The following is a 144179-nucleotide window of genomic DNA, read 5'->3' as shown; positions in this document are numbered from 1 at the left end:
ACCCCATGCCACAATTTAAAATGTAGACTACGATGTTGGAATGCCTTTTTAATTGTTAGTCACATCAGATGATGAAAGTGTTTATTGTCTATTAAGAAATCCTCTTCCTAGTGCAGAAGAAACAGGGGCAAGTTGATATCATTCAAGATTGCTACACTAGATACCATTCTTTCAAATGGTACCTTCAGAATTTTTCAGATTCATCAATTTTTCAGAGGCATTGATTGCATTTTACTTTTGAATGGTCAAATACATGAGAAGAATCTAGATGCCTATGTGGTCAAGAAAAATATGGAGGATCACACGAATGTTCTAAAAGTCAGTATCTGAATTTAAGTCTTTAACCTATATAGACTGAAAAGCAAAGTGCTTATGCAAATTTCCAGGCAGTTTAAGATACTCATTCTGTCTTTACAAATCTTTCAAAGAATAGAAAACAGATACTGTTGTAGAGGTTCTTTGTTTACCTACATAATTTACACTACTCGTTTTTAAGATGTTTTTGTTGACAACTTTTTACTGAAAAAGTGAACCAACCGTATCTATTCAGCTTAGTGCCTAATGCAGAAAGGAATTTCCGTATGAGCCCAGCAGCACATTAGGCAGCCTAGAAGGGATGCCCTGTTGCCCTGGTAAGAACCACTGTCCTGATGTTTTCCACGTGAATTGATTTTATGTGGTTTTGAACACTGAATAACAAGGAGTTAAGTACCCTTTTGAGATTGGTGGTCTTTTACTGTTTTTAAAATTCATTTGGTCTGTAGCATATAGCAAGTTTATTCATTAGCATGGGTTTTGAGACTTTCATTGGCCACCATTTATTCAGTCATTTTATTGCTAATCAGCAGGCTACCCTAAATCATAATTACCAATACATCATACTGCACTGGACATCTTGGTCTGTGTCTGTGGTACTCAAAGTCATGCTCTGGTGGCCTTTCTAGTCCAGAAATTGGGAATGCAGGGGTGGGGGTCACAACAGCTGGTTTTTACTAATCAACACACATGCACTGGCAGAGCAAGTTTTGTAGAAAAAAATTTTATCAATACTTGGTATAGTCAAAATTATGTTTTAGCTATTCTATAATATTCTCATTAGTTTTAATTTACTTTGGATTAATGTACAAAGAAATTTCTGTTGATTTGTGGGCTACTGCATCTTTTTCTCTGGCACCTTTTGCCTCTTTTTAAATTGGCTTGTCTGTTTCTCTTAAATTTGTTAAAGAACTTTGTATATTCTGGTTACAGCTCATTGTTATTTATATTATGCATACATTCTCACAATACATAATCCGTTAATGGCACATGTTTTTAATTCCCTGTATTTTTTTCTTTGAAGGGAGATGCTACCATTAATGCAATGTAATCAGTATTTGATTCACCATAGTGACTTTGGTATTCAGATAAATGAATACTTAAGCCACAGTTACAAAACTGGTGCCGCATGTTTTAGTGGAAATAAAATTGTTTCATGGGAAGATCTAGAATCAATCTATTTTTTTAATGTAGTATATTTTAAAATAAGATTCATTTCTTATTTCAATTTCCGGTGGACCCAAAACCATGTATTGAAAAGACCATCTTTTCAAACTGTACTTCAGTAGAAATTCTCTAACAAATCTACTGGTCAAATTTACATGGGTCTGTTTGTGGAATTAATACTTCCTAAATATTCCTTTGCAAAAATGATTCTACTAATCTGTTTATATTGTCAAGGCTTGATATTTGACAGCAAAGTTACCAAATCTGATCATCTTCTTCAAAATGACCTTAGCTAACACTCAATTTATTGTAGGTTTTAAAATTTCTCATTGGTGTTTGTAGAAATCTAAATACAGGGCCTTCACATTTCTTGAAAAACTTTTGTTAGGTGTTCTGTGATCTTACTGTAAATGTTAATTAACAATTTCAATTTCAGATGGTGTGTTCATAGTATATGGCAGTATATTTGTATTCATGTATGGACACTCTCCCTAGAAATCTTGGCATGTTTAGGTAGCAATCATGGTTAGATTCCTTTGTATTGCTGATACTTGTAATCATTTCATCTTAAAATGAGTGTTATTTCTTTCAAGTCTTTCCATCTTGATGTCTCCTCCTTGCCATTTCAGCTAGTAAAGTCTAGTTCAATGTTGAACAGAGGTAATATGGTATGTTGACGTAGATTTCTGGGCACAGTGTATGAAAAGAACCGAGAGCTTCGAGAACATTCCCTCCGAGGAGGATCTACTCTTGCTCTGGCAGACTGTTGGTGTAAAGACCATTAGAGTTTGAGACTGGTAGTTGGTTTTCATTCTTCTGAGGACTAACCTCTTCCTAGTTAGTGACACACTTCTCAAACCTTGCCCCAGAGCTCTCTACTGGAAGCCCAGGAGCAAGCTCTTGGGCAGGATTCCTCCTCTATGGCATTTCCTGTAATCTAACCCTGTGGTCACAGGCAAGTGAAATGACCAAAAGTGCCTTTGCTGTGGTCTCCTCAGATGCAGTTGTCTCCGTGAATGCCATCTTCCTTTCTTTTTGTTTTAAATGAACATAGAATATTAGTGCATTTTATGAAGTACATTATGGTAATTTTGATATATGGATACTTGTATAATGTCCAAATGAAGGTAATTAGCATTTTTATCTCCTTAAACTTTAATCATACTTGTGTGTTGGGAATCTTCCAACTCATTTAGGTATTTTGAAATACATTGTAGATTACTGTTAACCACACTTACTGTACATAAAAAGTCCAGAGCTAATTCCTCTTAACCACTAGATTAAGCACATTTTTTATTGATGTTACACAAACTGTATTTACTCAGCTTGATGACCTTTTAAGAATGTGTTACCACCAGCCAAATGAACACATGTAAAGTTCCCATAAAATTCCAAAACAAAATAGAGACTGTTGATTAGATTCTTAGTGTCTTTTTTATTGATATAAAATTGACTAATAACTTGAAGGAAAAAATCCTGCAGAAGTGTACCACTGTCTTCTATGATATTGGCCCTTTTACACAAGGCCTTGGTAATCTTGCAATATTTATCCCTGTGTCCCTGTGACAGTGCAGAAAGCTTTGAACTGCTTTTTTCTTGGACCCAGTTCAGGAATGAGTCAATAGCTCATCAGGACAACTGACAAAACTTATCCTACTGTGCGTTTCTTTATTCAAAAAACTTGGCTCCTCAGGCTGTACTTGCCTTGGGTGGTCACCAATGACTTTAGTCAGACCACTTAAATTTTTGTTTTTACTTATTTCAACTTCTCAATTTCCAAATTTGACAATTTTGCTGATGTAAACTTTATCCTTAATCTGGGATTTTAAAAACATGTATTTCATATTTCATATGTATATTTCATAAATATATTACAATTAAATATTTTCAATATATACCTAATTTGAAAAAGTGGGTAAGTGAATCTATATATGTACCTTCAAAATTTTACCACTAATATTTAACTTTGTTCCTTTGTGTAAACTCAGAATATCAGTATTATTTCCCCTGAATGACAAATCATAACGAGTCCAAGATACATAGTATTTATCTTACAAATTAAAATTAACATGTATAATGAAATAAAAGGTATTGCAGAATCTTGGGTACTGACACACATTATTTGATAAGTACCTTTAAGCTATTAATTTGAAGTACAGGACTTTGGCATTAGCCAAGAAAGTTTGCTCACTTCCTTCTCTGGTCCCTGTTCACATCTCTAGAGATGAAGATGGCTGCAATGTAACTTTTTTAGCATAGACATTTGTTTTTTCTAGAATTTCATATAAATTAAAATATATATTAAGTCTCTTACTCTGCTGCTCTCATGTGGTACCATGTGTATATAAAATGTGTTGTCATTCATAAAACCTTGAATTTATCTCCAGTTCTTTCATTAATGAATAGACTACTACACTATAGTCTGTTTTTCATTTTAAACAATTTGTTATTTTTTTTGTCAGTATTTTCTGTGGACTTGCTCATATTTAATGCTTAATTTAATTTCCATCAAAAATTGTTACTGGCTATCTTACCCTGTTATGCTGCTACATTTGATTTTTCTCAAATTTGAAATAACTTTTTCTTCTATTTCAATAGAATAGAGCTCTGTTATTTTGTCATTTGGTAATATTTTGGGCAGGTTTTGGTATTGAAATTATGGTATTCAAATTATGTTGGAATATTTGTTACTTTTTCAGTAAAATTGCATTTATTTTTATTTGCAAACTTAAGCAGAAATTATCATGGCCTAAAATTTCCACTCTGCAACTTTAGTAATATATAATTAAACTTTTCAATTTAGACATAGTGATACATCATGTTTTTAATTTAAATTTGTTTTCATAAGTTTAACTTTGGGGGATTTTTTTTTTCTATTATATCTGGGTTGTCAAATTTGTGCTTATGAAGTTGCTCTTAATTATTCTTTTCACAACTACAGAAACTTTCATTCCTTATGCTACTCTCCTCTCTTTCATGACTAGTCTAGCTGTAAGTTTTATTAATGTTCTTTACAAAGCAAGTTTGTTCATTTTTATTTTCTTCATTTAACTTTTACATTGTGCTTTTCTTCAGCTTTCTTTTGGTTATTTCCTTTGCTCTGCCCCCAGGTAATTCAAAATAAAACCATATGTCACTAATTTTTAGATCTTATATTCTAAAATAAATTGTAAGCATAATAAATTTTCCTCTAAGTGTCCCTTTACCAGCATCTCAATTTTTGATGTCATATATATATATATATATATATATATATATATATATAATAATGTAGTTCACAATATTTGTTGTATTTCAGCAGATGTTTCCCTTGGATTATTCAGAAGTGTATTCAATTTCCAAAAACTTAGGACATTCACCTGTTGGCACAATATGCCATATACAATTGAAAAATGTTTGTTGCACTTGTCGGTATAATATTAATTTCATGAGCTTAAAAAAAAGAGATAAACACGGTTGCTAATAATGTTGAATCTTCTACTTGGAGTTTATTTTTTCCTAGGTTTTGGTTTTGTTGCTTGCAAAGTTCCATTAAAACTTCTGTCCAGAATTCTCTCATTAACTTTCCCTAGCTATAATTGTCAATTCCTATTTCAGGTATGTTGAGTACCCTGATTAGGTATCAGGTCATTTAAAATTGTTCTGCCTTCTTCATGAACTAAAATCATTTTGAAATGTCCTTTTCTGTTGTAATACTATATTGAAGTGAATGTAATGTCGTCCCACAGGCCTCTGTGATTTTTTGCCCCAGTATATTTCCTGTATATTCTTCAAATTGGATGATTTCTATCAATCTGTACAGTAATTTTTGTCTTTATGAGATCAATTTTTTTTTTGTTTTTCTAGTATGAATTTTGCCAGTGTAGACTCCCTACTATTGGCACTGTTGAACTTTGCTGTTCAAGTTGCTCTAACCCTTCCTGTCATATTTAAAAAGGCATTTGTACGGGATGTACACCTTCTCATCACATGTCACTATTCCTCCCTTTAAACAATCTCTGCTTTAGGTTGGAGTGTAGGGTGGCTCACGACTTCATGTAATTTTGATGTGGTTAGACTTCGGGTTAACTTTTCCTTGTGTGTTTAGTTTGTCCCTTACTATTGATGGTTCTTCTTTTTCCCCCTCTCTTAAGGGGTAGGTAAGTGTATTTTTAGAATCCCATTTGAATGTATTGATTTTTTTTTTTTTTTTTTTTGCTATACATTTTGTATTATAGTTGGTCTTGGGACCAGAGTGTAAATACTTTACCCTTAAAAGTTTCTGTAGAATTAATATTGTGCTACTACATGGAAAATAAGGAAACATTTAAAGTTCAGATGGCTCCTCAGCAGGTAATTATGTGTGACAGTTGTCATGTGTAAAATATGTATATTGAAAAGATCATAAGACAATATTCTTTCTTAACCAAGGGGAAGAAACGGTCCTTTATACTTACATGGTTACCATTTCTAATTACTCCTTTCTAAAGGTCTGTATATTCGTCTATTTTTAACTACTTTTGGCTTCAAAAGCTTTCATTGTCTTTTGATGGTTTCATGTTTCATGGTATTGAAATCCCATAGATTTAATGTTTATTTCTCCATTACTTATGAAATATATTTCCACTAAATACTGACTTCTGGCTTAACAGATTTCTTTAAAAAAAACTTGTAATTTAAACTATTTTTATGTGTTCTCATATTCAGAATTTAGCAATAATTACAATAATTGTTCTCTTTAAGGTGTTCTTTTTCACTTGCTGCTTTAAGATGTTGTTTATTTTAGTTTCAGCATTTCAACTAGTATGCACTTTTAGGGAATATGTTCCCTCGTGTTTAGAGTACAGCGAACTTCATAAATCTGTTCAAATATATCTGTCACCAAGTGAAAATATTTTTCTACTCTGTTCTCTCCTGTGCTTCTGTGATTCTAATTAACATAATTTAGACTCTTCATTGGCTTCTTTGTTACATCCACTATGATGCGAAGCACGTTGAGTAATCTTAAAATTTCTTTCTTTCCTTTTATTTTTTATTTTTTACATTTTCCATTTGGTTCTTTTAAAGTCTTTAATTCTGTGCCAAAACAAATTCCATTCATGGCAGACACATTATCTTTCATGATTTTCAATGTAGTTAATGATCCCCGTACGTGAGTAATTTCAGTTTTGGGTTCCATGATGATCTTTTCCTTGCAAATTGGTAGCATTTTCTCTTACTACATAGATCATATAATTTTGCACTCTACCTTTGATATGTTGATGGCGATTTTTGAGGATTAAAGTCCAGATAAATTTCTCTGGAAATAGTTGCTGTGTTTGTGAAGTTTGATTTTTTTTTTTGTCAGATAATTAACATGGTTGGGCATAAACTGAAAATTCTGTCACTAGGAGGGCATCTGAAATCTGAGCTGAGGTGGCTTGTTCTCAGGTAGGCTGCTCTGTCTCTTCCAAGCTGGTTGTACTTATGTACCGTACAGTGGTTGACTGGAAATGTGTTCAACCATTGTACGCATACAGAGTTGGTCTCCTCCAGCTCTCTATCTCAAGATTGGCTTTCATTTGCTGTGGTTGGCACATATCCTTTCTTCTGATTCTTAAATCCTGAAAGGTTATATGTATTGTTTTGACATTTTGATCACTTTGGACAGGGTCATAGGTGACCTGCCTTCTGACACTGTAAAAATGGTTAAGTTACATGATGCTCCTTTGTCCAACGTGCCACCTCTTCTGCACAAGTTGTTTGCTTTTCATCCCGCTGGACCTTCAGTTTATTATTTGATACTTGGTGTAAGTGGGAGGATGGAATTTGGTACAAGGTTCTTTGCTCTTCAAGAATCAACCTTTACCTTTGGGTTTAATTCATGAGCTATTAAAACATACTGTGAGCTCATATGTTTTTTCTTTTTTTTTTTTTTTTTAATTTGGTAGTTTTTAACCTAATAGAATTTCATTTTGACCTAAATAGTCCTTTGTTTAAGAAATAAAAATGAGTAAGTTTCTGGTTAGATTACTTCCTGGAGTTTATATCCATAATGAAATTAATACATGTTTCATTTGCACTTAGTAATAACTAGGTGATATAAGAAATTATTTTTTGAGACATTTTTCAGCAATAGGGATTTTCATTTAATGATCTATCTGAATGTCATCCAGATACACAGTGTGGTAGCAAAGTAAATGCAAAGCTTGGTTATGCCTACAAACCTTCCCAGATATCCTGAGAGTGAGTGGAGATAATGAAAGATGTAACTGTGACATAAACACATTATCTGCTAGGTTATAATGAAGTGGCTGAAGAAATACATAAATTCTAGGAAGTCTTAGTCAAGGCAATTTTGGAATTAGGAAAATTGACATCTGTTATTTCTAATTTAGAGAAAACTGTTAAGGGTCACACTTTATTTTCCACGTAAATGTTTTGATGAAAACATTACAGAAAGAGTAACAACTGAGTGATAGGTAGTGAAATGTATGGACTGTTCAGAGGAAGATGCATAATCTATATTTCATAAGAGCTTAAAATTGTATATGAGAAGAGCAAAAAGTGGAAATGAAGACTGGGCCCACACTTGTCAAGTGTTAAAATTATAGGACCAGGGTAAACTCGGAAGGTCTATAGATGAAGATATGTGATTGAATTTTTGGTTTTTCTCCTGTGTTGGAAATGATCTAAGCAGGGAGTTTTACATGAAAAAAAGGTAATTAGGCCACAACTGAGCCTGTCCAGTAAGGGCTGACTTTTGGAATGAAGAAGAAAGAGAATATTCAAGATTCATCAGTTTTAGTTAAGAATCTAATAACTAGCAGGATCAATATACAGGAAAAGGGGATGTTAGAATGAAGTAACTTAGTTTGAAAAATTAAATGGAGGATAAGTTTAATTTAACAAAAGTTGAATATGTAGTAAAAATAAGACATTATCAGTCAAGGGCTAGAAATAAAGACTGGGGTCGAGTATAAATACCACGGATGAAGATGTGTATTTAGCATCATCTGACTAATTATAATTAATAATAATTGCAGCTAATATCCATAGACTGTATGCTAGGCACTCTGCCAAGTGCTTTACCCAAATAACCTCATTTACTCATCAAAAACAGCTATGTACATGTTAGTATGTATTTCCATATTATATGTGAAGATTCTAAGTCTCAGATACATTCATTTTTCCAAGGTCACAAAAATAATAAGTGACAGATCTAAGATTTAATTCTTTAAAAAAAAAATCTGTCATTTTTTTCTGACTCAGTAGAAAATAGATGTTAAGAAATCAAAATTGATGTCAGGATCCTTTGAAGTTGCTAAGACATGTGGAGCAGGGAGCAAAATAAGGGAGAAAATAAATGAAACTTACATTTGAGGAACATGGAGAATGAAAATTAGCAATGAGTGTGGGAGGAAGGGACTTTACAGAACCCAAATCATGGTGGTATGACCTTGCATTAATTTCTTCTTTTATGTAGGTGGTTGGGTGGAGTGGAAACTCTGTCCCTGGGATTTCCTGGAGATCTCATCTGCTGGCTGTCTATTTTGTCTACTGCTAGGCTCAGACCCAGCTCTCAGGCCTGGGTGGCTTGCTCCTCCCTCTGGTCACAGCACCTGCTACTGTGGCAGTGTTCTTTCCACACCGAGGCCCCTTTTCCTTCAATAAGTACTAGGAAATAGAGGCCAGGCTGTTATTTTAAATGAAATTTTATAGAAGGTGTTAAAAGTTGGGGTGCATTTTGTGATGCACTTCAATATATTAAATTGTATTTAAGTGTAACTTTCAAAGCATCCAAACTATACCTGGAATTAGAACAATACTAAGTTCCCCTCCCTGAACAGTTATCAACCCTGCTTCTGCACTGCTTTTGCATGCCCAAGGACAGCTCCTTCCTATCGGAAAAGTCCTCCAGTCACTTTTGCTTCTCTAGAGCTAAGAAGCACTGACTTCTGTCATCACAGGAACAGGCTTTGTTTACTTGTTTGCTTGTCTTTTGCATCTTGTTGTAACATGGCTCACTTGAAAGATTGTCTTACAGAATCCTCAGGTACAGTGCTCTGGTTAACTTCAGAGAAAATGTCATTTTTTTCCTTTCTTTTAATGTGAGAATGGAATAAATGCTACATTTAGGAGGTAAGCACTTGGGTTAGTCAGGTTTCCAATACTGACAGAATACCTGAGAGAAAACAACTAAGAGGAAAGATTGATCTTGACTCCTGTTACAGAGACTTTAGTCCATGATGGCGTGGCCCTATTGCCTTGGGACCTGTTGTGAGGCAGAGCATCATGAACTGAAGCACATGGTGAAGGTCTATACATCTTACAATGATAGGGGAGCTGAGACGCAGGAAGCGCCAGGGTCCCCATAAACCCTTCATTATACCTCCAGTGACCTAACTGCACCCAGTAGGTACCATCTCTCTCAGGTCCCACCACCTCCCAAGAGCACCATGGGCTAACTAACTTTGACACATGACCTTTGGGTCCATTTACGATCCAAACTATAAGGGCAGCTAAATAGTCAGAATAGCATTTTCCTTCCATTTGCTTTCTAACTCCCACTCACCCCACGGAAGAATTAGGGAGGGAGGGAAAGGCACGAGGCTCTGAGCAGTGGCCACGAAAGTGCTCAAAAACCACCACTAAGGAAGGGGGACGTTGAATCTGGACTTCAATTAATGTATTTTTCAAACAAAGTTCCTCCTTTTATTCAGTGGTATATCATTATGTATATCATTTATCAGTTGTAGAGCTACAGAAGTAAAAGAAATGGATGTATCCATGAATGAAATGGTCAAGAGAATAACGCTGAGACTCGCCATCTTCATGGCCATCTGTGGTTCCTGTCAAAGAGTTACAACTGCTGGCTGTTCAAACCGAGTATGAAACTCCAGGAGCTTCTGAAAGGAAGTGCCAGATAATTAATGCCAAGTCCAGGATATTAACTAGCTGGATCTGAAGAACAGGGACCTTTTCTTCTCATAATAGTCGTCAAATACAATAGGTGGCCTTTTAAATATTTAATAAAATATGAATAATAAATAACACTGTAAATAAAAGGTCAGAAGCTGGTCTAACACTAGGGGACTCCAGCACTTGAGGGGACCAAACACTGGTGTATTTAGTCTAGACAACTGGCCTGTATGGTTCTGGGGGATGGTCCTACTGACCTGAAAGGTCTTTCTCATTTTGGGTTCATTTAGTTTTACAAAAGTATATAAGATGCTTGTACTCAGAAGGCCCCAAGTCTTCATTAAGAAACATACTAAATTGTTGACTTTTAAGGTTCTTATGTATGTTTACATTTAAACTGAAAATATTGAGGTCTGAAGCAAGCTGGAGGTAGGCATTTGATTTGGGGTGTTTTGTTGGTACCCTGTCACTTTGTCCCTTCACTAGGAGTTTAACCCTTCTGGTACTGATTGTTCTATCCTAGATACATGGGTTCATCTCTCCTAGCTAGAATGAGGGGGAGCAGAATTCATCTTAAGCTAATAAAATTAAGTGGACAGAAATGGCATAGTATCAAAGCAGGAAAAAAATATTACCTTCTGATTAATCAACAAATATTCCAAATTTGAGAGTTAATTTTTGCATTCCTATTTCACACAATTGATGTAATTTTCCCCTACTCCCTGTTTAACACAGTTACTAAGATACACAACAGATACAGGGCTACCAAGAGGGGAATCTTTACTTTTTAATATTTTGCTCTTTGTGTTAAATTCTCGTTGTGGGTTCATTTCACCTTTGGGCTTATTTGGCTGATTATGAGCAGTAAAATGTGTGTATGTTTTTCTTAACATTTGGCTTATGTCTTAAATGATGCAGTGCAACATGAAGTTGCATCTAAGCTTAACTGCAGAAACAGGATCCTTATTACACTGCACAGACTATGAACATAGTTTGTGTAAGATGACTGGCAACTAATGCCCAATCAGGAAACTTCTAATTAGTTTTTTCCACCCATCTTAAATTAAGCTCATTTTAATGCCAAATGTATTACTAAACCTAGTTTCTTCAGCAAACCCAAACACAGTGTGAATATTCAGAGTTCATATCAAGGGAGTAGGGGAAAGCAGTTGAACAGTATACTTTTTATGAATAAAATATAAAAGAAAGCTTAAAAATCCAAATGTTCTGTCCTTGTATTTTACTTTTATCTATTTATTCTAAATTGTATTTTATAGCGAAATGTTGGAGAAATCTGAATCACAAACAACATATGGAGGACTAAATATTTTGTAGGCTTAATGATGTATTAGTATTTTGCTTTGTATGAAATTCTAATCACCAGATATGTTCATCATTGCAGATGGGGTATGCAGGCCCCTGCTACCTCCGGGGATTAGAGAATCCAAACATCTGTAACAGGGGGAGGAAAAAAACATCCCACTGCAATACACAAAATTTAAAAGAATGAATTAATGAGAAAAATAAATGGAAATAAAAGTTTATTATTAATACCATCTTGTATTTATAATTACCACAGAGCTCTACATGCCTTAGAGATCATGATTCCATCCTTGAAAAATGTAATGAGATATTAAAATAATCTAGATGTGAGTTGGGGAAATGTGCAGTATTCTTCATTCTGTTTTTGGTTGGATGGTTGAGAACTGAGGTAAAGACTTGCATAATTAATGCAGGACACATCTTAGGCAATTTGTACAAAAGAAGCACCTGGTTCATAATTGGCTGTTTCACTAAATTCAACTAGATATTTTCTAAACACATTAAAACCCTATTAATTGGAAAACATAGAGGGGAAGTTGTTTTGATGATGTGAATTTATGAGTTTAAGTGAAAGGTGTCAGATGGTAGATCTAAAATATATATTGACTCAAGTATTTATGGGTATTTGTTTTAGAAGAATATTATAGATAGTCAATGATTTTTCTGATAAAACCAAGTGAAGGGAATAATAAGTGAGCATTTCATTTTGGTGACTAATTTGCTGACATACTAAAATCATTTTAATTTTTTAGGAAGGGTTGAATTTTGCTAGGAGAAGAGATAAATTGAAAATAACTCTGTAGTCATGCATAGAAGATAGACTTGTAAACAGTGGATCCTCCACAGAACAGGATTTTCCTGATTATAATTGCACATATACATACATATATATATATATATATATACACACATACATATATATATGCACAAACACATACATGTGTGTGTGTGTGTGTGTATACTCACACACGGTCAAACCCTTAAAATCTGTGCAGTGTAGCTTTGTTACATTTTGAGTATTGTTGAATAACATTTTAAATGAGAGTGTGAGAATACAACAGGGTGATTAACAAAGTTGTGTAAAAGGGCAGCTATGTCATGGATTTGAAGCGGTATGGGTTCTAATCCCAATTAATAGTTCTATGACTTGAGATAAATGAAAACTCAGTGACTAAATATTCATAGCTGTAGAAGGAGCATAAGTATAGTCTTTGAGAGTTGTGAGGATTAAAATAGCTTGCATAAGATTTAAGTATCCACACAAACTGGCATGAATGTGTGTAAGCATGGATCTATAGATAGATGAATGAAGATTTATATCTTAACTATAGCCTGGAACATGATAAGTGCTACATAAGGTTTATCTACCCTTTTTATCATTTTTGTTTTGGAATCAGTCTATATAAAGCATAAAATTAAAGAAATCAATATTTTTGTAAACATCTGGTTTCATAACAGTTGATAATTTCTATGTTGTATATACTGATATTAGGGGGGAAAATGAGTTCTTTAGTGTGAAGGAATTTACTCTAAATTAGTGAGAAACTGTACTAACTGTGCTTCAGTTAGAATCAACTGGGGTATGGCTGGTGGGCAAGTCATGCGGAGGGACCCCTACCATAGTGGGGACTTCTGTTAAGAATCAGTGTTAACAAGTGGTCAAGACACAGGTCATCGCTCTTATTAGAATCAATGCCTTGTGACTGTAGAAGCAACTAAATTGAAGTGTATTTGTGGAAAAAGGTCATGCTGAGTAAAGCATTATACAAATGGACTCAAATGCGCTGTACCTGCCTTTTCCTCATTCTGAAGTCATTCTTCATAGTTTCTTCATCTCCTTTATCTCATCCACATGATTATGACTGGGTTACCTGGGTTCCTCATTCATGATTTTAAATGGGAGGCTCAAGAACTTGGAAACCTGGGACATAGACAAATGTTCAGACTTTTGTTTCAGAAAGTTCTACATACTTTTCAAGTCATATGCTAGGATTGAAGTCAATGTTGGATAATGTCCTCTAGACAGATTGCTTTAATAAGTAGATGCAAATAATTACTTTTAAATGTATGTAGATTTAGTGCTCATTATAGATGGAATCCTTTTCTGCTATTTTCATGGAGAAATATTTTCTGAGGGAAGAGATCCTCATTATCACAGCGTCTATTAAATTAGAGAAGGGATCAGAAAAGTAGTACCCTTGGGACAAATCCAGCCCGCCATTTGCTTTTATAGGTGAAGTTTTCCTTCAATGCTCTGCCTGTGGCTGCATCTATGCTACAGTGCCTGATTTACATGGCAGAACAGAGGCCTAAAATACTTCCTGTTGGGCTCTTTGAGGAATAAGTTTTCTAGCCCCTAAATTAGCTTCAAATTACATCATAATATGAACATGTGTTAAATAGCTAACAATGTATTAACATCTGTCTCCATTTGGTCACATATTCTCGTAGAACACTATATACTGCTGACACTTATGGATCTCTAGCTTATTTATGGTTTTAAAGTTTGTCAGTGTTCACAAAGAGAGCCACAAGATTGCAAAGTGACATCAAAATTCCTGAAAAAAGGCTCAGATTTCATCAAGTAGATGAGAGTGATGTGGGATAACTATTTTGAAAACTTGGACAGGCCTGAGTTAACCTGGCAATATCAGGCATTTGGAGGAGTAACAAATTAAAAATTATCTTCCTAAAGAAAAAAAATGCATACCACATTTATTTTCTAAATGGTATGCTCCAAGAATCATGAAATGCTAGCTTCTTCAAAGGAATATGGTTTATCAGTTAAGAGGTTTGTAAATGAAGACCTTTATGTGATGATATAAAAGTTAGTTGTAAAGTCACAGGGATCATTTCTTGTTACCCCAAATTTTTACTCTGAAAACTATTGGTATAAATATTGTTAATTCTAAGACCAAATTTCTGACTTTAATAACAACTCAAATATTAAATAAAAGTTAAGGATGTTTGAGATAAAATCCCTTTTGTCCTCTCATTAGAAATAGAATTCATGAAGTTCCTATTACTCTTCCAGAAAATGGGATACTTCCTGTTGGTGGAGACATCACATATTCTCTGGTATTTAGGGAAAGCAATGCATACATCCACATACCTGTGAAAGTGGTAAAGTTTGTAAAGTTAGCCTCCTGTCACAGAAGTTTTTCAACAAATATTTAAGAAGTCCCTGAGTGCAAACTTTTTCTGTTAGTTGTAGATGAACACAATATCTTTATTTTTATGTGGTGTTGAGGATTGAATGGAGTGCCTCACACTCAGTTTTCAACAAAGTTTTAAAAGTAGAATCCAAAATGCAAAGTCAAGGATCACATGTTTTCTCTCATGTGGAAGCTAAACAAGAAAAAGGAAAACAAAGGTGTGTCAGTTATATTTCATGAAAATAGTAGGAAGGGGAATGGGGTGAAGGGTGGGGGACAAGGGAAAAGGAAAAGGCAAATACTGGGCGATGATATTGGCCCAGTTAGATCTTCATATTTGGGAGCACAGATGAATGGGTAACGACAAATCCTACAATTAGGCACAACTGTAATGTACCAGTAGGAAAAATAAACTAGAATCCAAAACAGTTTCCATATACCTGCTTCATCTGAATACGGCTGAACTTGACCAAGCCATCAGTTCTGCACAGATCCTCACCTCAACACTTGTAATTCATCTCAGAAATTATGTCCATGAGCAGACCAGATACAAATACCATGGAACTACTTACTAGTTTTAAAATAAGGAAAAATACATTTTATCTTCAAAAAATCCACAGGGCAACTTACTGTCCAAATTCACATATGTAGTTAAATTTGAAGCAGGATTCTGTTTTTATTTTCTATATGGTTAATGGTGCTAGACAGAAAACATCAATCAACAGGGTGAAGAGACAGCATACAGAATGAGAGAATCTTTGGCATCCAAAGATCTTGATAACAAATGTCAATCTTGATTCAAATTATTATGCCCCTATACAATCTATTTGATCTATTCTTACACAACAATTTATCTATGGAAAGCCATTGCTGGCTGAAATATCACCAAGTATACTCTTCATATCTGTGTACGTCTGAGACTTTTGACCAGGGTAAGCTGAGGGAGGACAGAAGTTGACATGTAACAAAATAGAACACAAGTCTTATTTAGCCACCCTAAAGATACCAAAGGGATCCAGAACTCTGAAACTCACTTTGGTCCAAGTTTTATTGGTGGGCTGAGAAGTTGGTTTAAATTGATATATGTGTCAATTATTATTATTTAAACAGCTCAATCCCAGACTTAGTTAAAAAACCATCATTGTAAGGAAAACATACCTGACAGATTTTTCGACTTAATGATAGATAATGTCATAGATGTTTTCTTGTATCAAAGCTAACACATCATTTGCTCTGCTTTCTAGTGTTATGAGTGGCATTTAGTTTAAAGTTTTCTGTCTTTTCTAGCATTCCCAAGTGATTTAATTTTCTGGTTTTGCAATGAGAGTTACATTCATGACAGAGAAGGTTATGTCCTTCAGAGACAAATTTCTATGAAAAGTAAGGTCTCACCAGGGTTTTTATCAGCATTGACTAAAATATGCTGTCCCATGTCAGATATATTTACTCATAATCCCCAAGTTAAACTAAAAAATGGAAATCAAAAGTAGCATTCATTTACAGTGTGCTTTGTAGCTGACGTACTGCTGCATTAAAAGCAGTTAACGATAAAGAATTCATCATTGAACATGCTTGTATTTTATATCAACATCCAGTTCATTTTATCTCTTATCCAAACCATAAGAACAATGTAAGGTATTGCAGGCAGACATGTTACTTGGCTTAAAAAAACAAATCTGATTTATGAGTTATATGCCCCACTAAAATTTTAACTACCTCAAGTATCCAAAGCATGCCTGGGAAGCTCAGCCATCACATATATGTCATATATTGTTATTTACCTGAGTTGAAGGATCATTTTTGCCGATGAACCGTGAAGTGTATTATGGCAAAGTGCTATGCTAAGAACTGATTACATGGAATTCAAGTAGTCATAAAACTGAACGACTCAGTACCTTAAGATAGCACCATCCTTCTAAGCCACCTAATGTTTCATGTATGTCCAACAAAGACAGAGATCATAGGTCTCTGCTTGTCAAGCTTCCACAGGATAAATGATTTCACAAGATTTCGACTACTAATATATTTTCTTCGTAAAATGGCAGGTCCATTCCAGTGCCTCTGTGTAAGAAATTTTGTCATAAACACTGGATCATCAGAAGGCTCTTCGACAACGAAGCAGTTGTAAAGACACCAAAGAAAAATCCCCACATCCTCACCTTGGTTATGTTCATTATTAGTCAGTAGCAAAAATACCAAATTCTATCCCCACTCAAGACTCATTGTGATACTTCTTGATTCTCAAAAGGACAAGAGTGGCTGTGACAGTACAGAATGTCACCCAGGTTTTCAGCCTCCAATTCTCAACTGGCCACAGGAGGTGGAAGAAGCCGTTTTGTATAAAATTTAACTAAAAGGGAACTTTGAGAGGCAGACCTCCATGACTTCAGTACCTGGCTCTGTCGCTTGCATGCTGTTAAAATTCTTGACTCCTTTGTTTTCCCTTCACTAAGGATAAAAGTAGTGTCTGTCCTATATTGATTACAGTTTTAAGTGAATAAATATAATACGCATATGTTATCTTAGAAAAGGTTATGACAAATGAAAAACAACCATTAAATAAGTCAGTGTTACCATAAATAACTACTAAACTGCCTGATTACATCACATGATTTTTTCTGTTTCATCTTGGAGTTACTTGGGCTGCCTAATCAGATTAAACTCATTTTATAGGCTAACATGGAGGGAAAAAGCCCATGAAAATGTTTTCTCTTCCTTCCTCCATAATGTAAGCTACCTGAGGAAAGGCAGATTGGCCCACTCATTAATTTTATCAGACGTGGACAACACCTTCCATAGCTATTCACACTCTCAGTCCTTCAAACCAAATTCTGCATATTTTACTTCTAAAAGATACTTTATTTTCCTCCTTCTCTACTGCTATTATCTTAACCCAAGAAAAATGAGTTTTCATCTGGTCCATATTCTAATATTTGCTGACAAGAGTCTAAGAGCAAACACAATGCTGATTGTATTCTACGCATGCTTTTTCAAGATGGGTTATGTAATCTGATTTTAACATCCTGTCATGAGACAGGTTCCATGACTCTCATCCAATGTTCATTGAAAAAGCTTCATTGAGAAAGTTCCCAATGGTCAAACACATTGAAGTGGTCACAGGTGGGGTCCACTTATCTGTTAACAGCACAGTAAGCATTCTGCCTAAAGATCAGAAAAATGTCCTCATTTCTTTTAAAGCAAGAAGAAATCAAGGTTAGTGAAAATGTCTTTGTGTGTATTAGTACATCTCTTTCTATCAATGTCATAAAATGCAACTTTTTATACATTTGGTGATCTTATGGAAAATAGTTTATGAACTCAAGGCGTTTCCAGTTACATGTGGACAATGTGATTTATCCTCAAATACCAGCTGCTCAGTAGCTCCACTGATGTTCAGAATGATCCAAGTGGATTCCCTGTATGACAATACTACTTACGAGCAAAGTATCTGTCACTAAGCTGGGTGTATGTGCTTCCAATTCACTCACTCTGCAAGTAGTTCATGACACACTGATTTCCGCCCTTGAGAATTTACATGTTTTTCCCCTCAAAGATGATTTCTTCCCTGAAGACATTTTCACCGCCTTTCAACTTTTGACTGTTCCACTAAGTTTACACAACTAAGCACCACTGTAAATTGATGAAGAGACTGATTTAATTCTCTGGTTTATTATTTGAATAATACATTTTTTGTAATTACCTTTTCATAAGATATTCTGCATTGTGTTTTTTTTTCCCCACTAATACATTAACTGGTTCTTCAGACAAGTAGGGAAGTGAAATTCTTCTGTTCCCAAGCAACACACACCTGTTGGTATCACTTTCCTAGGAGCTGTTTTTAACAGGCCATGGCTCTTGAGATTGTTGGCAAGTTCTTGAATGACGGGTTGTATCCTATAATATGATCACAGTATACTCAGTGCTGGTTTGATATAGTACAAAATTTAATAAGAAATATTTTTTAATCCCTCTTTCTATCACAAGCTTGACAAAAATGCTACCTTGCAAAGCGGAACTGTCATGTGTAACAGGGATTTAATTACTTCTGAGGTCTCTGTTTGAGGTGACTCACCTTGTTTTCCCCTATTTCTCATCTGCCTACTAAAATTGTAGGTAGGGGGAGTCATTACAGAATTAGAGACCACAACAACCAAAAGAGATTTTAAAAGGTTACAAAAAGGAAGTACCCCATGCCAACTCTCTTAAAAGATATCTATATCTTTAAATTATGCCAAAACAGAAAGCTTATTTTTGTGGTGTTCACTGGTATGATTCTCAAGGTGAGCTTTCATTTTTAGGACCTGCTCTGCTACCTTTTACCTTAATCTTTCTGATTTCTATCTGATGGCTAGCATTGTCCCCAGTTACTTTAAATCATGATTAGACATTTTTCCTCAGGTTTTGACCATGTCAAAATATTTGGATAAACAGGATGAAAGTGGACACTTTTGGATGAACACTGAATGAATGCCAGGCTGTATAGTATTTGACATCAGTTATTTTTGTGAGAGTGAACAGTGGTGGTGGTTTTAATTACTAAAGTTCAGGAACTTATATAGGTGAAGATAAGCTGGAGATGAAAATATCTCTCCACTCACATTGTTACAACTGTTAATAAGTGTTGCCTATCAAGTACATACTCTAATATCTAACCAGTACTTCAATTCAGTAGCTACTTAGAACTGGTGAGTGATAAACTTAATCCATGAAACAGAAATTTTGTTGCATTGATAATATGATAAATGCTCTCTACCTTGCTAAGATGGACTTCGGAAATGCATACAAAATACTAAGTTTCCTTACTCACTAATGATGTAAGATGCCAACCTGGCAGTTCCTGTCCTCCAATAGTACCTAAATTAATTTCGGTGGGCAAATGTTATTTTTTTTTTTATTGTAAACAAATGGGATACATGTTGTTTCTCTGTTTGTACATGGAGTAAAGGCATACCATTTGTGTAATCATAAATTTACATAGGGTAATGTTGTTTGATTCATTCTGTTATTTTCTTCCTTCCCCCCATCCCTCCCACCCCTCTTTTCCCTCTATACTGTCCTTCCTTCCTCCATTCTTATTCCCCTCCTTAACCCTAACTCTAAACCTAATCCTAATACTAACCCCTCCCACCCCCCATTATATGTCATCTTCCGCTTATCAGTGAGATCATTCGTCCTTTGGTTTTTTGAGATTGGCGTATCTCACTTAGCATGATATTCTCCAATTTCATCCACCTACCTGCAAATGCCATAAGTTTATCATTCTTTATGGCTGAAGTAATATTCCTTTGTGTATATATACCACAGTTTCTTTATCCATTCATCAATTAAAGGACATCTAGGTTGGTTCCACAATCTGGCTATGGTGAATTGAGCAGCAATGAACATTGATGTGGCTGTATCTCTGTAGTATGCTGATTTTAAGTCCTTTGGATATAGGCCAAGGAGTGGGATAGCTGGGTCAAAGGGTGGTTCCATTCCAAGCTTTCTAAGGAATTTCCACACTGCTTTCCAGAGTGGCTGCAGTAATTTGCAACCCCACCAGCAATGTATGAGTGTACCTTTTCCCCCACATCCTCGCCAACACCTGTTGTTGCTGTGTTCTTGATAATTGCCATTCTAATTGGGGTGAGATGGAATCTTAGGATAGTTTTGATTTGCATTTCTCTTATTACTAGAGAAGTTGAACTTTTTTTTCATATATTTGTTGATTGCTTGTACATCTTCTGTGAAGTGTCTGTTCATTTCCTTAGCCCATTTGTTGATTGGATTATTTGCATTCTTGGTGTAGAGTTTTTTGAGTTCTTTATAGATTCTGGAAATTAGCGCTCTATCTGAAGTATGAGTGGCAAAGATATTCTCCCACTCTGTAGGCTCTCTCTTCACATTACTGATAGTTTCCTTTGCTGAGAGAAAGCTTTTTAGTTTGAATCTATCCTAGTTGTTGATTCTTGCTTTTGTTTCTTGTGTTATGGGAGTCCTGTTAAGGAAGTCTGATCCCATTTTAACTTAGGGGGTAATGTCAGTTTTCAGTTATAACATTAATTTTTTCAAACTGCACTGAGTACTCTGGGTCCTAGTCTATGCAACATGACAAAATAATAAGTGCTACCCCTTAAGACTTAGTGAGGATGACACTAGTTTTGATGTAAACTGTCAAAATTCCAGGTGTAAAAACAAAAATCCTTGTTAATAAACAGCACGTAAACAACACACCTTTTTCTTATCCTACTACATTAAATGTTCACAGGGCTTAAATTAGACAAGATATGCAAGTTCTTATGTTGACTTGGGCTTCATTCACAATACAGGTGAAACAACTTTTTGGATTTCTTTTCCAGAGATTCAGATCCATATTACCTCCTCTTCTTCATCAATGTTATTAATAAAATGGTCTTCAGTACTTCTCTTTTACCTACTACTGTCCTTTTTCATTGATAACTTATACATATTATATTATCAAAAGTCTTTAGAGAACTTACAAATTTCCCACTCTTAGCCATTTAACTATCTTTTCTATAAAGATATAAAGAAAAGATATAAAGAAGAAATAAGTCTTGAAAAAAGTTTCAGAGCAACTGACGACTTGCTGTCAGTCTTCACCTTATTTCTAGTAATACTTGATGTGATCATCTGGATTTGAAAAAATAGATCCAAAATGGTGTCAGTTTCATGTCCTTGGAGTTGAAGAGTTGAAAAAAAGGGGTCACCTTCTCTATAGGCAGCTGTTACCAGAAGGAAGCAAGTTTCAGAAATCTGTTAAGAGCATAACACAAATTAACCAAATTGCATAGTAGAAAACAAACTTAGAAAAATCCGTATTTCTACATACAAAAAACACTTTATTGGAAAAATAAAGAATACTCCAACATATCATTAAAAATAATGAAACACTCCACAGTGAATTTAGTCAAGGAAGTGAAATTTCTGTTCACTGAAAACTACAAAACACTGACTAAATCAATGAACAGTGGCATAAGAGATATCCCATGTTCATGGATTGAATTAATACTGTAAGAATATCCATGCTACCCACAGGGATGTCTAAGTTCAATTTGATCCCTATGTCAGAAAGAAAACTTGAAAACAAACAAAAGAAGCATAAAAAAATATGAGGCAGTGGAGAGTCAGTGTTACCATATGGCTAAGTTGGGTTTTTATTTTTACTTTCCAGAATTATCTGCAGGAGAAATTAGGGAGGTGATTGAATATATTTGGAAATACTAAATGAAAGCATGATGAAGACAGTTGAGAGGTGGTCAGTAGGGACACAAAATGGTCAGAACCAGTACATCCTGAAGTTCTAAGAGACCAGGATTCAAGGTCTCCCCTAAAGATTGCAAAGTGACTGGGTATTTACAAACGACCTCTAGATCTTTTCTCATGGCCTAGTCAATGACAGAGAATGTCAAATTTTACTAGAGATCCCAGTGAATGTGTAACATTGGAGAATTTGTACACATGAAATCAAATTGCAATAAATAATATAGAAGTTAAGATTGTAGACTTCCAAATCTAGTCTATTGGAGAAAAAAAGTTAATATTCTCTGGTTAGATACTTTTCTTATTACTGACTTTCTTTTGAGAATATGCAAAACATAGTTATATCACAGCAACAATTTCTCTGCAAACTAGAGTGATTTGTAACCTATTTGTCTCTGAGAGTCTTAGTCTTCCAGATTTTTTTAAAACATGTCAGAACAAATTCTACCTCCCAATAATGAGTTTCATTAATGAAAAATAGAAAAACTTAAAGATAGCCATGCAAGTAAACCACCTTCATGAACAGTTCCCTTTCATGCAAAATACCATATTAAACATGTTGCCAATATTTCACATATACAAATATTTTTAAAGACTTAAAATTATTTTTAAATATCTTTATTCCACAGGTTCAATAGTTCAGTAATCATAATACTTCATATGTTTTCTTAGTGATTTTTTTTTTTCTCCAATCACTTTACTGCTCAAGATCTTATTTGTCTTTAACTTCTCAAGTGAGGTATAGTCTACTGGAAGAAGAAATCATTATTTTAGCTATTTTTATGGGTTAATTGACAAAAAATCATAAATTTTACTGAAGACTACTGCAATTTCAAATTTGAATGTGAAAGCAAAGTATATACAAGTACATATTTTGATTACAAATTGAAATATTAATATCCTTGATTCTTTAAAGGGCATATGCAAAAGTTACATTAATGGTTCTTCTGCAATTGTTAGCTGCTAGTATTCAAATTCATTAATAGGCTTTAACATTTGAGAAATATAAATATTTGGAATTTGGTCTTTAGTTTCCTAGGTCAGTGTCTGGTAGTGCTAAATTTCTTATTCCTTCAGTGCCAGGTAGAATTTAGGACTTTTTTCCCAAGGCTGCCATAACAAAGTAACAAACACTGGTTGGCATGAAATGAAAATTGATTGTCAAACAATTCTGCACAAGAAATCAGCAGCCAAGTTGTCAGCAGAGTTGGAAGATGGTAGGGAGAGTTCTTCCATGCCTCTTCAGCCTCTGGTCTTTGCTGGCACTCTGACATTCCTTTGTTAGATGGTTTGCTCCAGTCACATGGTCATCTTCTACGTCTTTACCTTGTCCTCTGTGCACATTAATACTGTGTCGGAATTTCCTTGTTTGTGAGGATACCACACTTCTTCAATTAGGGCCCAGCTGAATGTCCTCGTTTTAGCTTGATTACCTTTGCTCAGGTAAAGGTCTTTGGAAAGACTATTTCCAAAGGTTGTGTGCCTTCTGAGAAATTTGCAACTCATCTTTTTGAGTGACCATGATTCAACCCAGAACAAGATGCAATCATTTTAAAATGGAAAGGCACATCCTAATATTTGTCAGCCCTATATTGCCTCAAGCCCTTGGCACTTAAGCTTTTTTCTTTTATTTGACGATGTTTTCCTCTAGCACTGTAGTGATATTTATTGCATTATGTTTCATTACATGGTTATTGGAGGATGATATTTCCACTCTTCTGATAAATCCAATGTTCCTTCAACAAAGCAATTAAGGCCTTTATATCCCCTCAAATCGTGACTTAGGATTCTTCAAATAAGTGGGAACAATGAACATTGAGGTTATACTGTATTTGAAATAAGGAACTCCAGAAAGCATGCTAGGCGGGCTGAGGGAGAGTATCTCCTAAGGCAGATAAACTCAATGGTGAAGAAAACAGGAACTTTTCTTTATTGAAGGAACTTGCTTAGAAAGAATGAAAGGTTCCACTAGTAACAGTAGACATAGAGATGAAGATAATAACAAATTTTTTAGTTTATATATGACCCAAGTCTACTACATTACCTTATTTAATCCTTAGGATTACTTTGTAAAGAAAGAGCATTGAAAGGTCAGGGAAATAGAGGCACAGAGAATTAACATGAAGTTCTCAGCGTCATACGGTACATAAAAGTAAAATTTTAATCCATATTTGATATGTGTGCTAGTTGGGGGTTTTGTTTTGAAATGTCAAAGAATCTATATTCTCTGTTAATATGACTAGTTAGTATACATCAACTATCTAGGAAAGATAACAGATAGAAATATTTCTTTCAAAAAACTTTAGCTAATTTAAGGACAGGATTTAGCAATAAAAGAAAATTAAACCAAAATACATCATAATTCACTTTAGCCTAGGAATTGGAGTCTAAACTCATTTAAAATTATCTAATTATAAGCTCTTGAAAACTGAGAATTATAATAAAATTGCCATAACTCCCTAAATAGGAATTTTCAATAATGAAAACAGAATCATGGAATATACAATTAAAATGCCATGCAATTGAAAATTATTTAACAGGTTACATGGTATCAAAGCATGATTTGCCTTTAAGTTATAAACCCTTGAATATCTATAAAAGGTGTTCAAGGAACAACTTTAAAATAATGAGAAGCAGTAGAGCTTTGTGTTTGACTGGTATTTTCTTAAATTTTCCTAGAAGTACTTAAGTGCTAGAATTATAATAAGCTGAAAACATTGTAAAATCAATATATAATAGCACCAACACAGGGAACATTAAGCATGTTAATGGACTTATTTTAAATGATAACTATATTCAAGTATACATTTTAAGTTGTCATTTTTATTATATTTGATCAAAATCATCAAAACATAGATGTTACATAATTGTCTTGAATCTATTTACATAATATAAAATACCTTATAAACTATAGTTATAAATGAAATTTTCCTCTTTTATGTCATAGGAAACAATAAAAATTTAAGAAGTACTTGAAGATGAATAAAAATAGACTTGTCTTCAATGCATATAGATTTTAAGAATCAGTGGAGAAAAACATAAAATGGTAAATTATGAGAAATAATTGAATGTCTACTGTTAAAATAAATCATGTTAGCTTTAGAGACCACTATGCAAAATGTTTCAGATAACTACACTGAGGTGGTAATAAAAGACAGGAAATTGGCAAGACCCTCTCTCAAAACAAAAGGGAAATTAAGTCAATGGGTCCTAAGTTCTTCTCACTTGAGTAAATTAGACTTGGAATGTGGGAAGAAAGGGTGGAAAAATGAGCAAGATCCCAGCTTTCTAGGAAACAACATTCTGCTTGGGAAGGTCAAGGATAATAAAGAATTATATATATGCAATATGCTGATATATTTTGATAATTACCATAGAGAAAATCAATAAAGAAGGTAAAAGAATAATAACTTTAGTGTGTCAAGGAAAAGTTTTTGAAGAGATGGAATTTGTATGTATGCAGACTTAAAAGTGAGCAATTAGAAGAACTGAGAGAGTATTTTAGGCAAAAAGGAGCAAGCTAGGACCCCACTAGCTTGTGTTGTAAGAGTCTTGGGCATTGCAGATTCGTCTTTCCCTGGATCCAATAACAGGTCATATACCCTAACCTAGTCATCTAGTTGTGCTTGTTAACACTCTGTAGTTTTGAGTTATGCTTGAAAATGAGGTTAAATAATAGGCAAAGAAGATAGAGGAAATAAGGAGGAGTGGGGAGACAAGAAAGAAAGAACCTGAATTTTAACAAAATTAGGCCAGCTTGATTGAAAAGCAAAGATGGGGAAAAGAAAAATGAAAGGTTTGAGAAATGAATGAGAGGTCTAGGCCCATGCAGAACTGCAGGGAGCCAGGTCTGTCAGAAAACTACTGGCAACCCCATGTGAACAGATTCCGGGGATTTGCGCAGAACACATACTTTCCACAGACAGCTGGAGACTTCTCATAAAGCAGACAGGGATCTGAAATAAGGGAGGGCAGCAGCAAGTTTTAGGCAATGTTAAGCAGAAAGAACTGAAGAGAAGTGATTTAAGGAGCATTCTCACTATTTCCTTTGGAATGGCAAGTAGGGGGAAAAAAAAAGGATTATCTGCCTCCTACTCAGGCTAAAGCAAAAATCACAAAAACAAGATACCATCTAACAGTGGGAGCCTTAAGGAGATGGAGAAAAAAAAAAGGCTGCCTCTCTCTTACTTCAGCATGAAACAAAATCATTCAAGAGGGTATAGACTGAAGATTAGGTTTTCTAAGTGTGTAGTTATATTATGTACATGAAGCACAAGTGTTCTAGTAGAAATTTTGTAACTCCATCTTACAAATTTGAGATTCACCTCAGCATTACTGGTTAATGATCACAGCAGTCAATCTCTGTGGACATTTGGCAGTGATGTTGAAATATTCTGGTTTGGAGAGAAAAAAATCAGTGTGGTTGAATAGGTTCAGGCTACATTTTCAGGAATGGTTGTGCAGTATTTGAGAGCTGGACAGATTATTCTAGAAAATGAAAAAAGGCACTTGGGCTCTAAGCTAGATGTCCTCTATTCACATACAAGGGACTCGCTTTTCTCCTCACACGTGGTGCTTACGTGCAGCTCCTGTAGACAGAGTCTTGTGACTCCATGGGCTCTAGTTGAGGAGGAAAAGAAAACTTCCATTTGCAGGGTTCGTGTCTCCATCTTGGACTTTCCAAGACCCTGACATGTACGTCAGCACACACCTTGGTAGAGTTCTACCACTTCTGGGGCAATGTCATTGAATGGCTTTGGTACATCAAATTTGAGAATCTGGCTTGATGAAGGGTTTAAAATTCATTGATACCATATTTTCTGAGCACCTACCATGAGTTACTTGCTGTTGGATGTACTGTGAGAAATCACAAGTGAAAACAACAAAATACCTTTGGAACTTGCTTTCTGGGGGATAAAGAGGGAGACATAGGAGGAAAGTAAGCAAAGTGATTCATTAAATGGTGACATTTGCTAGATAAGTAATAATGATGCAACTTTAAAGGAGTAAAGACCCCAAGAAGGGAATGCTTGATACATGTATCAGTCAGAGTTCCCTAGAGGAACAGAATCAACAGGAAGTACAATTATAAAAAGGGATTTCTTAGATTGGCTTACACCACCAGAAGCTGGATAGTCCGCAATGACCATCTGCAGCTGGAGAGCTGGAAGAACCAGCAGCTGCTCAGTCCAAGATGCAGAAGCCCCAAAACAAGAAAAATCAACAGTGCTACCCTAGTCTGAGACCAAGGTTTCTGGAAACTCCCTCAAGAATCACTGGCAGAGTCCACATTGGGACAATAAAGAAGTGAGAATCTGATATCCTCAGATGACTGAAGTAGCGATCAAGAGCCCAGTCAAGAAGAGCCGCACTGGCATCTGCATTTGCTTCCTTGTTCTTCCAACTTTTATTCCATCCTCTTGGGTGGTGCTGCCCACGCTTAGGAAAGGTCTCACTATCCCACATTCCAAACATTCCTAGACAGGTTCTCATGGACACATCCAGAAGCCTCTTAATCATAGGCATCTCTTAATCCAACCAAGTTGACCATTCAAATTAGCCATTAAAATATAGACTGCATAGAGTTGCAAGTGTCACATCCATGATACAATAGTATTGAAGGAGCACAAGGAAGGAAGGAGCCCGCAGGGAATCTGGGGTAACAGTATTAAAAGAAAAGGAAGAGTGAGATGAATGCTCCTGAGAGGGGAATGTGTTTGATAGAACGCAGGGCAGTGAGGAAGTCGGCATTTGGTTTTGAGCGCATTAATGTGAAGGCGAATGAAAGGGAAAGAGAGAGTTCAGGCCCCTTCCTCTCTCTCTACGCTGAATTACTATTTTTCAAGTAACCATTCTTACACATCTTATACGATTTTCTTCAGGCAATTGTAAGGACTTATATTATATTTCTATCTTCACATCACTTTTTAAAACCCACATTTGCCAATTTTAAATTCACATTTTCATTTAAACATATTGTAGAAAGTTCTTTTAGTAAACAGATCACACCAAATCAATTTTATATTGTTGTATACTATTCCATTGTATTAATGTATCCTAACTTAATCATCTTATTTCTGGTCTTTCAGTTTTCATTTTTTGCAATTATAAGCAATATCCAAAGGGGGGGGGGAAACCCTTTACTTTTATATATGTGCTACACTTATAATTCCACAAAAAAAATTCTTATTGTCTTGGTGATTCTGAAAGACTATGCGTGGATATTTTTGGTACATATTGTCTGATTCTTCTCATGACTTGCAACATAGATACACTCACTAGCTACCATCTAGTAGGCATTTTGATTTTACCTTCGTGGAAATGACAATAAGTCTCTTGTCTTGGGTTTATTGGTCATTGGCCTATCTTTTTTTTTCCCCATCAAATACCTATTCCTTTATTTTGCTTGTATTTAAAAATAGGCTTCTAGTTCTTTCTTCTTAACGTCAGTGGCCTTTAATATATTAGAAAGAATAGACCTTAGTTGTGCTCTGTCTTACAAATATGTTCTGCATTTTATCTTTTTGTTTCATCCTTAATCTTGTTTTTAACGCTTAAGTAATGGAATGTCTGACTTTGGATACAGAACCCTGGCTGCTGTGTTACATACGTCTTGGATGAGCAAGTAGGAAGTTAGAAATGATGGATGCTTAACTGAGTTCAGTTAGCATGACAGGCAGTTACACTTGGGTCAACAGTTTGCTAATGAAAGTTAGCCTTGAGAAGCAGGCAGAAGAGTCAAGGATGAAACCGTGTGGCTAACTTGGGAGCCCTTCCCTCACCAACTGGATAGGGGACACGGGGGTACAACAAAGGCTTTCAAAGAGACAGGAGGAGGCAACTGGGCAGTAGAGTCTGAGAACTAAAGGCGAGATGTAGGGATTTGGGGGGGTGCTAGCATATGCACAATGTATAAAATTATAACACTGGATGAATCCCACCAAGAATGTGGGTGGAAAAAGAGAAGAGGTTAAAAATCATATTCCAGCAGAATGAATTAGAAACAAACTGCAAAAATACAATGAAAAAGGAATGAAAATTGTGGTCAGAGAGGAATCAAAGTGGGAAAGCCAATGAACTACTCCAACAAATCAATCAGCATCTCTATGAAATACTGCTCATGTGTTGCCTGTGACAGAGCTGGGGACAATTCAACTTAGCAATATAAATGGTAAGAGTTCCATGAGATTAGGGTTAGATGAAATAATGAGGTGAAAGGAAGACTGGGATTTAGTGAGGTTTTGTTTAATCACAGATCTAGCTAGTCAGAATTTTGGGTAGCAGAAAGGCAAATTGTTCAGAAGAAAGGAGACACTTGTTGAACTTAGGTCTTTGAGTTATGGGGTAAAAGTTGGTCTAACCCATGTTTTGCCATCATTTGGCTTTGGATGGGAAGGTGCCATGCAAATAGTAGTGTTCACCTTACTTACTGTCCAGAAATAGTGGTAGACTAATCAAAGGTTTAAATGAAACTAGGATTTGAGCAATCATCAGCCAAAGAAAGGGAGGTGCTAACCTGACCTCCTGTGGGAGATCAACCTGGGGTTTATGCTAGCCAAGGATTTAAGTCCGGGAATGAAGAGGCAAGTGATGGATGTGTCAGGCACAGTGTGTTTCATGATGTGACTCGATGCTTCTACCACAGCTGAAAGTAGCTTAAAAATATTAACTATAATAAGATGTTTTTTGTTAAAGGATATAACAAAACAGAGATAAGCAATTAAGGTGAAGTACAATAACAATTAGCATACCTTCCGAATCTAATTTCCAAACTAAAAATCTAGCCAGTCATTTTTTTTTAATTGTAAACAAATGGGATACATGTTGTTTCTCTGTTTGTACATGGAGTAACAGCATACCATTTGTGTAATCGTAAATTTACATAGGGTAATGTTGTTTGATTCATTCTGTTATTTTTTCCCTTCCCTCCACCCCTCCCACCCCTCTTTTCCCTCTATACAGACCTTCCTTCCTCCATTCTTGCCCCCCTCCCTAACCCTAACCCTAAACCTAACTCTAACCCTAACACTAGCTCCTCCCACCCCCCATTACGTGTCATCATCTGCTTACCGGCAAGATCATACATCCTTTGGTTTTTTGAGATTGGCTTATCTCACTTAGCATGATATTCTCCAATTTCATCCATTTGCTGCAAATGCCATAATTTTATCATTCTTCATGGCGGAGTAATATTCCATTGTGTGTGTGTGTGTGTGTGTGTGTGTGTGTGTGTGTGTATGTGTATGTACCACAGTTTCTTTATCCATTCATCAACTGAAGGTCATCTAGGTTGGTTCCACAATCTGGCTATGGTAAATTGAGCAGCAATGAACATTGATGTGGCTGTATCTCTGTAGCATGCTGATTTTACGTCCTTTGGGTATAGGCCAAGGAGTGGGATAGCTGGGTCAAATGGTGGTTCCATTCCAAGCTTTCTGAGGGATCTCCATACTGCTTTCCAGAGTGGCTGCACTAATTTGCAACCCCACCAGAAATGTATGAGTGTACCTTTGTCCCCACATCCTCACCAACACCTGTTGTTGCTAGCCAGTCATTGAAACTATTTTATAAATCTGCTCTGCTGAAGACACTGTGTTGAAAACAAAAGGTTTAAACACTCAAATAAATTTGTATTTATACATATAAATGGAGTGTGAGGTATAAGATAATTTTCCAGGAAAGTAGTAAGAGATCTCATACTCTAATTTCTGATTGAAAAACTTACTGCAAAGTTTTAGTGATCAAATGAGTATGGTACTGGCACAAAGAGAGATACATAGAGAGAAGTTAGGAGACGCAATTTCAGGAGATGTATTGTAAAACAGGTTGGTCGTAATTGATGCCAAGATAGTGTTTACCTGAAACTTGCTAAGAGAGTAGATACCATGTTCTCACCACAAAAAAAGTAACTACTTGAGGTAATAATGCATGTTACTTAGTGATCCAACAATGTACACATGCCCATACCAGAATATCATATTGTATTCCATGAACATATGCAAAGTTTGTAGGTTAATAATTATTAAAAATTATTAATAGCACTAATACAAAGAATACTGAACTTGACACTTTTCACCTTGAGAGAGCAAACACAGTTTCTAGCAGATGAAATCTCAGTCTTCTTTTAATTCACATTTCTCTAACTGCTAGAGATGTTGAATATTTTTTCCTAATATTTGTTGATGAGTGTTTATGCTTGGAGAAGTTGTCCTTTGGGTTCCTTTGCCCATTTATTGATTGGGTTATTTTTGTGTTTTTTTGTTTGTTTTTTAGTTTTTGGAGTTCTTCGTTTATGCTGGATATTAATGCCCTATCTGAGAAGTAGGCAGTAAAGATTTTCTCCTATTCTGTAGACTCTCTCTTTATGCTTTGGTTTGCTATGAAGAAACTTTTTAATTTGCTGCAGTCCCATTTGTTGATTTTTTATTTTACTCCTTAGGCTTTAGGAGTCTTCTTAAGGAAGTCAGTTCCTGAGTCAGTATGTTGGAGTGTTGGGCCTAACTTTTCTTCTAGTAGGTAGAGATTTTCTGGTCTAATTCCTAGGTGTATGATACATTTAGAATTGTGTTTTGTTCAGGATGAGAGATAGGAGTTAATTTTCATTCTACTACATATGACTGTCCAGTCTTCCTAAAGCCATTTGTTAGAGTGGCTATCCTTTCTCCTTTGTATGTTTATGGCACCTTGGTTAAGTATGAGATAATTGTATTTATCTCATACTGATAATTATATTTATCTCATACTTAATGATTTGTCTCTGTATTTCCTATTCCATTTGTCTTCCTGTCTGTTTTGGTGCCAATACCAGTCTGTATTTGTTACTATACCTCTGTAGTTTAATTAATTTATTTATTGGGTACCAGGGGTTAAACTCAGGAGCACTCAACCACTAAGGCACATTCCCAGCCCTATTTTATATTTTATTTAGAGACAGGGTCTCACTGAGTTTCTAAGCATTTTGCTTTTGCTGAGGCTGGCTTTGAACCTGAGATCCTCCTGCCTCAGCCTCCTGAGTCAGCCTCCTGATTACAGGCATGCACCTCAGCACCTGGCTGTCCTTTAATTTAAAGCTGGGCTATTGTGATGCTTTCTGCTTTGCTTTTCTTGCTAAGAACTGCTTTGTTCATTCTGGGTCTCTTACTTTCATGAATTTTTTTTTTTTATTATTATTTCTGTGAAAAACATCATTGGAATTTTGAGAAAAATGCATCGAATATGTATAGTGCTTTTGGTAGTTTGGCCTTTTTGACAATATTCTGCATATCAAAGAGCGTGGAGATACTCTAAGGTCTTCAATTACTTTCTTTAGTCTACTGCAGTTTTCACTGTAGAGGTCTTCTGCCTCTTGTTAGAGTGATTCCCAAGGGTTTCCCCTAACCCCTTCCTTTGAGGATATTTTGATTGGAATATTTTCCCTAATTTCTTTTTCAGCTGATTCATCATTGGAGTATAAGCTTGAGATTGTTTTATGGGTGTTGATTCTATATCCTGACACACTACAGAATTCATTGGAGTTTCTTCCCTTTTTATTTTGATTAGCTTGGTAAAGGGTTTACCAAGTTTGTTTATCCTTTCCAATAACCAACTATTAGTTTTATTGATTTTTTAAAAAATATTTTTTAAATCTCAATTTCATATATTGTGGCTCTGATTTTAATTACTTCCTGTTTTCTACTAATTTTGTAGTGGATTTGTTATTTTTCTAGGGCTTCGAGGTAGAATGCTAGACTATTTGGTATTTTTCTATTCTCTAATATGTAAGCTCAGGGCTATGAACTTTGTTCTAAAAGTGCCTTCATACTATGTGGGAGATCTTGATATGTTATATCACCAATCTCATTTACTCGCGATTTTTTTTTTTATTTCTCCCTTGATGAATGGACAGAAGACTGCTGTCCATTCATCATGGAAAGGTGTTATTATTTAATCTCCACTTGTTAGAGTGGTTTCTGTTAATCTTGTTAATTTCTAATTTCATACCATTATGATGAGATAGAATGCACGATATTATCTGTTTTCTTGTAATGCTAAGATTTGCCTTGTGACCTAACATGGCCTATTTTAGAAAATGTGCCGTGTGCTGCTGAGAAGAAAGTGAATTCAGTCATTGATGAATGAAATATTCTATAGGTATATGTTAGATCCAGATTATTGGAATTTTTAGTTCTGTAGAACTTTTTTTTTTGTTTGGATGATCTATCCAATGATGAGGGAGAGATCCTAAATTAACCCAGTATATTGTATTGTGGTCTATTGGATTCTTAATATTGTGAAGGGTTTGTTTGATGTGGGCAGATGCTCTACTGTTTGGGACATAAATATTGATGATTGTTATATCTTGTTGATATATGATTCCTTTAAGCAGTATGAAATGACCTTTCTTTGTCTTTGCTGATTAATTTTGGCTTGATGTCCACTTTATCTGATATGAGAATGGTAACTTCTGTTTTTATAAGATCCATGTGAGTGATAGGTCTTTGTCCATCCTCTCACCTTCAGCCTGTGAATATCTTTGCCCCTGAAGTGACACTCTTGCAAACAGTATGTTGGGTATTGTTTTTTAACCTGATCTCTCAATCTGTGTCTTTTGATGAAAAGAGTTTAGACCATTCACATTCACTGTTATTATTGAGAAATGATTTTGATTTCTGGTCATTTTGAGTTATCTGTAGTGTTTAAATTGAACTTGGTTCTCGTCTGATAGACTATTCTTCGACTGTATTTCCTCCCTATGCTAGTTTTCATTTTCTTTTTTTTTCTTTCTTTTTCTTTTTCTTTTCTTTTTTTTTTTTTTTTCTTTTCAAGATGCTGGGGATTGAACCAAGGACCTCGTGCATTCTAAGCAAGCACTCTATAACTGAGCCACATCCATAGCCCATATTTTTCATTTCCTTATGAATTATTTCACTAAGTTTATTTTGTAGTGCAGGCTTTCTAGTTGTAAATTCTTTTAACTTTTGTTTTATTCTGGAAGGCTTTTATTTTATATTTGAAGCTTAATTTTGATGGGCATAGTATTCTTAGCTGGCATCTATTTTCTTCCAGAGCTTGGTATATGTTATTCTAAGACCTCCTAGCTTTTAGGGTCTGGTTAAAAAATTGGCTGAGATCCAGACTAGTTTTCCCGTATATGTGACTTACTGTTTTTCTCTGGCAGTCTTTAAAATTCTATTCTTAATTTGTTCCAACTGATTTTTAACTAGAAGATATGACTAGATCTTAAAAGGCAGGTGGAAATGAAATAAATAATTATGTACGATAAATTAAAAAATGACAGCAGTAAAAGCATGAATAAACTTTAAACATGTCAAGGTGTAATAAGTCAGAAATGACACCTATCATATGACTTCATTGATAAACAGTACTCAGAATAGTCAAATTCACAGAGATAAATTATAGTGATGGTATTAAGTGCCTGGGAGGCATGGAAATTGGGAGGTCTTGCTTAATGGATAGAAAATTTTAGCTTGAGAAAATAGAATAAAGAAAAGGGTTGTAGAGATGGTTGCCAACAATGTGAATCCACTTACTCCCACAAAACTGTACATTTAAAGCACTTACAATGAAAATTTTATATTGTATAATTTAAATAATAAAAATGTTTCTATATTCATAAAAGATATGCTTAAAATATATGGATATTGAATCCACTATAAGCAATGTAATGAGTAACTGAAGGGAAACAAAATTAGAAAAATGTAAATTAAAATTATGGTAAGCCTTTCATTCATGCATTGCTAAAAGACCAAAACAACACAAAAATAAAATGTAGGTTATTGACATAAGTATCAGTGAACTTGGTTGTAAATTCTCCTTTTGTTTAAAGGTGTGCTGCCTTACAAAAGGAAATAATGTATTAATTCAATATTAAAACTGCTGGTAACCCCAAAATGTGATTTGATTCTTGGTGTTCTTGAAAATATTTGGACATGTGTTTTGAGAGCCAGGAAAAAAGACTTCACTACAGTGCAATTTTGCACAGAGAACTTAATGTTTCAAAAATAGCTTCACATCCATACATTTCATGGAACAAATGAACATTAGTAAGTCTGTATTATGGAATGTTTATGATTCCATTTAAACAAAAGTCTTAGATACATAAGTAGATATGTTAAGGAAAAGGATTTATTTCAAGACATATGGCTTAGTGATGAAAGTGAGTTTTGAAAATGCACAAACTAAAATATTATATATATGTAAAAATAATATCCAAATGTAAAACACATTAAAATAAATATTTCTGTTTATAAATGTGTAAGTTTTCAAGTCACTTTAAAATCAGAGTTGTGAAATCAACATTATACCAACACTTTTGAAAATCAAGCTAAGAATAATTTTTCAGTCTACCATATTTAACAAAGTAAATAATTTTTAAATTACAATCTTTATGTAGAACTGAACTATGCATATGTAATTTTATTTAATAGAGGGTTTATAATTTCAGTAGGTACCTATTTCATTAAGTTGATGAACATTAAAATTATTCTTCTGTTAATATTTATATTTCTACTTTGGATAAACTTGGAAATGCTAGAATAAATATTTAAGTAAATATAATCAATTTTACAACACATTCCCAAGAAAATTTGAGGACTAGGAGTACTGGTCAAAGCCAAACCTCCATTGTTAAATGTTCTTGAAATTCATATTTTTAGAACAGTGTTTAATCACATTAATTATTATCTTCTGACTTATCTAGCCACACTCTAGTTATGATTGTTAATCTTTGAATATTTGTGATGGGCACAAATAAATATGCTATTTGCTCCTTTTTAAACTGCAATTTTTTCACTTTCACAAGTGAAAAAAGAAAAGCAATACTGTTGTTTTCCTGATGAATATGTACTTCTGGAATTTTTATCTGGTGTTATTATTCAAAAGTTTCTTAATGATCAACTGATATGAATAAAATACAAGTAATATAATATGAATCATACTCATTTTAATTTTCTTTAAAATTAAAATGGTATTTAAATAGAAATAATATTAGCATTCTTGTCATTTTTATTTCCCTCCTCTTTATCTTTAGTAACTGAGTGGACTAAAATATACATACAGAAATCCACAAACCATAGCATAGCTCATGTATTATTACAAAGAAAAGACAGCTATGAAATCTGCATTCAAATAATGAACAGAATGTAAGGAAAACCTGAAATTGTTCAGTCAGTTCTTGTTATTTGTAATATTATGATTTATTTTCATACAAATAATTGCATTGCTGCTTATTACCTTTGAATTATCTTACCTCACATTTTAGTACAGTATAATTCTCTCAAATATCGGATAAATAATCCAGTTTACTTTCTACTGGATTCTTAGTGCTAGATTTTGGAAGTGAGGAAATTTAAATATGTGCACTGTTGAGAATGTAGCTAAATACTTAAAATATTAATTTACTGAATGAATGTGTACTTTGAAATATCACATTAAAATAACATTATCAACTGTATTTGTTAGAAAATAGTTTCTTTTTTCACTCCCTCATTTCAAGTAATAGTTCTGAAACCTTTCCTGTGTCTTTGCTATCACTGTCTTTTATCATCACTAAGACCAATTTTCTGCAATCTATGTACTTTGCTGAGCACCTCATTTTCACTGCTGTCCAGGTTCCTTAAGATAGATATCCTTTTTAATCCTCATATTTGGCTGCTCCAGGTTTTATAATGAAGCATAAATATCCATTTGCAAAATATATGGACTGGTGTCTGTCGTTCATTTCTTTTCTGGCTTGTTTTTGTCCTGGAGGTTTATTTTCATGGTCCTTAATGGTTAAGTACCACCAGTTAACATGTTACACAGTGATACATCCAGGCCCTGAAAGGGTTGATAACAGCATGTGGCCCTACAGTTCTGAGATGATTTCCCTAGGAAAATAGACTGAATCTGCATTAAATATATGTAGCTCTTTTTTCTTGAAACTAACTCTAATCCAATGACATCTAACATATCAGATACGTTCATTTTAGATCTATGTGCCTTCTGGACCCTGTGTTTTGCTCAAAATATAATAATTGAGATTATGACCCATAATATGTAATATTTGTAGAAACTTGAATAGAGGCCTTCAATTATTCACAGAATAGTTTCAGGAAAATCGCTTGGCTTTAAATCTTGGAATGTCTGGTAAGTTTTTGGTATCTTATCTCTGAGTTCCTGTGAGTCACAGAAACAGAATCATTAGGCTCCTTAGCATGAAAGATTCTCAGTGTAAGCAAGTTTGTATTGCCCCTGGTCAGGGCGGTTCATTTTCTTCCAAAACCTAGAGCTGTGTAACTACTTTCTCTGATGACTACGTTTAAATCAGCTCCTGATGACCATCCATCAGAAATGCATGCAACCCCCTTCTCAGCTTAAGCTGATTCTTCAACCATGCTTTGTCCCTAAACTTCTAAGAAATGCAACATTATATTTGAAAAGAGCTGCCTCAGCTTCCTGGCTCTTGTTCCCAAATGTGTCTGCTGCTAGGGTTGTGCATCGTCTTCTCATTCTCTCTTCATAGTTCTTGCTAATATCCCATTACCTTGAATTTAGTAGAAAGTTTAAAAACTGTCTAAAATTTTGTTTTTGGTATGAAGTATAGATGTGATTTTTCTGACAAACCATTTCTCGGCCGCCAATTGTATATAATCCTTTATAACACTTTCTTTTCTTGTGTGTATGTATCTGTTTCAAATTTTCTATTAGAGATAGGATTGTGAATTTTACTTCTAAAACTTTTATTCTGTAGACAAAAATGTCAATATTTATGCTAGTACTTGACAACATAAAGTATTGGATGTTGAAAGTAGTGCCTTATCAATATTCTTCTACATGAGAACAGTGTTTGTGGTGTGTGTGTGTGTGTGTGTGTGTGTGTGTGTGTATGTGTGTATGTGTGTGTGTGTTCATTGTGCCTGTGTGCACAAGGCTCTGTGGAACACAAGGTCTCACGCAGGTGCGCTCTACCAAGAGCTACACTCCCAACCCAAGATGAGGATGTGATAATCTTGCCTTGTATAATCTTGCCCCTTGCCTTTGATAATCAAAGGGGCATATTTAAATATGTTGGTTACATTGCTGGGGGATGTCTTTGGGATTGTTAATGGGAACACTTTAAGTGCGTACATAAATTTAAGCAGCATGTTTTATTTGTTGGCTGCAAAGTGCCTGCCCCGAGGCAGCTGGAATAAACTTCAACTTTTTCTTCCCATGCCTTTCATCACTGTATGATGGGAAATTTCCAAGAATTTTCATCTCACTTATTGAAATTAAAAAAAAAAAAATCTACGTAAGGGTAAGAGACCTTTGTCAACCAAAACTGGAAATTCCAAAAACATGCACATTTCAGATTTGTGATGTCAACTCTTTGTAGGGTGGTCATTAAGGAAGCTGCTATTAGTATGTAAACAAACAGCAGTCACAGGGGAAAAGCACGTTTTCCCTCAGAACTCTACTTTTTGATCTATACTAAAGCAATGGCTTCCAAAGGAAGTTATGACCAAAATTTTTTAAAAATAAAGAAGTATAATGTAGAAAGTATCACTGGTTCAGAATATTTCAAAGCTTCATTTTCCTCCTGAATAAATGTGTAGGATCTCCACAGTAAATTCAAAGTTCAGCAAAATATTTACATGGTCTCCGTATATTCCAGGTGAAGAAGGCACTGGAAGGTGAAGATGAAGGTACTAAAGCTCTTTTCCTAGGTCTGCTCCTTGAAAATGCCAGGTTATTTGTTTTCCTCATCTTGACTATGCAAAAGTAGAGGTGATGATTACAAGGGTGGCAAATCTGTATTTGAAGCATTAGGCAAATTAACCTGCATATGAACTCTATCAGTCCAAGTAATAATGGTGAGATTGCTCACCCTATCCTTGTATACATAGTGAAATCTAGCCAGCTTAATAAAGTACCAAGTCTTAGGGAAGTATTCCTTAAAGCTACAGGAGGTATGAATCCTTGGGTGTAAGTAAAATTACTCTGATTTTCTGGGAAACACATTGGAAATATTTAAGAAAAGTTTTAAGGACTCAGAGCACTGTTGTTTGGTAGTAAATTGTCCATAACCAAAGGCATAGTTAAGAAAAAAAAAATATATATATATATATATGTATATATTCATTCCCAGGACCGCTCCACCCTTCAGGTCTCCTGTTCAATGTGCCAATCTGGAAGTCTGAAATGTGGCAGAAAGAGAAAGAAGAATTAGACTATAAAGTCAGTAATATATTAGCTGCTTCTTCTGTGGGACATTTGAAGTATAGGCTATTAAATCACCTTCTCCTGTTCAGTTAGCTTTAGAACCTGATGAGCATCAAAGCACAGGCAGAAAATTGACAGCCAAAAAGACTTACATATAAGCACAATTTAAAAATTCAGCAAAATAAGCAATGTTGTTCCTAAGATCTTGCTCATGCTTATTCTGGGACTATAGCTAGTCTCTCTGATGTTGCATTAAAACTGAAAATAACGACAAAAACAATAACAAAACACCAGGATTGAATCAAGTTTCATGAAGCATCTTAAGTGGTCTTTTTGAGGGCTTTATAACATCTGTAGGAAATACTCATTTTGTCTAGCAGCAAACGGAAGGCTTATTTCCATACTACTGCTCAGTGACTGTCAATAATGACCCCCGCCCCATGCCTTGTATTCACATGTATGACCTTTTTAATTTTCAAATGTGGTCTGTAGCCAGTCGGGAGTATTTGGAGGAAGCCCTGCCTTGATTTCATAATGACTATTGAGCCAATAGCTCATGACCGGGTATTGGTTTAGCTACTGACCTTACAGTTGATGCAGCCTTCCAAAGTGCTTAACTTAGTAGCAAAGAGTAGCTTACCCCCTGGTGAAATCAGAATCAATACTTATTAAATACTTCATGAACTCTATTCATTTCTAAAACAGCCACTTGTCTGCCCTTCCTGTCATGCTCTGAATTAATTTGATATGTGATACAATTCTTACATTTTATATTAGGTTACTGGTATGCTGAAAAGGGAAGAGCAAACTACAGATGACTGGGAGATGGTCCGCTCATTTTCATTTTATCATTAACTGTCTTCTCTCTGTTCTAAGTGTTTATATTATGGCACTCTCTTAGACAACTTCCCTGTTTCCCATTTAAAAAAAAAAAAAAATGTAGACCTAAATCCACAAGCAAATCATCAAACATTTGTTATATATTTCCTTCTCAGTTCTTTGTGGGGCGGGGGATGAGTGGGTTTTTGTAAACAGAAATTAATCATTTTCCCGAAATACTCTAGTTAGTCTGGAATGAATGTAGCAAACTATAAGGTGTCATGGTGATTATAAATGTATTTGTTAAAATTATTTTTATGAGGTTTTGTTTAATCTTTATTTTTTTCCTCACTGGAAAAGAGTCAGCAACACACAATATATAATCAGAAAGTAACATATGCTATCTCATCCTTGAGACATAAAGTGTTCATAATTAGGTTTCTTGCAGAATTTTCTGGTTTTGGAATTTAATTAATATAACCTCACTGATCATTTTAAGTTAGTCTTTTCACCCTGGAAATGCTTAGTTCAAATATTGAAACAACAGTTACCTCTTTCTGTCAGAAGCATGGAGTAAGTCAGTTTTTCCCAGTGCTGAGATGAGCTTTCTCCAAGGCTGTGATTTTTGAATGGCTGGGCTCTCCATTAAAAGATATTTCTTCATATTCTATATTAAATTTAAGGCTCTGACCTGTTACCACTTGCCTTTACCACCACTAGCAGATAAAATGGAGATTTATTATTTTTACCCTGATCTACCCAATAGCAGATGAATATCATTTTCTATTAGTGGATTATATTTACACATAATATTGGGATTAATTTTGATATAATTATAGAAACATGGAAAAAATTTGCTCCAACTTAGTCCCCAGTACTTCCCCTTTCTCTCCCTTCCTCCCTCAACCCTCTTCCCTTCCCCTTCTCCCCCTTCTCTATTGATCTTACTTCTGTTTATTTAGTTTTATCAGTGCATTACAGTCCACAAAACGGTGAAATTCACTATAGTATATTCATATACGTGCAGTGGAAAATTTGGCCAGTTTTATTCCACTGTTCTTCCCTTTCCCCATCTCCCCTCCCTTCCCCTCAATTCCTTCCTCTACCGGACTGTTTTCATGGGATCTTTAGCCTCTGTTGGATTTGGCTTATTTCACTTAGTATGATGTTCTCCAGTTTCAAGGGATTGTTTTTAATTTAACTAAAGTTAAGAAAAGTGATACACAGAATAAATGAGCTTCAAAGGCTGTGAGACCAATAAATGCCCCCTGTTAAACCAAAGGTCCCTTGAAATTTTACCCTGAGAGCTCATGCCTGATGCTCAGGCAAAGACAGATCCTGAGAGGCTGCAACAAAATTCCTGAGAGCCCCACATACTTCCTGAAGACCTAGACAAAAGGTCTTTCACCAACCTCACATTGACGCTTTCTCCTCACGCCTTGCTTTCAAGTATATCTCCTGCTCCAATTGCTTTGAAATATACCTTGACTCATGGACTCATAAACTTTCTTCAGTGTTTCCTCCAGATCTGAGAATCCCTCTGTCTTCTTCACTGAATGCATAAATCAAATCTTTGTGATAATATCAATGGAAAAAAAAAAAAAACACTTTCTTCTCTACAGTTCTTTTGTTATACACAAACTAACCCCATCTCCTTCAAAATACCACAGAATAACAATAACAATAACAAGTTCTGGAGGGTTTGTTGTGTCCTGAGATCCCTATGAAGTATTGATTGCAATTTGTCCTTTATTTCTTAAGAAAATCATATAAGAGAGGTCATTATTTGTCTTTCATCCTGAAGGTGAGTAAATTCAGCACAGATTAGAAGTATGCATCTGAAGACTGCATGCCTAATAAGTCACAGAGAATGCATCATGGACCCCAGGTCACCTTTGTTGGTCTTAATGTTGGTCATGATCCTTAAGAGGACGATGGTACCCAGTAGTAGCTTATCAAATCTTCAGAGGAAACAGTATATTCTCAATGTGAAGAACTTGTTTATTGAAAAATGAATAAGGTTTGTTAAAGAATTAGAAATGAAAATTAAAATGAAAATTAAAATAACAGCCCAGAGTGATAAGGACATTTGATCTAATTATGATCTTAATATGAAGAAGTAAAAATACATGTGACAGCTGCGATATCCAAAAACCTTTGTTGCAAAATTTCATTTTTATGTCTCTATTTACTCTGAATCTTTTTGTTTGTTTGTTTTCATGATTCTCTGAAATTTCCAAAAAACTATTTTCATTGATTTGGTTTTAGTAGCTCCTGAAATTATCATCAGGGAACACTTTTTTTTTTTTTTTTTTTCCTTTCTGGCTATTTCAAAAAAGAAAAATACTTAATATCAGTGTGAATAACACATGTGCTCATTGCAGCATAATGTTGGTGCAATCTGTGCTTGATACAGTTATAAATAAGTCTTTGAAAGCATTTTTCTGTATTTTAAATAAAGGCTATAGAAAGCCACAAGAAGGATCTAGTCTTGTTAATATCACAAGCTGTTTCCCCACCTGCACTCAGAGCAGCTTTAGTACAGCAGCTGTCTGGGTTCGTGTTGGCACATCACCGTCTGCACAGGAACCCCATGGTTTACACAGAAAATGAATAGGCCACAGTTCCAATGGGGGTCTTTAATAATCCTTCCTCTAATGCTACCATGTGTGAGCATCGGGCTTTGAAGGGGTGTGAGGTGTGAAGTTTCAGGAGGATTATTTAAAGCCACTCCATTTTGAAAGGTAGAAAAGAGCATTACAAAAACCAGAGAGTGCCTTTGCATTTCTCCTGCGTGCCCATCAAATGGAGTTTATATTGATATTTGAGCTTCTTGTCCAGCCTGTGACAGCAAGTAAAGGGAGGGCCATAATTATGTGAGTCACTCCATTTACCCTGCTTTAGCATGGACAAACAAAATCTGGCATCAAAGTTTCATTGATTTCATTTACCAAATATTAGCTATGAAAATATCAGCCTAATGGGAATAAATATCTATCCTGTAGTACCAAGAGAGATTAAATACAGAAAGTAAGACAATTTTAAATTTTACCCACTATCATAAATTATCTTTATAATACTGGGTAATTGTTGGATATTCCAGAGTAAAGAGAATTTAATTTTCTAATGAACTATTAAAAGTATCCTCCATTTCTGTCAATCGCTCATGGTCATTTAGGTCATGTGAGTACTCTAAAAATAAGTTCTTTGTTAAAACCGGAAATTGTACTGGAATACCTTTTATTCATCATGAGGCACGTAAACGAACCTAAAACTCTCATGTTTTGTGATTATTATGAGCATTTTGGCAGGGGGACCACAGTATGGTGAAAGTGAGAATATCATACTGGTTTCTTAGATAACTACCAGGGTCTCATCATCCATCTACTGCCCTGCATGTGGATTTAAGTTAAAAGGAAATTTAAACATTAGGGGTACTGAGTATTGGCTTTGGAAATACTTATCTCCAGTACTATGGACAGAAGACTAGAAGTTCAGTCAATGTACATTTTCTCCATAAATCAGGTACTGTACTAAGTGCTTCATAACTGAAAATACCAATGTGGGACTTAGACCAAAAGACTCATTCAAGAGAGATGTCTAGGACTGATTAGTGTACCAACAGAGCTACAGAGGCATCTTAAAGGAGAAGGGGATAAACTCTTCAGGAGGTAAAATAGAAAAGGCTTCTGAGAAGGTACCATCTCAGAGCAAGGATGAGAAGAGCAATTTTGAATTGAAAGGCACGAGCTATTGCAAGATACATTGAGGAGTATATGGAACTTGGTGTTGCTGCAGCTCAAAACAGGGAAAGCAGAGAGAACTCAAAAGATGAGCCACAAAACAGATAAAAGCACACCACAGAGGCTATCTTATCTTAAGGTTCTCAGAAGAAGTAACTGTTGAAGTGAAATAAGCAAAAGATTGTCATGCTTTTATATATATAAATGTTTTTTTTTTTTTTTTTACAAGGTACTTCTGAAACAGTGTAGTGTGAATGGTGAGGGACCTGAGGAAGGGCAACCAGTGGGGAAGATTTTTCTGGTGAAAACCCAGATAATAAAGAAAATATGTAATGGGAGAGTCCATCAATAAGATTTTTGGAGGCAAATTTTTCAGGGCTTACTGGAGGGATGGAGTAAGGAAAAGTAGGTACCTTGTAGATCTCTGATGGTAAATCTGTAGGATTGGCAGAACCTCCTTCTCTGACATTGTGACAGACATTGGTGACTCTTCCATCCACTCTTCTGAATATTTGTAAAGCCTGAAAATTCTCCTGATTCTCTGCAACAGCCTACGTGCAGTCTACCACCTTACAGGACCCAACCACCAGTGGCTGGTTCCCGCAGAGCCTGACAGCCTTCCTGTGCCCGTCTTGGCTTTATCACACAGCCTCAAGCCACAGACTAAAGATGGTTGTAGCCACCATTGTTCTCCTTAAAGTTACAAAAGCTTCCACAATATTTTGCCCTCATTGTCAAGAAGCACGATTTCTTTCCCAGAAGACTGCTCTAATTGGATTCGGTGGACCTTGACTAGCTTGTCACAGCTACGTTCAGGGCAAAGGTAAAAGCATGGAGGAGTTTGTTCCTAAAAATAGGGCTGAATAATCTCTGATGAAGGCATTTCATACAAGAATATATATATTTTAGGAAGTCGTTTTCAAACCACTTTTCCATGATCTGTGTATTATTACATTTGACAACAAGGTAGGAAAGGTAAAAGACTGTAGGTAATGATTTATAACTTCAAATCCTGTGTGTCTGCATTTATATTTTTAAAAGATTATTGATACAGGATATTCCATTTGAAGTTAGACAACTTTTGTTCTGGACTTTTAAAAAATTCAATTTAATTTTTTTTTTTCTAGGAGGGGAGTTGCTGTGGAGGTCACGTTGTTTGATAAATCAGGCTGGTGTCCTCAGTAATCTCCTGATGGGTGAACAGTTCCATCAGTTCCAAGGTAAGCACCTCCCTGTGTCTTACTTGGTTGTCTTCCTGGGAAGCCATAACGATGTTGAAGTAAGTGACGAATTCCAGTTGATCACCTCGTTGTAAGATTTGGACATTCTGCAGGGGCATCATTTAAAATAATTACTATGAGATATTTCTTGACAAGCAGGAATAAAGTTAAATCAGATTTCTCAGTCACCTTTTCCCAAGTCATATCTGGTAATAGCACTATTGCCACTTTTGGAGATTTGGAACAGCACACAAACATGTATATGAATGTACATGAAAATACTGATGTTTACTACTCCCTATTGTGTAGCTTCATCAATAGGCTTTATCTGTCTGCCTTACCAGGTAGACTGTGTCACACCTTTGGTAAAACTAAGAATGCATTAAATTATGTAAATATCTTGATGGCCAAGATAGTGGAATCAGCATGTTCTTAAGTGTGCAAACTCTCTATGGCGTATTTTGGATTTAAGTATGAGTTTGGGAAGAGGCTGTTTCAGACGAGGTCTCCTTTTTTAGGAACCATAATGATGCTTTAATAAGTAATAGAATATATTTCCTCACTCATTTACCTGAGAGAAGAAATGTGGCAAGGAGAAACTTGGAAATAAGACTTGAAGAGTGACAGGTACCAGGTGAGAAAGGTAGCTCCTTTAAAGAGGCAGGAACCGTTCCTGGAGGGACCTGGCAAGAGGTGAGCCAATCAGAGCTTCTGCTAAATGAAGAGGCTAAAAGTGTAGGCGCCTCTGACTCCTCAGCTTCATATTAAAAAATCTGCTCTTCACCTTTCTTGAACCCCATTCTCTAACAAGCAAGTTGACATTAATTCCTCATTCTTCAGAAATTTTAATATTGAAAAAGTGTATGAAGTGCGTTGCCTGGAAATCTAAGAAGCGAGTCTCAGCACATTGTGCTCTGCTCTTCTTTGGTCCCATTATAGTTCTGTTCTTCTTAATGAGTTGTTTGATGATCACTCTGGAATTGAGAATAGCTGAGTTTGAAAGTACTACATGGGAAAATGACTGAGAAACCAAGTGATGACCTTTAAGTAAATCGACTTTGGAAAGTGTGTCCCTCACTGAGGTTAAATTACTTCTCACTTTGTGGAGGAGGAAGAAGACACAGGGCTGGGTTTTTATAAGACTCACAGCATGTATGCACCTGAAAGTAAGCTCATGTTTAGGACATTTGACTGTTTTGTCTCCTGTCAGAACTGCTCTGATTTGGGAATCAATTATGATGATCAAGTACTAAATGGGCTTCAGTGTGTGGATTGAGGAAGTGCTGCTCCTTAGAGACTAGACTATTTGGAAAAGTATTAAAATTCTGCATTGAAAGGAAAACTTCTGACTTTCTAAACTGAACCTCTTAAGGAATCTCTTAACTGATCTTCATTCCAGTTGCATGATGGGCGGATGTAAAGGGGGGATGTAGGGTGGGCTCTTATTTCGTTCAAACCCTAAAATTTTTCAAAAATTTTCCTGTAATTTCTGATGAATAGTGCCCTTGATTTTTGATTTATATGATCCTATTATTCATTATAAGGGAAAAAAAAAAGAAGTCACTTTTTTTTCAATTTAATTTTAAAAATTAGGGCTAGCAGTGATGGAATTTAAAATCAAATTATCCTGTCAGAGTGACAGATAAATCTCAAGAGTTTCTAATGAGATTTTCCACTGTCAGGATGCTGAAATTCTCCCTTTTCCAGACTCCTTCATTCCAGGTTTTGACAGTGACTGACAATGAACATCTGCGTTTTGAAATGGTGCTATTTGAGGCATTTTGGTTCTTATTTAGACGTTTTGGGGTGGCTTCCTTCCCTGTTTGTTCTAGGTTACAGGGGAAACATGTATATCCAGTCATCATGTGGTAAGTCTTCTTCTATGGAAAGCTGTAGGTCATTATCATACACCTGTATTTGCTTGAGTAGATTTGCCAGTTCTACACCCTTCTTTATGTGTTCCTGTTCTTAAAGGATTTTTACTGTAGAGCTAGTGTAAATATGACACAGTAGTTCTACTATGCTGCTTTTTCATTTCTTTTTCTGTTTTCTCATTATCCTAAATAGAATTTGAAATTGTAAGTGCTTTCTCAGTATTGGATAGACACATATCGTTCCATATTGAGATAACAATTTTGTTTTCTGTAATCAGGGACTTTGCAATTCTGTTTCTCATCACTAAAGAGAAATGATTTTTTGCTAGTCTCTAAAATGTGTATCCAGTAACAATTTTTAAACGAAATAATAGTCATGCATTCTATTCCTCTGCAGAAGAACATATCCGTGATGAGTAGTTCATTCGCTGACATCAGTTAAGTAGCCAGATTGCCCATTAGTTTAAAATGTCTTACAAAACAAAAGGAATACAGAAAGGACTGTTGACCTATGACTGGAGATTGTCTTAGATTCTACAGCATTGCAATACCAGGTTGATTCTAGACTCTGCCTGCTCCTCACCGCATCTGGACCAGAGCTTAGGAAAGATCTTGAAGCTCCTGTTGTCTCACATGTGTGTACAAGAACATCTCTTTTCCTTATTCCTCTTGTCCCCTACATTTTTTTTTAAGCCGGAAGCTAATCAAAAGCTTTTGTTAGACTTGACTTCTTCATTACAGTTCTGTTTTTGCATGTTGCTGCAATCCCTAGGACAGAGGGTATTAACTAGTAAGTGCCCCCTGAGAACCCTACTTTGGTTCCTCAATTATTACTCCAAAGTGAGAAATGGTGAGGATATTAGGTAATCATTCAATGAGCAGATGACACTCAGAAGAAAATGTGGCCAAGGCACCTACGCGTAGGCCCTGAAGAGCTGCACATACTGTACATTAGTTAAGAGTCTTAATAAAAGAACAGAAGGAAGGGAAAATAACACAAAATGAAGAATGAATTACTTAAGATTAAATAGTTTCTATTACAGAAATAGGCTGCATGTAGAGCTAATGGCAGGCATTTTCTACAGACAGATGGAATGTTCTCCTCTCCCGATAGTATTGATATGAAGTCTCTGTTAAGATTCATTTTTCCTGAAACATTTGCATATAAATATAAACATCATTACTAGAGGCTAATTGCCCTGTAGGAACTAAAATGTGGGAATTAGAATCTTTAGTCGTTTTTATTATTATTTTTTAAAGTATCTCTAACACGCGTCATATTTGGTACTGCATGGCTGCAGCAGATAATTACCACCATTAAGAATCTCAAACGCAAAATCAAAACCATTTGGAATGGCTTCCAGGGCAACCCAGCACAGTGAGTAGCCACCAAAATGAGGATAGGAGGTTTATGCTCATGCATATTCATAAGGGTACTTAATTCGACATTCATAGTAGGGGGCTTTTGAAAGCTTGTCAAAAGAGCAGCCCCCAAACAAGACCAAACATCAAAGGTAAGATGATGCTGCTCATCTTACTCCCACACACAAACACCGCTTGCAGGAGGCAATGGATAACACGAAAGAAATTATTTATTTTAACTACTCGGAGGAAAGGGTGATATCTACAAAGATGTAAAACGAAACTCTTTGCCTTTATCATTCATCTTGATCAGAAAGGTCCGGAGTGTAAGTTATTCAAAGAGTGCATCAGAGGCAGCCTTTCTGGACAAATGGCCATGTAGATTGGTGTGATGAATGTCCCTTGCTTGTGCAGAATATGAGGAAGAGTTTTGAGGACCAATCTGGAGCCCACCCCCCAAAGAGGCAAGAGTGTGGAAAAACTTCAACTGTGACCAAGAGGCCAGCTCTCTGCAACACTGCCCATTGTGTGGGTGGGTATGTGCATTCGGCGTACAGGTGCTGTCTAGCTGCAGGGCTGTGCATTCCAAGGTGATCTCGCTGACACACTTTTCAAAACCGTTTCTGTGACATTCAGCAAATGTTCATTCTGGTGGAACAAATCTATTCAATTATAGATTAGAAACAATACAAAGAAACCTTTACAAATGTTTGTTGCGGTTTCGCACAAAGCAATAGCATTATGCTTAAACGCAGTTCTCCGTGTTAGAACACAACGTTTACTTAACAGGTAGTTGGCTCCGCTTTTCTAATTCCTTCCCCTTCTTTGAGTCATGGTTACACTTATGAAAGACCAGGAATGATCTGAATGTGGAACAGCTGCTCTTCTTTCATAATGGTGGCCTTGTGTTATTTAATACTCTGCATTCTCCCCTTCAGATAATCATCATATTGCACAAATATTGACCGATTTGTAATTTAAAAACATCCTGGGGAGGAATGCCAGGACAATACTAAAGTTGTCACCAACTTCAAGTTGACCTGCTTTTGGGCATACTTTACATTCAAAGTCAAACAATTTAAGTTCAACTTAGTGATACCTTCGCTGTTGAAGAAAGCTTTATTTTTAGGGCAACATAATTTTGTAATGACAATAATCTTTCTTAAAACTGTCAAAAGTAATTATTTTTCATAGACTTAGAGTCCTTCATGGTGATAAATAGATGACGCAGTTGAGAGGATCACTAAAATTATCTAAATTGCCAGCATTCTTCAAACCACCCTTCAAAACATACTAGCATGTTATAAGTAGAAATATTATTTAGTTGTCTCTAAGCATGCTAAAAATATATATTTCAAGATATATTTTAAATATACCGAAATGTTATAAATATTGAAATATAAATATGTAATATATTGAAAATTTAAGAATAGCTAAATGAGTAGGATAAATAGAAAAACAAACACATCTTTGTGGATACTATGAATTCAATATCTGTAAAATTGAGAAAATAAGATACGGCATTTGCAGAAAGAATATTCAATAGAGGAGGCTGAAAATACTGACTGTCCTTCGGGGGGGGAAATTTTAGATCCTCATTCACATTATATAGCAAAATACAATTGAGCGGGAAACAGAAGCTGAAATCATAGATTAATGGAAAGTCAATTTAGAGAACATGTAAAGCTAAAATCTTTTAACAATGAAATGACAATGTAGATAATTACTTTTTGTGATCTCTGGACTTCTAAGCATAAATAAACTTTTTTTTTCCCAAACTTCATGCATGAAAGCAATAGAGGCAATCATCAAGAAAAAATACATATATTTGAATTAAAACTTACAAATATACATCAAAAAGCAAAATTAAATGATAGATAACAAATAGGGAACATACTTTTCAAATGTACCAAAGTTAAAGTATTTTAAAAGTTCTGTCGTGTTTGTTCATTTTAATGGTTAAGAGTGATACACAGATTTCAAAGTGTATCAACTCCAGAGGAGTAATAGAATATGAAAATAGTTCAACCTCAGTGTAAGAGGAGGAAAAATTGAAACATAGAAGTCCGCCTCTTTTCCTTGGTGCTTTGTATTTTGTTGTGTCTTTCTTTCCAACACAGTATTTTTAAAGGTGAAGCTTCTCTTTGTGGGGAAAGAGCCTCACACACACCTGGATGTAAGCAATTTAGAACAGACTTTGCAAAAAACAGCTTTCCCATTACAGAAGATCTTGAAAATCTCATGGAAAGCACACTATTGGTTCAAAATGTGAAAATATTCTCTATATAAGTGATCAGGATTTCAGAGCATTACTTAGAAGATGGTCATTACAAAGAAAAACTTTATCTTTAAGCATTTTTGAAGCTCCTATTAGATAAAATGAGTAAAATGTGTTCCCTTGGTATATTTACCCTGAGTAAAATTTGCTGATTGTCAACTTCAATTTGAAAACTGCCTGAAAATTCACAATTCCATGCAATGTCAGAGATTGTCACGAAAAAAAAAAAATTTCATGTCTTTCAAATGAGTCAGCACAGGGGAAGCCAAAGGGACTACTCAACTTCTGTGCAAGCAAAGAGTGGTAGAGAAGGCAGTAAGTATCCATCCCAAACTCACCTGGAAAAATGACAGACAGGTGTAGGAATATAGGAGAGAGACACTGTCATTGATGGTTGTACACATTTGTTCTGGTGATATTTGATTTAGTGGCATAGTAAGAAACCTGACCACAAACCTGTTGATGAAATGGTTAGTCAAATGTGAGCTATTCCATACGTGCTATTCTGTATTTGCTACTCATATCTACTTGCCTAAGTGTTTTATTCTCAGATGAATACGTTCTTTCTTCCACTTACCTCAGCACAGTCGGAATCTGCTTGTCCGTTATCTGTATACACACCAACCATCTAGTCACATTTTGGAAAAGAGGCATCTCAGAGTGTATGTGTGTTGGGGGAGGGGCATATTTATCTAGTTCAGTGAAATAGCTTCTAAACTACTTGATAAGCGTTAGTAGAGTGAATGAATGCTTGCTTCTCTTGGGAATAAGTTGTTCTTAATTGGTAGGTAGGATTTGTGCATAAAGAAAAAGAAGGAGAAAATGAGAGCAAAGGAGGGATCAAGATCAACAGGAGCAGAAGCCCAGGGGAAGCATTCTTGCCTGATCTTTTTGAAGAAGAAAGTGAAGCTAGCAAAAGTTTCACAGTGAGGCAGGTGCGAAAAACGCCTTGGTGTGTATTTAGGATACAATTGTTGGGTCTTACAGCAAGGCTATCTTTAACTTTTCAAAATAATGTCTGATCGTTTCTCAAAGAGATGATGGGACATTTTTATTCTGATCTGCACTATATGTGTCAGAGTGAGATTGGCATGCTACCTGACTAGTACTTGGTATGTTATAAGTCTTAATCTTTAATAGTCTAATGGGCAAAACGATTGCAGATTGCTTTCACCTTAATTTTCATATCCTTTATTACAGTTGAGGAATATTTTCCATTTATGTTATGTGAAATATTTTTTCATCACTTTCCTTCAAAATAAAAATTGGCTTATTTTTTCTTAATGTAATTGAAATTTTTTTTTAACTTCTAGTTTTTCTGTACAGTTTAACAAACACATTGCAACATTTGTGGTTCTTACTTTTTTAAGAAAAAAAAAAAAGAGGAACCAAGGGCTTTGTGGCTGTATTTGCTTTTGTTTTACTATAGTTTTCACATGGTCGATGTAGTTTTTTATGACATGTAATAGGCTTTTCATTTTAATAATTTCTTTCCTTCTCTGAGGTTATAAAGATATTCTATAATTTCTGTATAAGTTTTGATTTTTGTCATTTAAAAATATTTATTAAAGTTGATTTTTCTATATGCATAAATTTAGATACAATTTAACATAAGAATTACTTTATTATTTATTGAATACACCTTCTCTTCCCCCAGTGATAGATGGTGCTACCTGAAATATGAAATAAATTCAAAATATTATTGGGTCACTTTCTAGAACCTCTTTAATTATATTTAGCAGCATGATCACATCCTGTTAATTATTACAATTTTAGTTTTCTGGGTTTCTGGCTAGCTAGTCTGGTCCCACTTTGTTCTTTTTCTTTAAATTCATCTTACATAAATTTGGACCATGATGCTTCTTGGATAAAAATTATTGGCTCGAAACAGCACCTGTTTATTTGCTCACAGTTCCGCATTCAGGATTCTAGCTTGTTGTCTCTGAGTTCTCTGCTAACAGCCAAAATGAAGGGAAGAGACACATAGAATCTGTAAGGGAGAATTCTGCTTCCAAGCTCATAATTTTTGGTGGAATCCACTTTCTTTTTGTTGTAAAACAGTCTCTGATCTCTTTCCATTTGAGGTCTGGTGGTAGCTCCTGGTTCATAGTGGAGGTTATCAGTTATTTTCATGAGAAACTGGCCAATTTCGGCTTTGCCACAGTATGTTAATTCCTCTCATGCTTTAAATCTGACTCCCTCCTTCTCTACCAGGCAGGGAAAAAAAGCTTTATGTTGTCAAAAACCTTATGTAATGAGGTGATAGCTGCCTTTAATTAAGTCATAGTAATTGCATTAGCAATCTTTATTGTAGCTTCAGAATTCCCTTTGCCATATAAAAGAAAAACAGATCTTACATTTCAATTTATTTGAAATCCTAGCAACTAGAGCAGAGAAACTTGAGCAGACATCTTTAGAATTCTACCTAAACTGTAGAGCAGAAAATTTCTTAAAAAAAAAAAAAAACTCACATTTTTAATCATACAGAATGTATAAAACTGTTGAAGAAAGTTGATGTTTTTATAATGCTGTCTTCTAATTCATGAACATTGTACATCTTGATTTTGTAGATATTCAATAATTGTAGTTGTCTAATGCTGAGATTTCTGTTGTCAAAATCTTTTAAATTCATTTTCATATGACATGCTTAGGATACTTTGCTGTATGCTACATATAACATTGTTTTAGATTAGATTTTATGTATGTTTATGTTATCTATTTTAATGACTCATTTTTCTGATAATTTGAATAGATACAACTTTTTTCTCCTTTGATGTTGTTTTAGTCACCTATTTTACTGCTTGGACTAAAAGAATCTGACCAGCACAACTATAAAGGAGGAAGAGTTGATCTGAGGGCTTGTTGTTTCAGTGGTTTTAGTACATAGAAGGCCAGCTCCATTCCTTGGGACTCAAGGTGAGGCAGAATATCATGGCAGAAGAGCATGCAGAGGGAAGCAGTTCACATCATCAGAAAGCAGAGAGAGAGAGAGAGTCCACTCTACAGACAAAAAATATATATCCCTATAGCCACACTCCAATACACACCTCTTGTCATACCCTATCACTTCAATCAGGGATTAATTCACTGATGGAGTTAAGACTTACAACCCAGTCATTTCTCCTCTGAACCTTCCTGCATTGTCTCACATGTGAGCTTGGGGGACACTTCACATCCAAATCATAGTGGATGTTGACTATGTTTAATAGAATTAATGATTTATGTCTGTTACTGAATGAAAAAAAAAACCAATATTTTCAAACATTGACCATTAAGAGCATATTTACTATAGATTTTTCATAATCGGCCCTATGTACCTGTGAATGCCTTACCTGCAGATTCAACTAACCATAGACCAAAATTACACCTGTTCTAAAAATTTTACCCGTACTGAACTTATATAGACTTCTTGTCATCAATCCTTAAAAAATAGAACATAGAAACTATTGTATATACTGTCATCATTGTATTAGGTATTATCATTTCAAGTTGGCTTAAAATATGCAGAAGAATGTGCATATGTTATTTGCAAATACCTTGCCATTTTATATAAGAAACTATAACATTCACTGATTTTGATTATTGGGAGAGTTCTGAAACAGATCTCCTACAGACACTGAACTATTTTGTCTTGACACCATTTGACACTGCCTGGATGTTCTACAATTCTGTTTAATTTTTATACTACCTTGTGCCACTGGTATGAGGGCAAGGTCCCCCCCAAGACTGTCCTTACTTCCAATACGAGCTGCACTTAGAGTCCCCAGAGTACCTACAAATCTGTCTAGTCAAATATGAATTGTAACCATCCTACAAAGATTTCAGTTTCCATTATTGCCTGAACAACAAACAGCGCTCAGAAAGACACTCAACTTACATTACCATCTTATTGTAAAGGATACAAATGAAGAACCAGGTGAAGATTTGCATAAAAAAAAAAGACTGAAAGATCCCCAAATTAGGAGCTTCTTTGCCCCTGGAGTCAGGGTGTGCTATCTTCACAGTACATCCCTCAGAGCTGTATTGTGTAGGGTTCTTACCAAGGTGTCATTATAGAGTCAGCACTGAGTAGATTGTTGGTGAAATGATGAACTCAGTCTCAAACATAGCATGTCTGGAAGCTCAGAGGCTTTGCGCTTCAACCCCATATTCGCATGATTAGTTTTTCTGGTAACCAGTGACCAGCCTCAAGGAATGTGAAAGCACTACTATAAACTTAAGTTACCAATATAAAGATTTTCTTCTTACTCAAGAAACTCTAAAGGTTTTGAACTCTTTGCAACAACCCTGGAACAAAGACTACATATGCTATGTGATTGTGTATGTGTGTATGTTATGCACAACTTGATATTTAACACTTCATGTGTTCAGTTTAAAAACATTAATACTGTTGGGGGACTGATCTTCAAAAGTTCTCGCATTACAAAACTGAAATGTTTTACATATGAACAACAATTTCCCAATACCCTTCTCAGCCCCTAAAGCTGTCATTATATTTCGTTGTCTCCTATATTTACTAATTCTGGGTTCCCAATACAGATTTAATAATATAGCATTTATCTTTCTGCCACTGACTTGATTGAGCAAACATAATAATGTCCTCAAAACTTAATGATATTTAGCATGTGTAAGAATTTTCTTCTAGAAATATTTTTATCATATGACATAAGACTTATCAACTTGAAATTTCCTTTTCAGTCTAGTTTACCAACCGCTTTAATTATGAATGGCATTGAATAATATTAATGGCATCAAATGTGTCATATATGTTTACAGTAATTTTAAGATGATTTTATTTTTCCCTAGTTAACATGATAAATTTCAATGATGAACTGTCTTATTTAAAACCACTCTTGACTTCTGTGGTAAACCTATCTCATCTGTAATATATTCTTTATGCAGTTCTCCTTTGACTTTTAATATTTTGATAAGGATTTTTGCGTTCATGTTTATCAGGAATATTAAATTACTTCATTTTTCACATTATCTAGTTTTAAAATAAAGAGTATATGAATAATAGGATGAATTTGGGCATTTTTTTGAGTTTTTTCAAAGTATATAAATTCAGAGCAATTTATTATTTAAAATATTAGTATACCTACGCTACATAAACATCCTAGAGCAGAAATCTGGGAAATGGTGGATAGGAAAGAACAAATTTGTCCCCTCATCTAGACAACAATAACCCTGGCAAAATCTGTTTGGTGTAACGATTTTGGAACTCTGAATCTATAGAAAACTTGAAATTTCCAGGGGGAAGTCTTGAATGGTAAAATGAAGGAAATTGTTCAATCTCAACGCATGACATAGTACCAACTGCCTATCCTCTATGGCTTAGGAGATTTTTTAATGTGCAATTATTTTATAGTCTAAAGATTATGAATTTTGCTCCAGATAAAGGATAGTCTTTGGTTGTACCTTGATGGAGACTTCATCCTAAGACCATGCTTCCTCCTTTTTAAGGTCCCACATTCTGGTAAGAACCTAAGATATGGTTCCCCCATGTTGCTGATACACTAAGATATTCCTTTACCTATCAGTGTGTACATTTTCATTAATGTAATTTCAAATTTTTTGTGTCAAATTATAAACTCTGGTTTCACCTTAAGAAACTGTGGTGCTGGCTGTGGCCTGTGTTTGGGGATTTCACTGACTATACCTCCTAAGCAACATTAAGTATGTGTCTTTGATTTTAACCAAGGTCTGTTTGTTTTCTTATGGTAATGTACTTCAGGTTTTTCATGCTAATTGAGTACCAGAAATGGAAATCTTTAAGTACTTCTGTCTCTAGACTTATTCTTTTAATCTTGCCTCTTAGGATTTAGAAAAGGAACATAAATTGGTACAGCTATCATAGAAGACAATGTAAAGATTCCTCAAAATATTAGACCAAAAACTATTATATGATACAGTCATCTCTCTTCTTGGTGCATGTATGCAGAGATGACAGCAATATTTAAGATAACTGCCACCCCATATTGATGGCAGAATTATTCACAAAAGCCAAAACAGAGAATCGACCTAAATGTTTTCACAGAGGAGTTGATAAGAGGTATGGGTATTTAAGGATGTAATGGCATATTATCACGTCTTCTAAAAGAGGGAAATCCTGATATTAGAAGAAAATATGAATTAGGAAAGTACTATGCTAGTTGAAATAAGCTGGACACAGAAGAGCAGACCCTGAGTGATACTGCTTACATGTGCAATCATGGAAGCAGCAGAATAGCTGTTATCCAGAACAAGGAAAGAGGAGTAATGGGAGACCCTGACCAAAGGGAAGACAGTTGAAGCTACCCATAAGGACAGTGCTGGAGACCAAGCAGCATGGGAGCTGCAGTTGATAATTCTACTGTGTACATGAAGATAAGAATAGATTTTAAGTGTATTTTTACCACATAGGCAGAAAGGGTAACTCTGTGAGATGATGGTTAATTAGTTTGATTGTGGTAATCACTTCATAATGTATACATATTTCAAATCATCATGCTTAAAATATATTTAATTTTTATTTGTCAATCATTTCACAAAAGCTGGTGGGGGAGCTTGATGCTGATATCAGTTACAGCTCTCAGTGATACATATTTGTTAAGGGCTTATCAGTTGAATAGATTCTCAAAATTCTTTAGTAATTGTCTCCCATTCCCCACCACTTCATCTCTTGATAAATAAATTTTAAATCCAGTTGTATAACGCTGCTCTAAGGCTGAACCATCTGGTATAAAACTAGCCTCATGTGACTCTCAGATACTTTAAATGAGGTGTAGTTTGAACTAAGATATGAAGTTAGTGTAAAAAATGCATTTGACATTTCAAAATTTTGTACAAGAAAAGTAATGGATCTAATTGATATTTCAATAAACAAATGTTGGCATGACATTTCAGATACGTAGATTTAAATAGAAAAAATTTTACCTATTTTTTATTTTTGTTCATAGAACCATTAGAAAATTTTAAATTATAAACACAATTTGTCCTAAGGTTCTGTTGAAAAGTGCTGCTCTATCAGATTGTCAATAAACACCTTCTAAAACTCTTTTTTCTGCTTAGTTCTCCAAGAATGTTTTCATATAAATTGAGAATAGAATTGGCAATATTGTTCTTTTTTTCTTTTTACAGACTGCATTTTGATTCATTGTATACAAATGGGGTACGTCATTTTGTGTCTATGGTTGTACACAATAGAGATTCATACCATTTGTATAATCATACATGTATCTAGGGTTATGATGTCTGTATATTGTTTTTTACAAATATCTATGCTCCATCCTTCAACTCTATTTTAATTTGTGTCCTTTTTCTTTCCGAGAGCAAATTCATCATCAACTTGAACTCAAAATGATTCTTTTTCAAAGTTTGCCTAAACTCCAAAAATAATTTCTTGAAGTTTGCTCCTGTCAGTGACAGTATTCAACCCACAGAAGAAAGTGTGGAGAGAAGGTAGAGGACATGTAGGGAAACTACAGAGAAAGGGAGAAAGAATTGGAATGTATGTTTGCCTGATAAAATATAGGCTACCCAGGTAAATGTGAACTTTAGATAAATAGAAATTGTTATTTTATTGAATTGTGGTTCGCAAACAAAAATACTGTGTGAGATATAATAGAGTTTATGCCTACTGTTAATATGACATTAAAATTCATTGGGGTCAGGCTTATGCTTTTAATCCCAACTGCTTGGGAGGCTGAAGCAGGAGGATCAAGAGTTCAAAGCCAGCCTCAGCAAAAGTGAGGTGCTAAGCAACTCAGGGAGACTCAGTCTCTAAATAAAATACAAAATAGAGTTGGGGATGTGGCTCAATGATCAAGTGCCCCTGAGTTCAATTCCTAGTATCCCCCCAAAAATTTCAATGGAGCATTTTTATAAATGTTGAAATATGCTCACCAGTTTGTATAAAGGCTATGTCCCTGGTTTACTGGAGCGTATGAAGAGAGTGACTGGATATCACTTGCAGAGAGTTCCGTTAAATCATACTCTGTTTTCTAGCAGGCAGTGATCATGGATCTATGAAAGATCTATCTTGATTTTCATTTGTCCCTTCATTCTTTTTTTAGGGATTTCCCAATCCCATTTTCCTCTCCATTCCTCAAAGAGATGCATTTAAAAATATTTAAAATATTTGAAATAGGTATGCATCTGAAAATATTTGGTTTCAGCCTCAGCATGTACATTTAAAAGAAAACCTCACCTCCTTCAACCTTTTAAGTCATGTTACTGCTAGAATTTAAGTCAACATCTCTAGTTAATATTAAGTAGCTTCTTTCTGCTATTCCAACCTTCTGCCAACGCTCTTTTAAAATATTTTTCCTAAATGTTGTTGCTTATTGCTGTTATTATCTGTTTCTCCATAACTACATTAATGAGGACAAAGATCTTTGTTTCACTATTTTTTTTTCTTGCTGTCACCTCAGACCCCTAGAACCTGACCAGAACAGGTGGTCAATTGAACATAAACTGCAATAAATAAAAGCACTGTTGCCTTTTCTTTGCAGATTTATGTTTTATGGAACTGTTTAGTTTCAAAACACTTTCTTAGTCTGTTTTCTTTTCAGATAGACATCTATTTCCTCCACATTAGGTCTCTTCGTCTAGTCCTGCAAAGTGGACTTGTCTTCCTCATACGTCACATGGTTTAGCTTTGACACTCCTTCTTTTAACAGTCTTAAAACCATTATGCTACCTTCTCAAGCAAATGAACTAAGTGGACAGAAATTTCTGGGCCACAACATTCCTACACTAAAATTAGGTTTTTGTTTTGTTTATATTTTTTGATGATTTTAGATCTCTCTTTTTTTTTTTTTTATTTTATTGAGGACATCTACCCATGAACCCTGAAGAACTCCATTGTTAAATACCCTGACACCCCATGCTGAGTTCAAAAACATAAAATGAAGAACATCGCACTCTGCAAAGAACTGCAGATGGTAGACAGGCGGCGTAGTCTTCCCTGGGTGTACCCTCGTAGGGGACCTGGCGTGGATACTCTAGCACTTTAACATCAGAAGAATGCTTGTTGAGTAATGTTCAGTCCAATAGCTGAGTGGGAAAGCTTTCAGTCATTTAAATGCAGTCTGCATTAAGATGATTACCAGCCCTGAAATGAGGGAAGTATGTGGCACTTAAAATTTTTCTGCTCATTGAAATATACTGCTAATACACTTTGAACTTGAGTCTTCTCTGTGGTCACTTATCATTCTATATCCTCTCCCATTTAGTAACCCACGATGCTTCCTGTACTGTTTTTGAATAGTCCCATAATAATTATCACTCAGTTTTAAACTTAATCATATATCCTTAAACTATTTTTAAATATATGTATCATGATTAAAGAGCAATAACTGTGACCTATTACTTTTCTCTACTTAGTATAGCTCTCAGCGTGGTTCTGAATACTTAGTAGGCAATTAAAATGCTTAATTTCCATGCATGGCTAACTAAAATAAAGTATATTAAAGTCATAGTATTTGAAGTCAGATTCAAATTTTCATCACAACTCTCTTGATTCAAAGCCATGTGACCTTAGGCAAGTTGACCAATCTACTCGAGATTTTATTGCAATATAGTTTTTCTAAATAATAGTGCATACCTTACAGTATCATTGTAAGAGTTAAATGTTATTATGAAAGTAAAGGTCTTAGCCCAAGCCCTAGTATAAAATGTGTCCACAAGTTTTAAGTATTATTACTAATCCTAATATTTACTTTATTCTTAACTCATAGACAATACAAAATATATGGTTACATTATTTAAAACATGCCTCAGACTTCATTTTTCCTTTTCAAAGACATTGTTTCTTAAGAATAAAAAATGTGAATCACAAGTATTACCAATATGTTAATCACATATTATAAAATATGACTGAACATTACACTATATTTACTTTCATCAGCAAGATGGTAGATGTTCATATTGGATAAACAAAAGGGAGCATGACTTTCCCTATTTTTTGAAACTTAACAGTATTTGAGTATGTGGTTATGATTGATATCCAAGTAATGATGATCATGTAGCTCTGTGGTATTTAAATGAAAACAAAAAAAGTCTTAAAAGCAAAGGGGTTGAGGTTATCTACATGCATGTTTAGTTAGAAATCCCAAGAATAAATAATTTCATAGCCATGCATTTTTTAGTTTAAAGGACATTTTATCAATTGATTTTATTCAGTTTTTCTAAAATTTCCATTTGCAAACTTTACAATATTTGATGCAATCAGCAAACTCTGCACCATTTATCCAAGAATATGTACAGTTGAAATGCTTCCTCCAATGCTGCACTGAGTACTATATGCAGCACTAGTCTTATTTGGAGGCATTTTATTTCTGTAGTGAATAATTTCAATACATAGAAATATTATACTTTTCTTCTGAAATGAAACAAAATTCCCCAGTGTACTTGTTCTGGTTCGTTCCCATAGGATGGTGAGTATGTGTGTGCTTACATTTATAAGGTAAATTATATGCTTAAAGATCTAATAGCCCTTGCTTTTATGCAGTTCTTTTCCTCCCTGAGGAATTCAACACATTTCATACTGACTTTGGAAAAATGGAAAACTAGATCTCATTCCTGACCTAACAAACAATTTCAGGAATATTGCTTATTTTCAATGTTTTCTTCAAAACACTATCATGGATTGTAAGAAATTTAAGATGAGAGAGAGGAAAAGGAGAATATCTAATGCAAAATTAACTTATTTGGCCAACATCTTTAAGATCTAAAATTACCCAATAAACATCAGAACCTTACTTGAAATATAGTCTTGTAGGTCACTGCAACCTTTTACTAAAATGTGGTATCAATGATGATAAATACATTCAAGAAAATTAAATTTTCAGAGTGTCAATATCTCCTATTTAAAGAAATGAATATTAGATTAAAAAAGATTTCAGGACATATTTCTTAATTTGTACAATGTGGACTTTTCAAGTTGTTACTCTAGCAGAAAATAATTTTACTAGGCACATCTACATGCACAAAACTGACTACTCGGTATTCCTTGAATGTGTTGGTAGCCATTGAAACATAAGCCTTAGAAAACTGTGATAATCACCCATGTGACATGTGTTCATGGCTTCCACCATTGGTTTAATGCATCTTCAGTTCTAGCTACGCAGGTATCATGCACTGTGACTGTAAATTTGGCTGTTGTAAATGCAACAGCAACAGGAGGATGAGTTTCTTTCTTCTCCTTCACAACTTTGTGGATAGAAAATTTATTCTTGACAAAGATCTTAACCTCCTCTTGGGGTGCTTTGTTTTAAATTCTGGAACTGTCCCCCTTTCCCTTGAAGCTGCTCGTGGTTTTCCTTGGCTATCTCCAAGTTGTCAGCATCATCATCCTGGCACTTTAGGGTCTTTGTAAAATGAAATAAGAGGACTGGAACACAAATGCTGTGACGCTCAACAGCCACTGTGCAGTCCAAGGTAGCTGTGAGTGGCACATGGGTGAGTGGGTAGTAGATGCACTGGACAGAGATGTCAGTCATGTTCCTGGCAGCACAGAGGAGGACCCGTGAGACTGTGTGAGATTCCATGTCGATATTCAGAACAGCACGAAACTCAGATTATCTCTGGAATTTTCTGTTGAATATTTTTGTATTGCGGCAGAAAGGAAAACCACAGACAAGGGGGGCTTGTATATGAATTATGTGTCCCACCGCTCCATCAAGAATAAACAATGACAAATGCAAAATTATGCTCGAAATGGTGTAAGCGAACATTATCAGGAACATCCAGTTTGTCAAAGTGAAGCTCGTGAGAATAATGTGCCACTTCCATCAAGGTATGTTAAGAAGGCCTTCTACTTCAGGTGAAATCTATTTTTGTTATTACTGAAGTAAATAACACATTTCTGCCCATTTCCATCCAAATCCTGTGTATTACTCTCATATGGGTATAATATCTCTAAAATAGAAATTCTACCCACATATTTCCTCACCAAGTGTTTGAGTTCATTTCTGCATGGCAAGGAAGAAAATAAGATTTTTGTGTTGTGTCATGGTAAATGAATAAATAGTTTTTTCTATTCATTAGAGTGGACATAATAGAATAATTATGTATTCATGGTGGACAGAGTTCTATAAATATTGGAATCCAGTAATTGCTATAAAACTGAATGTTACTTACTCATCTGGAAGACTTAAAGGAACATGAATATGCATGATCTACTTCTAAAAGTCAGAGAGAAACACTTTTGATCTTTGGGTTGCTGTAAGATCTTGTGAGCTTCTTTGTTAATATCTGCTACCTTCTTCATCTTGATCTAGGCAGTTTTTATGCAGGTTCAATCCAGTTATGACAGCTCCTCTTTTCCCCAGTACCATTCCTCCAGAGCTTGCTTTCTTTGATCTTCCTACACTTGAAGATGTGGAGGAAACATTGACTTGGGGAACCAAGAAAGAAATCCTGTCCTGTGTCCCCTGCTTTTGTAATTTTGTTCTCTTTTCCAGTGTTATCACTAGCCATTCTGAGAATAAGAATGTACAAAAGTATTAAAGAAATTGTTCCCCTGCCTAGGTTTTCTTAGAGTCCATCTCACCTGTGGCTGAAGAGACTTCTGGAGAAAAATAGATGTCTTCTATTTCCAATTGTTTCTCCACTTTATGTTGATAAAGAAGAACTATTAAAAATGCAGAGTTCAGGAATGAGAATATTGCATGTAAAACAGAAGCCATCTGTTAGCTCTCAGATTCACCCAGGTTGCTGTCTTCTCACTTTCTTTGCTTAACAGACTGGCTTTGATTTCAGAGTAGTATCTTCATTTTAGCAATCTGAGAGGAGCCATGTTTCCTGAACTCAAAACTCTAGACAGCATCATCTTAAATTTATAAAGTATTTCTAGAAAAATACTACTATGAAACTGAAAAGTTCAAAAGATGAATACTATAATTATAGGAAGTTGAAGGTAGAGATTACTCAATAATTTGCAAAACATAAGAACGGAAATACTGACAGTTCAACAGGAGTACTTGGCTCATTCGGTGGGTGGTATTTGTGTACATATCAGTTAAGTCAGGGCTCTAAGTTCAAGATCGACATAGATTTGTGTTGTTGGTGGTGATCTCCCTGAATGCACGACTCAAAATTTCCCCTTTGGTCAGCAATCCCCGTAAATTCTCTGATAATTACTAGACCAACAGAAGTGTACAGCCAATCCCTTTACAATGAGGATTGCCAGGAATTTCGTGGGGGGAGTAGAAGACATTGCATCACATTCAGCTTAGAAGTGAACATCCAGCAAGAAACCTGGCTACAGAGATTCCTGATGTTTGGATATCCAAAAACCATTTGTCAATCAATAAAACTGACGATGAATGCATCAACATAGGTGTTCTGCTGTCTTTTTATTAAGTATTCTGTGAAGGTCATCTGACTGTGAAGCAGAATTTTTTTTTTTAATTGAAGATATGTCTCTTGTAAAACTTGGAACGTTAGAAATGCCCACATTCTTGATGGTTCCAAAAAGAAAATGTCCATGTTTAGAATCAGTCCACAAGTAGAAAACACAACTAATTATTTTTTAATACTTAGAAAATGTAAATAATAATAATGAGTCCAGACTATGCTGTCCCAGAAAGATCTGGCAATTATTGGTATATTGTCATTCACATGTAATTTTTTTCTGTAGATTGTTTTCCTGTAGAGTTATAATTAAAGCAAACAATACTCTCAAAGCAGATAACTGCTATCTCACTAAGCTTGATTTGATTACCAATATAGTAGTCTCACAACTTTGGCTACTCATTATCTTTTAAAATACTTTATGCGTAAGCGAGCTTAATTTTATGAAGCATTTTCATTACAATGTATTTATTATTAGAATTATTAAATATATGATAGTAGATGTGAAGAAAAATTATTTCTATATTTTGGCTGTTGAATTTGTTTCTGTGAAATTTTACTGTGGGAGACTATAGCTTTTTCCAAGACACTGTTTATAACATAATTCTAAGATTGTTTATGAGGGATAAATGATTTTTCATCCATAAATATCTGTAACCCAATAACTTTGTTTAAATTAAAAAAATGGACTCTTATTAAAAAACAAAATAGCCAGAACTGGTGGTGCACACCTGAAGTCCCAGTGGCTCAGGAGGCTGAGGCAGGAGAATTACAAGTTCAAGGCCAGTCTCAGCAATATAGCAAAACCCTAAGGAACTTAGAGATCTGTCTCAAAAGAAAAAAATTAAAACATAGGCCAGGGATGTGACTCTGTGGTTAAGCACTACTGGCTTCAATCCTTAACAAAAAGCACAAAAAGTTAGCTTTCTTGGGGTTTGTGATGCCTCAGAATGATGAGAATCCAATTATATAGATGGAAATGGAATGGGAAAAGTAAATTCTCATCAAATTTCTGACATTTGTCAAAAACAAATCACTGACCAAAAACAAATCACTTCAACATGAATTTTCTGTTCTGTAAAAGAGAAGTTAAATAAATACTTTAAAATGTCCTTATTCACTCATTTTTTTCTGTGTTTTTGGTTCACTGTAGCTATTAGTGATCACTCTGTCTTTAAAGCAGAATAAACACTGGTTTATGTAATATGCTAAAATATTGTTTTGACTAATGCTACAGATTGGCTGTTTGTTACATTTTCATCAAGGAGAATATAGAGTCATCTGCTCAGATCACTTTGGTGTTTTATTTATTTTTTAAATCTAATCAGTAACCTGAAAAGAACAGCATAACATGTATAATACAGTTGAAAATAAATTCATGACCTATGTTTTTCCAAAAGGATCAAATTTATCCACAAAAAACAATGGATGGGAAAAAGTAATTAAGTTGAAAAATGATGACAAAGTACAATATATATTAAAAAGCCAACCCAATCAGGGTTTTCTTGTGTTTAAGTATGTGTGACAGTTAACACAGCCTGGTATGTTAAGATTGAGATGTGTCTCCTTTCTTAAATAAACTTTCTCAAACCCACAGAAAGTCAAAGACCACAAATTAATTTTTTGTATTGTATGAATTATAATGATCATTCCTTTATCTGATGATTGTTTATTTTCTCCAACTGTCTGGCATTATGTTCTGTTCTTGAAAACAGAGCTCTATAAAAGCAAGATGAATAGAGAAAAGTTTCATAGAACTTAAAGTTTTTATACTTTACAAAACCTTTAAGAAAACTAACAAATTAAAATTCAAAGAAGTTATTCGTGTAGAAGGAGGGAAGAAATTGCAAATTAGCGACAAAGTTAAAAATCTGACCACTACTTACAAAAATCTCATGATGCAAAATCAAAAAGACATCATGTTTTTCGTTTACTGCTTATAACATTTTTACTCTTGCTTATGTCTTTGTGCATAACAAAGGTATTATAAATTTTATACAGTAATTTTTTTTTCTTCTAAGGGATATGATTTTTTTCTTACAGAGTTTCAAAATTTTGTTTTCAGGAGCAAAAGTTATTGAGAATTTCAGAAATAATTAGGGTGTTCTCAAATGTGAAGAAAATTTTCCTACTTACAATAAAAGCAGTGGAAGAGTTTTCTGTGTGCTGGTTTCTGGCTTTTCATTTTGCAAAGCCTGCTTCTTCACCAGCGTGGGCACACCACAGGTGCTTGATCCTGTGGCACGGATTCCTCTCAGCTATAACCTCTAGCCCTGTGCTTTTAAGAGAGTGATGGAGAACCCTAGAGGGTATGGGGAGAAATCATTCCTTCACTGGGGTCATTAGGATGAAAAGATTTTCCCAGACATGACAGCGAATTATACAAACACTACCTATGTGAGGCCTCCGTAGTCATTCCCGGCCTACACTCCTACAATGACCTTGAGTACCTCAGTACTTGCCCCATAAAAATAGGCCAGGAACTAGAGTGCAGTGAGACAGTGGCCTTGGCTGATTTTGGCTAAAATGTCTTATTCAGATATTTTTAGGGCTTTGAACCATATACATACTTCCGGTATGATGTCTCCCTCCCATCCCCTGAAATTGCTTAGACTTGTGTAAATAAGAGCCTTGAAACTTGAGTTTTATCAGCCTCTTGGGTAAATTCTCCTTGGCTCACAACATCTTGCTTCCTCAGAGTTTTCAGCTCAGCAGAATATATATTGAATCACTCTTCAAACTGTGATTCGTAATTGGTGTAAGTGCTAAGAAGTATGTGTAGGATAACATGGGATTATATGGTAAGAGGACCACATCTGGTCCTGTAGGTCAGAGATAATTTCCATAAGTGGTACTTAAAGGAGAAAACTGAATGGGATTCTCATCTTACTAACCAAGTGTTGGTGGTGAGAGAGGTAGAGAGGTTTCGAGGCAAAAGGAAGAAAGTGCACAAAGACTTTGAAGTATGAAAATAATGGGATGAGTAAAGCAATGGAAAGGGAATTCGATATGGCTAGAGCTCCAAAAGTGAGCTTAAGGAGGTCATCCAAAATGAGGTTGTCAAGAAAAGGACAGGGCAGATCTTGCTGGGTGTTCACAGGCCACATGAAAAATCTGGGTCTTTATTACACAGGAAATAAGGAGACATTAATGTTATCAGATTTATATCAAAATCCAAGCTCTCTGAATATAGTGTGGAAAATGGATTTTAGTTGGAGAAACAAACTGATGGAGGGCTTCCATAGGCAGAGACTGCCTTTGAGAATGTGAACCGTGGCTCTGGTAGAAGTCTTGGTTTTGTACATCCATCCTCAGTAACTATACCACACTTAAATGAGCTAGGCATTTTTTGTTTAATAAAGCCTGGACATTGCTTTCCATTTCTGTGAACCTAATACAATTTTCTAAAATATTTGAAGTTTATACATTTGCATTTTAAAATATGATGAGAGAATTTCAGTCTGAAATTCGGAGTCAAGCTATTCATCACACAATTTTATAAAGTGATCTAGGATTTCTGATCCATCAAGAATAATGGATTCTGCCACCTTCATCCTGGGAGAATTGAGTGTAAACATTGGATTTTTTCATATAGGCCAGAATGAAGTGGGTCCTCATAATGGGACCAGCCTCAATTTATATAACACATGGATGAGAAATGTTTTGCCCTTTTTGTTAAGAGCTGTGTCTAGAATTGTGATAGTTGTGCATTTTAATTGCTGTGATTAGGTTTGCTAATGCCAACTTAGCTTACTTCTATTTTCTTTTTCTCATGTTATATGCTTACTATGGTGATACTTTGCATGATAATTTACTTTCTTGCATGTGGTCTTAAAAGAGGTGATTCCTTTCAACTGAGGCTACAAAGGAAACATTTCCTGGAACTAAATCAAACTACATTTGGGAAAAAAAAAAAAAAAAAAACAAAAAACTTTGGGTCCTATAAGTGTCATTTTTCACTTGTTTTCTATTTCTATTATCTCTGCACAAAAGCTCTAAAATGCAAGTTTATAAGTGGCTTTAAAGAACATGCATTTTCCTGAAATTCTTTAAGTATCCAATTCAGTAGCAGTATGCCAGGATGAGAGATGTCCAAGAGTCCTTGTTCACGTGTGACCCCACTGATGTTGACAAGAAGTTCTTTTCAAGAAGGTCCTAATAAGCATTCCACCTTGTGGATAATTAGAGCATCTTGGGATGGAGCAGTGCTGGGCCACCTGGCAGCGTGCACAGGATTTAATTTTGTTTGCCTCAGGGAGACTTGAACTTGTCCTACATCCTTCCTCGGCATTATATTTTATTCTCTTCTGGAAACAACTGTCAGAAAATTCCATGGAATTCAAGAACTGCTTTGCTGTTCTTTGGAAAAGGTCATGGTCAATGGAAGGAGACCAGAAATATTAGTGATCGAACGCCTTAGTGAGATTCTTTAATGCATGTCTTTAGTTTGGAATACAATGCATATAATGACCATATAAAAATGATAATTATGATTCTAATAATGACCACCAAGCAATTTGCATGCACTATTTCATCAAAACCACTGAAATAGATACAACTGTGCCCCCATTTTAAGGTGGAAACTAAGTCTTGGAAGGCAATGCAGAATATCATGAAAACACTTTCAAAGGTGTCAAGTGAAATTACATTGGCTCACAAGCAACAGGACTGAAATGAAGGTCCTTGTCCACCACCTTCTCCTTCATCCTGTAAGTCAGTACACAAGGATGTGTCTCACTCCCCATGATGCTATTTTGTTCCTGTGGTTCTACGACATGAAAATCGTGTTCGACTTCCTTTTTAGAAATTATGTCGGTAAAGGAGCTGAGGGTGTAGTCCAGTGGTAAAGCCCTTGCCTAGCATGGGCTAGACCTGGGTTTAGTTGTCGGCACTACAAAAAAATAAAAACTTCAAATTTGAAAGAAAATAGATAACCCCTTGTCAGCTAGATCTCAGAAGCTATTTATCGAATAAACACTGGGTTGTTTTGAACTTTTGGCTTTTATTAATAGTTACGCCATGTACACTGAGGTGCAGGTTGTTGTGTGGGCCTGTTTTTGATTATTTCTAACATTTTCCCATGAGTGAATCTACTGGATCATATGGAGGAACTGCCGAACTTTTCTTGAAAGTAGGTACCACATTTTACATTGCCACCAGCAATGGTTGAAGGTCAGTTTGTGCATATCTTTGCTAAAACCTGTAATTTTCTTTTTGTTTATGCCATTTAACTAAAAAATGGAGAAACAGAAGATACTGTATCCATTCAGTAGAACATGTGCATCCACAAAAAGTAAAAGGCTGAAACATGCTACATCATGGATAAATCCTCCAGGCATATTCAAAGTGAAGGAAGCCAGACACAAGAGGTTGCATATTGTGTGATTGTATTTTGAAGAAATTTCCAGAACAGTCATATCCACAGAGAAAGTAAATGAGTGGTTGCCAGGGACTGAGTGAAGATTGGAAATGAGACTGCTAAGAGACATGTATATTCTTAGGAAGCGATGGAAATGTTCTGCAGGCATGTGTGAAGATGGTTCTGTTGTTTTGTAAATATTCCAAAACCACAGATTGGTGATTACCTGAAAAGGTAAATTCCATCTTATGTGAAATACATCTCAATTGTTAGAAGCTGCTTTTGCTTTCAATGGTAAAATGATAATAATCGTGACAACTAAGGGGAAGGTTGGGAAAGAAGGAAGAAAAGAGAAAGAGGAAATACAGTGAATATTTATGGTTTACTCTTTTCCTGGCCTATCTGTGTTTTTTAGTTGTGTTAATGCCTCCCCATCCACTACACCTGTCAAATTAGAAATCTCAAAGTAGTGATGGGTCCTCTCTGATGTTTTGGTGGAGGGTGATCGCTCATGTCACTCTCCACTGTCATTTTCTTTCCACCAGTTCCTCTTATTCATCACTTCCAGATCTTCATAGTGATTCCCCCTCCCCCATTCGGCCTGTTCTTTATTCATATCTCTTCCGTTATCTCCCTGTGTAGGCCTCTTTAAACTACTTGGTTCTCTTCTTTCTTCCTCACATACCTACATATATAGTACCTGCATAGTGCATTTTATTTCCTACTATTTTAATTTGACTGCTATTCTCATTCTATTTATATAAACCAGTATACTTACAGATACAAGGCAGAACACACCTTCCCAGAGAGTTTAAGAAAAAAAAAAAATGTATTTATTGGGAAGCTAAGTATAGAGATGATTTTCACCTGATTGGAGGCAGGGACCTCAAGAGTGTCTTATGTGCTTTCTTTTGTTTCTTCTTTCATCTTCACAATTCTGCAAGATTGAGGGCTCAAAAGACATGAGCAGGAGGGTGAGATAATAGGCATTCAGCCATGTGCTCCTAGTGAATGGGTCCATTTGAAAGTAGGGATGAGTATTCTGAAGAATGGTCTGGGTTGATGCTTGCAGCTTCAGTGTGGTACCATGCATAATAGAAAGACTGCCTCCCCCTAGACCAAATGGAAAGAGGGGATTTCCTATTAAAAAAGACATTATCTTTATGCATTCCATTTTTATATTTTACAGTGAAACTTATCACTCAATGTGAGTTAATTTTGGTGAAGAATATATTGCAGGATTTCCATGACACAAGTACCCACCCATTCACTATGTTGAGGATTTCCATTCTTTATTGGATTTCTTGATGCTCTTTGGCAAGAATCAAATAAAATTATACCCAAGGGGGTTCTAAATACTACTTTATTGATCTTGGCTTGGTTATTAAAGCTTTGTAGTAAGTCTCATAGGTAGAAACTCTTTAAGTTCTTCTACATTTTGATTTTTTTAACACATTTTTATTCTGAAATTGACATAAAAACTTAAAACTTTAACCAGTTTCAAGTGTAGAGTATGTCTGCTTAAAAATATTTAATACATTGTGCAATGGCCACCACCACCATCTGCAGAGCATTGTCATTTTCCCCCAACAAAAACTCCATACTCAGGAGATGACAAGCTCTCCATGCCCCTCCCTCTAGTCCTGGTGACTGCTGTTCTCTTTCTGTCCCTGGTTTTACCTGCTCTAAGCCCGCATGTAAGTGAAGGCATGTTGTTTTGTGACAAGGTTATTTCACTTAGCTTAATGTCCTCAAGGTTCATCCTTGTTGCAGGCCATGTGAGCATTTGCTCCCTTCCCCAAACCGAACAGTGTCACATTATATATGTGTAACACCTGTGGTTTATTCATTCTTCAAGGGAAGCTTGGGTTGTTTTCACATTTTCTGTATTTTGAATAATGTTGATGTTTTGCATGATACTAAACATGAATTGAGATGCCATTTTCAATTTTTTTTTTGAGTAAATACCCAGAAATGGAATTGCCATGTCACATGGTCATCTACTTGTAAGTTTTTCAGAAACTGGCATACTTTTTTCTCCACAGCAGCTATACCATTTCATAGTCCCACCCAAAGAGCACAAGCATTTCATATCCTTGCCAATAGATGTAATTTTTTGTTTTCTTCATTGTAGCCATGCTTATGGGATTAAGGTACTATTTCTAAACGTGTCCTTATCCTACTAGGGGTTATTGATGTTGACCATCTTCTTGTGTGCGTCTTGGTAATTTCTATATATTATTTGGAAAAATTGTCTAGGTTTTTAGTCCACTTTTTAAATTGGTGTGTTTGTTTTTTGTTGGATTTTTAAGACTAACATATATATATATTGCTTTCTTATTAGATATGTCATTTGGAAATATTTTCTCTCACTCTGTTGGTTACTATTTTTACTTCTTGAGTAGCAACTTTGATACAGAAAGGTGTTTAATTTTTTGAAGTTTGTCTATTTTGTTTTCTCTTGTCTTCATTTTTGGTACCACATCTAAAAAAAAAAAAAAAAAAAAAAACCATGCCAAGTCCCTGTTGAGAAATTTTGCCCTGTTGTTCTAAAACACAGGTTCTCAGTAAGTTGCTTAGAGCCTCACTATGTTGGTGAGGCCAACCTTGAACTTGTGATCCTCCTGTCTCAGTCTCTGGAGTCACTGGGGTTGCAGGTATGTGTCATCATGCCCAGCAAAGTTTTAGGTCTTATGTGTAGGTCATAGATCCATTGTGAGTTAAAGGTTGCTTTAAGAGTAGTGTTAAGAGTTCAAATTCATTTTTTACACATAATATTCAGTGTTTTTAGCATTGTTTGTTGCAATGACATTTTCCCCCTTTGAATGATCTTGACAACCTAGTTAGAAATTATTTGATCAATTTGAGAGTATGAATCTAGACTTTCCATTCTTCTCTAATAATCTGTATTTCCTTATGTGAGTACCATACTGTTTGGATTACTGTAATTTTGTAGGTAAGGTTTTTTGTTTGTTTGTTTTTTTGTTTTTTGTACTAGGGATTCAACCCAGGGTTACTAAACCCCCAAGCCACATCTATAGCCCTTTTTATTGTCCGTATTGATAAGTTGCTTAGGGCCTTGCAAAGTTGCTATGGCTGGTTTTGAACTTGTAATCTTCCTACCTTAGCCTCCTGAGTCACTGTACTAAGTTTTGAACATAAGTCTTCCAGCTTATTTTGGCTTTTTCAAAATTGTTGCAGTTATACAGAGTCACTAGAGATTCCATAGAATTTGTAGAAGAACTTTTCCTCTTTCTGCAAAAGCATCATTGGACTTTGCTTAGGATTGCATTGAATCTTTATATTTACATTGAGTAGTATTGATATCTCAACAATATTAACTCTTCTAATCTGTAAACATTGGATAGATTTCCATTTATTTCTTTTTAAATTTTTTCAGAAATATTGTTTAGTTTACATTGTATAAATCTTTCATTTCCCTGCTTGAATTCATTTCCAAATATTTTATTATTTTTTTAAAGACATGTCATGCCACCATCTTTAAAATTTTTGTTTTAGTTGTAGATGGACACAATACCTATATTTATATTAATGTGGTCCTGCGGATCAAACCCAATGCCTCAAATGCTAGGCAAGTGCTCTACAAATGAGCTACAACCCAGCCCCTAAATATTTTATTCTTTCTGATGTTATTGCCAATAGAGTTCTTTTCCAAATACTTTTAACTTCTGGAGTTATCTGTTAGTATACAATAATGCAGTAGATTTTCATATGTAAGTTTATACACTGTTATTTTACTATATTTTTCTATTTCTATTTCCTTAGTTGTGGAGATCTCAGTTTCTTACATATAATATCATCTGTGAACAGGTATTTTGCTGCTGCTTCTAATTTGAAGAAATTGTGTAAACTTTTCTTTACTAATTGCTAGAACTTGAATTTCTAATGCTGTTTTGCCTAGAAATGATGAATATACACTTTTTAAAATTCCTGATTTAGAAAAAAAAAAAAAAATGGCTGTGAAGTTTTGGCCAGTGAGTATGTCATTCACTGAGGATCTTTTAAATACAGCTTTAAAAAAATGTAGATAGTGGCCTTCTAATCCATGTTTGAATGATTTACGAAAGGGTGTTGAATTTTGTGAAATTCTTTTTCTGCATCACCCAAGATGATATATTTTCTCTCCCTTTTTTAATGTAAATATCTTAAATTAGATCAGTTCTCATACATTGAATCATGCTGGCATTTTAGGAGTAAATGCTCCTTTGTCATGAAGTGAAATCTTTTCTATAGGTCATGGGATTTGGCTTGATTTTTTGTTTTGTTATTGAGGATCTTTGTATCTGGTTTATCAGGCATATTGACTTTTAGTTTTCAATTGTGTATTCTTATGTCTCATTTTTTTTATATCAGGATAATTTTGGCTTCATAGAATTAATTTGGGAGTTTTCCCTCTTAGTATTTTCTTCATTGGTGGTGATCCTTCAGTGTTAGAATTCATTAATTAATCAGCTCTAGTGATTTTCTTTGAGTCCTTTGTTTACTAATTCAATCTCCATTTCATTTGTAAATCTATTCCAACTTTCTATTTTTAATCCACTCATGGTGTGTTGTTTCTAGGAATTTGTCTGATTCATCTAGGTTATGCAATCTGGTAGCATACAATTTGTGAAAGTACTCCTGTAATTCTTTTTATTTTTATAATTTTGGAAGGAAAGTCTTACTTTTTTTCCTGATTTTAATAATTTAAACTCTTCCACCTCTTTTTTTTTTCTCTTTTTTACAATGTAGGTTTGTGTTGTATTTTTATAAACTGATTTTGTGTTTTGATGATTTTCTTCATTATTTTTCTGCTCTCTGTTGTTAATCTCTACCATAGTCCTTATTATTTTATTCCTTCAGTTAGCTTTAGGTTCAATTTCTTCTGCACTTTCTACTTCTTTGATTTGTGTAGTTAGATTGCTGATCTATTTCTTGTACTATTTGCTTAGCATAGGCATTTATAGCTATGGATTTTTTTCTTCAGTACAGCTTTTTCTTGGTCTATAAATTTTTAGTTTCATTTTCATCTTTCATTGCTAATTATTTTATAATTTCCTATAGGCTTTTCTTTGATGTCTTGGTTATTTACTGGCATGTTTTTAATTTCCATACACTTGTGAATTTCTCAATCCTCCTTCTGTTTCTGAAAATTCATTATAGTGCACATTTTATATAAATTTAGACTTAATTTTTGGCCTAACATGGCATATCTTGGGAAATGTCCCATGGGAACTTTATCCAAATATCTGTACAGCTATTTTGAGGTAGAGAATTCTAGATCAGTTTATTAAATCTGGTTGGGTCATGTTCAAGTCCTCTAGTGTTTACTTCTTATCTGTCACTTTGTTCTGACCATTGAGAGCAAAATATATTACTGTAGAATTATTTTTTCCTTTGATTCTGTCAAATTTAGCCAGATAGATTGTAATAGGTGTATTGATGCTTATTTATTCAATCACCTTGCTTTGATAATTGTATTCATATATATAAGGTCACTTTAGCTCTCCTAACATTATTCTTTTTACTTAAAATCCATTTTTTTCTGACGTATCCCTATTCTCTTCAGATCACTATTTGTCTGAAATACCCTTTTCCTTGATTTTATTTCCAACCTGTTTGTGTCTTTTAAACTGAATCCCTATGTAGACTGAGCATATAGTCAAATCATTTTTCTGAATTCATTCTACTAGTCTCTATCTCTTGGTAAGTGTTAAATCCTATGACATTTAAAATATGGATTGAGAGGGACTTCTGTCTTGGTGTTTTTATATTTCTCATATACATTGTTGAACCTTGTTTCTTGCCTTACTGTAGTCTTTTGTTAATGTTTTGGTCTAAAATGTGTGTATTCCTTTTTTGTTTTGTGTATGTACGCTGTTGCTATTTTGTCTCCAGTTACCATGGGAAGTACACACAACATCCTGAAGTCATAACTCTCTAATTTGGATTTATACTAGCATGTCTTCAATATTATGTATATAGAAGCTCTCTACTTCTATTCTTTCCCCACCCCTTTTATTTGTTCATGTCAAAAAATTTTATCTTTTTTCATTTTGTGTCCAAAAGCATAAATTGATAATGAGTTTAGTACATTACTAACTTAAATTGTGTAGAAAACAAATCAAGGAGTTAAAACTCACTAGCTTTTACAGTAATCATTGTTTTGCTTTAGATGTATTTGCCTCTTAATCATGTAGAAACAAATAAATGGAGTTATACATCATTGGAAAAATACTGGTTTTTAAAATTGGCCATGTATTTACCTGTACTGAGTTACATACGTCTTCCTTTGGATTTAATTTACAATACAGAGTTCTTTCAAGCTGGAGGTTTTGTCAGGTCTAGAGGGAACAATCTGCCTCTACTTTCTTTGTCTGGGATCTCTTAATTTCTCTTTCACTTTTGAGTGACATTTTTGTCACATATAGGATTTTTTGCTGACGGATTTATTTTTTTCTCCTTCAAGTATTCCAAATGTGTCACCTACTACCTTTTGGTCTCTGAAGCTCTGATGACCAAACTCTTGCTATCTTTTTGAGCATCCATTATATGTAATGAGTTGTATCACTCTCAACTATTTCTAAATTCTGTCTTGACTTTGAGTAGTTCGCTTTTAATGTGTCTTGGTTTCCATCTCTGTGTGTATGTAACTTTGAGTCTACCGACCCTCTCGGATATTTTTTTTTTGGTGTGTGGTCTCATCATATTTGAAGAATTTTTATTATTAAATCAGAATTTCTTCCCTTTACTGATTTTTCCTCTTGAGACTACCACAATTTTAACACCGGTCAGCTTGATAAGTTCAAACATCTCCTGATTCTTTTAACTTTTCTTCAATCTGTTTTTCTCCCATTTCTAAGACTCCACTGTCTTGTCAAAGTCTTTGATTCTTTCTGTCTGCTTGGCCAAATCTGCCGTTGAATCTGTAATAATTTTCTTTTCCAAGAAAGTTCCTTCAATTTTTACTTACAACTTTTATTTTCTGTTTCATTTTAGATTTTGTAAATTGATATTTCCATTTTCTTAAAATTCCTCATTTTAAAAATTCTTTCCATGTCTTCTTGTAGCTCTCTTAGCATAAAACAACAACAGAAACTTAGTCTAGGAAATCTGTCATAAAGAAATTTTTAAGAACAATTTTTATTTTTCCTTTGAATTGGCCTTACCTTTTCCTTTGCACGTCTTTCATGGTCTCTTTTGAATTCTCAATATTTAAATTCAATAATGGTGTAACTAGAAGTCTTGGTTTTTTTTTTTGTTTGTTTGTTATTGTCTTTAATTGTTGTTATTGTTGTTGAGTGTGAGCCATGAATATAAATAAAGTCTTCTCAGCTTTTCTGAGCTCTGTCTTCTATGTATTTGCCATGGCTTTTAAAATCTCCTCCACAAGTTTGGTTACTTTTTAGTGTTCTGCCCTTTCATATCTGCTACTTAAACGGGAAAAAAGGAGATAAATGAAGGGAGGGTGGGAAGTACTGCCTTGACATCCCTTGGAAGCCACATCCTGCAGAGGGTAGGCAAGGCAATGGTGGGGAGGAACAGTCAAGATGGCAGTCACCTCCTAGTTCTGAGCACAGCTTCAGAGGTTTGTCTCCTCTCCCTCCATCTCCTGCTTCTGCTCCAGGAACTCTTGCACTACCAGGGCAATGAGGTTGGGTGATAGGAAGCGGAAGCCGCTCCTGTGCCAAGAACTGGGATTGGCTGAAATTAACAAGTTACTGTGCAGACACTCCCCTGGAAGCTGCAAACTTTGAGTAGACTCCAGAGTTCCACCAGAGTCATGACAGAACAATTCTGGGAGGGTAACTGCTGAGGAAGTAGACACACAGGTTCCTGGATGAGCCTGTGCTCCACCCTCCTAGAATCCTCTCCTGTTCTTAATTTACAGTATTGCCCTGGACAATTTGGTTACTTAAATTCTAGAACAACTTGGTCAATTTCTTTGAAAAAGGCTTACTGGCATTATCATCGAATATATTGGAATCCATAAAATAGTTGAGGAAGAAGTGAAATCTTCCTATTAATTCTTCTAATTCATAAATGCGGTTTCTCTGTTGCTTAATTAGATCTTTTCAATTACTTCTCACCGGTGGTGTAATTTTGCTGTAGATGTTTTGCATATATTTGGTAAACTTAACCCTAAACACTTTGCTTTCTGATGTTACCATGAAATCTCAATTTATTACATAAAATTTACATACCGTGACTTCGGTAAATTACTAGATCTGGAAAATATATTGTAGATTCCTTAATATTTTCTGTAGAAGCATTGCCTGTGCATATTGAAGCATTTTCACTGCAGTCTATTTGTCATAGTATAAAGTCTGTATCTTTTGAGAGAGATGAGAATTGGAGGCTGAGGTTGAGGCTCAGTGGTAGTGTGCTTGCCTAGCATGTGTAAAGCACTGGGTTCAATCATCAGTCCTGCATATAAATAAATAAAATGAAGGTCTATCAAAAACTAACATGTAATAAATATATATATATATGTTATATATTTCCATACACACACACATACACACAAAGAAATGTGAGAATTGGCTTCCTTATTTGCTTCTACTCTAAGGGGAAATTTTAAAATATTTAACCATTAAACATATAAACTAGAATTTCTGAATATTTTGTTTAATACACTATAGAAGTTTACCTATTTTCCTAGTTGGTGCATTTTTTTTTAATCATGAATTTTGTTGAATATTTCTAAATTTTTTATGTGTTGACATGTTTCTACAGTTTCTTCAATTATAGTGTTAATATCCTAATTACTCTAATTAATTCTTAAATGTTTAATTAACCACGCACTCTTGGGGGTAATCCCAACTGCAAATGTATATCTATCATACATATTATATATTGCTATATTTAATTTGTTGATATTTTGTTTATAAGGTAAGTTAGTCTCAAAAGCTCTTTTCCTTAAAAATCTGTTAAGTTTTGATATTTGTGTTAGACTGTCCTCAAAGAACACATTTAGAAATTTTCTTAGTTTTTAGAGAGTTTGTATTAGCCTTATAATTAAAGTTTTCCATTACGTTTTTATGCAATTAGCAGTAAATCATCTAGACTTGGACTTGCCTTTGTAGGAAGTTTTCAGTAAAAGTGCATTTATTTAGTAGGTTAAGGGCATGCAAATTCTATTTTCCATCCTTTTTGTGTTAGTAAGTTATTTTTTAAGAAATGTGTACCCTTTATGTGAAGTCAAATTTGTTAACATAAAATTGTTCATAATATTATTTGTTTTCTATGCTGTAGAACCTATAATGAGAGCGTTCCTTTATTTATGATGTTGACAGTTGATGTTCTTCCCCATTCTTGCTAAGTGCTTCTCAAATTTATCTTTTCAGCGAACCAACTTGACTTGTAAAATTATCTGTTGCTTACTTTATTTAATTTTGTTTATTTCTGTCCTTTATTATGTTTCTACCAATTTTGTGCTCTGTGCTAACATTTTATTATTGTTGTTACAATTATTTTAACCAGGGTTCCCAGGGGTACTTCAAAACTGAGTTACAACCCCAGTCCTTTTTAATTCTTTCATTTTTATTCTGAGACAGGGCCTCACTCAGTTGCTGAGGTTCTTGCTGAATTGTGGAGGCTGGCCTTAAACTTGGGATCCTCCTGCCTCAGCCTTTTGAGTCACTGGGATTACAGGCATGTGCCACCACAATTGACTCCAACATTATTCTTACTGCCCCTTATTCTTAAATGTTAATCTTAGGTTATTGATTTAGACATTATTTTTTTCTAATATTAGGAGTTAATGCTGGACTATTCTCTAAATTCTGATGTATGTATTCCACATATTTTTTTTATTTTACAATTTACAATCACTTAGATACATTTTCTAATTGTTCATGTGATTATTTGATCAATGCTTTATTTAAAAACATGATTTTTAATTTCCATGTGTAAGTTTTATTTTTTAGAATTATCTGTTTTTAATCATATTTTGCTGAAGAACATTTGCTTTTTGATTTCAGTTCTATGGAATTTCGTGAGATTGTTTCATGGCCCAAAAAATGGTTTGTATTATTTCCTCCACAGTTTAAAGGAGTGTGTATTTTAATAATCATGGGTAAAGTGCTCCATGAAAGTTTACGTTCTGTAGCTTGATAGCATTATTCAAATCTTCTGTACCTCTCCAGATTTGTGTCTGATTCCTCTGTTAATTTTTGAGAGATGGAAATTAGTTTTATCATCATGCTTATAGAGTTTATCTATTTAGTGTTACTAGTTTTTGATGCATTTGGAAGTTCTATTGCAAGTCAAATACAAATTTACATTGTTAGGAATTCCTTGAGAATTATGTGTCATTCTAAAATGTCCTTCTGTGTCCTTGGTCATGCTATTGGCTTGGGGTCCTGAAGCACTGTGAGTGCATTCATATAGTGCTGCGGTGAGGCTTTATGGTGAGCCCTTCCTAATGCTCATCACCTGCCCATTATTTATTTCTGTCTAGTAAGGCTGAACCTATCTGTGTGTTTTCATAAGTAAGCTTTCTCTTAAGTTGACAGCATGGTTTTGACCTTTCATTGCAGTGTTTGTCCCATTAGTTTATGTTGTTAGCTTATAAAGCTGTTTCCTGTAGTTGAAAATGTGTGCTAACTCACAACTTGGGTGTGTAAATTCTTTTCTTGTTCTTTTTAACTATATTCGTTGGAATTCACAAAATATAGTTTTTAAAATTTATTATAATTTATCCATTCATTTTAGAACCACTTTGAAGATTGCAATATACTTCCTTTACATTTTTGTCTATATAACTTGAGCACAAAAGCATTTACAATATGAGAAGAATGGAGGAACTTTAGATTACGTAGAGGGAAATGAGAGGGAGGGAGGTGTGAAAAATGACGGAATGAGACAGACATCATTGCCCTATGTACATGTATGATTATGCTAATGGAATGAATCTACATTGCGCACAACCGTAGAAACGAAATGATGTACCCCTTCTGTGTACAATGAATCGAAATGCAGTCTGTAAAAAATAAAAAAAAAATAAAAAAAAATAAAAATATATATTTAGTTTTTTAAAAAAATTGATATAGCAAATTTGGGTATTTCTTCAAATTTTAGGAAATTTTGCTCCATTTTTTCTAATATGTATTCTGTAATTTCATATATGATGTATATATTTTGATGTTCTAAACCATTAATGTTAAATTCATTATTTTTTTATTCTGAGTAGTTCATGATCAGTCATGCAGTCATGTATGTACATAAGATATCTATTTCACTCTACTATTCTTTCTACTCCCACACCCCCTCCCCTCCCTTCACTCCCACCTACCTAAAGTAACTCTATTCTTCCCTAGCGTCCACCCCCAACCCCCTTTATTGTGATTAGCATCCGCATATCAGACAAAACATTAGGGCTTTGGATTTTTGAGTTTGGCTTATTTTGCTTAGCATGATATTCTCCAACTCCATCCATTTACCAGCAAATTCATTACGTTAATTGGCTATATTTATTATAATGAAATTTAAAGGAAGAAATACTTTAAAAAATATGACCCATGTACCTGTGATTTATTTATTAAGCTTTTTGTTCTTTCCTGAAGTTTTAAGAATGCATTTAATAAAAGGTTGCTCAAGTCTGTAAAACCTTCTATGGCTATGTTAGTTCAACTTGTTCAGATTATTTTGATATTATTCTTGAAAAATATAATCACTATATGTAAAATTCTTGATTCATTATTTTTTTATTTCAATACTTAGAAACATTATTTCGCTATCTTCTATCTTCCCAGACTCTAATGGGATGTTAGCCATGTTGAATTCATTTTTCTCCTTTATGTAGTGTTTAACTTTGCTGTGGTTGATTTCAAGATTTTCGGTTTTCCCTTTTCATCGCTTTAACTATTCTGGAGTTAAGTATCACTTTGGGGCAGGGGACAGATGTTCTTTAAGCAATTTATTTGATGTTGCCTGTTCTTTTTATTCTGGTTTTCTTTCTTTTCTTTTCTTTTTTTTTTTTAATCTGTAAGTTTATATCTCTGAACATGTCGGGGGAACTTTAAATTTTTTTTCCAAATACATTTTTTTGCTTTGTTTTGCCCCATTTTCTGAGACTCCAAGTTTTAGATGTTTTAATATTGCTTCACAGATTTCCAAGAGTTTTTCTCTTACTTCTCATTGGAAAAAATTTTCTGTTGATTGGTTCTCATGTTCACAATCTCCCTTGTGAGAACTTCAATTTTTCATTTGTCACATGAAGTACACCGAAGGAAAATATTTCAACTTTTAGAACTAAAATTCCTACACATTTTTACTTTTTATTTTTGATTCTTATTTGGGTGTTTCCATCCTTTTTTTTTTTTTTTTTTTTTTTTTAAATTCATTGCCAACATACTTGCATTCATCAGAATTTAAAAACTGACTAAAAGTTACTATCATGTCCAGGATTTCTGCCATTTTGAGAAAAATCTATCTTGTTTTTCTCTTTATAATCTCTCACTTTTTCTACATGTGTCATATGATTTAAGATTACATGCTAGACACTAAAAATAATTGTAGAGAAGCTGAATTTATGTTCTTGTTGATAAAAAGACGCAAAGCAATTAAGTTGTCTGAATTCGAACTTCAAACTCTTTTACCATTAAAATAGACGATGCCTTAAATCTTTGGTCGGTTCCCCAGATTTGCGGGCACTTACTGAAATGTACATTTCCACCCTGGTGCTATTGGGCCAGCCTCTGACTTGAGCAGATTATCCATGTCGCTTAGGCCTTCATTAGATTTCCTCACTTCCCAGGTTCTGGAGTGTCCCCAAGATTTTCTCCTATGCTTCTTGAACTTTTTAAGACTCCAGCTTCTCTGTTCCCACGTGACTCAAACCCTATAGTAAAAATTAGTCTCCTCTTAGAGTAGAAGGTGAAGACAATGTGAGTCTAAACCAGGAATGTTTATTTCTTCCTCATGTCACTTCCCTCCAGCATGTGCCTGCATTCATACAGTCAGCAGTAACTTAGATATATAAGTTGCCTAAATGCTGTAGTTACCTAGGGAAGGATCGTTACTACAAGTGCTAATCATAACCACTCACTGAACTTAAGTCGTCGCCCTCATTAATTTTTTTTTAAAGCTATGTGCATTGTTTTGGATACATGTGTATGTATAGTAAAAAAAAAAAAAGTTAAAGAAATACATTTACAATACAATATAGAACCACATATGTAAAATGATATGTATATATACATACAGAGACATATAAGCACACATAGATACATGATTGTATATATGTATACACAACTTCATTAACGGGGATGAACAGGTTTGTATACATAATAGTAGATCACGTGCATGCTTAAATAATACTTGACAAAATAAAATATTCATATTGTCTGTTTATAAAACTTGGCATTATACTAAATATTATTCTGATAGTTCTTTGTTTTAAAATTACCTTTCAGCTGTTATCGTCATTTACCATTCTTACTGTTATCATAAGGATCGTGAGCTCTAACATTTAGTGTTCACTCTATTCCATTTTCACATATGCTTCCTGCATGTTAGAATATATTTTTATCATAGACAGTGTAAATACATAGAATTTAAGCACATATTTTCTCCATTTTACTAATGAGAAAATTGAGTGTAAAATTCTAAAATATATTTTCCAAAGCTTAGAAAACTTAAGTAGTACATACAGATATAACAGCAGAGTCCATATTAAATGCCTTTTTGGTTTTTTTTTTTGACAATTTCAATGGTGCTTCACAGAATGACTTCCTCACAATTTATTGAAATACTCCCTCATTGTACCATTAATTTAAAAAGTGTTGTTAAAACTGTATTGGTGAAAAATTGCACAGGTAGGGAGCATTAAAATACACATTTAGGAAGATAAAGCCATACTCTTTAAGAGACATGAGAGCTATACTAAAACTTCTTAAATTATGCTTACGCTGTAGAAAGTCACCAAAATCTCTAAGCAGAGGACGACATGATTAGCAGTTTGAATGTGAATTTTAAGTTTCACAGTAAGATAGCAGGAAGACCAATAATCAAGGCATTGCAGAAATTTGGGAGGAAGATAATGTGTATTGAGATCATGCAATAGAAGCAGAAGGTTTTTAAAAGGGTATTAGATACCGAAGATAATCCATATACAAGCAAGTTGATTTAACAAATTAACAGCTTGGTGTTAAAACACAAATAACATGTGCAAATGCCAAATGGAGTCTAGAAATAAAGCAATATTAAAGATGAATCCAAGTAAAGCAATTGTTCTTTAAGTAGCTAGGTAATTGAGGTCCATCTGTTTCCTTCTGGGTGGAGATGTGTGCTCAGCAATGTTTCTATCAATCTTTCATTTGCTTCTCTGTCAGAGCAGTTTATGTTTGCTTATAAATAATTACAACCTTTTGTTCAGGAAAATAGTGATGTAGAAACTGCTCAGACAACAGACAATTTAAGCACACAGAAGAAAGTTATCTAAATTACCCAGAAGTTTCCTAAATTACAAATTTAAGTGCAATAGTTAAATATCAATCAGCAGATTGTTTAAATTAATTTACTATGTTGAATACATTATATAAAATACATCAGTTATATAATTGCATGGGCTGATAAGAATGGGTCTTATGTCTGACCCTTGTGTACTTTTGACTAGAACGTTACTTTTCTCTTGAATAATGCTTACTCCATAGTGGTCTTGAAGAGAAAGCCTTGAATGTTTTACATATGTTCTTCTCAGATAGTAACATATATTATTTCTGTAATGAAGTGTTCTGAAAGGTACTTTATATTCTTTTTTGATTAAAAGGAACTAATTTTAAATGTGTGATTATTACAGAGGACTACAAATTGAAGCCCATTGAAGATTTTAAAGTGATTTTCTCATCTTTGTTAAGTTTTTCTATTTAATTTTTACAAGAACTACTTTTATTTTCCCCATAGTTGGAGTTGTCACTACTGACAAAAAAAAAAAAAAAAAGTCCAGATATTTCTCATCTCAGATCTACTTCCATTTCAGCATTTATATTAAATCTTAGGGGTTTTTTTCTTCTTCTTCTTTTTGGTATGTGATTGAACTAAAAGTTCAAACAAGTGAGTCACTGTCAAGGAATAGGTTAACATTTTCCTTAGGCAAACATTAAAAGTATTGCTATTAAGCAAAGGATTTAGGAATAAACTGCAGCTGGATACAAGAAATATCATTGTAATCTAGGACAGTGGTATTATTTTGAAAGGTTTTTAGCCAAAGTACTTATTCCTTATCCTATTAGATCTCCTAATCCAACATGAATCATAGATGATGAAGCTTTCTTTTTGATAGGTATATTTCATTTTAAATTAAAATATGTGTACTCCTACTAAAAGGGTATATCCATATAAATAACCTTCCTTGTAGTGATTTCTTTTTTTTAAATATAATACTTTTTTTATTTTTACAGACTGCACTTTGATTCATTGTACACAAATGGGGTACAACTTTTCATTTCTATGAAACATGTTGATTGTTGGAATGACATGAGTGAAGAATTTCACACTGAAATTGTTTCATGCATAAAATTATTAAAAATATTGTATAAAACTATCTTCAGATTATGTGCATGTTGGAGATAAAACCTAAATGTATTTTGTGTTTGGATTTGGGACCTCTCCTCGAGATATCCCATTTTATATACACATACATACATACATACATACATCTATACTCTAAAATCTGAATATAATGCAAAATTGTAAACACATTGTGTCCCAAGTATTTTACATAAGGGACTGTCAACCTATACTACACTTTCATATAGAGGACACTGAAGACAGATTGGTTAAGATAACTACTTACTCCATGTGGTTTCATATCTGAAATTGTTAAACCCATTGAAGAGTTCTGAAGGTGATAACGTAGAAAGCCTTAAGACAGGGAGTTTTCACTCTTCATTTCCAGAATATACCATGCTTCATTCTTTGTACACGTGATACATTTTACAGGTCAATCTATGAAATTTTTAACACTGGTAAAAATTAAATTCATACCTTATCTACTTTCTGGTTAGTTATCCCTTGATGTTTAGCTGCAGTAGTGAAATGCTCTCTTCCAACGCAGTTCTGATGCTACAGTAAAAGCTTACCAGTGAGTGTACCTTTGTTAAAAATTGACTCCTACTTCCTCCACTCTAGACATTTCTCTAGAAAGTGAAGGAAACATAAGTCAGTGAACAAAACACACATTCCTGATTTTTTTGGTTTGCAGTTAAAGAAGAAAAACAGATAACTACTAAGGGGAAAAAGAGTAACATTTGTGGTAGGCTAGGTGGTGGTCAGTGATTAAAAGGTGTGAAATGGTAGTTTTGGTTAAGGGGACTGAGGGTTCCTTGGGTGGGGAGAGTTATCATTTTAAGACAGAATATTACTCTGCCATAAAGAATGATAAAATTATGGCATTTGCAGGCAAATGGATGAAACTGGAGAATATCATGCTAAGTGAGATAAGCCAATCTCAAAAAACTAAAGGACGAATGATCTCGCTGATAAGCAGATGAGGACATATAATGGGGGGTGGGAGGGGTTAGCATTAGGGTTAGGGTTACGTTTACGATTAGGTATAAGGAGGGCGGCAAGTATGGAGGAAGGAAGCACTGTATAGCGGGAAAAGAGGGGTGGGGGGAAGGGAACAAAAATAACAAAATGAATCAAACAACATTGCCCTATGTAAATTCATGATTACACAAATGGTATGCCTTGACTCCATGTACAAACAGAGAAACAACATGTATCCCATTTGTTTACAATTAAAAAAAAAAAAAAAAGACAGCAGCGGAGTGAGCCTTTTTCGTCGCAGCATCGCAGAAAGATGTTCAAGGTGCTTTACCAAGTAGCAGGCATGACTGGGCCACTACAGGGAAGAAAAGGAACCTGATGATGCGGAGGAGAGCAGACGTGGAAGAGTAGTGGTGTGTCATGTCACCAGGGACAACAGGAATGGGGACGTCATGGAGTCTCACAGACTGTGCAAGGCAATTTGTCTTGTGTGCTGAGGAAAATGGAGATTTTTTGTTTTTTTTTTTAATCACCTGGCATGGTTATTTATTTTTGTGATAAGAACACTTAAAATATACCATATTAATAATTTTAAGTACACGGTATAGTACACTTTTTTAAATTTACTTTTTAAAATTCTTTTTAGATATGCATGAAAGTAGAGTGGATTTTGACACATAATACACACATGGAGTGTAACTTCCTGTTCTTGTGGTTGTACATGATGTGGAGTTTCACGGTAGTATATTCATATATGAACATAGAAAACCATGTCCAATTCCTTCTGTCTTTCTATTCCTATACCCCCCCTTCCCTTCATTCCACTTTATCTAATCCAATGAACTTCTATTCTCCCCCCTACCTTATTGTGTATTAGCTTACACATATCAGAGAGAACATTCTACATTTGAATTTTTGGTATTGGCTTATTTCACTTATAATGATAGTCTCCAGATCCATCAGCAAAAGTCATAAAGTCATTCTTTTTTATGCTTGAGTAATAGTCCATTATGCATATATATACCATATTTCTTTATCGATTCATCTGTTGAAGGGCATCTAGGATGATTACATAGTTTGCCTATTGTACATTGATGTGGCTGTATCACTGTAGTATGCTGATTGTAACTTCTTTGCATAAATACCAAGGAGGTGGATAACTGGATCAAATGGTGGTTCCATTTCAAGTTTGCTAGGGAATTTTCATACTGTTTTCAGAGTGGTTGCACCAGTGTGCAGTCACATTAGTTTTTGATGAGGGAATCAGATGATACTAGGACTGGTAGATAACAGGGGCAGCATAAGTTGCCAAATCAATTGGGAACTTACTGAAATAATGACATGAGAAATTGTGGGGGCTCAGAGATGTTGGTGAGAAGGTAGCATGGGTTCTGGGTGTATTTTGACAGCACAGGGACGATGTTATCTTGGTGAGTTGAGAATGACTCAGAAGTTTTGGTTTTGAGTAACTGGAATGATGAAGTTGCCAAAATTAAAACATGAAGGATGAATAGCAAGCTGGATTTGAAGATGAGAACAAGAAAAAGAAAATCATTCAAATTAGACCAAAGTTAAATTGACATGATCCTACATATACACACACATACCTATATACATGAATTTATTTGTATGTAAATGTTTTATATGTGTGTGTGTGAATACACACCATATACATACAGATGTTTCTAAAATCTGCATCAAAAAAACCCGTTAGAACTAATTAATTCTGTAAAGTTTCTGTGTATAAAAGCAATGTATAAGAATAACTTGCTTTTTACTAACAAAGCACCAGAAAAAAATTCCATTTATATTAACATCAAAAATAATAAAACACTTAGGAATAAGGAATCAAGAAGGTGAAAGATCTGTATACCAAAAATTGCAAGCTATTGATAAAAGAAATTGTCAAAGACACAAATAAATGCAAAAAATATCCTGTGTTAATGGATTGGAAGAATTAATATTGCAAAAATATCCATTCTTCCCAAAATGATCTATAGATGGAATGTAATCCTCCAAAGACAATGACTTTTTTCACAAAAACAGAAGAGTAATCCTAAAATTGATATGGAACTAGAAAAGACCCCAAATAGCAAAAGCCCCCCTAAGAAGGAAGTACCAAGCTGAAGGGATCAGCTGTGATTGACAGGTTCTATCAGCATTCAAGTGGTAATGTCAAGTAGCTAGTCGAATGTGTAGCTTGATTTTTGGAATGAAGTCTCAGTTGAAAATATAAATTGGGAAGTTCTTGACATATAAATGGTATTGAAAGTTGTAAGACTAAATGAAATTACCAAGAGAGTGAGTTCAGAAAGGAGAGAGACAAAGGGATTTATGCAATGATACAACAAATCAGTGGTTAGTTGAGAATATTCTCTTGGGTGGCACAGAAAGAATGATTAGACTCTTTGTCAACCCCGATTTTTAAATCTTTATCATGTCAATCCAAAAAGAGATATTGGTAAACACTTCCCTGAGACCATTTGGCAAGGATTTTGGGCGACATTGAAAATGTAATTCCTAATCAAATTCTGTTTCCTGTTGCTATATATAACAAATTACGTTATAACTTAATTGCTTAAAACAATGGAAAGTGATCATTTACAGTTTCTGTGGGACAAACTTAACTTATTCCTTTACTGCAAAGTATCTCCCAAGGCTCCAATAAATGTGTCTGTGAAGGATATGTTGTCACCCAAAAGTTGAACAGAGGAAAAACCATCCAATGTCCTGCTCAGCATTGTTGGCTGGATTCATTTCTTGATTGGACTAAGTGCTTGGTCCAAGTGCCTGGTCTCTCCTCTGCCCTGGCCAGAGGTGGTCATCCTCAGTTCTGGGCCAGAGAGGCTCTCCAGCTCACGTCCTCAGAGCCCTGGAGAAGAGGATGGGGAGGGGCAGTGAGTGAGCATGCCCTCCTCTTCAGTAATCTAATCCCAAACATTTGCCCCTGCTTTTGCCATATTGCCAAATGGCTCGGCCTGTTTACAAGAGGGGAGATTGGTCAGGCCACCAACTCCAGGAAATGAGATTGTTAGGGGCCAAATCATGAGCTGCCTACCACACAACCCATGTTTTAAGTAGGATATAATGTTATTAAATTTATTTGCCAACAAGTTAAATTCCCTCCTCGATCTCCTTTATACACTCCTAGAGAGGTCATTTTCGCTTTTCTGAAAACATTTTCCTGATCCTCAACCCTGCAGTGAGGAGTCAATCCTCTTAGGCTAAGTAACTGTCTGCTGCTACATTTTGGCAACCCAGGATTTCTAAGCTCTTCCTGTCGACACCAAGAACTTCTTGTCCATAACAGCTTTTTCTTGGAAACTTCATGAAAAGTTTCTCTGTGCAGTTCTCAAAAACAATGATTAATGATATGGGTCATTTTGCCATTTTTAAAATAAATGGTTGTACATACATGAATTTACATAAAAAAAAAAAAAAATTCTCTGGGGCTGTGGGGCGAAAGATGCCAGCTCTGATTACCTGTTTCTCAGACTCTGGCTACAGTGGCAGCATACACTCACACACAGGTGAAGATGAGTACATCTACTTTCTACCTAGAGATTTTTCTTTTCTTTTAATTTTCTTTTTTTTTTTATTTTTTTTAGTGCATTTTTTTTTATTGTAAACAAATGGGATACATGTTGTTTCTCTGTTTATACATGGAGTAAAGGCATACCATTTGTGTAATCATAAATTTACATAGGGTAATGTTGTTTGATTCATTCTGTTATTTTTTCCCTTCTCCCCACCCCTCCCACCCCTCTTTTCCCTCTATACAGTCCTTCCTTCCTCCATTCTTGCCCCCCTCCCTAACCCTAACTCTAACACCTCCCTCCCCCCATTATGCGTCCTCATCCACTTATTAGCCATATCATTCGACCTTTGGTTTTTTGAGATTGGCTTATCTCACTTAGCATGATATTCTCCAATTTCATCCATTGCCTGCAAATGCCATAATTTTATCATTCTTTATGGCTGAGTAATATTCCATTGCATATATATACCACAGCTTCTTTATCCATTCATCAACTGAAGGATATCTAGGTTGGTTCCACAATCTGGCTATTGTGAATTGAGCAGCTATGAACATTGATGCGGCTGTACCTCTGTAGTATGCGATTTTAAGTCCTTTGGGTATAGGCCAAGGAGTGGGATAGCTGGGTCAAATGGTGTGTCCATTCCAAGTTTTCTAAGGAATCTCCACACTGCTTTCCAGAGTGGCTGCACTAATTTGCAGCCCCACCACCAGCAATGTATGAGTGTACCTTTCTCCCCACATCCTCGCCAACACCTGTTGTTGCACGTATTCTTGATAATCGCCATTCTAATTGGGGTGAGATGGAATCTTAGGGTGGTTTTGATTTGCATTTCTCTTATTACTAGAGATGTTGAACATTTTTCCATATGTTTGTTGATTGCTTGTAGATCTTCTGTGAAGTGTCTATTCATTTCCTTGGCCCATTTGTCAACTGGATTATTTGAATTCTTGGAGTAGAGTTTTTTTGAGTTCTTCATAGATTCTGGAGATTAGTGCTCTATCTGAAGTATGAGTGGCAAAGATATTCTCCCACTCTGTAGGCTCTTTCTTCGCATTGCTGATAGTTTCCTTTGCTGAGAGAAAGCTTTTTAGTTTGAATCTATCCCAGTGGTTGATTCTAGCTTTTATTTCTTGTGCTATGGGAGTCCTGTTAAGGAAGTCTGATCCTAGACCAACAAGGTGAAGATTTGGCCCTACTTTTTCTTCTATAATCTGCAGGGTCTCTGGTCTGATTCCGAGGTCCTTAATCCATTTTGAGTTTAGTTTTGCGCATGGTGAGAGATGTGGGTTTAGTCTCATTCTGTTGCATATGGATTTCCAATTCTCCCAGCACCATTTGTTGAAGAGGCTATCTTTTCTCCATTGCATATTTTTGGCCCCTTTGTCTAGTATGAGAAAATTGTATTTATTTGGGTTTGTGTCCGTGTCCTGTATTCTGTACCATTGATCTATCTTTCTATTTTGGTACCAATACCATGCCGTTTTTGTTACTATTGCTTTGTAGTAGAGTTGAAGATCTGGTATTGCGATACCCCCTGCTTCGCTCTTTCTACTGAGGATTGCTTTAGCTATTCTGGGTTTCTTACTCTTCAGATGAATTTCATAATTGCTTGCTCTATTTCTATAAGGCACATCATTGGGATTTTAATTGGAATTGCATTGAATCTGTATAGCACTTTAGGTAGTATGGCCATTTTGACAATATTAATTCTGCCTATCCAAGAACATGGGAGATCTTTCCATCTTCTAAGGTTTTCTTTAATTTCTTTCTTTAGCGTAACTGTAGTTCTCATTGTAGAGGTCTTTCACCTCTTTTGTGAGATTGATTCCCAAGTATTTTATTTTTTTCGAGGCTATTGTGAATGGAGTAGTTTTCGTGATTATTCTTTCCAAAGATTCATCACTTATGTATAAAAATGCATTAAATTTATGTGCATTGATCTTATATCCCGCTACAATTCACTTACGAGTTCTAAAAGTTTTCTGGTGGAATTTCCTGGTTCCTCTAAGTATATAATCATATCATCAGCAAAAATAACTTGCGGTACTATGCAAATTAAACTTTGTTAAAAAAAAAAAATAACGGAAGCTGGGCGCAGTGGCGCAAGTCAATAATCACAGGTGCTTGGGAGGCTGAGGCAGGAGGATCATGAGTTCTAAGCCAGCCTCAGTAAAAACGAGGTGCTAAGCAGTTCAGAGAGACCGTGTCTTTAAATAAAATGCAAAACAGGGCTGGGGATGTGGCTCAGTGGTCGAGAGCCCCAAGTTCAATCCCCTGTGTTGCAAAAACAAAACAACTGGGTCCTTCAATGAAAGGCCCAGAACAGCGTTTAGTTTCCCAGCATTGCTCTTTTCTCTGGCTCTCCTGGTGCTCTGCTTGTCACTTTCCTGCTGCCCCTTGTTTCAGGTTCCCACTGCCAACAGCTGGGCTGATCTCCTCCCACCCCCAACAGTTGGCTCCTGCCACCACAACGCACCCTGTGCAACAGCCACATACAGATGTGACTCTAATGATCTCTAATTACCAGGTCTGGTAGGCATTTGCCTCTCAGTTGGTGACAGATTCGAGGAAAACTTGAAAAAAACTGCCTATGCTTATTTATTGTTTTTCATCCTGTCTACTTTGAACAAAACCCTCTAGACGCGACTGTGAGGTTGGTTCCCAGGATTTCTTCACTAGAGATGCTAAACTCTTCAGAGTGTTGGTGGCAATAACAGATTTCCAAAGGAATGTAAGGTACGCAATCTAAAAATCATCGATAAATCATTAATTAAATGCACAACTTAAATTTTAAAACGATACCGGATGATGATCACAGAGTGGCAGAGCTTGGGTAACTGACAGGGGAGAAGTTATCTTCCGGCACACTTAACTGAAGTGAGCGTGTTCCTAACAGAAGGAACATTCCCTACAAAGATGAATTTCTAAATATATAAATTATCTATGCCTTAACAATACCATGTGTCTAAAAAGGCTATTTTAGTTTCTCTGTACTTCTTAAAAATATACCTTTAGAAATGAAATTCTGTGTTTTGGTCTCAAACACAAGAAATAGTTATAGTTCTAAAAAAAAAAAATCTGTCATTAGAGATTCTATCATTCATTCTTCAGGAACAAAAGGAAGCAAGAAAAATGAGATCATGAAAGTCTTACCAAGAATATATCCATATTCATTGCAATAAAGCGAGATGATATATCAGATGAAGAAAATATCAATTATATTAGAAATATTTTAAATATGTTGTATTTGATATTCAAATACAGTAGCTTTTTTTTTTTTGCCTAGATATAATATACCTTCCTTTTTAAAATTAGGATCTTTCAGTTTTTACAAGATACTTGAAAACACAACTTGCTTCACCGGCAGGTTATGTTAATTTTAAAAGGAATTTTGGCAAATGGGCTGTAAGTTAGCTGTGCACTTATTTCACTGCAGCACTGTTCTGGAAATGAAACGGGTCCCCAGCACAGGCTATTGGCTTTCTTAAGCACGTCCAGCTGCTTGCCTTTGGAATCCTTGAGGATTCCTAGTGCTCAGTGCTGACTCTTCACTTATTTCAGAGTAAGGATGATCTCTCCTCTCTGTGTGCTCTACCTGCTGGTGACATCAACAACTTCTTTTTCTACCTTGTCTTTTTCTGGCCAGTTTGGCTTAATGCTTATGATCAGAGATTTTGGAGGGAGGTGAACTGTATATTTATCTTGATTCTAACGTAGAGAACATTTTTAAGTCTGGGCAAGCTATTGAAACTCCCCGAGTTCAAACTTTTACTCTTCAAAATGGGGTAATGATCTATTTCACACAGGACCATGGTTTATCTTTAAGGTGAATGAAGTAGTAGATGGTGTGTAGGTGGTAATCTGGGAAAACAGCATCTCCTCTGAGGACAAGGACACCTGGAGGAAGAGGACAGTGTTGCCCAACAGACAGAGGGACTCTCCTATCATAAGCAGGAAATAATCGTAGGAAAACAGAAGAATAGGGAATGGAAAGCACTAGTCCTCTACTTAACTACTAAAGGAATCAATGCTGAATCTTCATTACAGTGACTCTAAATAGCCACCAAGCTGTGCATTTAAGATTAGTGAAATCCCACACTCGTATATGTTAGGCCTCGAGTAAAATGTTAAATAGAACGCACTATTAATGCTACTGCCAAATAAAGGTGGAATACAGTCCCAGTGGTATCCCAGTGAAATGGATTATAAGGCATTCATTAGAGAGCCTTTGACTTGTGTCTGTGGCCCTGGGTTCTCTCAGTCTCTAATTCCTGTGTCTAACTTAAAAGGAGCAATCATCATGTGTTGCTGAACTTGGAGCAATATATCTGCATTACCATGTGTCTACCTTGAGGTTAATCTTGGTCCCTTTCCATCTCATTTCTAAGTCTCTCACATGGTCTTCTTACTCATTTCCTTCCATGGCTTGGGCTGCCCGTTATCTCCTGAGAATTCTGGAAGTTGTGTGTTTACTCCTTGGTGAATGCTAGAATAGAAACAATGTGAGACAGTTAATTTCCATCCTGTGTCCTGTTACTGACTAGGATGGAATATCATACAGTGGCCAACAGGATAGTCATTGGATTCAGATAATTAATAAGAATGGCAAATTTTCTGTAATGTCTACAATGTAGAAAATATGGGTTTAATGTTCTACCAGTAGAACTATTTTCATAACAATCATGTGAGATACTACTATTTGAAGCACACGTTTAGAAGTCAGTGAGGACTCAATCCTAGCTCCAAATGTCAACCTGCTATGTGACCATGGACTACTACCTAGCATCTCAACACCTGGCTTCTGCTAATTTCAGCTCACTTCATGTGAGGAGGAGTTAGATACACAGTGAGAAGGAAGAAGGGGCTTCTAAGAATCAGACCTTATAATCTATGTAAATAAGAATTGGACCTGAAGTCAGCTGGACAGACAGGCTTGAAGGAAAGTTGACTTCAGTTGACATTAATCAGGGGTGGGGTGAGCAACAACAAACTGGATCTCACAAGGGAAAACTGTAACCCGTGAAAATAATTGATGACCCACCATGGTCTCTGAGCACCCCACTCATCACTGACTGATGTGAGTGACCTGCTGAATAAGATGGTGACTTCCGGCGCCTGCTGTTGGTTAAGGACATACAGAAGGTGCAGGAGATGGGAGAACTCTCTAGTCAATCATTTCACCTTCTGGACACTGCCATGGGTCAACAGAGTTTGTCAGAGGATCAGTGACAGCATCTAAGGTCTGTGGGGATGCCTAGCTCCACACTGAACTTCACCGTGTGAAAATTACAGTAGGTTCATTGGCACATACTCTAATTCCCACTTACTTAGTTTTTGATGTGGTCAACACATCCCAAAACCAAACAGAGAAGGTAATTTCCCGCTGCAGTGTGCTGGTGAGGATGATGGAATTCGTGACTGTAGAATCCTTTGTACGATGCCTGACATGGAATGAACTCATCCATGATTATTAAACTATTGAGAGAAAGATTATAATGATCCCGAAAAGTAGCTTTATAAAACCAAACTGCATGGTGGTTTCAGACAAAGGCAGTATTTATCTTCAAGAGGATGATTGTTTGGAAGACACTTTAAACATCTTCAGTTTTACAAAGGAAGGGCTCCTGGCCAACTTCCAAATTGGAAGGATAAAGAAAGTAAGAGTACAATGTCTATGTGCATAATAAAATGAAGTATTTATTTCCTATGAAGAACATATGCAATGGAGGATACTGGAATAAGAAGAGAATATATTCTAGGAAGGTAGAAGAATATAAAGGAAGATATACAAAAAATACCCTGAAGCAGTGAAGCTCTTCATAGAAACACTGAAATTTTATAAACTGGTGTTATAATTGCCATCTATTACCCTATACACTGGAAGAATTCCACTCCATAGGAAAACTTGTGCTATTTTGTGAGGAATCAAAGAACCATGTCTCTACTCCAGGCTGAATGAGAAATAGTGAAGGAGCCAAGTGAGGGATGAAAGTCAGGTTTAGGGACATAGTAGGCTGGGGCACAGGCTGCCCAAGAAAACTGATGCACTAAGTATCCTCAGGTATCTTCATAGTGGGATGAGTGCAGGTCTGAGTTCTGTCTGGGTAGGTGACATGCTTCTTGTTTTCTTTCTCTTCTATTACTGCAGAGTTAGGGTTTGTGGTGGATACTGTAGTATGCTGCCAAGTTTTTCTCTTTAGGACAAAGACAACCTTTTCCCACATTGCTCATGACTCATGGGTGAGGCCCTCTCTCAAATTTGACCTGATCTTAAACTAGTTGAGTCCCCTAATCCATGCCTCCTCCTAGAGAATCCACATGTGGCAGTTGGTGGCTGTGCAGATGTATATATTCATTCACTTTGTACTCTTTTTTCAAATTATTTTTTAATCTTTTACAGACTGTATTTTGATTCATTGTACACAAATAGGGTACAGAATTTCATTTCTATGGTTGTACACAATGTAGATTCACACCATTTGTGTAATCATACATGTACATAGTAATGATGCCTGTCTCATTCCACCATTTTTCAACACCCCCCCATTTCCTTCTATGTAATCTAAAGTTCCTCCATTCTTTTCTCATTCCCCACCTCCCCCACCCTCATTATATATCATTCTCCACTTATCAGGGAAAACATTTGGCCTTTGGTGTTTTGGGATTGGCTTATTTCACTTAGCATGATATTCTCCAATTCCATCCCTTTATTTGCAAATCCATAATATTATTCTTCTTTATGGCTGAATAATATTCCATAGTGTATGTACATTCTGTACTCTTTTGAAAGCCATCCCAGATCTAGTGTTCACAATGGAATCTGCTGAAATCCCTATTGAGACTGCTTACCAGTTTAACTTTCCATGAGCATACTTCTCATAGAGCTTCCTGTCTTTTCCCTGGAAACCTGATGTAGGATGGAACTCTATTAAAAGTGATAACAGAAAAATCAAAGGACTTGGAATCACCCAGCATAGAAAACATTGAGTAAAATCATATCATCATCATCATCATGAACCTCATCGATAGCATTATGTTATCATTCATGAGCCAAATTTAAGGGTATCTTCTTTGTGTTAAAGAACCAAAAGCATTTCTGTCTATCACATGGTCAGTAGTTCCTCATTGACATTCCGAATGTATTTTATAACTCATCTAATAACTGTGGGTAACTATGAAAAATGGTGTTCAGAAGTATTAATAGTAGCATATACTTGAGGACTTTTTCATATACTGTTTTGGGAGTATAAAAATTTAATTTTGAACCCTCTTATCCATAATTATTAAGTTTTTTTTCTTAATGACTGGGAATGAATGATGACTGAAGCCATTAAAAAAGTTGTATATTGAGGATCATATCAGTCATTCCACAGCCAGGGGCTCTGGTTGTCTTTTGTGAAGCAGAAACCACCTGCCTGTTATGGATGCTTACGTGAGAGAGAAAAAAGCCAGTGGCTCAATTTAGACACTGAACATTCAGATATTATCTTTATACCCATTTGTCAGTTTAAAATCATTTACCCCCATCTCTCACCCAAAGCCATGAAGTGGTAGAACCAGGATGAGAATTAGGTTTTTTGTTTTTGTTTTTATTATGCCAAAAAAAAAAAAAAAAAAAAAGAAAAAAGAAAAATTGCCACCTTTCCCCTCCAATTTTACAAGTTAGATAGATGTGCTTTCTGGAGAAGGAGCCCTTCCTTGACTTCTGAATGATAGGAATAAAAAGAGTAAGAGGTAGGATATCTTAAGGGCAGCAAAGACGGTTAAGATCCTGGATGGCCATCTTTAAGGTTTTACTTGTTTGCCCCTTTAGACTGGGAAGCCACTTAAGTGGAACAGACAATGTACTGTTTAACTTTTTATATCCAGAATAAAAATATAAAGAGGGGTTCAGACAGTGTGAGTCTCATGCCCACTGTGTCTTGGCACTTTGTATGCCACAGCGTTTTCTATCCTGCAGTGAGGATCTCTGCAAACAAATGCCAACCCTAAGACGTACATGACATGCCAAGAAAGATGCATTAGTGTTGCTGGTTCACTAGGGGACCATGGAGAGCGCTGTCGAGGTAACTTACTTCCCGGAAGTGATGTCAGTACAGAGCAGTGAGGACTATTTGCAGGCAGGAACACACACACACACACACACACACACACACACACACACACACACACACACACACGACTGTTAGACTGTGAATGAACTGGGGCTCCTAATTTTAATACCTCTAACTTGTAATTAGTCATTTTCCTTCTTAACTGAAAGAAAACTGAAAATACAGGAAAGCAGTGTGAAGTGATAACTTTGAAGAACATATAATTTGTGCAGAAAAACCCAGCAGATAGATACACAGGCATGTTCAATAATAATAGCCTGATGAATGGAGGTGCCACAGACTCTTCAGAAGGGAAGGGTACAAGAACTTCAAGGTCACTCCCTCTCACTCAGAGTAAGAGGTAGCCCTCTTCGCTGGCCCATCCCAGTGTTAAGACTTTTTTATAACGTGTATCTTCTGTTTTTTAAGCACACTACATTTAACGGATTATATAGCTTGTAACAGATTTTTAGTTTAAAGGTTGTTTTCTTAATCCCAGCTGTGTATTCAAGCTTGATATGATGAAGTTTCAAAAAAAAAAAAGTATACTACAGCATATTTGATAAGTTAAGGATTTTGGTATTTTGTGCAATTTTGCAGCATATATTAATGTGCTTTGAAAGAAAAAGTGAGATTTCTAGTAACATGTATTGGTACTACTTAAAAGTGAGTTGCTGTGGTAACTTGTTTTGTTCACATTCCTGAGATTCTCAGAGAGAACTTGCCATGTGTAATGTTCTGAATATTTGACTACTGGAAAATGTTTAATACATAACCATCTATTTTTCTTTTTAAAATAATTGAAATATTTTAAATGAAATAGTTCATTTTATTTGGAGTTTATCAAGCATGTAATATATTATCAAAATATACAGTTTCTTCCAAGCTGCAGAATCATGCTCATGATGATTTACCTTTCTTGCTAATATATCTACACTTAACACACTTATACAGTCAGCATAGTCTCTATTTATCAGGGATACATGCGTATACTGTTAATTTCCATGACTTGTTATTGATGTGTGATTATTAGTGACTGAAAAGATAGTATTGGACACATATATTACCTGTTGTAGAAAGAATTTTATCTCAAGGTATTTATTCAATAGAAACCGAATTTATTCTTACCATTTAGTTCATGTTGACAATATTCTCATTCAATATAATAAAAGTGTTACTGCTAATGAAAAGAAAATATAGGTTATACATCCGACAATATAATAAAGATCTTCATGAAAATACAGGATTTGTACAGTTATCTTCTGCAGGAACATAGAGATGGATGATTATTTTGTGAAAACATGCCACTGTGAACACTAAGCTCTTGTGCTTATGGTTTATTTTACTGTAATATTGAAAGAAAAGTCTCAATTTGCCCTTATGTAAAAACAATTGAAATCATTTGGAAATGTGACAGTGAAGACAAATATTTCTCAATTGTTCTATATCATATTACCAAAATATATTCTGTTACTTTATTTCATTTGACAGTCAGTGCCTCTGTACCCATCCTGATGTTCCAGAATAAGATCAAATTACAGGCCTTGCTGTTTCCTGTAGTGTCATTATCCTAATCACAGTAGCAATTTTGTATCTACTTGATGGCTACTTAAAGACAGTATACCTGAGTGGATGTGCATTCTTTTAAGGTCAGGCATGATACCTTTCGGGGTCATGATTTAGTCCTGCATTTCTATCATAGAGTAGAGCATATAGCAAGAATAAATGGCTGCTTAATTAACTTGTCACGCTGATACTTTATTCTATAGATCCACTTCTTGACATTCTGTGCTCCTCAGAGAAGCACAGAATGTTGGAACAGAGGGGGTATTTCAAACTCAAGTCTGTCACAATACTTCAGACAATGAGTTAGCCTGCCTGGTGATGAATACAAGCACTGTGAGACTGAAGGGAACTGCCCTCTACAATTCCTGGTTAGCCAGTTAACTGGGCTTCATTCCCTTGGGTGTGTCATCGAGATAGACTGGATATCTGATTTTGTAAATTAAACCACTGAGACGGGAAAGGATTATTAATTCTTAAGCTGAACACCAGGATTTTGTTTTGTTTTGTTTTAATAGTTTCTGCCTGAATGGGCAGGGCTCTGTCCCCTTCCCTTGAACTGGTCGCTGCATCCTCTTCTGATTTATCTCTGAAGTACTGTGACTACATGTAGAAATTCCTCTGAAATGACTGTTTCTAGACTTTGAGAGGAATGGTAATAGTCTGGGGTCAGGTTTCACCATCTCCATGGTCAAATGTAATAAACGAAGCACAATAGTGTTTGTTTCTTTTTTTTTTTTTTTGTTTTAGACACATGTTTAAACAACAGCAATGGAAACATACACTTAGAATGTATGTGGGTGCTGTGTGACTCTATTAGAATGTAAAAAAAAAAAACATTCTGCAAAGAATATTAGAACTGTATTTTTTAAATGGGAAGGAAGAGTGTAGAACTATGAGACTTAAGGAAGGAAAGGGCATAAGACAGCTTATTCCTTCTGGCCTTAGTCTTTTAACACTTATTCTGAAAGGGATATAAAGGTTAACAAGTGATTATATATCATTTAAACATAATCTGGACATACATATTCATGCTCTGGTCTTACCATTTGGCCTTTTCTTGGTAGTATCCATTAAGGACATCAAAGGATCAGCATTTGAAGTCATTCTGATATCTAAAAGTGGGCATTTGTGCTTAATTCATGTACACAGGAGGCAGTGTTTTTAATGCACAGGAAAATTGGGAGGTGATAACCAGCATGCAGTGTGTTGGGGGAGATGCACACATGTCTGTTGACAAAGATGAAAACCAACAAGTAGGGAGCAGCAGCAACAGGAGAGGGCCCACGTTTCAAAAAGCCAGAGAGCTCATCACTGTGCTGCTTCAGTATCCACTGGGAAATTCATGAAACGGGTATATCCAAGGCAAAGCAAACAATCAGCCAACCAAAAAAATGACCCCATCCTCTTCCTCATTACAAACAATTTTAACATGGTCCACTTGCACAAACATGTTGCATTAGTACATTTACTAGGACAGAAAGAAGAAAAGAATGCTTGTAGAGAGTTACGCTACACGTGCACTGTTACCATCTAGAGAAAACTTAGGAAGGAGTCTAGGTATGGTAGAAGCTCTGTCTCATGTTGGCTTTGGATTTGGACAGTCCTGGAACTTGAAACCTTAGTAAATGGGATAGAAGAGAAACAATGCTGAGTTCGTGAGTAGGTGATTGTATAAGTCCTGTTTTCCTTCATTAAATACTGAATGAAATGGTACCCAGTGCTAAAGAAATGTAGCACAGAAAGTAAGAGAAACAGGTCTTACAGGGGAATAAAATGTCAGTTCAAGGGGACCGATGTGTTACTCAGTGGTAAATCTCATGTTTAGCACACAGAAAGACTCTCTAGCACCAAAAAGAGAAAGTTCACAGGGTAGTTGTCAAATCAAACTTGAAGAAACTGAAGGATAAAGAGTAGCATGATTTTGAGCCTAGAATTTGGGATTTGTGAGTAAAAGCTAAGTTCTGATATCAGCTTTGCTACCTTCTAGTTGTGTGATTTTGAGAAAGCACATAACCTCCCTTAGCTGGTTACAATACCTGTAAACTGGGACATGTTCCTTTGCACATCTGGTTGGTGCAGATGAAATGTGTTAAATATGCATGTGGAACTTAATATCTATTATTATATAAAACATATTTGATGCAGTAGGGGCTGGGGTCTAAGGCTAAGGCAACACAAAATCTTAGTTCAATGGAATTTCAATTCTGACAGATGTTAAAAAAAAATTAAAAGGCTAAATATAGCATGGTACTTAAATTTAAGTAGGATATGCATAGAGAAATCCAAGGGAAAGTGACAGAGAACATGTGACATTCTGTTCAGAGAACACAAGACATGGGAGTAAGGAAGAAGTGGTAAAGAAAAGAAAAAAAAAAAAAACTTTTGAATTACTTCAGTTATAGGACAGAGTGGCAGTGGAATAATGAAGACAGATTTTCTGAGGTCAAGCTGAATTGATTCCTGAAAAATGAGTGTCATCTTGAAAAAGTGGCAGGAAGTTGGAGAAGAGCAACCCACACCCAAATGGATAAAGGGAGTATGGCACATATGGTGAGGCCCAGGGCAGGAGAATGGCTCGTGCCATCTGTGACGTGAGAGAGGGCCAGTAGGAGCCAGGTGTTCTGTTAGTCAGCTTTTCCATATTGTGTTCTATACCTGAGAGAAATCCATGTACTAAAGGAAAGGCTTAATTTGGGTCATGGCCCTAATCTGTGCTCAATTGCCCTTCAGGGTTGGGCCTATGGTAAGGCAGCACATCATGGCACAGAGTGCATGGTGGGAAAGCATCAGTCACTTACAGTCAGGATGGGAGAAAGGGAGGGGCTGGCAGCCTAGTGTCCCCCTTGGGGGCCTTGGTGAAAAGAAGGCCTCCATGTAGGCCCACTCTTGAAGATTCAAATACCTCCCTCAAAGTGCCATGGTCTGGGATCAGTCCTTTAACTCACACAGCTTTGGGGGACACCTACTTAGAAAATGGCAAGGATGTAGAAAGCAAGTAGACGGAGGACAAAGAGGACACTAGGGTTATTGTTAACAGAGAGAGTAATGTGCAGTCCGTCAGGTCAATATGGTGAGGGCAGGCAGCATCGGGGGCTTCCACCAGAGCAGATCTGTTGGCACCATGCACATGGGAAAACTGTTCTTCCAAGAATGCCTGGGAGGTGACAGGAACAAGGCAGGAGACCTGACAGAATCTGCCCTGTGAGTTCCTTCATGGTGGTGAAATCAGAACTAACGCAGAGAATGAAGCGGCTGAGGTCCACCAGCATGCGGCAGTGCCAGCTCTGTGGAGCAGACGAGCCCTGTGGGCTTAGGCCCCTCCGGTCTCCCAGGCCCTCCAGTGCACCCTTCATGGTGTTCAGTGACAACTGCTGGATGGCCAAGGTCTTCACTAGATCGGTGCTCCACAGCCACCATCACATACCCGTCTGTCACACTGCACAACTTGACGTTTCCCATAATGTCGTTAGCTTCAGAGGTGAAGTTGGCACCACATATTGGGGATGGGAGCTAAACTTGGGAGAATAAGAAACCAACTTTCTTTTAGGGTTTACTTACAGATAATTATTTCAAGAGAGAATATGAAAGATCTATCAGTTTCTGTAGTCAATACTAAAGTGAGAGCATGGGAATTTACAGAAGAATGCAGCACTTTATGGAAAAAAAAAGGGAATTAAGGGAAATAATTGCATAAAGTTCTTGAAACATTTTTGTCATCTTGAAATCAGAGTAATAATTTGGATTTTCTCTGTGTTCTAAGTACCATAATAATTGTAGTACAAACATTGTATCATGAATCCTGACAAAACCCCAGGGATCCATATGCATACTATCTCAATTTACAGATGAGGAAACAGAGGGTGTTAAAGCTCATGTTTGACAAGGGGCCTCTGCTGTTAAGAAACACACAGGACCTCATTCCGGAAAGTTTGAACCCCTTAACCTCTGTGAAACACTACCTGCTTGCTTTGATATAAATGTACATTTAATAATCCTGTCCTTTTATAGGACTTAGGTGAGCAGGTATGCTGACTTGGTCTGGATTTCCTCTTCCTTTCTACCTTTTTAAGTTCTCTATCTTTTTTCCCTTTTCTGCCTCCCTGACACTTTGAACTCCCCTCCTCTCTATTTTTCCTTTGCTCATTGATGCTGATAAATTTAAAGCCCTTATTTCCTTTTAGTAGGATGTCTTTTGCACCTCATTGCATCTGTCTCCCTGATGGACCTCTGCTTCTGATTACATTCCCACCATCTCTGGCTTGACTTTATAAGCTCCAAGCCTCAATCACAGGGTTTCTACTGATGATCACTTTCAGGAATTTCCCTGGGCCACCAATAGCTGCAGACTTGCCCTACCTTTCATTTACAACCTGCTTCCATATTGTGAAATCGAGTCACCTTTTTAGATAACCCTTGACAGTTGATGTCAGGACAAGGCCCCAATTCCAAAAGTAGATTCCAAGTGCAAATTGAAATCAAATGGGAAATATTAGTTGTCACCTTTGTGTTTTGATTATTCCCAGTGAAATGAGCTTAGTGGAGTTTTCTTTTTCAAGTCAAAAACTTACAATCAAACTATTGTTTCCTTAATGATAGGAAAAGTCGTATATGCAAATGAGGAAAGTCCCATACTGTGAAATTGGTAGGGAATCATAAATGGTCAGTACTAAAGTGTCTTGCCTTTTCTTTTTTTCATGAAATATTCAGTACAAAGTAAAATTAACAAAGTTGCTTCAAAAGCAACCAGATAATTTATTCTGAGAAGTAAAATCATTATTCAAGTACTCTACTTGTCAAAGTACAGAGTTAGAGAGTCTGTCTACCTCTTGTTCAAGAGGTGGGCAGCTGATTCTAGGAAGGAAGCTACAAAATGTGCAAACCTAAAATGGTAGGAATAATTTTTTTTTTTTTTTAAATCTCCCACCCCTGGTCAGCAAATCCAATGCCACTACATGTGACAACTTCATAATTTCCAATGTGAAAAGAATACCAGCAAAAAGGAATTTGAAATGAACCACCAACTCTGAGAGTTCAAGTGTAGCTTGGCAATGCATGCTTAATAAATATTTATCAGCCCCTCAAGGATTGGTAAATGTGTAGGTAAGATGAGAATGCTGTTATCATTAGCAAAGTTTCCTGCTAGAATTATTTGTTTGTTGGTGGTGTTCTGTGTTGGCACTTTTTTTTTGTTGTTGTTGTTCTATAGAGATATAAAGATTTAAGAAGAATTCTGAAACTTGACACTATATGTGAGATAAGTGTTAGGGGAAAATGCAAGCAAAAATGGAATACGGTAAAGAGGCAAGAAAATTCTAGATGGATGGGAAGATGAGATTTAAAAAAAAAAGAACCTAACAAGACTAATTCCAAATAGCTTTGCTAAAGGTACATCAAAATAGAAATTGATACCAAGCCCTCCTCTGCTGCTCCAGCTGCTGCTTCAATTTTAACATGTCAGCCATCTCCTCTTTCAGGTCTTCATATGGCTGTTTTGTCCTGGAGTGCTCTTGCCCTTGAACATTCCTTTGGCTTTCTTTTTGACTGCCTTCTGATCTTCACTGAAACATCACCTTGTGGTTATGGACCACTGGATCCACCAGATAGAAACCCTCACCTGTACAGATAATCATCCCCACTCCTGACCTGTCAATCCTCCCATCTATTTTATCTTCACTGTTTCCTAGTATCTTTTACCTATCTCATCATTTACTTCTGAATCAAAGAAGGTAAAAGTGGATGATATTAAGGTACTGGGCACTCAAATGTGCTGGTGGATGTGAACAGAAGGACTAAAGGATAATTGAATTTTGTGTGTGTGTTGGGGGGGTTCCTTTTTCTCTTTTTTGATTAAAACAAATGGCAACGAAAAACAGTGTAATATTTAAGGGACCTTTTAAAAAACAGTTTCAAAATTGTGAAGAAGGGATATTTTATTTGAAATAATGTTTACTGTAGTTCTCATAAACTTGGCCGATACCTATGGATGAACAGTGGCTGTGAGCGGGAAAGGTTTGTTTAGTTGCTGAAAATATGGAGAACACCCGAGTTTGCATATCCCACAATCACCATATTTAGTTCACAAAAATCAAATGTTCTGATGGGCTGAATAGATGGTGATTGGTTGATCTCATCACCCAATGAGTTTTATGGGTGATAATAATTCTGAATTTATAAAATGTGGAAGGCTTACCTGCCCTCTATTTTCCACTCACCTGCAATATCTTCATCTCACCTACTGTTAGGACTGGTCCCCTGCAGAATCCTCCCCTGCATTGGAATCTGTCACCCCAGCTTCTACCCTTGCAGTCACCAATGAACACACTGTCCTTGCTTAGGATCAGAACAACTAACAAGGGTACCAAGATTCCTAATATTGGATATAATCATGAATTTGTCCATTTAGATAATTTGAGCTGCAGAATGGTTAATAATTACTAAATCTGTAAGAGTCCAGAGAAGATTCTTCTGTTTGCAAACAGAAGAGTTTCATAGAACTAAGATAATTTGATGAACAAGTACAAACACTATGCCAACCCCTCCCTGGAAGGGACTGACTTCTCCAGCAGAATCCATCAGGCAGGTCTGTAAGTTTATCAACTCATGAAAATTTTATTCATCTACAGTAGAGGAGATACACGTAGTCAATATGTGTGTGTGTGTGTGCGATATTGAAGAAAATTCAATGTGTCTTCCTATTTTGCTTAAATGGACAAGTTTATGATTCCATTTTTCTGTTCACATTGTAGCAGATGTAAATGTTATGTAAGTAGTTATGTTTTATAGTCTTCGTGGATGGACATTTACATACAATTTCTTTCCAAATATATACAATGCTGCTAATTTTCCCTTCTTAATGCCCCCCAAACCTTTGTTGCCCTTGTGTTTAAGGTGCGACGTCACTAAATAGGAACAATGGAATGAATTTTGACCCTACTCAGAACTAGTTGTGAGGTGTTCCTGGTATCCAGTGACAATCGATAATGTTTCAAAGCAGACTTTGTCCTGTATTTATATATCTTAAGTCTGGCTGACCATACTTACCAGAAGCTATGACCACAAAAAAAAATCAAAAAACATAATCACGTGTCTGAAAAAAAATATTTTCCCTTCATTGAAAAAAATTATCCTTTATTCTTACACATAGATGAATTTTAAAAAAGAGTTAAATCATAGATAGGAAACTTAGGTCTTTTCTCTACCTGTATTATTAATACCTAAGAGATAGCCAAAAGTTTACATGTTGACAGATGTTTAAATTAGTAATTTCAAATGTCATCTTACAGATTGTCACTGAAAATAAGCAAACAAGTTAGTTTTTTTTTTTTTTCTTTTGCAAAATCCTGGCTAACAAATATGATTCCAAAAGCAGAAACAAAGGAAAAAACTTGTTTATTTCTCTTAATCCCAAATTTCCTGATCCGGGTCCGTTCAGTATTACATTGCTTCTGGTAACGTGTTCATTCACACACAGATGTGATCAGCATCAAAGGCTTAACGTGCAGATTAACCACTTTTTGGCATCTCACCTCTTTTCAGTTTGAACTTGGAATCTCCTCCATGTGCAGACCACTAATGAGAAAATCCTTGCTTATGAATTCAGTTCAGAATGGGAGCTGCTTCCCCCACTCTCCTTTTGCATAATGTCTCCTTTGAAGTCAGGCAGTCCAAGAAAGTGATTGATCTCACCCAAGTTCATAACTTTTTCAAAGTACTGCCGATATCATTAAATTTTAATTAACCCTTTGAGCTCCTTCTATGATGTAAAGATGAGGGAACATCAAAGGCTCATGTGTTGGAGCAGTAGAGGCATCTTTTGTACCCACATAGCTTTTTAGAAGATATCTAAGATGCAAATATTTCAATGGGGTCTTCAGCTTATTATTTTTGTGTGTGTGTGACATTGTTATGCTTTTAAGAGTAGAGCCAAAAATCTATTGTTAGTCTTTCAAGGCTGGTTATTTAAGTTTCACTGTGTTAAGGGCTCACAAGTGGTATATGCTGCTACCTGGCCTACATGAAGCATTGTAATCAAAGAGCCTGTTTAAAATGTCACCCAGGTTGTCACTTCTTGTGTTGTTGTCCTTCACCAGTTCTCATCCATAATTAATCCCACTTCCGTCTTGTGACTCGATGTGTAATATTTTGCATATGATTGCAGAAAGTAACACAGTTACATTTAAATGTGGTGGATGAAGAAACGAAGGCAGGAAGGGGAATGTGTACTGCCCGAGGTAATGAGCTTTGAGGCTGCAGGTATAAGAGCTTTTCTGGAAGCCTAAACAAATATTTATCAGTCACATTCTGCCAGGCGTTGCATAGAATGTCCTCATGCTAAGTACATTCTGGTAAAGCAGAATTTGCAAAGCCAGGTATTCATCTTCTGTGCCTCTTGGTATTGGCAACAATGATGATCAGATCTTATGTTCCATGTGCTTTATAGCATAATTAAGGATTTTTAAAACATTTTTTGAAGACTTCCTGGTCTGCCAATTGCCTGTTAGGCAAACAGATGATATTAGCAATGCTGGGAATCTACATAACATTTGGTAGATATGGTCTCTCATGACAACTGGAGGTTGAGACACCTGCAAGTTGAACAAATAACTCATTCTTGGTGCCTGGCTTTTTCCACACTGATCGATCTTCTACCTTCAGGATGAAATTTAAATGAGGTACTATGCATAAGTGTTACAAAATATTACTGTCTTGTCATTTTTAAGTTTAATGGTCTTAGTTTAGATATTTAGATACAGGGAAATTTGACTAGAAAATACTTTCTTCTGGTGGACTTTGTCTCCTGCCATTTCTCTTTGACTATGAACACCTATGATCACAATTTCTCCTCCAAAGAACGATAGGAGGGAGAAGAAGTGATGAAAGTCTTGATTGCTTCACTTCTTCAGAGGCAATGATGAGCTCATTTCCAAAGCCCAAATGCACATTTGCCCCTTTGGGGTCACTTTAATCAAGGCATGATCGCAGATGATGCGTGTCTACCCAAATGAGATTTTGTGACCTATTGAAATGAACATGATCTGGGCTTGCGTTTGGGGTATCTGACTTAGTGAGCTTCATGTTTATGAGATTTAAATTAAACCTGCATATATTATTAGGAAAAAATTCAACAATTTTACTATTAATTAAAAAATGTTGACCTTTTTCCTCTTAAATAGAGTTTGAGCCAGTTGTAGTGAATATAATTTAAATACTGGCCTGTTGAATGCAATAATGATTCTGGGGTTCCTGAAGAAGGCAGACTCCATACTCTAAAGATGAAGTAGAATTCTAAACAGTGCTGTTGTTGTTATGAGCTCAGGGTGTGGATTAATCCACATGATAGATGCCTTCAATGTATCCAAACTTTGGTACATATTTTTCTACATGAAGAGAACACTGGGTAAATTAATTTCAGAATTATATGTGCTCTAGAAATTAAGGAGAACAGGGACATTAGAATTTAAGTGGAGGCTGGAAACAAAAATGAAGTCATATGAAGACTTAAGTTCTTTTTTGTATCTCTCATACTGTTAAAAATGGACTGCTAATAACTAAGTGCCTCATATTCTTTTTAAATGTTACCTACATGTTTTATTTTCAAATTGTAAATTATATGAAGATTCTAATGCACTTGTTCATTATAGGATATAAGAAGAATAGCATGGAGAATTGGTAAAGGTAGTTTGAAATAGTATTTTCATAGGGATCAATAAGAAAACTATTAAAAACTACAGCAAAATAAGAAAATTAGACTTCATTCAGAAAGAGGTAAAGTTCCAGGCCTAGTAATGATTTGACAAAACTGAATTGCATACAGATACACAAGGTAGAGAATTTGGGGCACACATGCAGGATGAGCTTAAAATAATTTCCATCTTGATGAACGTACGGTGATTGGAGGATGCAGTGCAGAATGGGATTCTTTCAACAACGGGCCCATTCCTTCTCTGCTATCAAATCACTTGGAGGAAGAATATGGTTAAAGTGTAAGTTGAGGATCATGAGCTTTTCCAACCTCTGGGGTTCTGTTGCCACCAGAGGGTGTTACTTTCAGGCAACCTTCCCTCAGGGTGGTTCTGTGCCAGCAGAGGAGAAGAATTCATGTCCATCAGTAACTGCAGTTTGGGGAGTGTTGGGGTGATTTCCTACCTAGTGATTGCTCTTTGATGCCTATGTTTTCTCAAAATAAACTCCTCTGATGTAAATCATCATCACACTGTCATTTGTTTCTTTTTTCTTTTTTTTCACTAACGATGGTCTGTATTTCCTCTCAGAAATTCCACCTCAACCTTTAGATGCCTTATCTGATATTCTATCAGAATGACTACATGATATACACATTACCCCATTTGCAGATTAAAAAAACTGAGGTTCTGATTAGTTAAATACCTTGTCCAAGGACTAGCAGTCCATAATTAATAAAGTTGGAGTTTTTCACCAAGTTTTACCTTTCTCCAACTCTTCAGTTATATTTACTTAGTTACACTGAGGTTGGTCTCTATTTGGCCAATTCCTCATATTTTCACAATTACGTCAAGTCTCTCTTCCTCTTTCCCTGCCACTTTATTTGGTGTTTTGTGCACCTACAGCACTCCATCCTCATTGTCGTCTATTCCCGAAGATGTGGCAGGGTCCCACGCAGTAGAAACCCTGGCTTTGTGTTTCCTACTTCCGTGAATCCTTTCCCAAACAGGGGTGTGATCACACCACTCCAGCATTCTGTTTAGTGTTGTCCCAGATCCAGCAGAAGGCCTTGGAGCGCCTCTTCCCTCTGACCAGCATCATAACTCGGGTCCTTAAGGGTTCCAACGCAAGATGATTGCTACATCATGAAGACCATTTCTTCCCAGTAAGGTAATCTCCATTTCAGCCATATCTCCTGCCTTGGGAACATCCTTTCTGAGTACCTATCACTCAGGAACAGTCACAGACACACAAAAGAGAAATCTCTTAGATGCTCTTAGAGAAGACTGAGACTCTGGATGCAGCCCTGTCTAAAATATTCCTAATATTTCCAGTTAACATGGTACAAATTGCCATAATTTTTGCATAAGCTTGTGTCAGAAATTGTCTGCTCTGACAAAAACTAATATTTTTAATCTTTTTATGATTGTCCTGGTCTTTATGTGGGGGAACACTGGTAGGGATTAAGCCCAGGTTCTAACACATGTAAAGCAGGTGCTTACCACTGAGCTGTGCCACCATCCAGGTCATTATTATTACATTGCTTTCCCTGATAGCCACACCTTTTATCTGTATTTCAACTATATTCTTCATCCTCATTCTCTTAAATTGGTCATTCTGACTTTGTGTCAATCTACAGTTACCACAGATAAGTAGTAAAACAAGACTGATTTTTTTCTCACACTCTCTTAAAATACCATACACCAGGCCTTATATTTTCTCATACTCTAATGTGGAACTAGGCTTGTAGTAAATCTGCACCAAAATATTTCATTCCATAATAAAATAAAAAGGGTCAGGGTTAAAAAAAAAAAAAAAAAGCACTGTAGCAGGTCTCAAGATGGATATGACCTGGGGCCTACTTTCAAGGTACTTCAAGTCATTTTGTGGGAGAGGCGAGAGGCAGGTGGTAAGGATTACATGAAGTAAATTTAATACAGGCTGGAGTTAGAGCACAGAATAAAACAGCTTATGTTTAATAAGTGCCCATTATGTGCAAAGCACACTGAGCTTAGAGTTTGGCATGCATTTATCTTATGGAATCCTCCAAATCACTCTACAAGGAATTTTATGTGTTTCATTATTGAGGAAACAGACTCAACAGAGATCATTATTTTGACCAAGTTTCCATTCCAGATGGTGTGTGTTGGACAAGTGCCACCACTGGGAGGGAAATCGGAGTAAGAATGAGTGCAATTATTACAGTGGTCCTCCTTATCTGCAGGGGATGTGTTAGGAGATCTCCAGTGGTGCCTGCAGCCACCGAGTGGTCCAAACCAATACACAGCATCCCTTTTCCTACACACAATACTATGATAGAGCTTAATTTACAAATGGGGCAAATGCAGGGTAAACCCCATTAACTAATAAATAGAATAATTATAAGAATATACTTTAATGAAGTAGTACGAATGTTCATATTTCTGTGTGTACACTCTTATCAGTACAGTTTACTTTTACTTTTTCATTAAAAATATGCCAAATGCTTCACTTTGGCATATCCCAATTTGCCATCATCACTGCTCTTGAAATAAGGGTTACTAGACTATAACATTGCAACATGGTGACAGTTGAGCTGGTAATTGAGATAACGAACGGGCAGGTACATATGAGGGTGATAAACTAGATGACGGGTGATTCACATCCCATGTTTGGGCAGAGTGGGAGAGCTTGAGGTTTCAACTCATCACTGCAAGAATGGCATGTCATTTAAGACTGATGGTTTATTTCTACAATATTCCATTCAATATTTTTTGGAGTTTGGTTAACCACAGGTAACTGGTGCCAAGGAAGGTTCGACAACCACCAGAGAAGGGGTGACAGTTGCATGATTGTACAAAGGTGCTTCTTAGACATCAGGGTTGGCGAAACAAAGGAGGTGCACTGCAGTGCACCTGCAGTGGTGCCCAATGAGATTGTGCTAAGGAGCAAGAGGAAGCCAAATTCAGAGAAGGACTGTGGGTTTCAAATCAAGTGGAACCACACATGAGAAAAGGACAGCACAAGCATTTCACACCTAAGGTTATGAATGAAGTGCAAGCTTCCAGCTCATTTGAAATTCTGACTGTGCGACTCTGGAATAAACTTGGAGGCTCAAAATAATTTCAAAGAGTTGGAAGCCCAGTCACATAACAAGGGATAGGGCAGGGGATTGGCTATGGTTGCTTCCAAAATCCACCTCCTTTTTCACTTAAGGTGACTTAAGTGTCAAAGAGAAGTTCCAAATGCTATGGGCACTCAAAAGAAAGAACCACAGTTAAAAATTTAGAAGAAAGTAGCCTTAGATACAAATGTCAAGGGATTCCTCATATTTTAAGAGAGATACATAGACAGGAGACCATGGCAGAAAAAAAAAAAATAGTAAGAACTTAAATACGTGAAATGCCCGATTTGAGTGATGGATGAGAGAAGAATTTGAGTTTAGGGAAATATTTCAAAAAAGAAAAAGGAGACTTGTCTTTGAAAAACCTACAGTCTTGTGGGTTAGTTCTCTCTGCATAACTATACCATAGCTTTGACCCATGAGTATTGCTATGAACAATTATTACTTTTCTAATCTTCACTTTTTTTCCTTTTTTTTAATTCTAAAGGATTGTTTACCCAGATCATGGATGCATAAAATTAACCTCATTTTTAAAGGTGCCTTTGAGAATTCTTCTTTATTTAAAATTTGTGATACTAGAGATAGGAGGGTCTAAAATATGAATTAAAAATTGGATTAATATTTGGGTTTTGGAGTAAAACCTTGTGAGTAGAAATCCAAACCAAATTGTAGGCATGAGGATGCTATCTGAATTTTATCTCCTTTGTTTATAGCCTTGAAAGATAGTAGTGAAAATTAAAAGTGAGTAGGCACTTTCATTTGATGAGCTGAAAGTCAATCATATACTAAGGGCCTAGACATGATGTACTGTTGTTATTATTTCTAAATTAATTCTGCTTTAGAAAAATTGTGTTTTAAATTAGGAAAACTTGTATTTTCAGAACCCCAAAATAGAACTATACAGTCATTATTTAAGAAAATGACTTTAAACCTAGGTATTAAAATAGAGTGTGCTATTCTGCATATGACAAAACTGAGACCTCAGAAATACATCAATGATTTACTCCTATGAGTAAATTTTCTTTTGATTCCACTGTTACATAAATGAGTCATCATTTTTCCAGTCTCCAATATTTATTGAGTTTTCTTGCCACCTGCTTGCTGTCTGCACAGCCAATGCTGAATGTTTGTTTATGTATTTATTATTTACAGCAGTACATCACATGAATGTACCAGGTCCTATATTGGTTACCTCTTAAAATAAGGTTATAGTGAGGTAGCAAATACTTTAAAGCATCAGAATCTTACAACACAGTGTGATTTCTTGCTCATGAGATGTTCTACAGATTTGCTATGACTCTTCTCCATGCCTCTTGTTTATTCCAGGGTCCATGGTCAAAGCGCAACCTCTACTTGGGTTATGCTGGCTTGGTGATAGTGGGAAATAACTCTAGTAATACATACAGAGATTTCACAACTTCTGATAAGAATTGGTTATAGGTTAGGTCAGCTCATAGACCTGGCCAAAGTAGGCAGCATGACCAGCCCTGGGGGCAATATCACAGAGAAGTATAAATTTCTCACCATGTTACTGTCTGATAGAGTCCCAATATGTCTTTCCTAGTAAGACTTGGATATTAGTACTAAAGATGGATAGAATGCTATGTTCCCCACTCCAAGTGAGTCATCCTGGGAACTATGAATAGGATGGATTTTATTCCCATGATCAGGTTATAGGATATCCTGCAGTTGATTTTAAGAGTAATAGATTATTCATGGGCTTTGCCTAGTCATAGACTATTGGAATCTGGACCTGGAGTTAGAAATAGAAGTCAGATACGAGAAGTACAAGGGGAATCTGATAGGGCATCCTCACTTGCTGGCTTAGACATGGGAAGGACCACATGGCAAGAAGCATAGGTGGTCTCCAGGAGCTGGGAGAAACTATGAGATGATAGTTAATAGGGAAATGGGGGCTTAGTTCTGCAACCTCAGGATACCATGCCTCTATCCTACACCCCAAAATAACTGAATTTGGCCAAATGCACTTTGAAGCAGATTTTTTTCCCCCAGAACTTGTAGAAAAGGATGCAATCTAGCTGACATCTTGGTTTCAGCCTTGTGAATCCAAACCCAAAAGCTAGTTCCTCTAGGCTCAGACTTCCAGGAAAAGAAACAAGTGTTATTTAAGTCACTATATTTATGGCACCTTGTTACATAGAGTAGAAAACTAAAGCCATATTATTCTGCCACTTACCAGCTCTGGGATTTTAAGCCAATGCTATGATTTCTTCAAGCCTTACTTTAATATGTAGAAAGAAAATACCTATTGCGTATATTTCACATCATTGTGATAAATAAAATAGAATATGCAAAATCAACTGCAAAGAAAATGCTACAAACATGTAAGAGATTGACATTGTAAAATATAACAATGTGGGCAATACCATTTATAAACCATAGATAGCAATTTTTTTTTCTGTGATATCTAAGTCAGAGAAAATAGCCATGAAGAAAGGGAAAGCAAATAATCTTGTGAACTAGGAAGACAAGCGTTTGACTTTAACCTTGCTTCTGAACCAGCTGCAGAATTTTGGGGTGTATGCTTCATCTCATTGAGTCTGCTTCTCTAAGCATGACATACATTTAATACTGAAGAACGGCTGGTTGTGGAGATTAGAGATAATACCTATACCCTGTACCCAATGTAGGCACATATGGTGCACACATGACTTCACATAAGTTAGTTGACTTATGAAATGTCAGACTTCTGGACAGTATAACTCTATGCCCAGTGCTTTTCTGCCCAATTCTGGACCAAGTGGAACAATCTATTGAGGGACAAGTTCAAAGTGGAATGTAGCCGACTGTCAATTTGGGCCTGTTGGCTTCAGGCTTCATCCTGATGGACACGCTCTCTAGTCATCCATCCTCAGCTTCCAATTATGGGTTTTACATTAAAGTTCAGTGAGCATCACAGATAAGCTCTCTTGATGAAGATCATTAAGGAATTCTTTAGTTCAATGGCATCTCGCCTACAGATTTATTAGACTGCATTTTTGGTACCCTGCCTATTTCAGGGAGAAAATACTCTGTTACTACATACAGGCAGGATAAAGATTAAGCCCAACTGCCAACTGCACATAAGGAGCCGGATGCATGCCTACTACCAAGAGGAATCTGCAGAGACGGATATCCAGGAATAGGAAGAAACTTCAGGAAACCCTGACACTCCACCTCAGGCAGTGAGTCAGACCAGGTGGTAGGATCTGAGCTACATGTGGAGGCATCAGAGAGGCAGGTGCTTCACCGAATGCCTTGTGACTGGTTTAGGGCTTGACCTTCAGAGTCTGCGTCCTTCCTCTTCTGTCACAAGGTTCCCAACGCTCTTCTCTTGTGGGGGTCTCTTACTTGATGGATAATAGAAAACTTTTCTCTCAGTATGTGTTTACATTGTAAATAGATCACCAGCGAGTCAAATTTATTTAAATGGATTGAAAAATGTTGCCAGGCACTAAAAGGAAATTGAGATATCCAAGATAAAAATGTTGTCATCATGGAAATGACAATTTGGTTAAACCAAGAAATATTTTGATAAAATTATAACCGGCATTATAAGTAAATATATACATACATATATATAAATGTTTCATTGTATTACATAGATCAGAATCAATCTTTAATCCTTATAAACAGTACCTTTAGAGAATTATATTAATGTGCAATAGTGAAAAAATTGCTTTATTAGAAGTGTTCAATAAGAGAAGAAATCAGTGAAGGACATATGAAACAAAAATATGAAGAAATATCAAAATTAGCAGAGGTAATCAGGAAAGCAGTGATGGAAGTATGAATAAGCAATTAGCTAGATTCATGACTAGCACAGGAAATGGCATAGAAATCCTATGACATTAATAATAATGTTATTATAGATGGCATTTTTCATTTCTTTTTATTGCCAAAATTACGGTCAAATTCGTGAGCCTGAAAGCATGGAACATTTTTTTTTAAGGATTCATAGTCATAATCTTTCTTTTACTGAGGACATGTTAAAAGAAAATGGCGAAGGCTAAATGATGACATGCTCTCACTTTAAAATGCATTTCAGAAACCAAATGAACAGAAACACTATATGCTACATGGTGTCCCAGGTTAGCAGTGTAGTTACTTCCTTGGGATGAGAGACACATGTAATCACTGCAGGACAATTCCTTAAACAATGGAATGGTAGGATTAGGTTTTTAAAAGTAGACATTTGTACAAGATTCTTGCCCTCCAACCTCAGATTATTTTTTAAATTTTAAGTTTTCTGACTCAATGCTTTTAAGTAAAGCAAAGGCAGCTAAGCATTTCCTTGAGGAACACAGTGGGATTAACTGTGTGCAGATTTTTTGGTTTTTGGATGTTTGCGTATTACATTTTGTGAGGATAGAGTAATACATTCTGAAAAACAAGTGTATTAGTATTCCTCATGTGCCACTGTGCTGCAAAAGAACACGATATTTGGGAACTTTTGGTATTGGGATTTGATTTTCATTTTTCTATGTAATTGTAAATATAATGCATTTACAATAAAATAAATTCAAGTCAAAATAATCTTGATTTCATCAGAATGCACAACCCAAAAGTTATTATTTTTTGTATAAACATCGTATGTAAAATTTTGTGTGTACCTCTCTCATTAATGAATACAAAGTTACTTAAATAAAAGTGAGGTGTTATACATAATCAACCATTTGTGCCTTTTTCTCCAAATCAGCTGGTATATGTTAGATATTATTCTATAAGTATTGTTCTCTTAGAGCAAGAACAGAGACTTGGAAGGGTATGGAGAAGACTTAATCTATTATGCATTACACCTAAATCAGAATACCAATGGCTAGTTCAAGTTCAACTGCTGTTGCAAATTCCAGTGGTAGTTGGTTACGTCTGTACTAAATTCTGTCCTGCTCCTATGAAAGCTGTGGGCAGCTCTGAAGAATCAGTTCTCAATTTTGTTAATAGTGTTATTATTTGCACTATTGTCAGTTTTCATTCAATCACGAAAAAGTAATAGACTTATGTAATAGTCTTATTGCTAAAATGATGCAGTGCTATTATAGTAGCAGAAAGTCAGCCAACACCTGAGCCTGAGGTTTCCTAGTGGGAAAATTATTGAGAGACACATACTGTCTTTTCTTTGCTTCTGTGAAGGAAAATTTTCCATAAGAAATGAGTTTTCCCTACAAACAGACACAATGTGGCACACAGGTAATGGTATACTCATTAAAGTTCAACCTATTGTAAAATATTGCTCAAGACATCATTGAAAAAGCAACATTAGCATCTTTATTTATGCTTTTCGTTGTGTTTTCATGTGATTTTTCTCATCGAATAAAGAGAATTTGCAAAAAACATGAGCTAGGTGTCAGCATTCCTCGTGGAAATGTGAGAAAACAGATCTTGATTTACTTGTTATACTTTTATTGAGCACTTATAATATTGTAGACCCTGTATTGCAGGAATTAACCCAGTGGCTCTTAACCTCAGCCATACACTGTAATCACCAGAAGAGTTTAAAAACAAAAAAAAAAGCTGATGAGAAGGCCACAGCATAAACTAATTATTCTAAACTCCCTGGGGTCAGAATCTTGGCACTGATAATTTATTCATGTTTTCCAAGCAATTCTATTGTGTAGGCAAGGTTGAGAATCGATAGTTTCCAACAGAAAAGCCTAATATACAGATAAAGACAGTTTAATCAGCAGTTAAAAGATATATCCAAACAGAAGAAATTTAAAATGAAGTTGTTAGAAGTGAAGAGTGAAAGGTATATGAGAATTCTAGTGTGGCATCATATTTCAAAAGCTGAACTCTACGACAAGGACAGCTGGGTAGACCCATACAAAAGAAGAGAAAGGAGGCAGGAAAGAATAAAGGAATGTTGGGAAATTAGATGATAATGTCATTGCTTTCTACTTAAAACAGGGTTATGTCATTCAGATATGAATACAATCAACCCTCTCCCATGGCCCGCTAAATTACACAGATATGATTCTGTCCAAAGTTCCCACTGGGCTCTGCCACTCCTTAGCTGCCCTTCCTTCTTTGGAACATGCCAAGCTTTGGGCATCCAGAGCTTTGCATGAATTCTCCTTTTTCTTCTAGAGACCACTCATGTCCAACTGAATGTGACTTTGCCTACTTATGGCAATATCTGCAGAAATTTGTGATCATTCCTACTTGAAGGATCTCACTGAAGCATAGGAGGTAGGGACCAGGAATGCTGATATGTGGCAACATGTCAGAAGCCTCACACACAGAAGCATGCATCCCACATGTCCATGCTACTGAGCCTGAGAAGCTCATCTGCTTCTTTCCTCATCTCTGTTCTTCCTCTGTTCTTTGTATTCAGAGCTCTCTTCAAATATCACATCTTCCAAGGTATTTCCAGAGAGATTACCTCACCTAAAACAAATGCCCTAGTACACTGGATGTACCCCCTCTTTGTTACTTTATTTTAATTTTATGTATTTACCAATTTAATGTATTGTCATTAATAGAGACAAAAATATACCAATATCAAGTAAGTTCTATCATGGATTATACTTTCAATAAGGTTAAAATGAGGAAAAAAATAGCATGTATTTTAGGGCTGAGAAAATAATAAAATCATGCAGACTGTACTACAAAAACTGAGGCTCCAAGAGGTTAAGGAACTTGCCCAACATCACATAGTTGTTAAGTGGCAGAACTAGACATCTGGTTAGATTTCTTTTTTGAAGTCTATTTCGTGAGTTGGGTTGGAACTGGGAATAGGATGATAAAGAAAGCTGCAGGGTAGAAGAAAAAAAAAAAAAAAAAAAGGAAGAAAATGGCAAGAGAAAATGCACATTACAAATAAAAATCTTCCTAAACAACAAACAATTTCCCATGCTCTAGGGCATAGCATTTAGCACATCGCTAAGAAACACAAACTACTAGTATTGTTCAAGATGTAAAATAGCAAGGTCATTTGACAGAGCCACACTAAAGCAATCATAATGCTTAAGCCATAAAACGCTCCACTGTAAAACACAGCCAACATTCGACCACACAGCTAAGTATCCTCCCTGGACTAATTATTTTTAAAAGTTAGACAGAAAACCGTTATAGTTTTAGGCACTCTTGTCGACATAGGAGTGAATAAAAGCACATTCCTGCCAAGGATGTGGTTTAAGGAGTCTGGCATTCTTTTGCTTTTATTTTTCCTGGCTTGATAATGTTTTCAACCTGCAACCAAGCTACAAGCTCAGTGTTACCATACTGGGCAATATGAAATGGAATGGATGTGCTGTCATGGGCCGTACTGAAGGTACTAAGTGATATGCAAATGTGCTTTCTTATTAAAGTCCCAAAGAAGCTGATGGAGTTAAACATTTCCAGCCTGTAAATGTAAGTTTTGAAAGTAGAAATTTGAACTCTTGTGTGTGGATATGCCAAACAATCCGAAAGGGACTCTGAAAGAAATTCCAGTTCCAGTTCTCAAAGGTCTCTGGATACTCTCCTGACCTCCCTAAAGCTAATTAAAATAGTTTTAAAGGACAGAGTAGCCAGTAATAAGAATAAATAAATCACTAGGCATTGTGGTGACCAAAGGGAGGGTCTTCGGTGTTGCTCAGGGTTTGAAAGATCCTGATTCATTTGAGGTTCTGGTTCTGCCACTTACTGATAGTGAACTTGAACTGCTCCCTCAACTTCTCTGTGCCTCTGGTTTCTTAAAAATAGGGTGGGGATTACAGTAAGGCCAGCCTCCTGGGGTTTTGGTTTGGATTCCACACACACACACAAGGCACTTTGGGGTTGTGCCAGCACTTGATAAACATTTGCTAAGTGCAAGTGTGCTTGCTGTCTATGGCTTCTGCCTCCTGCTGTGGGTGCACACAGTACAGTCCATAGATTGCTGTGATACGAGTCTGTGAATTTTCTTTTGTTTCTTTCCCTTTTAAAAAAAAATAATCATTGAAACTATGAGTAATGGCCACGCATGAGCCATTTAAACCAATACACTTTGCAAAATTAACCCAGAATAGCAAAATTCCCTATTCTTTCACAACAGAGCATCATTCCTCTTTAGACTTTGTTACATATTTGGTTTGAGAACAGGAGTCTTTCTTTATAAATGGTCCTGGGCTTTTTTCATATACACTTAGCCCTCCCCGTTCCCTGCCCACATACAAAAGAAAGACCTCGAAAATACACAACGGCTTTTTCTTTTCCTCTGTCAGACGTGAGTTTTGAAGACTTCACAATTTATTGGTGGTCAGGTGGGAAAAGACAGTTTTCTAAAATGCAAACGTTTCTAAAAAGACCAGTGTCTCCTCTGGCAGCACCAGCTTCAAATGATCTGCCCACTGAGAGTGTCTCAGTTTGATACATTCCGTTTCATAAAAGCTGATTCAGGCTTTAGACTCCTACAGGGTCTTCATAAAGTGGATATAAAATAATAAAAAAAATAAGGCTAAAGCTTAAAGATTTAATCTAAAGAACATTTATTTCTGATCTCCCCTCTCTCGTTTTGAAAGAAACATGTTGATTTTCTTTTTCTAAAATAGGTCTTGTTTACTTCAGTCAAATTTCTTCAATAGGATGTGAAGAAGGAATGTTTTAGGCTTAGTTTGGTATTTATAATTATATATCTCTTAAACAACTGAAACATTTAGGACTAAACTCTCAGACAAAGGGTTAGATGCTTTACCTCTTTCTATCTACAAATGGCCTCCTGCAAATGCTTCTGAAACAGAGCACCTTCACATTAAAGCTCTGGTGGAATGAAGCTGTCTTTTCCCATAAAATAAGAAAAATGCAAATAGTATTTGTTGATATCACAAATCAATGAAGCAAGTTAAGTAAAGTAAAAATGGTCGCATTCCTACCCAGAATGTACTAATTATTTCAGTTTGGTTGTTTCTGAATGTGAACGGATTGACCAAGAATTTGTATCTTTTCCAAGTTTCTGGAAGGGGTGGTGTAGCAATTCAGTCACTCACATTATACACCAATTACAGAAATGTGTGTTGACAGGACACAGCCAGGAAGTCGACATCTTCCTTCTAGCCTTGGGCTGTCTTCAGCATGCATGAATGTTTCTTGCACCCAGTCAGGATTTCAGAATTTGAACTGCATAGTTTTGGATTAAGTAATGTTCTCCCTACTCTGCAATGAAATGCTAGTTTATTGCATTCCCTTTTTATTGGTATGTACTGGTTTTTCAGTATTGTTACTGATACTCTAAACCATATGCAACTTCTACCTCTTATAATCTTTCCCTGCTTCCATATAAATAGAACTGGACAAATTTTCTTCAGTGTTTTATGATTTCTGAGTTTTTTATTCAAAGTTGGTGTGACTAAGATAATTTTTATGCAGTAATCAACTTAGGGATTCAGTTTCATTGCATTCTAAATATTTAGCATTTACAGCAGTAGAAATTGTATTTTTAAAAATTTAACCTTTCCATCATTTTGAGATGCTATGGTTATTGTCTTTTAACTACTCATACATATATTTAGTTCTAATATCTTTACTCACGTACTGTGAAATTGGTCCCCTTCTGTTTTTTTGGGTCTTGGTTTTATTTTCTCCCTATACTAACCAATCTGCTGCCTTAAGTATTACAGATTCTGCTTTTTAATTCCTGGCAGCGTTACTTTCCCTATATAACATTTACATTTCCTTCTTGATAATTTTTCCTTTCATTTAAAAAATATATTTCTGGAAAAACCTGACTCCTATTTTTCAAACTTGAAATGCATTCTGATGTCTTTTTGTTATAATTCCCACATTTGGGGAAGTTTTAAGTTAAATGAATGTGAACACTAGGGAAATGCTAATTGTGTATAACATGAACCTTTCAAAAATGTTATGTTGTACTGTTTATTTGACTTTCTGGGTCCTTTGGTAGAAATTCATCGTTTATTTCATGTGAGCAATACTTTGCCATACACTTTTTAGAAATGTAATGATGTGTGATAATTTTATAAGACCTTTTAATCTCTAAAAATCTGTGAGAATATCCTTTGACTTCATAGTTACAAAACTAGGAAATATTTCCCGAATACTTCTGCTTTTATTTTTACTAAAACATTGTCCATGATGTGGAAAGGAACTTAAGTGTACATCACTGGAGTCTAAACAAATACAGTCCATAATTCCATGTAATAGAATGCTTGCATCCATGTTAAAGATACAGGTTAAAGATACAGGTGGATTTCTATCCTCTAATGCAGATGGCTTTCCAAGCTATGTTAAATGAAAAACATGAAGCACAGAAAAATGTTTAATAGTTTAATGTCTACATAATTTTTTATAAATTTTAAAAGGATGATTTACTCTGCAATATTCCCATTTTTCTAGAATGACGTGAAAGTCGTTTTACTAGGAAGGTATATATTAATGACTTATTTCACAAATGTTCAACTTATTTTAACATTAAGAATGTGTCTTATTGAAATTATGTGTGATAAGTCATGTTCTTATCCCCAGTTTACACATGAGGAATTTGGGGCAAAGAAAGGAGAAAGGAAGTGCTGTGGATCATACATGGGTGATAAGTGACCAGCTCCAGAATCACTCTTCCAAACTGCTAACCTAACCTGAATATTTCCTTTTGGAATTGCTCATTTGTATTGATACAACCTAAGAAATAGGTAAGGTTCATTTCATTTTGCTATTGTAACTTTTTGTTCTAATATCTACTTTGTGACTGCAATAAGTTTTATTTAATACAAAGTTAATGAGTTGGATCCAAGTGATGGGATGTGAGTTTTCTAATTTTTTGGCATGACTTTGAAATTCATACAGAACACAGGAAATGCTTTATTAACAAATTCAAGCAGAAAACAATAATGCAAATGTCCACAGGGGCAGCATGTTGGAGAAAGCAAATCTTCCCCACTGTGAGAATTCCTGGTGGTAAAAGTGGTAAATGGAAGGAAACTGCAGGAAAGGGTAGTTGGGAGTGCAACAGGAAGTCATCCTAAGCCTGACCATGTCCCCGATCCTTGGTAATGATCTATTCTACCTTGGAATTCATGAACGTTATAGCAACATATTACAAAGTACTAAGACACGTGAAATATTTAAGTCCTTCTATATAGGCATATTTAACTGTTCTTCAGGATTACTATCCACAGCGTGATTTATGACATTGTTTCCCCTTTTAATTCATGATTCCATTCATAGAGAAGTGTTGATGTAACATTACAGAATTATGTGAGATGTGTGATAGAAATATGACATGATGTAATGGATAGGTCTTTGCATTAAAATAAATTTTATGGGTTACAGAGTGTCTAATAGTTTTTGGCTTGTGTGCAGCTGTGCTATAATTGGGTTTGATCCAAGGAGGGACATTACCACTGGCATGGATTCCCTTCCAGCGTATCACTTTCATTCTTAAAATTATTTATGTATCATTTATAAGTCCATAGAAGACTTAGGTTGAATCTCCTATGTATTCCTTCCAGAGACTTCTGTGAATGTGCCTGGGTGCCTGCCCAAGCTCATGAGCAGTTTGTGTATAACTGTAACTGGCAATGGACATAATTTTATTTGAAATAACTAGGCTGATATTGCAAATTGCAGGCTAAGATTGCAAAGCTGAGGAATGTAAGTGATGGGACACCCACAGCCTGGCTATAAATATGGGTTGTATAAATTAGACAGGACTTCCTGGGAAGTCCATGGGCTTAGAGTGAATGTGGGAGATGGGTGGAAGGGTAATTCCAAGAGGAGTGTATGAAGGAAAGAAAATAAAAAGCTCATTTCCTTTGGCTAGTTCTCAAACCAGTTAGAAGAGAAAGTGATTTAGAAATTGAACTTCAGGCTGTGCTTTTCTTTATTCTGAACATCACAATGTCTGGAACTGAAAAGGACTCTAAGCTATCAATTATTCCAAAGACTAAGAAATTGGAAATATGATGGTTAATTTTATGTGACATCTGGGTTAGGCCACCATGCCTAGGTATGTGGTCAGAAATGGATATGGATGGTATGAAATTGTTTCTGGATAAAACTAACATTTGAATTGGTGGACTCAGAATGATCCAACCAGTTAAAGGGATAATATGAAAGCACTGGTCTTCCCCAAGCAGGAGGGACTTTTGCAGTCTTTGGATTTGAACTGCTGTGTTGTCTCTTCCCTTTGTAGTCTGATGGCATCTGGGTTTGAGCTGTATCATTGTTCTTTTTAAGTCACCAGCCTGTCAAACCATTGTGCAGATTTTGTACTTGTATATATACACACACAGCCGATTGGGTTCATATTTCTAATCCTAATAGAGTGTAATTGAAAACCATGTGGTGGGCAGGAAAATCAGGTATTTTCTTCTTGCACCCTAAGAAGTCTGGTTGGTTGATTAAATTAGTTACAAACTAGACAATCTTTACTTTTACACTAAAGACCAGAGATACAGAAAACTGTAGCAAATATAATAAATTTTACGTTTTAATTGCTCTTCTGGTTGAGCTCACTCTTCTTTCTTCATGCCCTCCCCTCAGGGGAAGTCTTGCAGTTGGTTCAATCCTTTGTGTGAAAGGGTTGAATTCATCTCATCCTGCTACAGAATCTATGTCATATTATTATCCAGAAATCCTTTTATGTCAATAGAAGCAGCTAAACGGATATAAAATTGTTGACAGATGAATAGCACCTCACAAGTAAGTGAAGCTTCCCCTCTTTAAACTGAATCTTGCAATTAATAGAGCATTTAAAATGACATGATTATTGAATCCACTTTCAGAAGAGTTGCAGTCCTCTGCACTGTACGTCCCATCACCAATTTGTACTCATTTACAATGTCACCCAAACCCTATGAAAATAAATCACCTTGGAATCCAAATACCAAGGTTGCACATCAGTGCACCTTATATTTCAATGGCTTTTATCTAATGACAGTCTTACCGTAGACATGCAAATTATAATAGTGTATATGCACATCGTGATGGTCTAAAAATAGCTTGACTCTTCTCTTTTATCTGTGTTCCCTAAAGCAAAAAGGAGTAATTTGGTGTAATTGAGTCAAGTAGATTTGATAGCTTATTGACTTATACTCAGTGGTCACTTCCTGTCCACTCCACAGAAGAAATTGTCTTTCCTTAATTTGACCAGAGCCCACTCTCCTTGGATTTTTCCTAGTGACTAATCTTCATGAGTGCACAGTGCAGAGAAAGCTATGCTCAGGAGTGTCAGACATTCACCTCCAAGCCTCAACACTCTGCACCAACTACCTAAGTTATAGTCCAGTAAAGTAACATACAGAGTTCAGGCCTCTAAGCAGCAGGGGAAATGGCAAGACCTTGAAACTCTTTTACCTAATTGCCTGGGTAAGCTTATATATTTGTTTATGAGATGAACTTATTAAATACAGAGAATTCAATGAATGATTCCCCAGTTCTTTGTCAGGGCCAGGTATAGTAACCCCATGGAATACATGTAAGTCCCTTAAGGACTGCAAAGAAGGAATTCCATGGGAATGTGTCTTAGACAAATAATCTGAAGAAGAAATATATGTTACACTGGGAAGCCATTGGTGGTCTGTTTAATTACAGCAACTAATGTAGCTTACCTTTAACACTGATCCTCTAAAACTAAATTGAAACAGATTTTTTAATATACTGTCCAAAATATTTCTAATTCTAAAAAGTCCTCCCTATCTTACATGCATGTCTACCACCACGTCTATTTTATTTCTAACACTCCAAAGTCCCCTTTCTTTTTCACATCATGAAGAACTTTTATTATCACATAATATGGTAACTGTCAAATACCCTAATTCTTTTAGTTTCATAAAGTACCCCATACATTTCTATATTTCTCTTATCAATTAGTACAATGTCTGGCACATGTAGATATGCTCAGCAAAAGAGATCTGTTGCATGCGGGTCCTGATCAAATCCAATTGCAAATAGATTAACACTATGTAACTTGTGTGTGTGTGTGTGTGTGTGTGTATACACACACACACACACACACACATATGTACACACACACACGCACACAAATATATATATATATATATACACTAAATACCCATAATGTATGTTAATATTGTTTAAATTGTAATTGAATACTAAGTAACCATTGTATACACAGTTACAAAATGTATGCATTGTAATACATTAAATACATTTGAACCAAAATTTATGTGAGAAAATTAATCACTTCAAAAATTGAAGTTTGCGTTTGTTCAGAAGAAAAACAAGGGTAACACCTATAATACACCAACCATCTTCACATAGTTGGTAGGTGAATCTTCAATGAGAAGTTGAGAATTCTTCATATTTTAGAAACCATTAACATTTTGGAGTTACAGAATCCTGAGGTCAGCAGTAAGCAGACTAAATGGTACCCATGAGGAAGTCAGCACATGTCCCCAAAAGTAAATTTCTTATCCCCTTATCACAAGAAGCAGCCTATTAAGTAGTTATGGTAGTAAATTTTAAATTCCCCTGAAGAAAAGGTTGACAAAATTGAATTATGAAGAAGAGCAAAGAAGATTAAATTACCAGAAGAAGAGCAAAGTCTTGGGAGTAACTTCACAGCAACCTTCAGGCCCGGAAAGTTTTATTAAGTAGGGAGTCGGAGGGGTACAATAAGATAACATTGCTGAATTTGCAAATGTTTGGGGTTATCTATGTGTAATGTCTGAAGGGTGTAAACATTGCATTGGAGGATAAAGGGAATTTGTAAAATTTGATATATTAGGGAGTTTTAAGACTAGCCTATCCCCCATCCTGGAGTCATGTGACCATCAAGTCCACCTCTCATTTCTGAGATGAGCAAACTGAATTAGTGTCTGAACATTGCTTTGGATTTCAGAATATGAAAGTATTTATAGCTCCTACACAAATGTTAAACTGTTGTTATTGCAAGTCTTCTGATATTTTTTAGGACAACCCTTCGAACACTCCCGGAAGGAACATGACTTTTGCATGCCGTTTTCCCATTTAAATATGATGAATACATGTTCAGTGAACTCCATCTCTTCTGCTTATCTTAGCGGAGCTTAGGTAAAGCAGTCAGGCTGTCCCTGTTTCTGCAGGTTCTGCCACTCTTCCCACTGCAACTACATTACATAGTCACTGATGTTGTCCTTCAGTCAACTCCATTCAGCTTATTTAAGCAGGGCGTCTGAAGGTCACTTCGGATGCCTCCCCCTCATTGAGGACCTTCCGACTGCTTGCTTATGACCCCATAATGAATAAAGCAGCACCAGAGAAGGAGGTAAAACCCCTTGCACCCAGAGTCTCATATTATTTATGTATTACATTCTATATATATTGATACAATTGGAGTCCAGATTAAAGTTATCCAAAAGATTGCTGTCCTCAAGGAAATCACAATTAGACTATATATTTAACACTTATTCATGGGGTAACATTTCCACTCTTGGAATTGGGTGGCATTTCTTGTACTGAAATATCACTGCCATAACAAGAACTAAAATATTATAAATTTAAAATATTTTACACATTCTTCTGTAATGTGATGGGGGGAAGAAAGTAGTTGTAACATGGTTGATTTGGCACTATTCAAACAGCATCCAATTGTTTTGCATTTAATCCCCACAGAGGCATCTGCATGTTGTGAACCTAGTCATATATAAGTCAGCCGATGCCCGTGACACTAAAAGTCTCATGGAGACTCTCATTTGAATCTGAGAATGAATGATCCAAATTGGTTACAAGTACTCACTAATGTAACAAATACGGGCTTTCAAATAATAATAATTGTTGTGGAAAATAATAAAGTAGGGAAGTCAAAGAGAACGCTGGCGTGCAGAAAGTACAATCTGTCAAAGGATGAGAAAGGAGAGCATCACTTTGAGCAATGACTGGAAGGAAAGGGAGCCAGACCTGCAGGAAATGTCGAGGGACAAGTGTTTCAGGAAGGGACAGCATTGGTAGTGCCCTGAATCTGAAACAGAAAAGTGGCCAGTTGTGAACTGGTAGATAATGAGGTTAAAGAAAGAATGCAGAGCTGGAGTATTAGGCCTCTGGGGGATGTCGTCTCAAAGTGAATAGAGAATATATTCAAGGACTTTGGAAGAGTAACCGAATATTATTATTTATGGGTTATGAGTCTAAGCCTAGCTACTAAACTGAAACTAGAAGAAAGAAGAGTAGAAATAGGGAGGGTAAATTTAGGAAGAGAAAACCAGTGGAAAAGCTGTGAAATTAACTAAAGGAGAGCTGATCGTATGTGGAAAGAGGAAACAAGACTGCCTTCTGGGCTGTTGGCCTGAGCCATGGAACTTGTCATCGCGGTCCACTGAGGTGGAGGACACTGTAGGAGGAGCAAGTTTAGCAGGGGAAACAGAGGCTGAGTTTGGTAATGGACCCTTAGAAATAAAATTTTATAGACATTAAATTTCAGAGAAATCTATCAAGTGAATACTTAGGCAGGCGGTTTTGAGATTTAAGGGAGATTCATAATAGAATTATAAATGTAGAAGTTATTATTGCACTGATTGCTTAAATCCATGAAACTGGGTGGGTATGCCAAGGTAATGATTGTGCCAATAGAGAAGAGATGAAGTTCAAGGTGAGAGCACAGAGCCTCATGGAGATCTAGAGGCATGGACGTGGAAAACAGTGCACATGGACCAGAAGAAAGGGCCTTCTGGCTCAAATTCAGAACTGAGTAATACCCTGGAAGGAAGCAGTATGATTGAGATTTCTGAGATTTCTAATACCATTTTTTACTTTACATCATTTCTACTTAGCAATTTAAGCCCTAACTTCCAAATGATTCTCCTGATGCTTTTTTTTTTTTTTTTTTTTTAAGAATTCCTGTTCCTATTAGGACTTGCAAATGTAGTAATTCAAATCACCTGTCAAGTAATTGGTAACCTCTTTCAAATTTAGACTTCAGTAGTAATTTCATTAATTAAATCAATGAACTTCCCACATAACTAATGGAGTTATCACTGACTTCTTAAACTTCATTTGGGAGTTGTTCCAGACACAGGAATTTAGACAAAATCTAAATCCCACATAGAAAAGAACGCTATACCTTTAAACGTTTTAAAGAAAGCCAAATCTCATCGGATCTCCCATTTCAAAATTGGGGGTGATTGAAATATTCATGTTAATGGTGGGTGTTGAGCAAATTTTAAGAACTGAAAATAAATTGCCAGTCCCTGTCTTCACCCCTCTCAGTCGCAATTAACTCAGGGTTGTGGAGTGAAGAGTGGAAAGGAAAGAGATGTATTTCTCTTTAACCTCTTCACCCAATCAATCATCTGCCTGTACTTAATTTTTCTGGTTCAACCCCAAACCTTTTCCCCTTCCTTGGAGCTATCACTGTCAGGGAAGCATCAAAAACCCCTTTTCTTCTAGAGTTGGTACTAATTTCCCAAGGGCTGACTTGGCCACTGTTCTCTCTCTTGGTCCATCATCATTACAACTACTAAAATAATTACACTCAATAAACTGTCCCCATTTCTACTTTCATTTATTTTCCTACGTATCATTTGTTTTCTTTGGCTCTCCTTCCCTTTCTTGCTCATATGGCACCAGCTACACGCATGGTAGCGATGAAGCCCTCATTGAGTGACTTCAGGGGAGACAAAGGTGAGTATGTGACCCTTTTCAGAGAGAGCCTAGACTCCTTGAAAATGAGGCAGTGTCTAGCATAGGAAGATGTGAAATGATGGAATTGCTGGGGCAGCATCCTGGGCTAAGCTGAAGGACATGGAACCTGGGACGTAAGTGCAGCGAGGTATTTGAAGAAGGAAATTCTATGACTTGCATTATGTCTGTGTATCTCAGAAGCAGCAGCTTGCTGAGATTGAACAAGCGTTGCCTGTCTTCTGGAAGAATAGGGCTTGCATCCTTCCAGTCTAGTTTATTCTTTCTGCTCTAACAGAAATAGGAAAGATGCACAAAACAAAATTTTATGTCTCCCTTACATGTCTGGTAAGCTCACTTTGAGGATAAGTGCTAACTCATGCGGAATTATTTTCCTGTTCTTAAAGATTTCATATCCCTTCGATTCTTCAAATCCCTCTGATTACTTATAACAATTAAAACCTTTTATATTCATCTTCCAGTTTGTAGATTTTCACATGTCCCTTTCATGTGTTGGTTTTCCTCAGATGTTTGGTCATCTCCAATTTCCTCTTCCTTCCTGTGTTTGAGCTCCCTTGCATTTTCAGAGTTATGAGATAAGATGTTTTGGTGTTTGAAGCTCTTTGTGAGATCTCTGTCCCTCCTGAATTCATTATTTGGTACCGATTTGCCTCTCCTGCTCCAGTGCTATCTCTCACTGATTTAGACTTTGCCAGGTCTAATTCTTTTGTTTGGAACAAGTGCTGATGGAAATGGTCTCATGGTAGCTCTGCAATTGGTCCATCTTGGATTTGCCTAATGGTTGACTTCTGGACTATTCACTCATGTGCCTGGGTCTCCTCTGCATTCCACTTCACCGTTGTGAACTTATCCATTATGTACTGTGGCCATAGATATCCCTGGTCATTTTGTTGTAGATTTGAGTCTTGTCTCTTCTCTTCTCTTCTCTCTTTTCTCTTTCTCTTTTTGCTTTTTAGTTTTTTAAAATTTTTATTATATTTAGTAATACATAACAGTAGAATCTATTTTGATATATTTATATAAGCATAGAATATATCTTATTCTAATTAGGATCCCAGTCTTGTGAATGTTCATGATGTTGAGATTCCTAATTTTGTCTCTCTTAGTGATCCTTTTCTTCTATTTTTCATTTTTTACAGACTATATTTTGACTCATTGTACACAAATGGGGTACATAATTTAATTTCTGTGTTTGTACATGATGTAGATTCATACCATTTGTGTAATCATACATGTACATAGGGTAATGATGTCTGTCTCATTCCACCATTTTTCATACCCCCCCCTCTCGTTTCCTTCTACATATTCTAAAGTTCCCCCATTCTTCTCTCACTTCCCCCCATTTATATATCATTCTCCACTTATCAGGGCCTTTGGTTTTTTGGGATTGACTTATTTCACTTAGCATGATATTCTCCAATTCCATCCATTTATTTGCTATATTCTTCTTCTTTATGGCTGAATAATATTCCATTGTGTATACATACCAGAGTTTCTTTATCCATTCATCTGTTGAAGGGCATCTAGGTTGGTTCCAAAATCTAGCTATTGTGAACTGAGCTGCTATAAACATTGAGGTGGCTGTGTTACTGTAGTTTGCTGATTTTAAATCCTTTGGGTATAAACTGAGGAGTGGGATAACTGGGTCAAAAGGTGGGTCCATTCCAAGTTTTCTGAGGATTCTCCATATTGCTTTCCAGAGTGGCTGCACCAATTTGCAACTCCACCAGCAATGTAAAAGTGTGCCTTTTTCCCCATATCCACGCTAACATCTATTATTGTTTATGTTCTTGATAATAGCCATTCTAATTGGAGTAAGATGAAATCTGAGTTGTTTTAATTTTCATTTCTCTAATTACTAGAGATGTTGAACACTTTTTCATATATTAATTGCCTGTGTGTCTTCTTCTGTAAAGTGTCCAGTTCCTTGGCCAATTTATTGATTGGGTTCTTTGTATTTTTGGTGTAAAGTTTTGTAAGTTCTTTATAAATTTTGGAGATAAGTGCTCTGTCTGAAGTGCGTATGGGAAATATTTTCTCCCACTCTGTAGGCTCTTTTCACATTCTTGATTGTATCCTTGGCTGAGAAAAAGCTTTTTAGTTTGAGTCCATCCCATTTATTGATTCTTGCTTTGATTTCTTGTGCTTTGGGAGTCTTGTTGAGGAAGTCTGATCCTAAGCCAATATATTAAAAAGAGAATGCACCATGATCAAGTGGGGTTTATCCCAAGGATGCAAGGTTGGTTCAACATTCAGAAATCAATAAATGTACTTCATCACATCAATAGACTTCAAGTTAAGAATCACATGATTATTTTAATAGATGCTGAGAAAGCACTTGATTAAATACAGTGTCCCTTCATGCTTAAAACACTATTAAAAATAGGAATAGTAGGAACATATCTCAACTTTGTAACTGCTATCTATGCTAAGCCTACAGCCAACACCATTCTTAATGGAGAAAAACTGAAAGCATTCCCTCTAAAATCTGGAACAAGACAGGGATGCCCTCTTTCACCACTTCTATCAATATCATCCTTGAAACACTTGCCAGAGCAATTAGACAGACCAAAGAAATTAAAGGGATACAAATAGGAAAAAAAGAACTAAAGCTGTCACTATTTGCTGATGACATGATCCTACATGTAGAAGATCCAAAAAACGCCACTAGAAAACTTTTAGAACTAATAAATGAATTCAGCAAAGTAGCAGGATATAAAATCAATATGTGTAAATCTAATGCATTTCTATTCATAAGTGAGGAATCCTCTGAAAGAGAAATTAGGAAAACCACTCCATTAACAGGAGCCTCAAAAAATAAAATACGTGGGAATTAATCTAACAAAAGAGTGAAAGACCTGTACAATGAAAACAACAGAACATTAAAGAAAGAAATTGAAGAAAACCTTAGAAGATGGAAAGATCTCCCATGTTCTTGAAGAGGCAGAATTAAAATTATCAAAGTGGCCAGTCTACCAAAGGCACTATACAGATTCAATGGAATTCCAATTAAAATCCCAATGACATTCCTCATAGAAATAGAGAAAGCGATCATGAACTTCATCTAGAAGAACAAGACCTTGAATAGCCAAAACAATCCTGAGTAGAAAAAGTGAAACAGGAGGTATCACAATACCAGACATTAAACTATACCACAGAGCAATAGTAACAAAAAAAAGCATGGTATTGGCACCAAAATAGACAGGCAGACCAATGGTACAGAATAGAAGACACAGAGACAAACCTACATAAATACAGTCACCTAATACTAGACAAAGGAGCCAAAAAAATGCAATGGAGAAAAGTTAGCCTGTTCAACAAATGGTGCTGGCAAAACTGGAAATCCATATGCAGTAAAATGAAATTAAACCTCTGTCTCTCACCCTGCACAAAACTCAACTCAAAATGGATCAAAGACATAGGAATTAGACCAGAGACCCTGCACCTAATAGAAGACAAAGTAGGCTCGAATCTTCTTCATGTTGGCTTAGGATCAGAGTTCCTCAACAAATTTTTATTTTCTATTGTTCTTTTTATATTTTCTATATCTACTCTTCTTTTCTTTGAGAAATGCTATTCTACATTTGTGTGAGGTGCTAGAGTTTGGGTTTGAAATGTTCTGGGAAATGTCCATTGGCTTGTTGCTTTTTAAATTCACTGTTATGTTGCTAAATCCTCGAGAACCTGTGACAGAACTCCATTTGTTATATTGTGTTTTACTTAATGACAAGAAAAATGTTTTTAATAAACTAATTTTGAAAGTATTTATCATGGGATGCAGTTGTAGCTCAGTGGTAGAGTGCTTGCCTGTCTTGAAGCACTGGGTTTGATGCTCAGCACCACATAAAAATAGATAAAAGTATTGCGGTCATCTACAACTAAAATTATAAAAAACTATTTACGATAAAAAGTGAAATCTTCCTATTTCATCTCAATCTAGCTCTCTTCTCATGGGTAAATACTCTTAGCATTGTTTATTCTATATTTGCACAAGTATGCAAATAGTTTTAAATTTTTACATAAATACTGAACATACTTTTAAAGTTTTTCTTCAGTAAAATTTTATGTCAATACATATAAATCTTTGCAGGAATGATCTCCATTTTACATAAGGGTAATGAAGTTGAAAATCAGTAGTACAAAGTCAACAGATAATAAGTGGTGATAAATAGTACAGAAGAGTTAAAAGGCTGTTTATTAAAGGTGGCTAATACACACTGAGTGTAGTGCCATGCTGGAAGGATGGCTGAAAGCTCACAGGAGGCTGGGGGAAGTTTCAACATGTATAAAATGACAACAACAAAAATAACAATACTATCCATTGTGTGATTGTGAATAATGCCTGAGATATTGCTGAATACACTGTGGTACATAAGTGTACTGTGTACACTTATAGAATAAGTGTGGTACATAAGTGTACTGTGTACACTTATAAGTGTGGTACACTTATAGAATACCATGATCCTAGAAATACACTAGGGAATATCATGACTATCTGTTGTTGTTTTTCTTGGAGTCTATTGTGTGTTACTAGACAACAAATAAACATGAAATCTTCCCCAACATCATAGCATCTAGAGTATATTATCTTTTCATTGCTGTGACCAAAATTTCTGATAAGAACAACTTAGGGGAAAAAACATTTATGTGGGGTTCACGGTTTCAGAGGTTCAGTCCATTATCAGCTGATTTCACTGCTTTGGGCCTGAGGTGAGGCAGACACCATGGCAGAAGGCTGTGGTGGTGGAAAACTGCTGAGCTCATGACACACAGGAAGCAGAGAAAGAGAGCTGGTGAGTCAAGGACATGATATATAATCCCCCAGGGTATGTCCCCAGTAACCTACTTCCTACAGCCATATCCTACACTAGTCCTTTCAAAATATGAATTCATCAAATGGATTAACCCATTCACTATGCTATTCTCTCACAATCATTTCAACTCTGAACATTCCTGCATTAACACAGGCGATTTCGGGACTCACCTCATATCCTATCCCTAACGCAGAGTAAGAGTGATACATGCATATTTTTCTTCAGGCTCACAGAGGCTAAGATGTCAGGATGTAGGTAGAATAACACATTCCAGCAAAGAAATTCTTACCTCTATATACCTTTGTTTTTCCTACCATGCATTGTTATCAGTAGCGTGATTATACCTAAAAAAAAAAAAAAAAATTTAGTGTGGATGGGAAGGTTTGGGTCCTCTGCAGAATTTTATTTCTTCATTGGCCCACTGGGCAAAGAATAGCTGTCAAATCAAGTAAATACCATAAAAATGAAAGATATATATTATTACCTCCAACAGAGCTGTTGTTTGAAAGTCAGACTACTGCACACCCTTGTTCCTCCTCATTTATTTAATCAGGCATATTCATCCATGGGAACAGGGTAAGTTATAAAGGGTCATGGAACTACACCCAAGAGGGCTAGTCTTGGAGGTCTGGCAACATTAGCATTAGGTGTGAGCCCCAGAAAGTTTACCACTCTGCAAAGCAGTATCTCACAGCACAGGGGAATTTGAAGTCATGTGCTTACTACAACTTGAGTTTCATAGAGTTCTTCTAAAAAGGACTGAATCTGTAAAAGTATACAACATTGCTTTTTAGTTGTTAGTCCTTTGGTCCACTAGAAACATCTGACTTAATTCATGAATTTAAATGTTTGTGAAAGCATGAACATGTCCAACAAGAATATACTATGTAATAATAAAAGGAGCTGTCGTTTTAAAAAATATCTATAAATCCTAGAATAATTATGCCAGGAAATTAAATTATTTTAAGAATAAATAGCACACACATTTATAAAAGTTAGAAACAACTAATATGAAACAATGTGATCTTAAGCAGTGGCCTAAATTAAGAGATTCTGTGTACACACATGGTTCCCTATAGGAGGAGGGGATCAATATAAGATTCAGAATAACCATTCCCTCAGGTTTGGGGAGGCAGGGAAACTGGTTGGAAGAACACATGAGTTTGTTTACAAGGCTCCAATTTTCATAATAGGTGTGTCTTTTCTATGTTATTAAAAATAAACAATAAATACTGATACAGCAGGGAACCACTGAGCTCAGTAAACAAGCATCCAATTAATCAGGTCCTAGAAAAATACTTTCCAAAAGATACACAGAGCTTTGCAGCACCCTTGTCTTCAGGTATTTCCCTCTCTTGCCAGTAAGCGTCAATTGATACAATCAGTACATTTTTTTATTCTTCCAAGATGGTCTGGCGTCTTACAAAGGCCAAAGTCTAGAAGTATCTTTCGGTGCTCACATTTATTGTAATATTGAATACAAATTTATTTTGATTCTTCTTGAGTTTAAACGCCGTGTATGCTTAAAGTTGCAAACCCAGGAGGCAAGGGTGCATTACCTTATTTAGCAAACTATGGTGAATTTATATGAGGAAATCTAAGGAGCGGATGCTGCGAGGAGGGGATGATGGAGAGGCGTGGGGAGAAGAGAGAAGAATATGGGAAGGTGGTATTCTGTGGGAAGGCTGATGGAAGCACAGGATATGTTACATTTTATTTTATTAATACATAGGTGCCTATGTTTCAATGACTGAGTGACTTGTGGACACAGTTCTCAGGGTGCAGAAAAACAGATGGCCAGGGTCAATCAAGGTTTGCTCAGTGCATTTCACTGGTTTTTGAATCATTCTGAGCGGCTCCCTTGGTATTGCAGATGTTTAGATTGGATGGAGAGAGATAGTAAGCTTTTAAAAATTGTGTTAATGTTCTTTAAAAAATATAAACCAAGGTAGCATTTGAGACCAAGACCAACAACCCATTCTGAAACACCCCTAACTTACTAGAAGGCAAGGGGGAATTTCTGAAGAGTCAATTGTATGAATGTGGTCACATGCTCTAGACCCCAGGTAGGGTAATAAGTTTTCTATCCGCACAGCAAATTCTGGACATAACCAACTTATAAAGATGTAAGGTTTATTATCACTTGCATTTTGGGTCATTCCAGTTGATGTGTTAGCCTGTTGCTTTTAGACCTCTGGTGGTTGGCAACTATAGGAGGTAGACAGTGGGGCTAACCACTGGGCTCATGGCTGAAATACAAATGACAGAAGGAGGATCGAGGATCCTACAATCCTTATGAAGGGCATTTCTCCAGTGAACAAAATAACTCCCATTAGACCCTACTTCCCCAATGTCCCAGCACCTATCAGTAGTACCATCCTGTGGAGCAGGCCTTCACCACATGACCTTTGAGGACACTTAAGACCCAAAATATCTTTGGCCTCCAAAAGTCCATGTTCATTCATCCCATTATGCAAGATAAATTTGATTTGTCCTCAAGAGTCTCCAAAGGCTCTGGAAACACTGTCCTTACAAGCTTTGCTGACTGCAGCTGGTGTGATCACCCTCTCAGGCTGGCTTTGCTTGCTCCCTGTAGCTTTCCCTGACGAATGTTGCTCATTGCTGACTTCTCTGTACTGCTGGGGTCTCCTCTGCAGTTATAGCTTCACTCACATAGCTCTATGCATGGCTCTAGCAGTGGCTGCTGAGGGAACTTCAACCCTGCAAGACCCTGCCTGGCTTCCCACCCAAATCTGGGTGGATGCATCAATCACCCCTTAAGTCTTGAATTCTGCATGTCCCCAAGAGCAGCTTCAGATGGACAGCACCATGGTCTACTGCCAGCACCAGCAATACCTGGGCCTGCTTGAACAATAGAAACAGCAGCTCTGAGTGTTTTGCTGGCTGGACATGGGGAAATAAGTCCCTTGGTGCTTTGGGTGAGTAGGGTGCCCCAGGACTCTCTTTTTAAAATGAAAGTCTTAGAAAATTTGCATTTAAACAGATTTGAGGCTTTGATGGGTGAGATGACCTTGCATATTTTGAGATAACCTTGAGGCATTCTTTCTGTTGTCCCAGTCCAAAGCTCTTGGTTCATTTTAGAAGCACTAATGAACCACTCTCCTTACCTGCACCTTAAAGGAACTCTTTTTTTGATTTTTGCCTTTTTTTTTGTTTCTCTGGCCAGCCTGCAAATTTTTCAAATCTTTTTGCTGTTCTCCTTATAGCTGCAGTTCTCCGTGTGAATTTGGTTGAAAGCATTTAGTTACACACAGGCTGCAGCCTGAATGTTTTGCTACCTTGAAGTTTCCTCCACCAGATAAACTAGTTTATCACCTGTAAACCTGGCATCCCACAAAGTCTTAACATGGACAAAGTGGATCCATATTTTGCCAGGGTGTAGAGAGTATGGATCAGAGCCTAATTTACAACAGTGTCCTCATTTTCATCTAAAAACCTCATCGGCATAGTCTTTGCCATCTGCGTTTCTATCAGCATCCTAGTCCTTAGAGTCTCCACAAGCATGGTCTCTTCAGTTCTGCTTAAAGCATTCTAGGTTGTCTATAGTCTGCTGCTTCTTACATTTCCCAATTCCTCCTGAACATCACTTTCAAAGTTTTCTCCACAGGATTCGGTATAGGGTAAAAACAAAGACCACACTTGGGTGCTAATTTTCAGTGATAGTCATCTTTCCATCACTATATCAGATACCTGAGCTAACCAACTTATGGAGATAAGGTTTATCTTTGGCGATTTTGGGGGGCCCAGCACGTTGAGCTCTCTGATGGGGTGGCAGTGGTATGGAATGTGTGGTGGAAGAGAGTCACTCCCCTCGTGGGAAACGAGATGGGAAACGAGAGCAATAAGAAGGGGACAGGGTCACTCAGTCTTCTTCATCGCATACCCCAGTTACTTAAAGACAACCTCGTGAAGCTCCACCGCTCTCTGTGGAAGCTTTCTGGAGAGCAAGCGTTAGCACGTGGACCTTGGAATTGAGCACCAGGGACAGTCTACCTCCTTTGGGACTGATCTATGTCATTGATCTTAGGAATCTAAGAATTCCAGACTTAGAGAAGAAAGAGTAGCATAGCGGTTGCCAGGGATTGGGATTGGGTAAAATGAGTGACTGATCAGATGGCACAACATTTCAATTATTAAATAATTTCCAGAGATGGAGTATACAGCTTGGTCACTCTAGTTAACCATACTGTATTATAAGTAAATATAAGTCTTGAGATTCAGAAATCATTTTAAAGCAGTAAACATGTACGATTCCTGACTTACAAAATATCATATTTAAAATGTTCATTAGAGATCATTACAAAATATCTGATTGTTTACTACAACCCAGATGTAATTCACGAAATGAGGGGAGACGTGAAGGTTTCTGGGGACACATGCATCTGTAGGTGATGTCTTCGGGTCCACATGGGTAGGATGAGGGCCAGGCGTATGACCTTTTCAGTATTTAGCTGCGTGCTTTATCTTTATCCTTATGGAGCCAGTAAGCCAAGGGTGAGCTGTGCCAGACAAGGAGCTCGGGAATGTCAACCCTTCGCCTCTTTTATCACTTACAGTTTAGGGGAAGGCACACATTCAGGCTTCCCCTTGCTCCATTTCAGAATTTTATTGCTGAGGGAGGCTCCCCAGAAGAGCATTTCAAGTGACAGATGATTTTGTCGTGCCCCTTCTCCACAGCATCAATACCCACTATTCTGTGGAGGATTAACTAGAGTAAGCACCCTGCAGTCACTGGTTATGAATTGTAAATGTGTGACAATTATGGCTCTGGAGGTACAAAACACATTTTTTATAGAGATTGGTGGGGCCCATTTTTATTGGGAACGAGCTTAAAACTGCCAGATTCATTTGCTCCTTGAGCTACACTGGTCATATCCTTTGTGTGTTTGTGCATTAGGCTTTCTTAATCAGAGAAATAAGCTTACATAATTTCTTTTAAATTACGCGTGGTGGGGAAGGAGGTAGGCAACACGGGAAGGTTTGTGAGAAAAACTGTAAAATAGAAATGCCAAGAGCGGGTTCACATTAAAAAATATTTAATGAGCAATAAAATGCTTCTGTAGCGATTGCAAGGGAAGCACAGCGTGGTCCGGGGAAGGAGAAATGCCCGCCAGTCATTCCTCTTGAGAATGGTACGATTTAGAGGGTCCAATTATTTTCTGCCGCTCAGGTCCCCTTGTCTGATGGTCTTATCTTTGTGTTTTTTTTCTGTTTGGAGCTAGGAATAGTCTACTGATATTGACATATTTTCCAGCAAAGATTATTTCTCGGGCTGAGCATTACCTCATGTTTTGTAAGAAGAACATAAGGAGGATCTCATTGTATGATACAGTGAGAGGCATTTTCCTTGTGAAGGAAGACCTTATACATAAAAACAGAAAAAACTGAAAGTATTAACACGTTTCCTCAGGTTATCTCTCCAGTTTTATCATCATTCATTCATCACACTAATAAATTGTGTGTATGTGTTTGTATACATATTATAGTCATATTAAAATATTTATATTTACACATTAGTGATAAAATTCTATATACATTTATGCATAAAATACATTTAATATGTAGTTCATATATGGTAATAAGTATATTTGTCACAGTGTCATTGGCATTTACTCAATAAACATAACTTGTGCCAGGCATGCCACTGGGTTTATGCATACAGTGATAAAATAGGGTCAGTCCTCTACTTGGAGAAATTACTTTGTTTGGTTATCAATCAAATAATGACTCAAATTCATGTACAACTGATAATCGTGCAAAGGAGGAGTAGCACGTGATATCATGAAAGTGTGCGTGGTGGCTTGTTCCCTGGATCTCCTAATAGCAACTGAATCCCTTACCAATTGGGTCCTGCATCTTCTGTCTGGACTTGTGCGTCTATGAGTGGCCAGCCTAGCTCCTCAGAGGGGCCGAGGCAGGAGAACGGTAGTGCTTCCTGTATCACCCTTTGTCAGGTGCTCCTAGTACCATCCTACCTGCAGCATAAAGTGGACACTGAAGACAGCCCCCTGGTCCCATGGCTCATGTATGGATGGCCGCCTCCATCCCTGCACTGAGTTCCGCCATTTCCAACTTTCCTCCTTGTGATGGTTGATTTTTCCTGTGTTAACTTTGCCAGGCTTTGGTGCCCAATTGTTGGGTCAAGCAATAACCTAGATGGTGACATTTTTCGATGTGATAGAATATTTATAATTATGTGACTTTCAGCAAAACACATTGCCTCCATAACATGAGTGGGCCTCATTCCATCCATTGAAGACTTTAAGATCACAAGTATTTCTCAGAGAAGAAGGGGTTTTCCTTCAGAACTCTCTGAGTTTCCAGTCTCAACAGGTTGCCCTATGAGAGAGCAGCCTCAACTTTTATCTGAATGTCCAGGCTGCAGATTTAGGACTTGCCAGACCACACACTTGGGTCGGCCACCTTCTACAAATCACTCTTTCTCTCATCATGTGCATATACACAGGCATGCATGTATAGACCTCAAATTGCCTTTTTTATGTGGAGAATCTTGACCTATGGTCTCCTAACCATATCTATAATCTTGTGCAGTTGATTTCCTTAATGCAGGATGTGAGCTAAACCTTGGTGTATAGATGCTTTATTGAGCAGGTACTTCTAGTGGAAATCAGTCAGGGAGGTGAGGAAGTAGGACAGGGAAGGAAGGGTGACAGCTGGGAACTGTTGTTGGCAAATTTCCAGCCGCCAAAGGGTTTTGTGAGGAGCTCTGATGTGTCCTGCGCACCTGAGAGTTGGTACCACCTCCAGGAAGGGAACTCTGGGTACTACTCTTTCTCTATGCTGGTACAAGTAACAGGAAAGAAACAAAAAGACCCTCAGATTTAAATATATGAAAAAAGAAGTTGGATTTCCAGGGAAGTGGGTGGGACATTGACAGTCCCACTAGATGGGCTGCTAATGAACTTGGTGGAGTTTGAATAAGCCATGTTACATCCTGAACCCTTGAACATATGGAGAATTTAACGTGGCCGGATGTTTCTCACACAGTAAATACTCCTCCCTTTCTTGCTGCTGAAGGACAGGGAAAGAATTGCAGGTCAAATACTGTCACAGTCGTCAATTGATAGTGAAGCCCCACTGAGTTCCCCGAGGAACACCATATGGTGAGGAAGAAACACTGAGGGTCAAGACCCCACTCCTGCTCTTCAGAAGTTGACAAATTGAGGTGGGAAAATCATGGCAACTTTTATTATCTGAGTGACCTTGAAGGGAAGGATTCTAATTCACCTTTTTATTCCCAAAGTGTAGGAGATTTGAGGGATACAGTGATAAAATAGAACTAGTGTAGAAATTCAGTTGAGAGCTGATATTGCAGTCTTGAGTCCATATTTCACAGGGCAAACGAGGAGGCTGGAAACTCACACAGGTCTTTGGTTTTACAAAAAGTGAGGGAGAATTCTACCTTCTACAAGAAATTCTAGTGTGTGTTCTTCGGTCCTTCAACTGATTGAATGAGGCCCACCCACATTTGGAGTTAAGTAGCTTTGCTTAAAATGAGCCTATTTCCTCATTTATGATAGGGAGATGGTGATAATACCTGTCTCATCCATCTAACATGAGAAATAAATGCATAAAAATGTTTATCTCAGGAAAAGCATAATAAAAAACTATTTCTCTTGTGTATTCTTTTGTTAGATTGCAAGTTCCTTGATAGGAATGATTCTATTTTCCATCTTTTTTTCCCCCTAGCACCTAGTATGGTACCTGACACTAAGTAGCAGTTCAAATGTATTTCAATGAATTAATAGCAAATATTCATGAATATAGTGCCTGATAGTATCTTCCTTTCGCTTTTTGTCTCTTCTAACATTGTTACTTTAATTTTTAAGGCTAAAATTCTCAAGGGCAAAGAATTCATACTAGTTGTAAGTTATGTACAGCTGGCACTTAATGTTAAGTAATAATATTTGAATCAATTTTTTATATTTATTGTTCTTCAGGGATATACCAATTGTTTATTAGCCTTTAGGGACGTGTCTTAAATGTAAAAGAAAATGGAAGACATATGGGGTGCAGGTATTTGCTGAGCTGTTCGGTGAACTATGGTCCTGAAACACTGCCAAACTCCAAAGTTCTACTCAGAATTCTTAATCATTGTGCATATTCTGTTCTCATCTGCAAAGCTGGTAGCCGCATCTTCTCACTTATATCTTAGGATTGCTCAGACTAGCCTCAGTTTAGTAGTCTTCTCTACCCAAAATGTGTGCCTCCTTGATAAGCCAAGGATGTACCCATGAAAAGTGATTGCCTATGTGTTCATGCATGGATTCATTCATTTAATCATTTCAAGGAATTTGTATGCCCCATTGTGCCCGGCACTACGATACACTAAAGGGATTAAAAACTGAATGAAAATTCATCCCTTTAAGTCATTCAGAAACAAATAGAAGGGCATGTTATATTTTTAAATTCTTTTCTGTTATATAATGACAAATCTTAGATTTATAAATGTATAAATTCTGGCCCAGGTACCCACTCATGTAACCACAACCTATAAAGAAAGAATATTCCAGAAAGTTCCTTCATGCCCCCTTCCTGTCTGTAACTCCTCACCAAGAAAGAACTACTATTCCTCTGATATGTAGCACTCTGGATTAGATTTACTTGCAAAGACATATTTGAATAGATCATTTTGATACTCTTCTGAAAGTTCTTTACAAAGCTGTTTCTGAGGTGGTGTTCGATTGCGGTGAGAGAAAAGAGAATGGGAGAAGTGTAAAAAAGTAAGTCTTCATGGGAGTATGACATTTCAGATTTCAGTTATATCTAGAATAAAGCATACACTTCCACTACTGGAAAAACAGGGGTGAAAGGCACTTTCATGAGGGAGAAATGGCAGGCCCAAAGGACATTTTGTGTTCCATTGGTGACAAATAGATCAGCGGACCAAGGTCAATGTTAGATGGCACCTGGAGAATAGCAAGAAAGGGAAATAAGCACCTGAGAGAAGACGTTCATGCCATGTGAAGAGTTGATTTTTGTCTTGAACAACAGATTAGGACTGGTCTGGTGGTGTAGTGGAAAGAGAAGGAATTTGGAAAAAAAAAAAAAAGTGATATAAAAATGACTTAGCACACAGACAGCATTTCCCACCAAATGGGAAAATTGGGGGAGAAAAAGAATGAAAAAAATTACAACTTCCTTCTCTTCCCAACGAGTATTTTTTGGTTCTTGTTTAAAATTCTAGTTGCACAGTTGTGTTGTGGGAGGCATTGGAAACTTCATAGTACGAGAAAAAGACTCATATGCTTAAATGATCTGGAAAAAGCAGGATTAAACACAGGTGTGTTTTTTTATAACTTGAGAGTGCCTTTTATATGTTTTCTTTTATATTTATATCTGATAGAAGAATTATTTATTAAAGTATCAGAGCAGCTTCTGATAGGGAATAGTGTTCTATGGCACAGAGTGTAAGAAACATTGTTTTAGTGTGGCAACATAAAAAAATGGTCTAGCAATCTTACCTCTATTATACAGATTTACCAATGAGCAGGTGAAGTTTTAGCCATATCTTTGTAAATACATGGGCTAAAAACTTCAAAAAAGCATGATTTTTGCAATAATATAAACTATCTGATAGGTCAGAGGTTTCCATCCTGGGCCCTTAATCCCTAGGTATCTTTAAGTGTAGTACTTGGAGACTGTTTTGAAAAAAGGCAGAGAACTCTTACCCAATGACAATACTTATGAATGTGTGAATAGCATTTTTCTTCAAATTTGAAATCCTACTCTTGAAAATAAGATGTTAAAAGAAGTCAGGGATCTGTGAAGGAGAATCCCTCTTGTATAACAAGAATGGCTCAAGATGCTAACTGAGAAGCACGCTTGAGTGATAGCTCAGAAGCCCTAAGATAGAAAGTGCCATGTGTGTTACTTGCTATGAGCATGAACTTGAAGAAAGTTGGCTCTGATTGGATTCACAGCTACAGCTTAGGTATAGGATTCAAGGACAAACTGTATGATTCTGGCTGGATATATTGACTAAAATCAATGATGGACTGTTTACTTGGATAACAA

The sequence above is a fragment of the Sciurus vulgaris genome (genome assembly GCF_902686455.1).
Source record: "Sciurus vulgaris genome assembly, chromosome: 6".
Lineage (NCBI taxonomy): Eukaryota > Metazoa > Chordata > Mammalia > Rodentia > Sciuridae > Sciurus > Sciurus vulgaris.
This window is presented reverse-complemented; position numbering follows the sequence as displayed.